General features: G+C 46.5%; 3 protein-coding genes across 6 annotated transcripts; 1 reads left to right on the forward strand and 2 right to left on the reverse strand.

Annotated features, from left to right (window-relative positions):
- Positions 1-5,524: 5,524 nt before the first annotated feature.
- On the reverse strand, positions 5,525-14,188 carry LOC308480230 (uncharacterized protein C20orf202). Its single transcript, XM_081011689.1, has 2 exons — positions 13,783-14,188; positions 5,525-6,354 (listed from the first exon to the last, which is right to left on the reverse strand). The coding sequence occupies exons 1-2, from the start codon at positions 13,846-13,848 to the stop codon at positions 6,133-6,135; spliced, it is 288 nt and encodes a 95-aa protein (XP_080867815.1). The 5' UTR covers positions 13,849-14,188; the 3' UTR covers positions 5,525-6,132.
- Positions 14,189-20,912: 6,724 nt separating this feature from the next.
- Positions 20,913-27,347, forward strand: TMEM74B (transmembrane protein 74B). Of its 4 annotated transcripts, none has more exons than XM_081011582.1 (2): positions 20,913-20,991; positions 25,184-27,347. In XM_081011582.1, exon 2 carries the CDS (start codon positions 25,227-25,229, stop codon positions 25,926-25,928), a length of 702 nt encoding a protein of 233 aa, XP_080867708.1. In that variant the 5' UTR covers positions 20,913-20,991; positions 25,184-25,226; the 3' UTR covers positions 25,929-27,347. The 4 variants fall into 4 exon arrangements, with proteins under 4 accessions (XP_080867708.1, XP_080867709.1, XP_080867707.1 ...); XM_081011583.1 differs by having other exon boundaries at positions 20,922-20,991; positions 25,187-27,347; XM_081011581.1 differs by lacking the exon at positions 20,913-20,991 and adding an exon at positions 21,094-21,922 and having other exon boundaries at positions 25,193-27,347.
- Positions 27,348-42,058: 14,711 nt separating this feature from the next.
- PSMF1 (proteasome inhibitor subunit 1) lies at positions 42,059-62,146 on the reverse strand. The gene is made up of 8 exons (XM_081011506.1): positions 61,997-62,146; positions 57,658-57,815; positions 54,385-54,537; positions 53,038-53,120; positions 49,551-49,745; positions 47,408-47,461; positions 47,135-47,293; positions 42,059-44,485 (listed from the first exon to the last, which is right to left on the reverse strand). The coding sequence occupies exons 1-8, from the start codon at positions 62,022-62,024 to the stop codon at positions 44,434-44,436; spliced, it is 882 nt and encodes a 293-aa protein (XP_080867632.1). The 5' UTR covers positions 62,025-62,146; the 3' UTR covers positions 42,059-44,433.
- Positions 62,147-143,321: the final 81,175 nt, after the last annotated feature.

Consider the following 143,321-nt stretch of genomic DNA (forward strand, 5'->3'; position numbering starts at 1 on the left):
TGTCTGCTTTATATACATTATTTACAAAATGGGCCCCACATAATTGGCTAATTCCAGGATTCTCCTGTAGGCCAATCAGGTTGCGGATTCACTTCCACCTGGAGTTGGATTGGGTGGCTCCTGCGGACCAATGAAACTGCTGCATTCTGGATCCTATCGTTCTAGGACCAATCAGACTGCTGCATTCTGGATCCTATTGTTCTAGGACCAATCAGACTGCTGCAATTTGGATCCTATTCAACTCAACAGGAATTGTAGTCTCAAAACATCTGGAGGGCTGAGGTTGAGGAAGCCTGTCCTAATCAGTCTCTACTGGGGGAAGTTAATTCTGTTGTATCTCTGAATTAGTTACAGCAAAGAAGTTAAGAAGAGGCTCGCAAACAGATTTAAAGGGCATGTGGAGGTTGGAGATGGGAGGAAACTTATGCTGTGCAAGGCAAAGTTGTTCTGCTTTCCCAAAGCACTCTTTTAAATACAACCCAGAGTTTGTTGGCTTGCCTTTGCTGCGCTGTAGTGTTGAAAGAGTGCACCGCAGGGGGTTGGACTAGCTCAGGGGTCAGCAACCTTTTTCAGCAGGGGCCAGTCCACCGTCCCTCAGACCATGTGGTGGGCCGGACTATTTTTTTTGGGGGGGGGGATGAACGAATTCTATGCCCCACAAATAATCCAGACATGCGTTTTAAATAATAGCACACATTCTACTCATGTAAAAACACGCTGCTTCCCGGACTGTCCGTGGGCTGGATTGAGAAGGCGATTGGGCCACACCTGGCCCATGGGCCTTAGGTTGCCTACCCCTGGACTAGATGAACAGCTCTGCAGTATGGTGCCAGTGTGGTGTAGTGGTTAAGAGCAGTAGACTCGTAATCTGGGGAACCGGGTTCGCGTCTCCGCTCCTCCACATGCAGCTGCTGGGTGACCCTGGGCTAGTCACACTTCTTTGAAGTCTCTCAGCCCCACTCACCTCACAGAGTGTTTGTTGTGGGGGAGGAAGGGAAAGGAGAATGTTAGCCGCTTTGAGACTCCTTCGGGTAGTGATAAAGGGGGATATCAAATCCAAACTCCTCTTCTTCTTCTTCTTCTTCTTCTTCTTCATCTTCATCTTCATCTTCATCTTCATCTTCTTCTTCAGTTCTGTGTTTCTACTCCAGATGGCAATAATGTGGTAACATTGGGGAAGCCTCATAGAACAAGCAACAGAGCAGAATAATGTGCCGACAGATCAACATAAATCCGTCACTAATGTGCTTATTACTGTGTCAGTGGCATATTGCAAAATATAAGTGCAGAAAGTGCCACCTGTCTTCAGGGACCGTACGTGGCATCTTAACGTCCCCAGCTAAATGATGACTTGCCACTGCCTCTGTAATTTCAGGTTTCAGAGCAGCTGGAAGAGACCGCTGCCTAGCAACAAGGGAAATCCTGGTGTGCTCAGGAGGGCTGAAAACAGCACCCTGGTTGCTTGTAAAATCCCTCAGAACCATGTGCTTTATGTGCTTTGCTGAGGAGAGTTTGCGTTCTCTCTCTCCCCCCCCTCCCCTGCGCCCCGATCTTGGCAAGTTTCCAAAATAACACCAGCCTGTTTATTTACTCCCAGAGCTTGCAGTATGAGCAGATTCCCAGAGGAGGGGTTGGAAAGCTTCTAGAGGTGGCGGCTGCCTGTTTGTGAAGAGAGGGCGGTCAGCAAGCAATAAAACTATTGTTGAGGGTTTTATAAAACAGGCCTCTGCCTGGGCTGCTCTCCAGCAAATTAGAATGGGGAGAAAGAGAGAGAGAAGTGTTGTGGTTAGAGGAGTGGTTCTCAAAGGGTGTGATGCGCCACACTGGTGTGGCAAGAGAGGATGGCAAGCATAGCAGGAAGATTCAAAGACCATCAAAGAAACATCTAAACATTTCAGTGTAGTATAGCATAGTATCAAAATATCCATTTTCTGCAAATAAATAAAAAAATACCTTTGCAAAATGATACTGAGGACCATCCTAGTTGTGATCCAAAATTGCTGTTCAAAGACAGTACTGGAGAGAAGAAGAAGAAGAAGAAGAAGAAGAAGAAGAAGAAGAAGAAGAAGAAGAAGAAATAGTGGCGGCTTGGGAAACCCAGCCAGGTGTGGGGGATATTACTATTACTGTTATTTTATTTACACCCTGCCCACCTGGCTGGGTTTCCCCAGCCACTCTGGACGGCTTTTGTTGTTGTTTAGTTGTTTCCGACTCTTCGTGACCCCCTGGACCAGAGCACGCCAGGCACTCCTGTCTTCCACTGCCTCCTGCAGTTTGGTCAAACTCATGTTTGTAGCTTCGAGAACACTGTCCCACCATCTCGTCCTCTGTCGTCCCCTTCTCCTTGTGCCCTCCATCTTTCCCAACATCAGGGTCTTTTCCAGGGAGTCTTCTCTTCTCATGAGGTGGCCAAAGTATTGGAGCCTCAGCTTCACGGTCTGTCCTTCCAGTGAGCACTCAGGGCTGATTTCCTTAAGAAGAATGGATAGGTTTGATCTTCTTGCAGTCCGTGGGACTCTCAAGAGTCTCCTCCAGCACCATAATTCAAAAGCATCAATTCTTCGGCGATCAGCACATATAAAACATAGTAAAACACGAAACATTAAAAACTTCCAGGTACAGGGCTGCCTTCAGAGCTCTTCTAAAAGTTGTGTAGTTCTTCTACAGTTCTCCACTGTTGGTAACAAGGATTTTCAACTGACAAATATGGACCTTTCTTTTTGTTACTGGTTAGATAAAGGAATAGCAGCGGGGCCATGACCCCTGGCACACATTTTAAAGGGGTACAATCAGGCACCCCCACGACAGGCACAGAGCCCTGGCAGTGGAGGCGCAGCAGCGGGTGGGTTAGTATAGTGAGCAGGTAGATGAATGGAAGCAGCTGGTGAGGAGCCTATTGGAGGTGGGCTCCATTCACCCACTGTGCAGGCTCCCTGCACGGCCCCCACCCCCAGATGCCCAGTCCACCGGGGGGTGCAACATTTGCCCTGCGCCAGGCACCAGCAACCCATGGTATGCCCCTGTTGGTGAGCAATGCTCAGTAGTAGTGGTGGACCTTTGTGACAGGCAGCCCCAAGAGATGTTTGGAAGCTGTTGGGGCGCAGCAGACGTGCAGGGCATTTGCCCTCCTACTCCCAATATTGCTGAACTACAACTCCCATCATCCCTGGTCATTGGCCATGCTTGCTGTGGCTGATGGAAGTTGGGGGGTTCAGCAACATCAGTACCTTTCCTTCTATAAACATTTCTGCTGTTATGGTTTTGGATTTAGAAGCCAAATGTAGGATCTACAACAAAATGTTTCAGGATGGAGTGATTCTGTCCCGTCCGTCTGATACCCAGTTTTATGTGTGTGTTCCCTACCACCACAACAGATAGGGTTCCTCCAGGTGTCCCTTTTATTGTGCATTTGTTCTGATGGGATCAGGGCAGTTATACACAACCCTGCTTTCAACACTGTTTAGACTCAGAAAGTTTCGGCGCAGAGAAACTGCTGTGTTTTCAGCTGATGCATGCCCCGTAGCATCCCACTGAAATCCTGTAACTTTCTGTTCTTCAAATGTTCCAGGTTGATTTATTTTTGTCTTGCTTTCATTGTGCTGTAGCGCAGGGGTGCCCCTCCAGAGAGCAAAAATGCAGCAACATTGGAGAAGCATAGCAGAACAACTAATAGAGCAGAATGATCTGTGAATGTTGTTGATGTTTAGTCGTGGCCGACTCTTCGTGACCCCCTGGACCAGAGCACGCCAGGCACTCCTGTCTTCCACTGCCTCCCGCAGTTTGGTCAAACTCATGCTGGTAGCTTCGAGAACACTGTCCCACCATCTCGTCCTCTGTCATCCCCTTCTCCTTGAGCCCTCCATCTTTCCCAACATCAGGGTCTTTTCCAGGGAGTCTTCTCTTCTCATGAGGTGGCCAAAGTACTGGAGCCTCAGCTTCAGGATCTGTCCTTCCAGGGAGCACTCAGGGCTGATTTCCTTAAGAAGAATGGAGAGGTTTGATCTTCTTGCAGTCCATGGGATTCTCAAGAGTCTCCTCCAACACTAGAATTCAAAAGCATCAATTCTTAGGTGATCAGCCTTCTTTATAGTCCAGCTCTCACTTCCATACATCACTAGATCTGTGGATAGCCTAGTCTAAATCTATCTACCGGTAATACACTATTAAGGGGCAGATGGGGCTCATCAACCTGGCATGGCAGCCCTTCTAGGAGAAGGAAAACTCTGATCCTAAATCTCTGCTGCCTTGCGGGACCTCTTTGGAAGAAGAAAACACTAAGGAGTAAACCCTACAGAAATCCAGAATGGAGTCAGAATCATAGAACTGTAGAGTTGGAAGGGACCCTGAGGATCATCTAGTCCAACCCCCTGCAAAATGCAGGAATATGCAGCTGGCCCATACAGGGATCGAACCTGCAACCTTGGTGTTATCAGCACCATGGTCTAACCAACTGAGCTATCCAGGCTCAGTCCCTAAGGTGGTTGGAGGGTGCCTTGTGTGCCCCCTTCCAGCAACTCCTGCAGCCAAGCTGTTGCCAAACCTATTGCGCTGCTTTCCTTTGGCCCACAACGGAGGGGGGGGGGGAGTGTCTTGTCATCTGGACAAGATTAAAGGAAGATAAAAAATACTTTGGGTTCTCTGTCTTGCAGCTAACTATAGTATTCACTCATTAAGATCCAACCTGAGAAACTATTCAGAATGTATAAAGGTTTTTCAAATGTTTGCTGGAAATGCCAAGAACACGAAGGGATATTTTATAATGCTTGGCAGACATGTGAAAAGGCTAAAAAATATTGGATACATGTACAGTCATTGATACAGCAGATTTTAAAAGTTAATATTCAATTGAAGCCAGAACTCTTTCTTTCAGGGTTAATGGATACACAACTGGAAAAGGATGATGGGAGATTACTCCAATTTATGATTGCAGCAGTGAGATTGCTCTACGCACAAAGATGGAAAGATACAGCCTAGAGGAATGGCTGGTAAAACTATTGGACATGGCTTCATTGGCAAAATTAACTTGTTTAATTAGAGAAAAACCATTACTGACATTTATTAATTTATTAATGAACTTGTAATTTATTATTAATTTATTAATGAACTTGTAATTTATTATTAATTTATTAATGAATTTGTAATTTATTAATGAACTTGTAATATCTGGATTTGAAGATTGAAAAAAAATACTTGTTTACAGAGGCAATGAATTATATTTTTTTTAAAAAATGTAACTGTATAGACCCAGTAATTTTTGGCACTATATAACTATCAATGTTGATGCCATTGCTGGTGGGGATGATGATGAAACAGTTTAGGATTTCCTCCATCTGCCTGCAATGGCATCATCTCCCACCTCCTGCCACCCTGCAAAAAAATGCAAAGATGAATCATTTGTAAAGCCAAGTCATGACTGCAGAATCATGACATAATGCAAGCACACATATCTTAATTATGCAAACACTTGATTTGAATAATAATATATTATGCTTCCTGGTCACAGAATTATATTTTGATTTTCCCCCTCTTTCATATTTGAGGGTTGAGCTGGCACACACAAGCTGCAGTTTATTCTGTTTCCCCGATGTTTCCTTAACTGCAGTTAATTTCTGCATTATATTTGAGCTTTCATACAACATAGAAGCCACATCTGGTAAAACGAACAGCATGTAGTACATGTTTAGTGTTCATTTTCATGTTATGTGATTGCAGAAAAAAAGTCAATTTGCAGCATCCTTAGCCCAGTAAATTTCAGGATTAAAGTGATGAAATTTGGGGCAGTATTCCAGCACATAGTTCTTTCCTGCTGTTTTCACAAAGGAACAGACGAATGCAAGGGCAGAAAGAGTGGGAGGGTAGCAAAGTTGCCCTGTAACGTTCCTTGTTGTTCCACTGGTGTGAATGAAATTTAGTGCGAGATGCTGGTCCTATATAGGTCAAGAAGCCACCTTTTCATAATGCCACCAGGTGTTGCAGGAACATCAGAAAACAGGACATAAGCTCTAGCATTATGATCAGGAAAACTAACACAATGTTCTCCACCTCTGAATGCCCCAACACAGTCACTGGAATGCCAAAGAAGCTGTTTGCACTGACCGATGACCCCCTGCCCTTGCATCCACCCTCAATTTGTCATGGGAGGGAGTTTCTTCTGTTCGCTCCGAGTTTGAAGGACCTTCTTGACAGGACTGGGGCTCCCATGTCCTCTGAACACGAACGGGCTCTGGCCCCAAACACATCCCTGTTGGGATCGGAGCTCTCCCAGTCTGCACACTCTGCTTTCAGCTCCCGTAAGGTACTGTGCAGCTGCAACAACTTCTCCAGCAGCTCTTGGTCCTGGAGTTGCATTTCTAACTAGAAGAGGAAACAAGCGAGAAAGGGAGAACTATTTGAGCGACTCTGTAGCATGGTAGCTTCGACAAGTGTTTGGCAGGAGGTCTCCCAGTCACATCTTACCTGCAGCTCTTTGCATGTGTACTTGGCAGTAAGCCCTGTGGAACATTGCAGGGTTTCCTTCTGAGTAAACAGGCAAAGGATTGGGCCACACATGGTCAAAGTGAAACTACATTTTCTCAGTCCCCCATCTAAAATTTGAAGATCGTGGGATTTTATGTTAAAAAATTTAGAGCATAAGGAGGTGGGGAAAGAATTCCTCAATGGAATAAAGGCAATATATACTGAACAGAAAGCTAAGTTAATTGTTAACAATGTGATTACGGAAGAAATAGGGATAACCAAGGGTACACGACAAGGGTGTCCACTTTCGCCACTGTTATTCATCATGGTCCTGGAAGTCTTTCTAAAATCTATAAGGGAAAATGAGGTAATAAAAGGGGTTGGGGTAGGCCGGAATGAATATAAGGTTAAAGCCTTTGCCGATGATCTGGTCTTAACGGTGGAAGAACCTTTGGAAAGTGTTAAAAACATACTTATAGAGGTGGAAAGATTTGGTCAAGTGGCAGGATTTATACTGAATAAGGAAAAGACTAAAATAATTGCTAAGAACATGGATCAAGATACGATAGGAATAAAGCAACAACAAATAGGTATAGAAGTGGTGAAGAAGGTGAAATATTTGGGTATCTGGATAACCCCAAAGAATATTGATTTGTATCAGAATAATTATGTACCAGTGTGGAATGAAAGAAAGATCTGGAGGTGTGGGGACGAATGACGCTATCGCTGTGGGGAAGGATTTCATCGATAAAGATGAGCGTGTTGCCAAAATTGTTATTTTTGTTTCAGACAATTCCAATAATCAAAGGAACGGTGACCTTTAAAGAATGGCAAAGAGTAATTTCAAGGTATATCTGGCAGGGTAAGAAGCCAAGAATTCAATTTAAGTTATTAACAGATGCTAAAGAAAGAGGAGGCTTCGCCCTGCCAGACTTGAAATTATATTATGAAGCTTCATGTCTCTGTTGGTTAAAGGAATGGGTAAAATTAGAAAATGCAGAGTTGCTAGACATAGAAGGATTTGATAACAGATTTGGGTGGCACGCCTATTTATGGCTTGAAAAAAAGAAAATCCATAAAGGTTTTGAGAACCACATTTTCCAAAGATCTTTGATAGAAATATGGGATAGGTATAAAAGCCTACTTGAACCAAAAACTCCGCACTGGTTATCTCCATTAGAGGTTATGAGTGTTAAGAAAATCAATATGAGAAGGAATTGGATTACATATGGAAATCTGATCGTTAAGGAAGGGGGGAAATGGAAAATGAAACCCTATGAAGAAGTAAAAGAGTATGTATATGATTGGTTGCATTATTTTCAAATAAATGAAATGTTTAAAAAGGATCTTAAGGAATATGGATATACAGAGAAAGATTCAAAATTTCAAACAGAAATAATAAATAATGAATATAAGATTTTATCTAAAATGTATAAGATATTGTTGGAATGGCATACAAAAGATGAAGAAGTTAAATCTGTTATGATACAATGGGCCAGAGATTTTGGATATAATATACAATTTAAAGATTGGATTAAACTATGGAATGAAAATATTAAATTTACCGCATGTACTGCGTTAAAGGAAAATGTTATGAAAATGAATTACAGATGGTATATTACACCGGTAAAACTTGCAAAAATGTATAAAACATGTAAGAAATGTTGGAAATGTAAAGAAAATGATGGCACTTTTTACCATATGTGGTGGGAATGTAAGAAAGTGAAGAGCTTCTGGGAATTGATATACAGAACAATGAATTGAAAAAAATGTTGAAATATACATTTGCTAAGAAACCAGAGGCCTTTCTTCTAGGAATCACAGGAAATGAAATAAACAGAAAGGATTGTAAACTTTTCCAATATGCAGTAACAGCGGCAAGAATATTATTGGCCCAGAGATGGAAACAGGAACAAGTACCTACTTTGGAGGAGTGGAGAATGAAGCTGATGGACTATGCAGAACTTGATAAAATGACAGGGAAGATCAGATATCTACGAGATCAAAAGTTTATCGAGGACTGGGGAAAATTAGTCGAGTATTGGGGAGGTATAAGTGACAATGAAATAACGTTAGTGGCATTTAAAGAAGCTCTGTAAAAACTTAAGAAATATTGTAAGAAAGAAAAACAGGTGTGGAAGGGCATGATAAAAGGCAATAGAAAATTTAGGAAATGTGTAACTAAAAAGTTTAATTCGGATGATTGTCAGAAAGGCTGATGGAAGTACAAAAACGAGAAAATTTGTTAAGTTGAAATGTTTATCTATTGTTCTTGATGAAAATTAATAAAAATATTATTTTAAAAAAAAATTGAAGATCGTAAGAGTGGTCCACACTACAGAGTTACTGGGAAGCCCTATGTGGGAATGCTTAATGTTCTCTTAGGTCTCAGGAACAATCTTGGTGCAATGTTAAATGCATCTTTGCATTTAACTGGACTAGTTTCAACAGGTGAGTCTTTAGCATATGTGCCTCTGGGGTGCAAAGACCCACCCCCCAAATTTAGTTTAGCCCCAGCGCCATTGAGAATGACAAGCGCCGTCGTTGAGTCTGACAAGCGCTGCCATTGTGAATGACAAGCGCCACCGCTGGCGCAGCACATCTTTGCTAAATAAGTGCACAAAGTCGAAAGTCCTTTAGTGAAACAATAGGTATACATTTCGGTAATACCTAGGTATATATGTATTTTGTTTTTCTAGCTTGATCAAAATTATTTATTATTTCATAACAGGTAGATAGTTAAGAGCTTAGGTGGCTTCAGCGGCGGGTGCCTGGCGCCCCCCAGAATTCGGCGCCCGCACCTCTTGCACCCATGGGTAAAGATGGCCCTAGGTTTCAAAAATGCAAATAGCATCAGAGGGTGAAGTAAGTTTTTATCAGCATCACAGCAGGCATGGAAGGGAGGATTCAACCCTTCCCTCCCGCTGCAGCTCTGAGGAAACTTTTCCCTGTGGTGCTCATTTTGCGTTGGGAGGAAGTTCCCTGTGATCTGTGCTCCTCATCCCAGAGCTAAGGCAATTTGCATTAAAATAATAACCGTCCTGCATCTTAAATGCAAAGATACCTGTTACATCACATTGGAACAAGTTTGACTCTCTGGTTAATGAGTTTCTTGACTTGCCAGTGTTAAAACCGTAGCTGATGACACTGGAGGATTTAGGCATGGGATTGATGGCCATTTTTACAGTAGAGCAGGTGACTTCCTTTCCGATATACCTTAGAGGAGTACTGCTGGAGTGTGCTGAGGTAAAGTGGAGAGGCAGTGTGGTGTAGTAGTTAGAGTCCCAGATGAGGACCTGGAAAACCAGGGTTCAAATCACCACTCAGCCAGGAAGTTCTCTGGGTGAGCTTGGACCAGCCATTGCCTCAGCCTAACCTACCTCAAAGGGTGGTTGTGAGAATAAAAAATGGGAGAGGAGAACCGTGTTTGCATGCCGCCTGAACTCCTTAGAGGAAAGGTGGAATATCAATTAAATCAAATCACTAATAAACTGGAGTTAGGAAAGCGCTTGAGGGCTAAGTATCTTTTCCAGTACCTTATGATCCTGCCTGCACTCTGCATCTTATCTCCTTTCAAGATTAGGAAGGTTCGAATGTTTGCCAGACATTCTTCACCATTGCAAACCCTCCAACGTTTTCCCGATGAAAATAGGGACATGCAATTCCATAATGATAATTTTACTATTTATACCCCACACATCTTACCGGGTTGCCCCAGCCACTCCGGGTAGCTTCCAACATATAGAAAAAACATAACAAAACATTAAACATTAAAAAAAAAAAACCTTCCCTATACAGGGTTGCCTTCAGACGGCTTGGGGGTCGGCTAACTTCATAGCCTCCAACATTTCTCCAATGAAAATAGGGACGTCCTAAGGAAAATAATAATAATAATAATAATAATAATAATAATAATAATAATAATAATTTTTAAATTTATATCCCACCCTCCCCAGCTGAAGCCGGGCTTAGAACGGCTAACAACAATAAAAATAACACAGCATTCTAAAATCAATTCATTTTAAAATCAATTCAAAATCAAATTAATGGCAACCACTGGGCTAGAGTTCTGTGAGGATTACCAAAGGGGGGATCAGACTGTGCTTTGGTCAAAGGCCTGGTGGAACCGTCTTGCAGGCCCTGCGGAAAGATGTCAAGTCCCGCAGGGCCCTGGTCTCTTGTGACAGAGCGTTCCACCAGATTGGGGCCACGGCCAAAAAGGCCCTGGCTCTGGTTGAAGCCAGCCTAACCTCTCTGTGGCCCGGGATCTCCAAGATGTTTTTATTTGCAGACCATAAGGTCCTCTGTGGGACATACCAGGAGAGGCGGTCCCGTAGGTACGAGGGTCCTAGGCCATGAAGGGCTTTAAAGGTCAAAACCAGCACCTTGAACCTGATCCTGTACTCCACCGGGAGCCAGTGCAGTTGGTATGAATGTGATCCGGTAGTGAGGACCCCGTAAGGAGTCTCGCCGCGGCATTCTGCACCCGCTGGAGTTTCTGGGTCAGTCTCAAGGGCAGCCCCACATGGAGTGGGGACATTCTGGGATCAAATCTGAAACAGGGACGGCTTCTCTATATCAGGGATGTCCCTGGAAAATAGGGACATTTGGAGGGTCTGCCATTGTGTCTGGGCTCTGGAATTCTCTCCCTCCCCTGAGAGGTCAGCTTCACCCCTCCTTCCTACTTTCTCAGTGAGTTTTTTTGTTTTGTTTTGGAGGTTCTTGGGAGATTAGTTTGCTACCGCCTGGGTATTATTTGTGAACTGTGATATTGTTATAAGCAACTATGAATGCTCATTGTGAGCAGAATAGCAAGGCGAAGATAAGTTTAAACGAACAAGATTTCAGAGAAGATCAGAAAAGGTTCCATTCCGAATGGCATCTTTTGTTGCCACGCTGCCTCCTGCCAAACCCCAAGACAATTTTGGCAGCAGCTGAAATGACAAATGTCTCCCTTCTTCAAAGAAAGTGTGGACAATATTGCTCTCTCTAAAGGGGCACATACTGGATATAATTTGAGGGCTGTGTTAAGATTGATAATGTGCTTTCAAGGCCCTGGAAATGTGACGTAACCTTACAGCAGGGTGTCATTGAGCATGCACAAAGTGACTTTCCCTCCCTGCTGAGTGATGTCAGCATTGGCCAAATCGTCGGAGACATGGCTGCCTGTCATGCCCAAGTCCTGACACTTCCCGTTTCAGAAACAAATCAGCCCTGTGCCAATGAGCTTACAGCAGAAACACACTGATATTCACCTCCTCCCACCATCCGGCTCATCATCCTGTCTCGACCTTTGAGTCACCTTGATCAGCGTTAGTCTCTGGGTGTTCGGTCTGCTGTGCAAAGCTATGAATACTAAGGAGGAAGGAGTGAAACTTTACCCTTTCCATCTCAGCTGAGCAAGAAAGAGACACTCAGTCTGTCTGCTGCCTGGGAAACAAGCACTCTGGGTGCATTTGCCCTCATGGGTGTAAATCACATTTTTTTGCCAGCTTCCAGAATTTGTGATTTTTCTGGCTATTTTCTCTTCCCCCTTCCCAGTTCCTCCTTTCTTTCTCTTTCCATTTGTAAGACGTTCATTTTTGTTTCATGCCTCTTTCTTCCAAATTAAGTGCCAAAACCCCTGGCGAAGAGAAAGTCTTCATCTGTTGCCTAAAAATAATGGTGGCTCCAGGCGTGCCTCCCTGGGGCGAGGGAGCCACAACTGAAAAGATACATTATTCTATTGCACCTGTCTAAGGGGCTACAGGTGGGACCACAGAGCCTAGGACTTGCCAGTCAGAAGGTCAGCAGTTCGAATCCCGGCGACGGGGTGAGCTCCCATTGCCCAGTCCCTGCTCCTGCCAACTTAGCAGTTCGAAAGCACGTCAAAGTGCAAGTAGATAAATAGGTACCGCTCTGGCAGGAAGGTGAACAGCGTTTCCGTGCACTGCTCTGGTTCACCAGAAGTGGCTTAGTCATGCTGGCCACATGACCTGGAAGCTGTACACCGGCTCCCTCGGCCAGTTAAAGCGAGATGAGCGCTGCAACCCCAGAGTCGTCCGCAATTGGACCTAATGGTCAGGGCTCCATTTACCTTTAAGGACCACAGAAAGAAGGTCACTCTCCCTTTCTGCAGTTTCCAGAAAATGGCATTTAGAGGCAGGCTTCTTCTGGCAGTAGGGGTCGGTACTAGCCATCACAGTAGCCATTCACAGCTTGATCCTCAATGGGTTTTCAAATGCTCTTTTAAAAGCCACCCAAGTTGGTGGCACACTATGCTGTTTTGTTTAAAAATCAAGGGAATTATGTGCTGTTTGCCTACCACCCACAGAGCAGCAGCGGCAGCATTTGACAATGTGGCACTTCTGGGAAGCAGGAAAGCTGGTTGCAGCAGTGGTAAGCAATGTGCCCACCTTTTAAAGATTGCCAGGCTTTCGGAGTGGGGAGCGCCAACTGCTCATCTTGGAAAATGGAAGAAAGGAAAATGGAAAGAACAAGTGCCTGCAGATCTCCCTGGGAAGAATAAGCTGGCATGTGAAGAACGCTGTCACTGCTCAGTTAAAATTCAGGACTAGCCAGCTGGCTTTCATCCAGCTGCCCTAGAGGACAGGGCCTTCTTCGTGGCTGCTCCCAGGATTGGGAACTCCCTTCCTAGAGAAGCAAGAGCAAGAGAGAGCCAGTGTGGTGTAGTGGTTAAGAGCAGTAGTCTCGTAATCTGGGGAACCGGGTTCGTGTCTCTGCTCCTCCACATGCAGCTGCTGGGTGACCTTGGGCTAGTCACACTTCTCTGAAGTCTCTCAGCCCCACTCGCCTCACAGGGTGTCTGTTGTGGGGGAGGAAGGGAAAGGAGAATGTTAGCCGCTTTGAGACTCCTGAAGGGGAGTGAAAGGCGGGATATCAAATCCAAACTCTTCTTCTTCTTCTGCCATCTCAAGGTCTAACCTGCTGCGCAGGGTTGCCGTGTGGATCAAATGAGATCTTTATGTTGCACAAAGCATCTCGCAGAAAAGGTTGGAATGCAAATGCAAGGAATCACTTAGGAGGGTACCTGTGGCTCTGCAAACAGCATAGAATAGGAGGGTCAAACTTCTATGCCAGCTGGAGAAGCTCAAGAGCTGAAATAGAAGGTTTGCTCTGTGGATACCTGGCAGCTCCCTCACCCCACTTTTCAACATTTGATGACTGGCACAAATATTGCGAATGAAGCCTTTTGCATTCCAGCAGCTCTGAAAAGCTTCACCTGCTGAACTCCTGCCTGCCTGACTGCTCTTGCGAGCGCCCAGGGAGCCTTACCCCTCTCTGCCTGGGAAGGACCTGCACAAAGGGAGGTGGGCTTTGCCTTACCAGTTCTCTCCTCAGCCACGCCAGCGCCTGTTCAATACGCAGCTTTCTCTCTTCTTCCAGCTGCATGCTGGAAACGTGGGGCGTTCAGGCAGCGCCAGGCTCTGCCCGCTGAGGGGGCAGCATGGGGCTTCCGAATGCACAGGCCAGGAGCTCCAATCTCTCTCCCTCTCCCACTGCTTGCTGCCTCCTCTTCCAGCCGAACTGAAGGTCCCCCCCCCCCGCAAGCCTCTACGCAGTTGCAGTGGCACCGTGCAGCCAGCAGAACAGAAGCAACTGGTGACTCGGCTTGGAACATGTGTGTCTGGGTGGGTGTGTGGGTGTTTCTCTCCCCCCCAATTCCATCTTTCTGCAGCACACTCTGAGCAGGGCTGGTCGGGAGCTCCTCTATGCCATGCCAAGCACCACCTGATCCAGGGATGTGTGTTTGTGTGTGTGTTAGAGAGAGAGACAGACAGACAGACAGACAGACAGACAGGCAGGCAGGCAGGCAGACAGACAGACAGGAGGGGGAGTCATCAAATAAAAAAAGGTTCCTTTCTTGGGTCAGAGGAGGTGGAATCAAGAGTAGCTGAGCCAGCCAGAGACTGGCATTTTTGTCTGCTCTGCCAGGGGAACCCAAGGCTCTGGCGGCTGCCAGGGGCAAATGGATCATGCCCAATTCTGTGGCAGCCTGTAAACCACATGTGTCCCGAGAGAACGTTAGCCGAGAATACAGTGGTACCTTGGGTTACATACGCTTCAGGTTACAGACTCCGCTAACCCAGAAATAGTACCTCGGGTTAAGAACTTTGCTTCAGGATGAGAACAGAAATCGTGCTCCGGCGGTGCAGCGGCAGCGGGAGGCCCCATTAGCTAAAGTGGTGCTTCAGGTTAAGAACAGTTTCAGGTTAAGAACAGACCTCCAGAATTAAGTTCTTAACCCGAGGTACCACTGTAGGTGGTTTAAGAATTGCTTGTCTGTTGATCAGGCCAGTGGCACACCTAACCATCTTGATACCTATAGACCTTGCTAGAACTGGAACTGATCAAAGTGTGGCTGCCCCCTGGTAAGGCAGCATACAGTCCCCATGGTATAACATCTAGGGTCTCCAGTTAAATAGTGGGTGAAAGGGGGTGTGCCAGAGAGGCTCTGCTAATCAGCGGTGACATAGGAATCTGCTATTGATTGGTTATACTAAATCAAACCACTGGTTTATCTAACTCAGTAATGTCTACACTGACTGGCAGCTGCTCTCCAGGGTTTCAGATCCTGGGCATTCCCAGTGCTATCTGGAGATGGGGATTGAACTTGGAACATTCTGCCCGCCAAGTGGGGACTTTCAGATGCTGTCCACTGAACTAATGCCCTTCCCCAACATGGGACAAGATGGAGAATTAAGCCTGCCCTTTCCCAAGGCAGCTGCTGCAACTGTATTTTCGCAGCACCGAGGAGAAAATGGTCCTGCACATCTCTGCGGGCTCTGGTGACCTGTCGCCAGCCTTGGAGATGCGTTTCCAAGGAAACCTCTGTCACGATGCGATGCCTTTTCATTTGTTTGTATGTGACACAGTTCCAGCTTTTTCAGGCTCCAGCTTGGCTTTGTCACGAGGAACAGCAAGGACAGAATGTTTCTGAATGAGTGAATCTGGGGAAAGGAGGAACTAGCAGTGGCAAGGGATCCCCTTCATTGGCACAGCACATCTTTGGCTGGGAGGGGAATCGCTCTCTTCTAGGGGAAGGTGTGAGCAATGGGACAAATCTCTCTGAGGCTTTCGCAGGATGCACAACTTCAAAACTTTTTGAGACACCAAATCCCATCTCTTCACTTTATTTTGAGGCGTTTGGGCAACTTTCCCCCCCCATTTCACTTTTAATTTGCATACCACCAGGAGGCTTACAAGATGAAGAAACCATGTAATAACAATCTGATCCAATACAAAAGTCACAATAATTTTAAAATAAACAACTTACATCAAATAAAGCAATATTCAATAATCTATTATATATATTATATATATTCAATACTCTATTATATAGAGTATAATAGTAAACAGTAAAATTAAACATCAACAAATAATAATTAAACAGTTTACACTTATCAATTACAATAAAGAATCACTAAACTATTATCTCTCTTCTCTAATACCAGTGTACTGGAAGAAGCAAAGATCACCAGTGTTGAAGCAATGATTCTTCAACATCAACTTCGTTGGACTGGTCATGTTGTGCGGATGCCTGATGGTCGTCTTCCAAAGCAACTACTCTATTCCGAACTTAAAAATGGAAAGCATAATGCTGGTGGTCAACAAAAGAGGTTGAAAGACTGTCTCAAGGCAAATCTAAAAAAATGTAGTATTAACACCGACAACTGGGAAACACTGGCCTGTGAGCGCTCCAGTTGGAGAACAGCCTTTATCAAAGGTGTAATGGCTTTGAAGACACTCGAACTCAGAACGCAAGGGAGAAACATGCTAAGAGGAAGGCACGCTTGGCAAATCCACACCGTGATCAACTCCCGCCCGGAAACCAATGTCCCCACTGTGGAAAGACGTGTGGATCCAGAATTGGCCTCCATAGTCATTTACAGACTCACTGTTAAAATTGTGTCTATGGAAGACAATCCAACCCGGCTTGGGGCCATCTGTCTGGCTGCTGTGAGAAACAGGATGGTGTGTTTCTTGGGCTCATGTTCTGATCGAACAGGTCCCTCCTTGTGTTCACATTATCAGCAATTAGGTAAAGGTAAAGGTCCAGTCATTAGGTCCAGTCATGACCGACTCTGGGGTTGCATCTTTCATCTCGCTTTACTGGCCGAGGGAGCCGGTGTACAGCTTCCGGGTCATGTGGCCAGCAGGACTAAGTCACATCTGGCGAACCAGAGCAGCGCACGGAAACGCCGTTTACCTTCCCACCGGAGTGTTACCTATTTATCTACTTGCACTTAAGAAGAAGAAGAAGAAGAAGAAGAAGAAGAAGAAGAAGAAGAAGAAGAGGAATTTGGATTTGATCTCCCACTTTATCACTACCCGAAGGAGTCTCAAAGCGGCTAACATTCTCCTTTCCCTTCCTCCCCCACAACAAACACTCTGTGAGGCGAGTGGGGCTGAGAGACTTCAGAGAAGTGTGACTAGCCCAGGGTCACCCAGCAGCTGCATGTGGAGGAGCGGAGACGCGAACCCAGTTCACCAGATTACGAGTCTACCGCTCTTAACCACTACACCACACTGGCTTTGATGTGCTTTCGAACTGCTATGTTGGCAGGAACTGGGACTGAGCAACGGGAGCTCACCCCGTCGTGGGGATCGAACCATCGACCTTCCGATTGGCAAGCCCTAGGTTCAGTGGTTTATTCTTTGCTTATTCAATACATATTTGCCTGTTCCCTAGAATGGTTCAGAGTCCTTGCTCAGGCAGAACGCATGAACCAAAGGTGTGTCTCTGCATTACACAGCTTCCTAAGTTTGGGCTGGGGATGAAATAGTTACCAACACGAACAAGTTGTAATGAAACAGGCAAAAAGCTATCTGGGGATAGCTGAGCTGGCGTTCTCGGGCTTCGTTTGTTAATTGCACCAGCAATTACAGGAGGGAGCCCATGAGGTTTGAGTCTTTCGATGCGGCAGAAGCTGTTCCACAAAGCTGCGTCCTGCCCCACTTCCATGTGGGGTAAAATACCCAACGCGTGGGGCACAATGATAGGAGCTTCTCTCACACAGGCCCCATGGAATTGAATGAAAGTGCCAAGCAGCACAGAGAGCATACCTGGCACAAGGGACTGCTGTTTTTAGCAAGGCAGCGAACCGGAGGGAGAGAGGGTAAGGGAGAGACTTCGATCCTCTAACTCAGGCTTCCTCAACCTCAGCCCTCCAGATGTTTTGGGACTACAATTCCCATCATCCCTGACCACTGGTCCTGCTAGCTAGAAGAAGAAGAAGAAGAGTTTGGATTTGATATCCCACTTTATCACTACCTTAAGGACTCTCTAACATTCTCCTTTCCCTTCCTCCCCCACAACAAACACTCTGTGAGGTGAGTGGGGCTGAGCGACTTCAAAGAAGTGTGACTAGCCCAAGGTCACCCGGCAGCTGCTTCTGGAGGAGCGGAGACGCGAACCCGGTTCACCAAATTACGAGTCTATCGCTCTTAACCACTACACCACACTGGCTCTCAATCCCTAGCTAGGGATCATGGGACTTGTAGGCCAAAAACATCTGGAGGGCCATGGTTGAAGAAGCCTGCTCTAACCTCTCTCGCCATCAGACATGCCTGCCCCAGCAGCTGAGAGCGGCGGGGGTCTCATGACCTTTGCACCTGCAACCAGTCTTGATCTCCCAGTTCAATGCCAGCTGCAAGGCAGAGACAATTGCTACAATTGCTTTAACTGTTTTTTAATTTGAAACCAGAAGCTTTTTTTGCTGGGGATGATAGGTGATGAATTAAGAAAAGCAGACCATAGACTATTTATGTACACTACGACTGCCTCCAGAATCTTAGTAGCTCAAAAATGGAAAACTCAGGAAATACCAACACTCATGGAGTGGCAGACAAAAATGGTTGAATATGTAGAATTAGCAAAACTGACCCACAGAATCCGTAACCAAGAAGAAACAAAGTTCAAAAAGGAATGGAGTAAATTTGTTGAGTATATAGGTAATAACTGTAGAAGTTTAAAGACTGTAGCAGGATTAAAATAAATCTTGTGATGTGTGTAGAATGCAAATAAGAACCTGTGAAAGAGAAAAATTAATACGAAAGCCGGATGAAGGGAGGGAGGGAAGTCCGTGCACGATAGAGCGTGTAGTAAATAAGTAGACATATGATTGCTGAACTTTAGAGTATTTATTTTGTTTGAATATGTTACAGAAAACTCAATAAAAAGCATATAAAAAACCTGTTTTTTAATATGTTGTTGTTGGAGGGGAGATGTGCCTGGGAAGAGAGGAGCTGGAGGAAAAGCAAGCTCCACCCCACCCCCCGCCGCCAATCACAGTAGTTCTGGGTAAGGGGAGTTATGTTGTGGGAGGTGGGACAGGCCAGGTAAGGGGCACATGGCACAGGCAGTTGGCGACTGTGCCACAGGCCAGCCCCTCCTCCAACCTGGGGAACTGCGGTTGTCCTATCGGGCAGCCCTTGGGTCGGTGGCTGCAGTTGCTGAACGCCAGGTCAGCTCAGAGGAAGACCTCTGCCATCCATGACTTGATTGTGGATGAGGAGACTGCTCTTGTCTGGATCCCTGGGGCCTGGGTGGGTGAGCATGGCAGAGATGGTCTCACCCACCTGTGCACACCTGGGTACTTGGCGCAGCAACAGGGCAGACTTGAGGGTCAGGGAGGCGGGAGTTGCTGTGGTCTATAGATCTAATAATAATAATAATACAGTGGTACCTCGGGTTAAGAACTTAATTTGTTCTGGAGGTCCATTCTTAACTTGAAACTGTTCTTAACCTGAGGTACCACTTTAGCTAATGGGGCCTCCCACTGCCGCTGCGTGATTTCTGTTCTCATCCTAAAACAAAATTCTTAACCCTAGGTACTATTTCTGGATTAGTGGAGCCTGTAACCTGAATTGCTGTAACCTGAAGCGTCTGTAACCCGAGGTATAATAATAATAATAATAATAATAATAATAATATGAATATGAATGCCTTAGGACCACAGTACCTCATGGGCTGCCTCTCTGCATCTGAACCGACCCAGACCAGGGGTGAAGGAAGGCGTTGTGACACCCCGGGCAGGCATCGCTATGTAGGGTACATGTGTGGTGTCACTACGTACGATGCATGCGGCGTATGTAGTGACGCCGCACATGCACTGTACTTAGGTGTTTGCCGGCACCACCGCTCCAGTGCCATATGGATGGTGCCGGGATCCATCGCCGCTACAGCCGCGAGCAGAGGATCCCGGCACTGTCTGTACAGCACTGGCGCGCCGCCGCCGCCGCCAAACCGCTATACAGCGCATGTGCGGCATCGCTACATACAGTGCATGCGTGCGACGCCGCACATGTGCTGTACATAGCGGTTTGCCGCCGGCGCTGGGATCCTCTGCTCATGGATGCAGCCGTGAACACAGGATCCTCCACATGCAGCTGCGGTGGTGCGATGGCTGCTTGCGCTGCCGCGAGCCCCCGCGGGGTGACTTCTTGTCACCCCCACAGACATGGAACCCGGGGAGCACCGCCCCCCTGTTGTGACACCACTGACCCAGACCCTGTAATCATCATCTGAGGAGCACAGGTTTGGAAAGTACATAGGGCATCATAGAATGGTAGAGACCCGCAAGGATCCTTTAGTCCAACCCACTGCGATGCAGGAATCTCAGCTAAAGCATCTGTGACAGATGGTCATCCAAACTGACCCCACCAAACTCATGACAATTCCTTCACCTGCATTCCTCTTAAAGACACAACATGCCACAGTATTTTTCCTATTATTTATTCACGTTGTTATTTATTTCATAATATTTATACACCATTGGATTGTTTTAAAACACCCACACCCTCAAAGCAGTTTACAAATAGAATAACGCAGTGCAATTATAAGTAAAGAAAAACCCAACTCTTTTAAATCATACAAAATCAGAATAAACTAAAAACAGATCCTGGGTAGGCCTGCCTGAATAAAAACGTTTTTAGCAAGTGCCGAAAAGAACGCGCCTGCCTGAGGTCAAGAGGCGGGGAGTTCCAGAGGGTAAATGCTGCGCACTAAAAGATCCTGCTCTTACAAATGCAAAACGAGCATTGTGTGGCATCTTGTAACAGCGCTAGCGGTGCAGATCGAAGACCGTTAAAGCTTATTTTGGAGGGGGCCTCATATAAACCCACAAATAAACAAATGCAAGCACACACACGGACAAGCCAGCAGCCAGCCGGCGGTTCCGCAGGGATCCCTGAAACCTCCTGGAGATCAAGGTGGGAGTTTGCATATCCTTCCTGGCAGCAGCCATTGCACCCCCTGCCCAATCCGGGATGCCCAATTCTGCCCGTTCCCTCGCCCGCCTTTTGCTCGCATGCCCCCCGCGGCTCCTCTCTCGCAAGCCCGGGACTGCGTCGAGGGGCCCCTACCCATCCTCTGGCCTTCCTGGAGCCAGCTGGCACGAAGCTGCGGTGTTGGTGGCATTTCCTTCCCACCCTTTCCTTTAGTTGCTGGGGGGGGGGGGGATGAGTAGGGGAGGGTCCCTGGCGGCGGAGAGGACCCCACCTTTGCCTGCAGCAACCGCCGCCGTGGGAGAGGTAAGAAGCGACTCTCCCCGCGCCCCTCCCTCCCTCTGGCCCCCAGGAGGCTACAGGCTGGAGACTCCGCAACAGGCAGCTCCTCCCCCCGGCTCTCCCCCACCCCCAGAGGCCTCTAGGGCAGGAGGAAGGGGGCGCGCAGCAGCTTATTGCGGAGCTGGAGGTGCCATCGGGCGATTGCGCCGCAGCCTCGGGCCACGGGTTGGCCCCGTTTCCCTTCTCCCTTGCGCTGGTGCTGGGTGGTGGTGGTGCGCGATTTGTAGAGCGATCCTAGCACAGCCAGAGCCCGGGGTGCGTGGGGGTGTCTGTGTGGGGGAAAGGAGCAGGCTGCAGGCTCCATTTTCCGGTTAGAGAGAAAGAGACCACGGAGGGTTGCATTGCACGGAGAGAAAGAGTGCTGGAAAGATCAGTTTGTGGGGAGGAAGCGGGGGGGGGGACGGTGAAGAGGAGAGCGAGAAAGCGGACCGTCGGTTCCCTTTCCTGCACGCCCCCCACCTACTCGCAAGGAGCAAGACCGGCGCGCCGACTGCGGCGCCGTGGTGCTGAACGGACAGCGACCGCCGGCCAGCCACGCCTTGCGCGAGTCGAGTTGCGGCGCCCGAGGCCGTCGCCAGGGGGCGCCGCTGCGTGATTTTGGCATTGTCTCTTTTTCTCCCGCCCCCCACCCTTTCACTCCGATTTAAAACCCCTTCTAAACCGAGCCAGCAGCCCATCTCTCTCTCCCCCGCCCCCTACGCCCAGCCTCCACTCCACTCCCTCGCTCCAGGCTGGCCGAGCAACGACCATCGCAGGAGGAGGAGCCCACGGCAGACAGCGGCAGCATCCATGGTCGCTTGCAGCGCTGACCCCCAGCTAGGAGGACCTGCTGGATGTCCCCAGACAGGCAGCATGCGCCCCGCGGCAGCCAGGCAGGCAGGCCGGGCAAGGACAGGTAGGACAGGGCAGCTGGAAGTGGGGTGGGTGGGTGGGTGGGAATAGGCAGCCGTGCGCGCCCACCCGCTTATTCCTTGGGGCTTGCATTGCTGGGGAGGCGGAGAGGATTGCTGCATGCGTGTCTGAGGCAGCGGCAGGGCGTGGGGAAAGATTATTCCTAAATGATAAGAGGTTGTAATCTGGGTGGAAGGGATTGGGGACGCGCGGGAGAGGAGGAGGCAGCAGCAGCAGCAGCAGCAGCTATGAAGTCATCCTTCAATGCTGGCACCAAAGACCAGGATGCGTGAGCCTAAATTACAGTATAGACAAATTCACGAAGGACAGCATCACTATTAGCCACGGTGGCTCCGTGGGAGAGTTGCTCTTGTGCAACCGCAGGGAGAGTTGCTCTTGTGTTCGAATCCCGTTTTTGGGTTTTGCACAGGCCACTGTGGGAACAGGATGTTGGACTAGATGGACCACTCTGGTGTTATTCCCTACGGTAACTGCGCAGGGTGGGGAAGAGGAAGGCGCGTTGTCCTAGAGCAGTCTTCCCCAACATTTGGAGAGCACCTCGACTGAAGAAGGCTGCTCTAGAGTGATTCGTTCAGTACGTTTCCCAGCACAATTCAAGGTGTTGGTGCTGATCTTTAAATCCCTAAACGGCCTCAGTCCTGTATACCTGATGGAGCGTCTCCACCCCCATCATCCAGCCAGGACACTGAGGTCCAGCTGTGAGGGCCTTCTGGCGGTTCCCTCGCTGCGAGAAGTGAGGTTACAGGGAACCAGGCAGAGGGCCTTCTCGGTAGTGGCACCCGCCCTGTGGAACGCCCTCCCACCAGATGTCAAAGAGAAGAACAACTACCAGACTTTTAGAAGAGATCTGAAGGCAGCTCTGTTTAGCGAAGCTTTTATGTTTGATGTATTACGGTATTTTAATATTTTGTTGGAAGCTGCCCAGAGTGGCTGGGGAAGCCCAGCCAGATGGGCAGGGTATAAATTATTATTATTATTATTATTATTATTATTATTATTATTATTGTGCCTGAGTGAAGGGTGTGTTCTGAGCAGCCATGGATCAATCCTACTATCCTCTCACAGCTTGTGTGGGTGTGAGAAGGAAGTTGCTTTGTGCAGGCAGCCCGGCACTGATTGTTATTTTACAACTCATCTCTCGCTTCTCGTTTTAGGAGTGCACCAATGTGGGGCCCACATCCTGGTGCTGATCAGGATCACACCTGCTGCTCTGCAACCTCACCAGGGGAATCCCAGACGATTCCCTGCAGGGTTGAAAAGACACAGAAAATGTGCACGTGTGAGAGGGAGAGAGTAGGGAAATAAATGGCATGGTGCATAGCAGTGGGGGGGGGTCATGCTGGGTAGCAGCCACGGCAACCCAGAAAGGTGGGCAAAGTGTCCAAGGATGCACATGATGCAGTAAAATGAAGTTATGGCTTTGTCTCCTTCATTGACGGTCAATGGGTCTGACAGCCCAGTTCCTATGGATGCTTATTCAGAAGTCCCACTGGGTTTAGGTCTGACACCCCAAGAGTGTCCCCTGCCAGCAGAAAAAAGCATTCTGTTATAGCCGATGAAACAGGTTGTGGTGTGTGATTGGCCATGGTGTGTGTTTGTGTGATGACCACAACAATGCTGCTTATTACATTTATATCTCATTCATATCCAGGGAGCTCAAGGTGGTATGCATGGTTCTTTCTCGCCTCTATTTTATCCTCTCAACAACCCTGTGAGGTAGGTTAGGCTAAGAGACTGGGACTGGCCTAAGGTCACCCAATGCGCTTCCTGGCTGGGTATGGATTTGAACCCTGGTCTCCCAGATCCTAGGGACGTGGGTGGCGCTGTGGGTTAAACCACAGAGCCTAGGACTTGCCGATCGTAATGTTGGTGGTTCGAATCCCCGCAATGGGGTGAGCTCCCATTGCTCGGTTCCAGCTCTTGCCAACCTAGCAGTTTGAAAGCACGTCAAAGTGCAAGTAGATAAATAGGTACTACTCCAGTGGGAAGGTAAACGGTGTTTCCGTGCGCTGCTCTGGTTCGCCAGAAGCGACTTAGTCATGCTGGTCACATGACCCGGAAGCTGTACACCGGCTCCCTCAGCCATTAAAGCGAGATGAGCGCCGCAACCCCAGAGTTGGCCACAACTGGACCTAACGGTCAGGGGTCCCTTTATCTTTACTTCCAGATCCTAGTCCGGCACTCTTACCACGAAGGCGTAGAGTTTGTGTAGAACTTCTGTGGATTAAAAGAAATTTTAAAATCCCAAGTGTGTGTGTGTGTGTGTGTGTGTGTGTGTGTAAGATTGGTGGACTCCTGCACACCTCCTTTTCTGCTGATCTTTACATTGTCTCTTCCGCTTGCAAGAGGTGTCTACTCAGCTGCACTTTCCCTGCAAGGAGGTGCCTCAGGCAGAGCTTTTGCCCTGCCAGCAGGCTGCAGCAAAGTCAGGATAACAGCTGCTTGATCACACAGGGTGCAGGCAAGATCAAGACCGACCTCACCAGGCTCAAGAGACACACTTAATTAACAAAAATTGCACACCACTTGATTGTAATCTGATTCCCTCCCTCTCTTCACCAAGTTAGCCTTGGTGAAGACTTGACGCTTTCATCCCCAAAAAAGGTTTTTGATTTGAGTTTCCATTGAAATGAGGCTGTATTTTAATGTTTTAATGTTGTATTTTAAACTTGTTTTTAAGTTGCATTTCAATCAATTTATTTTTATATCGGGTGTTAGCCACCCTGAGCCCGGTCTTGTCTTCTAAATGTCAGGTTGTTGTTTATCTCTTTGACATCTGGTGGGAGGGCGTTCCACAGGGCGGGTGCCACTACCGAGAAGGCCCTCTGCCTGCTTCCCTGTAGCTTTGCTTCTCGCAATGAGGGAACCACCAGAAGGCCCTCAGAGCTGGACCTCAGTGTCTGGGATGAAAGATGGGGGTGGAGACGTTCCTTCAGGTCTACTGGACCAAGGCCGTTCAGGGCTTTAAAGGTCAGCACCAACACTTTGAATTGTGCTCAGAAACGTACTGGGAGCCACTGTAGGTCTTTCAAGACTGGTGCTATATGGTCTCGGCAGCCGCTCCCGGTCACCAGTCTAGCTGCTGCGTTCTGGATTAGTTGTAGTTTCTGGGTCACCTTCAAAGGTAGCCCCACGTAGAGCACATTGCAGTAGTCCAAGCGGGAGATAACCAGAGCATTCAGTGAATGAAGGCCAGGGTGCAAATGGTTCTCATTGATTCCTCCTCTCCGTTCTTCTGCCCCAGCAGCTGAAGTGCTGAGAGGGATGAGCAAGGCGACTGCATCCCAATGGCGTCCTCACAGCCCCTGGAACTGACAGTCTTGGGGAATGTACCTGGGCCCAGCCGGGGAGTCCCAGAAGGGGGACCTTCAGCACCACGGACAGCTCCTGGCTTGGGCATTGAGAACGCCTCTTACCAGGGGGAGGAAGAAGAGGAAGAGGAAGAGGCAGAAACTTCCTTCCGGAACAGTCAAGGCACAGGAAGCAGCCTCAGGGAGCACACAGCACCCCCTAAGGGAGACCTCTCCCCACGGTCGGAGGATGGCCCTTTGCCGGACGCAGCAGGCAACTCAGTGGACTATGGCTTCATCTTGGCTTTAGTCTTCTTGGTCAGTGGGATTTTGCTGGTGATTGTCGCCTACAGCATCCCGCGGGAGGCGCGAGTCGACCCGGATTCTGTGTCCGCCCGGGAGATGGAGAGGCTGGAGATGTATTACGCCCACCTGGGCTCTCACCTGGACAAGTGCATCATTGCAGGATTGGGGCTCTTGACTTTGGGCGGGATGCTGCTCTCCATCCTCCTCATGGTCTCCATCTACAAAGGAGAGCTCTACCGGAGGAGGTCGTTCCCGGCTTCCAGGGCTCCCCGGAAGACTTACGGGTCTATAAACCTGAGGATGAGGCAGCTGAATGGAGAAGGGGGGCAGACGTTGGTCGAGAACGAGGTCATTCAGATGACCGAAGTCACAAACACCAGCCAGAGCTGCTGACGTTTCTTCGTAGGTGATGTAAGTTGAACTAGATGAAGGGTCCTCTTCCAACGCTACAAATCTGTGATACTATTCTACAAGTTTAAAGCACTGAGCTCAGAGGAGGATTTGTTGGGGGGTGGGGTGGGGGAGGGGAAAGGTTCAACATTCATATTTAAGTATAGCTTTGCACCTCAATGGGGAACAGTAGAGGAAATGTCGCCTCTTGTTTAAATGCCTCCTTCACTTACACACGAAAGCATGAGGACGGAACTTTAGGAAGCTAAATGTTGCTTTATATTTTGGCAACTTAAGAAAAGATTTCCAAGAAAACTCGTGGTCCCCCTCTGAAATTGTTCTGTGCTACGTACTGCACCACTGCTGTGGTTAAAAAAAACAACCCACAACTTTTTTTTTATTGAAAAAACTGTTGCACAACCAAATCGCCTATGCTGAAGACACAGAGCCAAAGCCACATTTCAGAGGCCTCTTTGGAATTCTTTGTATACTACCAAGCACAGTTTAAGGCCTGTACTTTTGAGCTGGGTTCCTTCGTTCCACCCCTCCCTGCAGCAAACACTCTTAGCAATAGTTCCATCTGGAAGACGTGTGCAACCGTCGCCGCTCCCAGCAAAAGTTCAGAACATGCCCAACTGCTCCATGGTTTGTATGAGTTTTCTGGAGCTCCCAAGACCTTGCTGCAACTTTCGCACTTGCAACATGCTCGGTCTGTCGAAGCAACACCTTCACACGCAGCCACACAGCCTGACTCACAAACACACCGCCTTGCTACACCAGCAAACCCTATTTCCCTGGCCTGGCTGGGAAAAGAACACCATGTCCAAACTGTTTCTGAGTTGTTCGTGGAAAGCGGGAAGGGAGCAGCGCTTTCAAAGAACCTTCCGCGGTTCTGCTTCCTCGTCAATGGGTTCGCTCGCCAAGTCGCCTGCCTCGGATGCAGGGAGGCACTCGCTGCAGTCGGGAGATACAATTACGTCTCGAATGCAAAGCATGAAACATTAATGAAGGCCGGCATGTGGGCAATGCAAACGAAAATGTGTCAGCAGGAAGTTTAAAAATGGATATTGCTCAGAAGCGGCCAAACGAAAGGTGACCTCTAAAAGGTACAGCTGCCGGTAAATCCCCCCTCCTAATATTTTTTTAAAGTGCCACTCTCAGCTAAATATAAAATGTGCAGCCACATCCCAGGAAATGTGTCTCACTCAGTATTGCGATCATGAGAAACGGAGGGGAAGCATTGTTCTGAACGCTGTGCCGTCACTTGCCCTTCAAATCTGGTCCATTTGTTGCCCCCAGAAATTCCTATAATTGCTTATAACTGGGAGCAGGAGGAAAAAAGTACCGTATTTTTCGCTCTATAAGATGCACCAGACCACAAGACGCACTTAGTTTTTGGAGGAGGAAAACAAGAAAAAATATATTCTGAATCTCAGAAGCCAGAACAGCAAGAGGGATCGCTGCGCAGTGAAAGCAGCAATCCCTCTTGCTGTTCTGGCTTCTGGGATAGCTGTGCAGCTTGCATTCGCTCCATAAGACGCACACACATTTCCGCTTACTTTTTAGGACGGAAAAAGTGAGTCTTATAGAGCAAAAAATACGGTATTTGTTTTAAAACTGGGAATATAAGAAAAGGCCTCTAAGCAGGAGTTAAACTAGCCAAGGGTTGAATCTACAAGCACAGCAGCAGAAGATGGGAGGGTGGACTGTACCACACATGTTGGGGGTTGTTCACATTTTTGGAATAGTCACTCGTTTTAGAAAGAGTCATTGCAGAGAGAAAATAAGCGCATGTGGGAGATAGGCTGCAGCCCAGCCACCTCTGTTTTGTCCTTGTCTTTGAAAATCACACACAACTCTTACACACACACACTCAGAAATGTGGTTCTCCAGCTGCATCCTGAACTGGTACAGTCTGCTTTGCCTTCTCAGGACTGTACCATCTCTCCCTACTGCATCAAGCCCTAGAGATGCAAATGATTGTTAATTTTTTTAACAAAAAGAAATCTCAGGAAAATCCTTTCCTCTTGTGCGTGCTTGCAAAAATTTGCAGCAGTCTAGTTTGATTCTCCTTGTCCAAGTGCTGTTATTTCTTCTCCTGATGGTTTCCTACTCTGAATTTCTTCATGACGCCTCTATCTAGTGGCTTAAAAGTATCTGGCTCAATTGAATTTTAATATTCAAAATTTGATTGTTATTTTTTAAAATTCAACCTTTTCATATATTTCCCCCCCCCCAAAGCGAGAATTTAAAACTAATGCAGAATGGTGTATCTAGATCCAGCACTGGCAGAGTCTGGATGCTTTGAGGAAGTTGCTTGTGTGCGGATCACAAGGCATCTAGCAGCCCCTTTCCTGCCCTCTCCATTCAGAAATCCAGGATGCAGATCAAAGCAAAGACCAGAGAAGAAGGAGGCTGTGGTCTTTCTCTCTCTCTCTCTCCCTCTTTCTCTATATAATTAATTTTTAGCATATCATTTTCAGCAGTCATTTAACACAATTTCATACCTTATACAATTTTTTGACTTCCATCAATCACATCTGAAAATTTTCCAATCTTTTTCACTTAATTTACATTTCTTAATTTCACCATTACTTTTAATTATCATAACTAATAACTCTCTTCATAATCTTCCTTGCAATATTTCTTATATTCCTCCTTACAAAACTTATTGTAATCCTACTAGCGTAATCTGTTGATTACAATTGCTTTTCAAATAGCTCACATATTTATTACAGTCCTCTGAAAATCTCTGGTCCAGTAGGTTTCGAATACTTCCTGTCATCTTATCTAATTCTGAGGCCGTGGTCTTTCTCTCTCAGTGTTTGACTCCTGCTCTTCGGGCTGCCATGACCTAAGATGATTCCCTCCAGCAGGGGCACTAATGGATTGGGAACCAGTGGCGTAGCGTGGGGTGTGCAGGGGGGCCCGGCCGCACCGGGCGCAACATCTGGGGGGGGGGCGCGCTCGCACTCGCAGCTCTCTGCCCCTACCTGGCTCACTCTCTCTCACTGCAGTGCTGGCTGTGCGAATCCGATCCGAGCCGCTGGGTCGCCACCCACTGTGGAGGGGGTGGGTGCCAGGCCTGCGGGGCGGAGAGAGAGCGAGGGACTATCTGGGGGGAGGAACAGTGCAGCGGCCGCCCAGCGCAGCGCTGAGCGCAGGAGAGAACCACACCAGACCAGCCCAGGCAGCAGCAAGAAGAAGCTGGCAGCGGCGGCAGGTTAGGGGTTAGGGGGCGCAAATTACTTGCCTTGCCCCAGGTTAGGGGGCGCAAATTACTTGCCTTGCCTCGGGTTAGGGGGTGCAAATTACTTGCCTTGCCCCGGGTGCTGACAACCCACGCTACGCCGCTGTTGGGAACTAATGGCACCATGAAATTACACCAGTACGTGGATTCCTTGGTGTCAGGAGTAGTCACCCACTTCCCTTCAGAAATAATATCTATTTAGTATCACATTTATATCCCACCTTTCCTCAAAGAGTAGCCCAAGGTGGCGTACATGCTTCTCCTCCTGCCTTGTTTCGTTTTTGTTTTTTGAGTTTAAATTTTTTTTATTAATTTTTCAACACAATTATACAATTTTATCCACATTTTCACAGATTATCTCTTTTTGGACTTCCTTCAGCTTCTCTGGTAATCATCCACATTTTCCTCTAAATTACACATTCCCTTTATTTGTATTGCCGTTTGACCTCCCTCCCCCTTCTATTTCTTTTTAACAACACATCTCAACTTTCACAGTGCTTCTTGAAACCCCACTAGCGTTGTTTGTACAAGTACTTTTCAGATATTCTACAAACTTTCCCCTGTCTTCGATGAACTTTTGGTCTCTCAGATATCTAATTTTCCCAGTTAGTTTGTCCAATTCAGCAAAGTCTGTCAGTTTCATTCTCCATTCTTCTATCGTCGGTATTTCCTCTCGCTTCCATTTCTGGGCCAATAAAATTCTTGCTGCTGTAACTGCATATTGGAAAAGTTTACAGTCCTTTCTTCTTATTTCCTTTCCTGTAATCCCTAAAAGAAAGGCTTCTGGTTTCTTTACAAATGTATATTTTAACATCTTTTTCAATTCGTTATATATCATCTCCCAGAAACTTTTCACTTTCTTACAATCCCACCACATAGGATAAAACATTCCTTCTTTTTCTTTACATTTCCAACACTTATTACATGTCTTAAACATGTTTTGTTTTTGTTTTTAATCCTCACAACCACCCTGTGAGGTAGGCTAGGCTGAGAAACAGTCACTGGCCAAAGAGATGCCGAGAACTGAACCCAGGACCTTCTGAGTAGAGCATGGGCTACAGCCCATCCCCAATGAAGGCTACTACAATTCCCATCATCCCTGACCACTGGTTCTGTTAGCTAGGGATGATGGGAATTGTAGTCCCAAACATCTGGAGGGCTGGAGTTTGCCTAGGCCTGCTCTAATAATAGGCAAGGCTGGTAGCAATTGTAGTCTAAACTGTCTGGAAGGCACCTTGTTGGCGAGGGCTGCTGCACTTCAGAGTCAGCACACACCTAGCATTGCACACTAAGAGCTTTAGGGATCATGCTTGCATGTGAATTTTTGCCACTGGCCAGTTTTGACGGCTGGGCACTAAACCAGCTAAACCTGCCTTCTCCAGCCGGCTGCCATTTGGATATTGTGCCTCCAATATCACCCGTATCCTACAATGTTCACCAAAAAGGTTTGCTCTTGCACACTGACCTGGTGAATATCTGCCTGTGTTTTGGCAGAAAGGGCTGCAGCTCAGAGGTAGAGCAGCTGCCTGGCATGCAGAAGGAAGGATTCCATCTCTGACATCTGCAGGTACGGCTGGGAGAAGCAACCTGACTGACACCCTGGAGAGTCGCTGCTGGTCAGTGTAGACAATACTGGGCTAGATAGACCAGTGCTCTGACTCAGTATAATGCAGTTTCCTATGCCTTTAAATTCATTTTGGAGAACAACATTGGATCATAGAATTGTCGAGTTGGAAGGGACCCTGAGGATCATCTAGTCCAACCCCCTGCAATGCAGGAATATGCAGCTGTCCCAAAAGGGAATCGAACTAAGCAATGAGGCCTTGTTTAAATGTACTGATACTGCCAGCAGAGTTGTATGAGCCGCCCTTTGACAGAAATCGCAGCACTTGCCTTGTTCCTTTTGGAATAATAATCCAAGCTGGATTAAAAGGCACCCCCTCCCCCCCGCTACGTCCCTGGCACGCCTGCCAGGCCGCCATCCATCAGGTCACCACCGAAGAGCAAACTCGCTGAGCGAACATCAATTGCTTTCGCTCTCAATAAGATTAAATGCCCTTTAAGAGCGATCAGCCCGTTAAAGAGATTAAATCTGCAGAAGGCCCCGGTTTATTGGCGAGGGAGACAGGCTCGGATTTGCATTATAAAGTAAAGGCTGTTTCTCATGAGGCTTTAATGGAATTACGTGGGCACTGTCTTGCTGCTGCGCTGTTTCTTAAGGAGACCCTGGGAAATTCTCCTAAGGGGTGGACACTGGAACAAAGGAAGCTGCTTTATGCTGAATCAGACCACTGATCTGTTGAGCTCAGGAAACACCAGCGGTTCCTCAACTGGGGAGGAATCACTGCTCCTTGACTCCATAAACTCTTCAGTGCCTCCTACCCTATAAAAGGCAATTATTCAGAATGGCAGATTGCACGACCCACTAAAAAGGATAGAAATGGTCAAGGCTGGAGTCAGATGCAGGTCAGCACAAAGGAACAGCCACGTTTCCCTCAAGTTACCGTATTTTTTGCTCCATAAAACACACTTTTTTCTTCCTAAAAAGTAAGGGGAAATGTCTGTGCGTCTTATGGAGCGAATGCGTGGTCCCTGGAGCCGAACTGCCCAGAGGCGAAAAGCAGATCATGATTTTTTTTTTTTTTGAAAGAGGGAAGAGGGTGTTGAAACAAAGCCGCTGATCGGCAAGCGATCGGGAGGGAGAAAAGGGACGCTAGAGATAAAGGAGGATGCCTCGGAGGGGGGAGGTAAAGAGCAAACTTGCAAGGAGAGGAGACAGGAAGACTAAAGCAATGAGGAGAGAAATTAGAAGAAAAGGAAGAGCAAAAAACTGCTCCAGCTAAGGAAAAGACACTAAGGCAAACAAGAGGGAAGGGAGTGTTGAAAGGAAGCAGCTGATCAGCAAGTGATCAGGGAGAGAGAAAAAGGGACGCCACAATGGCACAAAAACGTGGTTACAAAGCACGGATCCACATGAATCCTCAGGATTCTTGCATTGGGCTACCCCAAACTCACCGTCAAATCACATGTCTGTGGCCACAGCATGAACCACAAAAATCATACATCCACTGTTTCATTCAGAGTATTTTTTTCTTGTTTTCCTCCTCTACAAACTAGGTGCGTCTTATGGTCAGGTGCGTCTTATGGAGCGCAATGGCAGGCAACTCTGCAACATTTCACAGCAGGTCTTGCCCCTATGGAGCAGTGGCCAGGACTTAAGGTCCCTGCCTCCCAGCCCTTCTAAGGCTCCCCCTCTCGCGGATGTTTCCCCAGCAGTCTCAAACTGTGTCTGCCCAGCTCTGTTCTGCTCTCCTCAATACTCTGCCTGTTCTTGGAGGCCAGAGGGGAGGGGAGCTGGGTTCTTCAGCAGCCTCTTGACTGCCCTGCTTCAGCCTCAGAATCTGAACTGCTCTCTGTCACCGGCTCTCCCTGCTCACTAAACCCTGTTGCTCCTTCAGCATCTGGAACACCACCCCAATCTTCCCCCTCTGACCTCTCCTCAGCGTCCCACCACCAATCCCTGCGCTCTGAGCCTTCCTCCTCTGGGGGGTTTCCCTGCAGGGGTTGCTGCAGGGGGTTGAACTAGATCAGCCTTTCTTAACTTGCGGGTCCCCAGATGTTGTTGAACTACAGCTCCCATCACCCCTAGCTAGCAAGGCCAGAGCTCAGGGATGGTGGGAGTTGTAGTCCGACAACATCTGGGGACCCACAGGTTGAGAACCGCTAAGTCCTGGATGATTGTGAGGTTCGCGAAGCCAGGCTAATTTTCCAAAGGCGATGGAGGCAGGGGTGGTGGCGATTGTGCTGTGCCCCTGGAAATAAAGTGGGCTTAATGCTAGAGACAGCAAGCTTAAATGATTGTAGAGTTAGAGATAGATAGATGATAGATAGCTAGATATCAGAGCATGAGAGAATCCGGGGTGGGATGGGGAGGATATTGAGTACCAGACAGCACGGGAATGTGACTGTATAAAGCATCATATATGGGGACATGGGGACGCGGGTGGAGCTGTGGGTTAAACCACAGAGCCTAGGACTTGCCAATCAGAAGGTCGGCGGTTCGAATCCCCGCAACGGGGTGAGCTCCCGTTGCTCGGTCCCTGCTCCTGCCAACCTAGCAGTTCAAAAGCACGTCAAAGTGCAAGTAGATAAATAGGTACCGCTCCGGTGGGAAGGTGAATGGTATTTCCGTGCGCTGCTCTGGTTTGCCAGAAGCGGCTTAGTCATGCTGGCCACATGACCCGGAAGCTGTACGCCGGCTCCCTTGGCTAGTAAAGCGAGATGAGCGCCGCAACCCCAGAGTCGGCCACGACTGGACCTAATGGTCAGGGGTCCCTTTACCTTTTTATGGGGACATGACAAGAATTCATAGTGTGGGAGAAGTGGGCGTCAAGACCACCGGGGAAGGTGGTGGACCCTCTTTCATTGTAGGTTTTTAAAGCAGAGGTTGGGTGTTTACCTGCCAGGGATTCTTTAGCTTTAATTCCTGCATTGCAAGGGGTTGGACTAGATGACCCATGGGGTCCCTTGCAGCTGTACGAGTCTGTAATTCTGCGAGGATGAAGAGATGTCAAAAATAAGAGCCTTTGCCCTGTGTCTTCAGTAGCTGCGAAGAATGGGGAGGGTTTTTTTTTGCAGAGTGTGACATAACATTCCTTTCAAATGCAATTATTAAAGATAAAGGCACTTGCATGTGGGTGGGTGAGAGGCAGCAAAATAGGCATTTCTGTAAGTTCCATGAATGAATGTGCAGGGAAGAGATGATAGAGGCTTTCCAAATTATGAGACACCATCTCACATACTACTAGAAAGCCTTAGGGGGTTCATCTGGTGAATTGACCTGGATGAGATTTGACCTGGATGGACAGAAGGATCTGCTCCTTTCACTGATTCCAAGTAATGATTTTATGGCATCTGCAGGAGCTGACGTAGGTGGATTTTTAGAAAGAGTTGTCGGAGGACAGCTTGGCTCTTTGCCATAATTGCTCAATGGAGCATCCTTGTACAGAGGTAGTCTACCCCTGAAAAGTAGATCCTGGGGACCAATAGCAGGGGGTGGTTTTTACACTCTGGTGTTCTATGTTTGAGCTGGCCACTGTTGGAAACAGAATGCTGAACTTCTCTCTGCCCTGGCAAGGCTGCTTAATAATAATAATAATAATAATAATAATAATAATAATGGTAAATTTTATTTATACCCCACCCACCCTGTCCAGAGCCAGGCTCAGGGCGGCTAACACCAGTAAAATTACAATAAAAACATTATGGGAGGGAACCAATTTAAAATACAGGTTAGAATGCGCTTTAAAATGCAGCCTCATTTTAGAAGTAGCCCATAGATCAAAACCGTAAGGGGAGGGAAATATAAAGGGTCAGACTGAGTCCAGACCAAAGGCCAGGCGGAACAGCTCTGTCTTGCAGGCTCTGCGGAAAGATGTCAAGTGCCGCTAAGGTTGATGGGAGTTGTGGTCCAAAACATCTAGAGCAGTGGTGGCCAAACTTGGCCCTCCACTTGTTTTTGGACTACAACTCCCATCACCCCTAGCTAACAGGACCAGTGAACAGGGATGATGGGAATTGTAGTCCCAAAACAGCTGGAGGGCCAAGTTTGGCCACCACTGATCTAGAGAATACTTGGCTGTGGAAGGCTGTGGTCTGGTGAAACAGGGCTAACAGCAAAGTAGGGACGCGGGTGGTGGCCCTGTGGTCTAAACCACTGGGCCTCTTGGACTTGCCATTCAGAAGGTCAGCAGTTCACATCCCCATGACAGGGTGAGCTCCCGTTGCTCTCTCCCAGCTCCTGCCAACCTAGCAGTTCTAAAGCACACCAGTGCAAGTAGATGAATAGGTACCACTGTGGCGGGAAGGTAAACAGCGTTTCTGTGAGCTCTGGTTTCCATCACAGTGTCCCATTGTGCCAGAAGCGGTTTAGTCCTGCTGGCCACATGACCTGGAAAGCTGTCTGTGGACAAACGCTGGCTCCCTCAGCCTGAAAGCGAGATGAGCGCTGCAACCCCATAGTCGCCTTTGACTGGACTTAACCGTCCAGGGGTCCTTTACCTTTTACCTTTAACAGGAAAAATTTGCTAGTCAAACAGAATGTAGCCTTCCCACTTGACTCTGGCTCCTTGCCCTGAGATTTTAAGAACTTCAGAACGTAATAAAAGCCTGCTGGATCACGCCAATAACCCATCTAGTCCAGCGTTCTGTTCTCACAATGGCCAACCAGATGCCTGTGGAAAACCAACAAGCACAACCTGAGAACAAGGGCATTCTCCCACCCCATAACCCTCTCATCCCTGAATTTCTCTAATCCTCTTCGAAAGCCATCCAAATTTTGCTGGCTATCGCTGCCTCCCAAGGGAGCGAATTCTATAGTTTAACTACGTGCTGCATGAAGAAGGGGTTTCAAAAATGAACCTTCCAACCATTCTGAATCTTGCTCCTTCCGCATGAAGTTCTGAAAAGGAAGCTGAGCCCCTAAAACTTCAGGAGACCTGTCAACCAGCCCTATACCTGCACAGAAGAGTGTCTTCACTCAGAGACAAGTTTATCTCTAGGGACAAGTGGAAAAGATGCTACGAGGAGCACCCACCAGGAGATGGTCAGAGATAGATAGATAAATTTATTATGGTCGGAGACAAGCTTATAAAACACACTTGGGGACACAATCCCAGAAGGAAAGCAAACATTTAAAACAATGTACAACACTAACTTTAAAATTTATAAATGCGATAAGCGTATAGACACTTAAAACTTTAAGATAAGCTACCGCAGAGAGATGACTCAGTCACCCATGGAACCGAGTTTGGGGATTTTCTTAACGAACTAGTTTGGGTCAGGGGATGGTCTGCGCCTACACAGAATCTGGCGACCATCCGGGTCGTCTTATGATCTTTGCCTAACAGGAAAAGGTCAAAATTTTGCTTTTCCGGAAGGTCAGCGAGCCTCACCAGCAGGGGATCAATGGCCTCACTACGTGCCTCTTCATAAAAGGGACATCTAAAGAACAAGAGCTCTGGGCTTCCTATCTCCCCCAATGAACAGGCGCAAAGTCTCTGAGCATATGGGACTTTTTTAAAGGATGCTTCCAGGACTGGCGAGGGCAGAGCTGAGCTTCTGCTGATGGTCTTAGATGACAAAGAGCTGTTCTCTACTGGATAGCAGAGCCACATCCCTCTCCTCCTCTTTCTCCTCCCTTGGCCTCGCTGACTCCATGGCTGGTGGCAGCTCCTCACCAGCGTTGACCTAAAAATGTCTCTGGCCTTGGCATGAGCTTGGTCAGCTGGTCCGATGACTCTTTGCAGGATGCAACCCTGGCGAACCATCCAGCTAACCCAAGCTGGAAGCTGGAACCTGTGCGTTGTGGTTGGAGCAGGGCCAACACTACTATGAGGTTTCCTGAGGCAGAGATGGGAGAGATGGCAGATTTGGATCCGAGTGGCGCATCTGCTTCCCTTCCTGCTCCCTCCTCCTCCCTGGTGTAGTCTATTCACACGTGCACATCCCTTTTTATCCTCCATTCAGGTAAGGGTGGTGGTGGCTGTGAGATGAGCACCCTTCAGCCACTGGTTGGTTGGTTGGCATCCGTCTGTCTTGGGAGACACTGGAAGAGTGAAGTCAAACCATTGGGCGGTTATAGCGCCTGCTGTGGCTGCGGAGACCGATGAGGGAGAGACATGTTTCGCTGCAGCTTGGGCAAGTGAAGGCGTCCGCTTGTGCTGCTGCAGATGCGCCAGGGCTTTTCCTCTCTCTGCGCTCCTCCCAGCGGTCATTCCTTCTTCGGTCACTGCTGTGGATGCACGGCAAGACTGCCTGTCTCCAGGCACTGCGGTCGCCTGCAAGGGATTCCCACCCGGCGGGTTTGCAGACATCTTTTGGGCGCAGAATTGGCCGGGCACTCTCCAACCACCACAGTACCTTCTCTCCACCCAAAGGCATATTTCAGTCCATCAGAGAGACTCAAGTCAGCTGCAAAGCAGGAGGTGCATTTAGCTCTGACAGACAGGTGGCATCCCTATCCCTATATCTAACTACACTTCCCAGGGGGGACATCATTTTCTGGTTCGCCTCGGGCAGCAAAATGTATTGGGCCAGCCCTTGGTTGTTGCACACAAAGGGATCACAAGGAAGGGTGCAGGGTTTCGTGGGGGCCTCCACGGTCAAGGCCTTAGTGTAAAGAAGAGGCCCTGACATTGAGATGCTTCTTAGTGATGAGGCCAGTCTGTGTATCTGGAGCAGGGAGGTTGTGACGCTTATGACGCTGCCATCTCCTGAGTCGGACCCTTGGTCTGCCCAGCTCAGCATCGCCTACACCAGCAGCCCAACCTTTTTTAGACCCAACCCCACAGCTTCCTCTGGTCCCTGCTCAGATTGCAGTTGTCATCTGAGTAGCACTGACCACAACAAGCCTTTAACCTAACCTAAAATTACGAGTTGTGCCTTGCACCTTCAACTAACACTCAAAGAGGAAGGAGAGAGCTGAGCTGGGAAGATGACTAAGCAGGTCTCTGTAACAGGTCTTCTTTTTGTGAAATTAAGGCTCAGCACTCATAAAATGCAACTACTGGACTTCATCAGTAAAAACGGCGCCTTTGCTATATAACTCAGCCAGCCTTCCCCAAGTCAGTTTGTACTCCTCTCCCCATCAGATTATGCTTAGCCGGGCTTCAATTCAGTGGGCAAGACTGGATTTTCCCAAGGCACTGTGGTGGAACGACGAGAGAAGCTCTCAGACCGGGGCAACTGATGGGTACACAATATGACCGAAATATGGGTCAAGCGAAAGCCCTAAGAGAGGGAATAGGGATTGTGTGGCTCTCTGGATCTTTCTGTGCTCAAGCTCCCATCATCCCTGACCATCGGCCGTGCTGGCTGATGGGAGTTGAAGTTTGGAGAGCCACCCCAGCTAAGCTCTTGGTAGTGACCAAATCGCTTCCACTTTCCATACCACGCCTGACACTTGGGTGGAGCTGTTGCAAAAAGGGACAGTACTAATAGGACCAGCAGTCATTCTTCGTTCATTCAGCCAAGCGAAGAGCAGAAGAGGCCCTCTCTAGTAGGGACATCCACCAAGTGGCCTTATTTTCGACCAGACCATTGGTCCACCTAGCCAAGCATCGTCTATCGCCAAATTTCACATCTCCTTTGGGTCTTTGAGGACCACCTCTTCTAGGCTTCTTCCCCAGTATCCTTGAAAGTGGAGAAGCCAGGGACTGAGTCTTGGACCTCAAAGGAGATGCTCTGCCACTGAGTTATAGAGACTCTCCCTTACTAGCCAGGTAGCTGTGGTAGGGTAGCTGTGGGGCATTAGCCAAAGGGCAACCAGCCCCTCCTGCCTTACAGACCCCAAACCCTGACCTCCCCAAGGAGGGAGGCTGAAACAGCTTCTGTGGCTCTAGGTCAGCCTTCCAGAGGTTTCGGGCTTCAACTCCCACCATTGCTAGGGAACACAGCTGTACGATGATGGGGCTAACAGTAGTGAGGCCCTGCTGGATGGATCCGATGGAAGTTGTAGCCCAAAACCTGGCGGGGGCAGCAAACCAGGTTGGCAGAGGCTACGCTAGAGATTTCAAGGGACAGAGGGTCTTTTTTTGCCAACTCCGGGGAACAAAACTGCAGTTCTGTGTTTCCACCGTTCATAGTCACAGTAAGCAACACCCAATAGGTGACTGAGGGTGTTTTAAGAAATGTTTCCCCCAATGATGTATTTGTCAATATTTCTTCCCCCATCCCCCACTGTATTCCTCCATCAAATTAAAAGTTGATCCTGTAATACTTAACATCTCTCTGCCGTTCTTTCAGAGGGCCCCTGGGGTCACACGCTGCTCATGGCGTTTTTGGAACAGGTGAATGGAAAACACACAAGTACCCAAAGGTGGAGGTTGGGGGAGGGGAACATACCTGCCTGAAGTGAGCCAGGTAGCTACACCAAAAACCGATGTTCTCTGGGCCACCCATTCCCAGTTCTTTGGTCAAAATATCGCTACAAAGCTTGCTGCCAAAAGCAGTCATAGTAGCGCTTTGGTAAATTAATCCTGGTAAAGGGTTATCTTCACGATCATTTAATAAGAAGGGCTTGCAGCTACTTTGTTTCTGGTGTGTTGCTGCTACAGAAGAAGAAATCAGCAACGACCGACTCGAGCCTGAAACTAAGTGTTGCAGCGCAGTGTGCTTCTGCCCAGAGCTTCAGCCACTTCATTCCTCTCTCACTTGTACAGTATTCCATGGTCCGTGAGCGAAATCCTGTGTGCTTAATCGCAGTTGCATTAAATTCTTTAGTTCCCCCACTGACCCCTACCAGAAACACACTCTTCCAGATTCAGGCCAACAAGCTATTTCTCTGCATTTTCCTGGGACAAGAGTGACCCATCCAGACAGAAATATGGTTTTTTTCTACCCTTTATACATAGATCTGTGTTCCTATTCCAGCTTGCACCTCTTAACCATCCCATTGAGTTACTTTGAGACTACTTGCGGGACTCCCTGCTGCAGTTTTTTTCTTTTTTACGGTTGCTCACATCTTGAGAGTTAACTAGTCTGCCAGCTGCACTTCTCTCTTATGTGCTAGTGGGGTAGTTCTAGCCACAAACTCACAGGGAGACTTGAATGAGTATTGGCGTTGAGATGACACTCCCTTCCATGGCTGATACAGTTATACCTCAGGTTACAGCTGCTTCAGGTTGCGTTTCTTCAGGTTGCGGACTGCTGAAACCCGGAAGTACCGAAACATGTTACTTCCGGGTTTAGGCAGTCGCGCATGCGCAGAAGCGCTAAATTGCGCTTTGCACATGCGGAAAGCGCTGAATCGCAACTCACGAATGCGCAGACGCAGGTTGCAAATGCTGCGGGTTATGAACGTGCCTCCCGCACGGATCACGTTCACAATCCGAGCGTCTACTGTACTTGCTTTCCTCTACTAAATTGTCTTTCCATTCATTTCGTATCTCGAAAGGCACATCTACAGTGGTACCTCTGGTTGCGAACGGGATTTGTTCCGGAGGCCCATTCGCAACCTGAAAAGAACGCAACCCGCGTCTGTGTGTGCCACAATTCGCCACTTCTGTGCATGTGCGTGCCGTCATTTTGTGCATCTGCGCATGCGGCGAAACCCAGAAGTAACCCGTTCCATTACTTCCGGGTCGCCGCGGGACGCAACCTGAAGCAAACATAACATGAGGTATGACTGTACTGAAATTTCAGCAACAGGCTCGTTTATTTCAATTGATTAGCCAGCCAATCTTATCTGAAGGCAAACAATTAAGCGAGTGGCAATTATTTTAATCAAATAACAGTCCGCTAGGATAACAGAGGTAAGTATTTCTCAAATGGGGTGGAATTGATTCAATTCACACACTGCGCACATCAGCTGGCAAAATGGACCAGAGGCAGACAGCTACAGTTCTGGAGTTTATTTTGCGAGTCTGCTTTTACACTGGGAATGGGGAATGTGTGCCCCCGACAAAGGCTGACTACATATCCCATCATCCTTGGGTATTGGTCGTGCTGGCTGGGAGTTGTAGTCCAGTATGGTGGGGGCGAAGGGACGCGGGTGGCGCTGTGGGTTAAACCACAGAGCCTAGGACTTGCCGGTCAGAAGGTTGGTGGTTCGAATCCCCGCGACGGGGTGAGCTCCCGTTGCTCGGTCCCAGCTCCTGCCCACCTAGCAGTTCGAAAGCACGTCAAAGGGCAAGTAGATAAACAGGTACCGCTCCGGCGGGAAGGTAAACGGCGTTTCCGTGCGCTGCTCTGGTTCGCCACAAGCGGCTTAGTCATGCTGGCCACATGACCCGGAAGCTGTACGCCGGCTCCCTTGGCCAGTAAAGGGAGATGAGCACCGCAACCCCAGAGTCGGCCACAACTGAACCTAATGGTCAGGGGTCCCTTTACCTTTACTTTATGGTGGGGGCTGGCCTAATGGTTTATTATCCATTGCCCTTCACTTTTGATTCAGCTATTTGCATTTTTTTTCTTTCTTTAACCCAATACCGGACGCTGAGCTCCAGCGCCGAGGGCCTTCTGGCGGTTCCCTCATTGCGAGAAGCAAAGCTACAGGGAACCAGGCAGAGGGCCTTCTCGGTAGTGGCGCCCGCCCTGTGAAACACCCTTCCAGCAGATGTCAAAGCGATAAACAACTACCTGACATTCAGAAGACATCTTAAGGCAGCCCTGTTCAGGGAAGTTTTTAATGTGTGATATTTTACTGTATTTTTGGTTTCTATGGAAGCCGCCCAGAGTGGCTGGGGAGGTCCAGCCAGATGGGCGGTGTATAAATAAATTATTATTATTATTATTATTATTATTATTATTATTATTATTATACAGTGGTGCCCCGCAAGACGAATGCCTCGCAAGACGGAAAACCCGCTAGAGGAAAGGGTTTTCCGTTTTTCGATGCGCTTCGCAGGACGAATTTTCCTATGGGCTTGCTTCGCAAGACGAAAATGTCTTGCGAGTCTTGAGATTTTTTTTCGCCCCCCCCTTTTTCTAAGCCGCTAAGCCGCTAATAGCCTTTTAGCCGCTAATCCGCTAAGCCTTTAATAGCCGCTAAACCGCTAATAGCGCTAATCCGCTAATCGGGTTGCTTCGCAAGACGAAGAAACCGCTAGACGAAGAGACTCGCGGAACGGATTAATTTCGTCTTGCGAGGCACCACTGTATATACCTTCCTCATGGGGCTTTGGGTTTAGAAGCCTATTCTCTCCAACAAGGACATGCACTCTACTTTTGACATTGTGCTTCTCGCCAGCATTTAAGTCCTGGTGACACAGAGAGCGCACCTCCACGCAACCCAGTTGTGAGTCCTGCATTGCAAGGGGGCTGGACTATGGATCTATGGTAGTCGTCTTGAGTGCCGTAGCCCAAAGAATCAACAACCACCGCGTGAAAGAGCATGAACTTTTATTATTACTTTAAAGGGGTTAACTTGCAACACACCTACTCAGGTCACCCCTATGACAACACACACAGTCCTTATTATATCAAATCACAGCCTGTCTGTAGAGACAATGTCCCTGTGGAGCAGGGATCGCCCGCTTTTTGTTCTCAAGCAAGTAGAAAATGCAGCAGTTTGGAAGTCTCAAAGCCACTGAAACACCCCAAGGGGAAACGAACGCTCCAGGTTTACTCCTTGTGCTTCTTAAGAGCTTAGATGGCTTTCAGAAGTCATGTGCTGCCAGTCCACACCCAAACATCCCCCTGCCTGGTATGGTAACTGCTCCAAGCAGAAATGTTGCCATCTCTGGTGGCAGGCAGTTCCCAAGACCTCCTAGTGACGTGGTGAAGAGCAAAGCAGCTGCACCACTCAGAGAATCACGCAATTTCAAATTTTTTTTTTAAAGCCATCTTGTGGCGGCTGCAAGCCTTGCAGGAAAAAACAATCTGATAATATCAGCTGACCTGAAAAATCACAGCAGTGCCTCCTCTTTGAAGGGATGGACGGGGCGGAATAATAGAAACTCGCCAAGTAGAGGAAGAAAACTGTCCCCTCTCTCTTTCACAGACACACAAAGCTAACTCAAAGGCCACTGTGACCACCGTGCTGGAAAAGGATTGCGGGAACTTGCTCTAAGGCAGAGTATACTGCTAAGTCTTTCAGCCGCGCCAGAGACAGAGAGGCTGATGCTCTATGGATGCTGACGGACTCCCATCAGCCCTTGCAGGTAGCATGGCCGATGCTCAGGGCTGATGGGAATCAGATGACCAGAGGGTCACAGGTTCCCCTTCCACGAGAAACGCTGTTTGGCAGCGCCTGGAAGATAAGGCAGAGAACGCCATTTCTGGCCAAAGAGAGGGGGGCGGGGCAAGCCTTTTCCCCACAGCCCTGCAGTGTTGGCCGGCCAACTCTCTACCCTGAATGGAGAGGGTAGAATATGTCCGCCTCCACTTCAAGCCCTAGTCCCCAGAGAAGCCAAAACAGCAGCCAGCCAGCATAAAAAGCCCTTTTGTACTTAAGGGGAACAGAATCTAAGTCCGCAAGTGGCAGAGACAGATATAAACAATTGACCTTTATTCGCATGTAGGCTATCCAATATTATTGTGTGTTTTATTTTTAATGGATCTGTTCCCTTAACAGCAGCCGAGCGAGGAGAGGGACGCTGTTCCTTAGTATAAAAGGAGGAAACTTCACCTGTTGAATTTCTGCTGCCAGCCTGCAGTTCAAAAGGCACAGAGCCCGCAAAGGAAGTCCACGTCCTTGCATGCAACACAAAGAGGTTGATCTGGGCCTACTTTGCTGGGGACGGCTGTGTGTGTGTGTGTGTGTGTGTGTGTGGCAGCTGGAGAAGGGGAACCACAGTTGCTGTGCTTTCAGAGGCAGTTCTGGGGACCCAGCTGTCCACCCTCCCCCTGGCCTAGCTGAGGCTGATGGGGATTGTAGTCCTAGATTTCTGGAGGGAATTCCAGTTTGGGAAGCCTGTTCTCAAGCCAGCATGCAAGAGATACCCTCTAAAAAGCAAAACACATCACCTCAAGACAGGGATGCAAGCGGCAAAACGCTGTTTATAAACGGCTCTGCCCAGACCAAGGAGCCAACTCAATTTGCCTGCCACTAACACCCACACACCCTGCTGCTATTTCAGCTTCTTACCAGCCCGCTCTGTGCCAACTCAAGTGTGCCACCTGGGAAGAGAAAAAGGCTTTTTTGTGTGTGTGTGGGGGGGGGGGGGGTTTACTTGCCAGGTAGCCAGCTGGTTTCATCAGAAGCTAGGAAAATAGAGGGTGGGGGTGGGAATGGCCTTTCAAGGAAAAAAGGGGTTTTTAAGTTGGAAACTGTTTTGAGTGACAAGCTGGGGAGGGTGGAGGCATTTTGGAGGGCGGGCTTTCAATTGGTCCAACTCTTCCCTACCTGCCCCTGCTATGACTAGCGTCAGAAACCATCAGTGGCCAACTGGGTTGCTGGGCACACCCAGGTTTTGGAACGGGACAATTCCTCCCTGGCCCTTCGCATCCTTCGAAAAACAACCCCCCCAGCAGATGTTAAGAGCACGGCCGTCGTTTTTCATGGGCGCTTGCCGTTTCAGGGCGACGGGGAAGTCAACCTAAAGTGTTTGGGGCAGCAGGGGAAGAGAGAGGGGGAAAATATATATATATATACACACATTTCTATGCACACGCCATCCTCTTCCGGTTTATGTGGTGGGAAATCAAAGCAGGAGACAGGGTGGTGGCCTGCTTGCAGACGGAAGCCCGTGCCCCAAACATTTGGGGCGTCAGAGATGAGTGCCGATCAACCCGAGGGGAGCAGGTCCTCAGCAGTCCTCACATGAACATGTCGTCGTAGTTGGGTGGTGGCAGGTGGTCGGGGTTTGGCCTGGAAGGCAAACAAAGAGCATCAACTGTCGCTCCCCATATTCTAGAGTGAGCAACAATAAAATGCTACCCATTCCAGTGTGTAGCATTTGAGAGCCAGTGTGGTGTAGTGGTTAAGAGCGGTAGTCATGTGATCTGGGGAACCGGGTTCGTGTCTCCGCTCCTCCACATGCAGCTGCTGGGTGACCTTGGGCCAGTCACACTTCTCTGAAGTCTCTCAGCCTCACTCACCTCACAGAGTGTTTGTTGTGGGGGAGGAAGGGAAAGGAGATTGTTAGCCGCTTTGAGACTCCTGAAGGGGAGTGAAAGGCGGGATATCAAATCCAAACTCTTCTTCTTCTTCTTCCGTCTACAGCATGGGTAGGCAAACTACGGCCCGGGGGACGGATCCGGCCCAATCGCCTTCATGGTCTAGGACCCTCCTACCTACAGGACCGTCTCTCCCAATATGCCCCATGGAGGACCTTAAGGTCCATAAACAGCAACACCCTAGAGATCCTAGGCTCTAAGGAAGTCAGATTAGCCTCAACCAGAGCCAGGGCCTTTTCAACACTGGCCCCGGCCTGGTGGAACACTCTGCCTCATGAGACCAGGGCCCTGCAGGATCTGATTTCTTTCCGCAGGGCCTGTAAGACAGAGTTGTTCCGCCTGGCCTTTGGCTTGAAATCAACTTGATCCCCTCTTTCCTTTCTCCTTCTGTGATGGAACTCCTACTTGGGGACGTACCTGGCTTTTTTCTGGCCCATGTAGGACCAGTCTGGATAGTTGGCCTTGGTGAAGACTTGACGTTTTCATTCCCCAAAAAGTTTTTTATTTGAGTTTCCACTGAAATGAGGCTGCATTTTAATGTTGTATTTCAATCTTGTTTTTTAAGTTGTATTTCAATCAATTGTTTTTATACCTGGTGTTAGCCGCCCTGAGCCCGGTCTTGGCTGGGGAGGGCGGGGTATAAATAAAATAATTTTTTATTATTATTATTATTATTATTATTATTATTATTATTATCAATTCTAAATCTGGCCTGCGGACGGTCCAGGAATCAGCGTGTTTTTACATGAGTAGAATGTGTGCTTTTATTTAAAATGCATCTCTGGGTTATTTGTGGGGCACAGGAATTCGTTCATTCCCCCTCAAAATGTAGCCCGGCCCCCACAAGGTCTGAGGGACAGTGGACTGGCCCCCTGTTGAAAAAGTTTGCTGACCCCTGGTTTAGAGTCTAAGTTGCTAGAAAATGGGTTGGGGGCCTTTAGCCTGTTTGTCTGCAGTTGTTTTATTATGCAATTCTGGGGGTTATGCAAAGGAAGCTGCGTTATACTCAGACTTGGAGACGCACCCGTCAGTAAAGCTATGAGACTCCTTAATCTCACGGTTGTGGGTTTGAGTCCCATGTTGGGGGAGGCGATTCCTGCATTGCAGGGGGTTAAGACTGGATCCCCCACATAGTCACTCCTATCTCTATGATTCCAGACCATCAGGTCAGCTTTAGCAGCGTTCTCTACCCTGGCTGGGTTTCCAGCAAGAGTACATCCCAGCCCAGGTTTATAATGTATTTGAAAAATGATTGCAAACAATGACATTCATCAGTAGGCTTGATGGAAAACATGTAGCAAAAATTTGAATGGTGGATTTGGCGAAGGATTTATAGGAGTTATTGAGGAGATGCAGAAGAAAAGCGTTATATAAGGATCCACAAAAGCGGGGTAGGGAAGTCAAAGGGGAATTATGTTTCTATTATATCTGAAGGAGCGTCTCCACCCCCATCGTTCTGCCCGGACACTGAGGTCCAGCGCCGAGGGCCTTTTGGCGGTTCCCTCATTGCGAGAAGCCAAGTTACAGGGAACCAGGCAGAGGGCCTTCTCGGTGGTGGCACCCGCCCTGTGGAACGCCCTCCCAGCAGATGTCAAGGAGAACAACTACCTGACATTTAGAAGACATCCCTGACTTCTAAATGTCTACCTGACATTTAGAAGGCAGCCCTGTTCAGGGAAGTTTTTAATGTGTGACATTTTAATGTATTTTTCATCTTTGTTGGAAGCCGCCCAGAGTGGCTGGGGAGACCCAGCCAGATGGGCAGGGTACAAATAATAAATTATTATTATTAAGTTTGGTTTTATTTTATTTTATTGGTATTGCATGTAAAATTGAAAATGCTAAAATAAACTCTCTCTCTCTGTGTGTGTGTGTGTGTGTGTGTGTCTGTGTATGTATATATTGAGAGAGAGAAGAGAGAGGGAGATTATTTTTGCATTTTCAGTTTCACATGCAAGAACAAATTTTTTATATATATATAGAGAGAGAGAGTGAGAGAGTGTGTGCCCTTCCCTTCCCTGCCTGGAGACGCCAGGAATCCAACCAGCAGCATTCTGCATTCCAAGCAGATGCACTGACTCTGAACTATGGCAACCCTGAAAAGCAGGCCCCATTCTTAAAACCTAGCTAAATCTCTGCAGCTCCTGCGATGGCAGGATGCTATTGTTTCCGCTGGGTACGGGTTGACTTAATTATTGGTTCAATTAGTGAAAAGGGAGCAGCTGTTTCGATTTCCCGCCCCTGGCATGAAAATGTCTCGAACGCAGCAATGTTTTCAACGCTGAAATCCTAGGCCAGTGTCTGACCCTGTCCCTCCCTGCAAACTTGCCCCCCTACTTACCCACTCCGGTTTGCCCCAGGGGGTCCAAAGGGGTCGAATCTGGCGCCAGGAGGCACGGATCCTGGAGGCAGCCTGTTGGGGAGTCCTGAAGACGGGTCGAGAATGGGATTTGGAAACCCTGAACGCAGCGGATCCATGATCATCCCACCGCTCCGGCTCCTGAGCAAGAAGAATTTGGGGAGATTGGGGAAGATCCATGGGGGAACATGAGCTGTAAACTTTTTATTTTTATTTTTTAAAGAACAGCCTTTCAGGTAAAGGGGACTGACTTACCCAAAGGGGTTCAGGTCTTCTCCTCCAACAGCAAAGGGCCCCATGGGGTCTGGCCTGAAACGGAAACGGTGTTTTCACTCTCGGCTAATAATAATAATAATAATAATAATAATAATAATAATAATTTATTATTTATACCCCGCCCATCTGGCTGAGTTTCCCCAGCCACTCTGGGCGGCTCCCAATCGAATGTTAAAAACAATAAAGCATTAAATATTAAAAACTTCCCTAAACAGGGCTGCCTTCAGATGTCTTATAAAGATAGGATAGCTGCTTATTTCCTTCACATCTGAAGGGAGGGTGTTCCACAGGGTGGGCGCCACTACCGAGAAGGCTCTCTGTCTGGTTCCCCATAACCTCACTTCTCACAATGAGAGGACCGCCAGAAGGCCCTCGGAGCTGGACCTCAGTGTCCGGGCAGAACGATAGAGGTGGAGACGCTCCTTCAGGTATACACGACCAAGGCTGTTTAGGGCTTTAAAGGTCAGCACCAACACTTTGAATTGTTCTCAGAAACGTACTGGGAGCCAGTGCAGATCTCTCAGGACTGGTGTTATGTGGTCCCGGTGGTCACTCCCATTCACCAGTCTAGCTGCTGCATTCTGGATTAATTGCAGTTTCCAGGTCACCTGCAAAGGTAGCCCCAAGTAGAGCGCATTGCAGTAGTCCAAGCGGGAGATAACCAGAGCATGCACCACTCTGGCAAGACAGTCTGTGGGCAGGTAGGGTCTCAGCCTGCGTACCAGATGGAGCTGATAAACAGCTGCCCTGGACACAGAATTGACCTGCACCTCCATGGACAGCTATGAGTCCAAAATGACTCCCAGGCTGCGCACCTGGTTCTTCAGGGACACAGTTATCCCATTCAGGACCAGGGAGTCCTCCACACCCGCCCGCCCCCTGTCCCCCCAAAACAGTACTACTGTCTTGTCAGGATTAGATCAGAGAAGACAAGGAAATGTTTGGAATAACTTTTTTTAAAAGACCAGAGGCATTTCTGTTAAGCACTGTTGGCAGGGACATCCCGAAGGCCTTTAGGGAGGTGTTCTTATATGCAACGGCCGCAGCTCAGACTTTGGTGGCAAAGGGATGGAAGGAACAAGAAGCCCTGACATTAACAGACTGGCATTACAAGCTACAAGAATTTGCTGAAATGGTGCAGTTAACCAATACCCTGAGAGGCAATTCAAAACAAAAATTTATGGAAAAGTGGGATAGATATAAAACATACGTTCAAAAATACAGTACAGTGGTACCTTGGGTTAAGTACTTAATTCGTTCCGGAGGTCCGTTCTTAACCTGAAACTGTTCTTAACCTGAAGCACCACTTTAGCTAATGGGGCCTCCCGCTGCCACCACGCCGCCGGAGCACGATTTCTGTTCTAATCCTGAAGCAAAGTTCTTAACCTGAAGCACTATTTCTGGGTTAGCAGAGTCTGTAACCTGAAGCGCCTGTAACCTGAAGCGTATCTAACCCGAGGTACCACTGTAAAGGTTCGCTATCTATGCTAGCATTTGATTGACGTTGGAGTGAGACTGAGTTGAGAAATAAGACCAGGAGCACATTTTTATATAGGAATGTATGAGATAATATGTAAAGAAATATAACATAATAAGAGTACATTCATTTGTAAAAAAAAAGGAATATACAACGGGAAAAACAGGAAGTCTGGTGTCCTGGTATATACATGAATTTTTTTTGGGGGGGGGGAATTCCCCCCCCTCTTTGTTCTTTCTTTTTTTGTTGTTTCATTTTCTTTCTAGATATATAAAATTTGTATATAATTTATGTATACACGTTGGAAATTATATTATAGTAAGTTCTGTAATATAATATGACAACGTTTACCGATGTAATATAAGAATGTTAACAAATAAATAAAATGCAAATTAAAAATAAAGAGAGAAGACAAGGAAATCTAAGCAACGCTCAGCTCAGTGCTAGGATCCAGCCTTGCACATGTGAACATAGGAGCCACAGCTGCCAACTTTTCCCTTTTCTTGCGAGGAATCCTATTCGGAATAAGGGAATTCCCCTTTAAAAAGGGGAAACGTTGACAGCTATGCTAGGAGCATCCCTGGGGCAACCTCTGGACCAAAGCCAGTCCCTCCTCACTCTCTGCCGCATTACAAGGGGCTTTACCAGTTGGGCTGCCGGCTGCCGTGGGGATGGCGAGGCGGGATCCACAGCGGGTCATGGTCAGGAGGGTTGGGAGGAGACGGGTTCCGCTCACGCCGGGGCTCCTCCTTGGCCACGCTCCTCTCTTTGGCTGCCTCGAAGGGAGAGACGATGTGAGCCGTGACCTGTGCTTGCAGCTCCTCTGTGTTCTGGTACACTCTGACGCGGGAGAGAAGGCAGAATTAGAGATCTCCGTTTCGACCACACAGTGGGAAACTGTTTTAACTGCTATAACAAGGGTGTCTCTGGACCTTACATTGAGGCTCATACAGTGGTACCTCGGGTTAAGTACTTAATTCGTTCCGGCGGTCCGAATTAAGGTTAAGTTCTTAACCTGAAACTGTTCTTAACCTGAAGTACCACTTTAGCTAATGGGGCCTTCTGCTGCTGCTGCGCCGCCGGAGCACGATTTCTATTCTCATCCTGAAGCAAAGTTCTTAACCTGAGGTAATATTTGTGGGTCAGCAGAGTCTGTAACCTGAAGTGTATGTAATCCGATGTACCACTGTACTAGTACATTTGCAAGCACAATTCTAAGTGTTGGCGCTGACCTTTAAAGCCCTAAACGGCCTCGGTCCTGTATACCTGAAGGAGCGTCTCCACCCCCATCATTCGGTCCGAACACTGAGGTCCAGCTCTGAAGGCCTTCTGGTGGTTCCCTCCCTGCAAGAAGTGAGATTACAGGGAACCAGGCAGAGGGCCTTCTCGGTAGTGGCGGCCGCCCTGTGGAACGCCCTCCCATCAGATGTCAAGGAAATAAACAACTATCTGACTTTTAGAAGACATCTGCACTGTTTAGGGAAGTTTTCAATGTCTGATGGTTTAATGCAGTGGTACCTCGGGTTAAGAACTTAATTCGTTCTGGAGGTCCGTTCTTAACCTGAAACTGTTCTTATCCTGAAGCACCACTTTAGTTAATGGGGCCTCCTGCTGCCGCTGTGCCGCCGGAGCACGATTTCTGTTCTTATCCTGAAGCAAAGTTCTTAACCTGAAGCACTATTTCTGGGTTAGCGGAGTCTGTAACCTGAAGCGTATGTAACCTGAAGCGTATGTAACCTGAGGTACTACTGTATTTTTAATCTTTTGTTGGAAGCCGCCCAGAGTGGCTGGCGAAACCCAGCCAGATGGGCGGGGTAGAAATATTTATTCATCTATTTAGTTCTAGAGCAGGCTTCCTCAACCTCAGCCCTCCAGATGTTTTGAGACTACAATTCCCATCATCCCTGACCACTGGTCCTGCTAGCTAGGGATCATGTGAGTTGTAGGCCAAAAACATCTGGAGGGCCGAGGTTGAGGAAGCCTGTTCTAGGACCTTTCCTGGTATTATTATTATTATTATTATTCTACAACAAAAAATAATATTTAGAATATACTGGACCCCATTGTGTTTGTTTAAAAAAGGGCTATCTAAGATATCTAACTGTTGGCAGAGAACAAGCCCACAAGAGGTTTCAGGCTCAGTCACTCAATGTCTCCTGAAACAGCTTGGCCAGTTGCTCTTCTCAGTCTGGCCTACCTCGCAGGGTTGTTAGGGAGATGGAATGAGGAGCAGGGAGAACAGTACATTCCGCCTTGAGCTCCTTGGAGGAAAGGTCGGATATAATTCAGAAATCCATCAGTGGGAAAATGACTAATTTGGCCGTGTACTTTTTGATGTTGAGATTCCTGCTTAAACGGAGATTCCTGCACGGCAGGGGGTTGGGCTAGATGACCCTCAGGTTCCTTCCAACTCTTATGAGTCTATGACTCCGTGTTATCAGAACTCTTGCCCAATGGTTACCATTAATTTGATTTTGAATTGATTTTAGAATGAATTGATTTTAGAATGCATTTCAATTAATTGATTGTGATTTTATGTAAACTGTGTTACTTTTATTGTTGTTAGCCGCTCTGAGCCAGGCTTCGGCTGGGGAGGGCGGAATATAAATAAAATTATTATTATTATTATTATTTCTTGTTTATGACTCCTTTTGTTTTGTTTGCAATGGTGTACTTTTCCCTGTTGCAAGCTGCCTTCGAGCATGGTTTGAACTATGGAAAGACAATATGCAAATAAAATGATGTACGCACTATATGTGTTTGGCTTGCCCACTATTGGACATAAGGTGATTAGTTTTCCCCATGCATGTCTGATCTGGCTGGGGTTCTCGGCTTATGTTCCCACAGCTGTGGAAAGGCCATGCATGTCTCCCCCAACCCAAGGGCCCCTTTGCAAACAGACATCGCTCTTCTTCCGAATGCGCCCACGACCTTTACAAAGAGCTGCAATTACTAGAGGGAGGTCAACACAAGGTAGAGACTGTCGCCTGGGCGAGATTTCTTCTATGCTGGTTAAACATCTGCCTTACATCAGATAAGCGAAGTTTTGTTAGACCCCTCTCTTTCCCCAGGGCTACAACAGTTTAACAAGAAGGTACAGCAACTCGGGCTGTCAGTGGAACTTTTGCGATCGATGTCCCTACCATCTGCCAAGGCTATAATAAAAACTAGGTTGTGGGATATTGAACGCCAAGAACGAACAGCAGCGGCAGAGAAAACATGTTCCCCTCTTTATTTTAAACTTTCTTAGGCACATGAAACTAACCACAATTACCTTGAGTTTCTGCTTAACCCTCAAGAAAGAAGGGCATTTTCGCTAGCCAGGTTTAATTCAAATCCATCCAACCTCCTTTGGGGAAGGTTCTCAGGAAGGAGAAAGAACTTGCCCATGTGAAGACCACCTGGTGGAAACCCTCACACATATGGTTCTTAATCGTAAACTATATGCTGATCTCCATCAGCAATTTCTAGATCAACTCTGCATCCCCAACTGGAAACCAGAGTTGGAGGTCATACATTTTCTATTACTGGGGAATGATCAGGAGCTCACCAAGTTAGTGGCTAAATATCTCTATTTGGTTTTTTGTCATCAAAATACACTGCAGACGTCTGATCTCCCTGGAGACCAAGAGATGTGACGATAGACTGCTCTGCCTCCTTTGTTTTAGCAAATGTTCTGTGCCACTGGGGAAGTGGTAATTCTGTATTGATTTGTTTTGGATGTTTGTAAGGTAAAGGTAAAGGGACCCCTGACCATTAGATCCAGTTGTGGCAGACTCTGGGGTTGCGGCATTCATCTCGCTTTATTGGCCGAGGGAGCCAGCGTACAGCTTCCGGGTCATGTGGCCAGCATGACTAAGGCACTTCTGGCGAACCAGAGTAGCGCATGGAAACGCTGTTTACCTTCCTGCCGGAGCGGTACCTATTTATCTACTTGCACTTGACGTGCTTTCAAACTGCTAGGTTGGCAGGAGCAGGGACCAAGCAACGGGAGCTCACCCCGTCGCAGGGAATTGAACCGCCGACCTTCTGATCAGCAAGTCCTAGGCTCTGTGGTTTAACCCACAGCGCCACCCGCATCCCTTCAGATATTTATATGTGATGCCAATAAAAGGTTTGATGATGAAATTACTTGTCAAAATCAGCCAGGTGTTCCGGGTTGACGAAGTCGGACACTTTCAAGGTCAAAGCTGTCACTTTCTGTAATTTGGGATCCTGGAGGGAAAACAGAAAAGAGACAGAGCTGAGTTTGGGAAGGACAGAGGTGGAAAAGCGGGAAGAATATGAGCCCAGGCCCTACTGACTGTGTGTGTGTGTGTGGGGGGGGAGCAAGGAAGATCTCCCTCCTGAAAGTTGTACCGCCTTGTGTGGGATTAAAGGAGCTGGGAAGGAATCTCGCTCTGCGCATGGTCAAAGGCACTCTTCTCCAATTATCCTCATACGGCAGGTTTGATCCCAGGCAGTGAAAAAACGGATTCCAGTGCTCAAATTAAGTAAGTACAATTGAACCAAACAGGAAAGTCTAACTCCCTGCAGTGCAGGAATATTTTCAGCCCAAAGTGGGGCTCGAACCCTTGACCTTGAGATGAAGAGTTTCCTGCTCTAGCAAAGACCTTTCTACTGCCGGAAAAGGACCGCAGGTCATGAGCAGAGCATCTTCCTTGCGTGCAGAAGGACCAAAGGGCACCAACTCTAGGTAGGGCTTAAAATCCTAGACAGCTGCTGCCAGCCAGTGGAAACAATACTGGGCCAGATGGGCCCAGCAGACTACATAAGGCAGCTTTCCATGTCCAGGGCAGCTGTTTATCAGCTCCATCTGGTACGCAGGCTGAAACCCTACCTGCCTGCGGACCATCTCGCCAGCGTGGTGCATGCTCTGGTTATCTCCCGCTTGGACTACTGCAATGCGCTCTACGTGGGGCTACCTTTGAAGGTGACCCGGAAACTGCAATTAATCCAGAATGCGGCAGCTAGACTAGTGACAGCGAGCGGCCGCCAGGACCACATAACACTGGTCCTGACAGACCTACATTGGCTCCAGTACGTTTCTGAGCACAATTCAAAGTGTTGGTGCTGATCTTTAAAGCCCTAAATGGCCTCGGTCCAGTATACCTGAAGGAGCATCTCCACCCCCATCGTTCTGCCCGGACACTGAGGTTCAGCTCCGAGGGCCTTCTGGCGGTTCCCTCCCTGCGAGAAGCCAAGTTACAGGGAACCAGGCAGAGGGCCTTCTCGGTAGTGGCACCCGCCCTGTGGAACGCCCTCCCACCAGATATCAAAGAGAACAACAACTACCAAACTTTTAGAAGACATCCGAAGGCAGCCTTGTTTAGGGAAGCTTTTAATGTTTAATTGGTTATTGTATTTTAGTGTTCTGTTGGAAGCCGCTCAGGGTGGCTGGGGAAACCCAGCCAGTTGGGTGGGGTATAAATAACAAATTATTATTATTATCTATCAGCCGCCTGCAGAGCCGCCTCACCATGGCATTGAGGATGATGCTGCCGTCCATCATGATCCCCTTCAGCAGGAGGTCGCGGGAGTCGTCCTTCATCCTGTAGCGGAGGGTGAACAGGTCGCTGTCTGCGTTCCACCCGGCAGGCAGCATCTCAGACTTCCTCTCGTTGGCGCCTGGCTGTGCAATGACACCCCGGAAGAGACAGGTGAAACTTTTGAAAATTCACTGGACTGCATCTCTTTGACCTCTGGTGGAAGGTGGACTTGGGTGGACTTTGGGCACTATTCTAGCTATTTAAAGCATTTTTACCTTCCTCTTCAGCTGAAAAGGCACCCAGGGGAGCTTAGAATTTTTAAAAACCTCCATTCCTTACCAGCGGATTCACAGGTTAAAGAAACGGCATGAAAGGAAAATGGGTTGGGGAGGGAGGAGGAAGAGTACAAGCACTTTCTTGAGTCTGATACTAGTCCTTAAACGTGGCCTGGAAGTATTCGAAAAGCAATTGTAATAAACAGATTACGCTAGTACGATTGCAAGAGGTTCTGTAAGGAGGACTATTTGAAACATTGCAAGAAAGACTATGAAGAGAATTATTAGTTAAGGACAATTAAAAGTAATAGAGAAATTAAGAAATGCAGAACGAGCGATAAAGAATGGAAAATCTTCAGAAGTTGTTGGCGGAAGTCTAAATTATTGTATAAGATAAGAAGTTATGGTAAATGATTGTTGGAAATGATATGTTAAAAAAAACCAATAAAAATGTACATTTAAAAAATGTGGCCTAGAAAGGACCTTCTCAGTGGTTGCAGCTTCCAGACTCGAACTCCCTTCCCAGGGAAGCTGGATTGGCTCCTTATCATTGTAGTAACAACAACAACAACAACAACAACAACTTGCCCTTCCCCCTAAGGTCCCAGGGCAGGTCACAATATTAAAGCACAGTATAAAAACAGCATGCAATCATAAAAATAAGGTAGGTCATACAAAAAAATATACACAAGCAATTCTGACATTTTAATGCTGCAATGTGCCATAGGACCTAATAATAATAATAATAATAATAATAATAATAATAATTTTTATTTATACCTTGGGGGGAAGGGCAGGTAAATAACAACAACAACATGTGCAGGAAGAATGACATTTGCAAACTATATATCCAGCCAAGTTCTCTAGGTAGTTTTTACGATACAGAGGTCAATAAAAATTAAAACCAAAGCAAGCACCTGCCTACAGTTCTGGTTGCCACACCCTTAAAAGAGAGAGAGATATATAATAGAACGGGAAAAAGGAAGCCAAAATTAAAACAGAATCATAGAGTTGAAGGGATCCAGGGGGTCATCCAGTCCAACCCTCTGCAATGCAGAATCTCAGGTACAGTGGTGCCTCGCAAGACGAAATTAATCCGTCTCTTCTTCTTGCGGTTTTTTCGTCTTGCGAAGCACGGCTATTAGCGGCTTAGCGGCTATTAGCGGCTTTAAGAAAAAGGAAACAAAGTCGCAAGAACTCGCAAGACGTTTCGTCTTGCGAAGCAAGCCCATAGGGAAATTCATCTTGCGGAACGACTCAAAAAACGGAAAACTCTTTCGTCTAGCGAGTTTTTCATTTTGCGAGGCATTCGTCTTGCAGGACACCACTGTAAATCATGCATGATAGATGGCCACCCAACCTCTGCTTAAAAAGCTCCAAGTAAGGAGAGCCCACCACCTCCCACCTGGGGCTTTTGGAGGGTGGGGGAGGAAGGTAAGTTATGGGGAAAGGCACAACATGTAAGATTCTGTGTCCAGGGCAGCTGTCTACCAGCTCCATCTGGTACGCAGGATGAGACCCTCCCTGCCCGCAGAGTGTCTCTCCAGAGTGGTGCATGCTCTGGTTATCTCCCGCTTGGATTACTGCAATGCGCTCTATGTGGGGCTACCTTTGAAGGTGACCCGGAAACTACAACTAATCCAGAATGTGGCAGCTAGACTGGTGACTGGGAGAGGCCACTGAGACCATATAACACCGGTCCTGAAAGACCTACATTGGCTCCCAGTACGTTTCCGAGCACAATTCAAAGTGTTGGTGCTGACCTTGAAAGCCCTAAACGGCCTCGGTCCAGTATATCTGAAGGAGCGTCTCCACCCCCATCATTCTACCCGGACACTGAGGTCCAGTGCTGAGGACCTTCTGGTGGTTCCCTCCCTGTGATAAGTGAGGTTACAGGGAACCAGGCAGAGGGCCTTCTCGGTAGTGGCGCCTGCCCTGTGGAACTCCCTCCCACCAGATGTCAAAGAGAACAACAACTACCAGACTTTTAGAAGACATCCGAAGGCAGCCCTCTTAAGGGAAGCTTTTAATGTTTGATGGACTACTGTATTTTAATAATTTGTTGGAAGTCGCCCAGAGTGGCTGGGGAAGCCCAGCCAGATGGGCGGGGTATAAATAATAAATATTATTATTATTATTATTATACAAATACCACATCCTGCTAGGCTGGTGGCCACTGCTTCTCACTGGCCTGGGAGGCCCGGTGATGCAAATGGCCAGAGGCATCCAAAGATGAGGAAAGAGTTGGCAACCCCTCTCCTTTTTTGCCCCAGGAAGTAAAGAGGAGACAGCCTACTCCATGGGTAGGCAACCTAAGGCCCGGGGGCTGGATCCAGCCTAATTGCCTTCTAAATCTGGCCTGCGGATGGTCCGGGAATCGGCGTGTTTTTACATGAGTCGAATGTGTGCTTTTATTTAAAATAATAATATAACAATAATTATTATTTGCACCCTGCCCATCTGGCTGGGTTTCCCCAGCCACTCTGGGCGGCTTCCAACGAAGATTAAAAATACATTAAAATGTCACACATTAAAACCTTCCCTGAACAGGGCTGCATCTCTGGGTTATTTGTGGGGCATAGGAATTTGTTCATTCCCCCCTCCCCTAAATATAGTCCGGCCCCCCACAAGGTCTGAGGGACAGTGGCCCGGCCCACAGCTGAAAAACTTTGCCTACTCCTTCGCCCTTTTCACAGCCTGCCAAAGGGGAGGCCAACACTACGCAGCTACCCAGTGGAGACCACGCCCCCTGGCATGATTACGCAGCTGGACAGAGGTGCCGAGAGAGGGGGCAAGAGTTGGCAACCCCCCCCCCCGCTTTTCCGGCCTGGTAAAGCAACGCCAGCCTTAACCCCTGCCCTTCCCGCAGCCTGCCGCCACTATGCAGCTGCCCAGACGATCTCACGCCCCCTTCGCCGCGACGCACCTGGGCGGAGGCGCCGAGAGGGGGGAGAAGCGTTGGCAACCCTCCGTCCCTCCTCCTCTCACCTGGTCGCCGGCGCCGAGGCAGCGGAAGCCTTGCGTGATGAGCTTCCAGTGCAGGTAGCAGATCAAGGCGTCCTGCGGGCTGGAGATGTCCGGAGAGACCGAGTGGTAGAGGAGCTCCAGCCCGGCCATGGCGCCGTCCCGGCCGCCGCCGCCGCCGCCTGCACGTGGGGAAGGAAGGAGAGAAGGAAGGAGGAAGGATTAGGAGGAGGAGGAGAAGGAGACAGAGAAAAAGAAAGGGCCTCGCACACGAAACCAGCCGCCGGCGCAGGAGGGTCCCTCTCCGGTTAGGCGCGCTGCGAAAGCGAAAGTGGCGACCGGGGAAGCAGCCTCCCCCGCGCGCGCGCAAAGGGAAAAGAGGGAGGAGGAAGCCTTTCCCCGGTTAGAGTCCCCGGCTCTCTCCACTCACAAGCCCGGCAGCCAACGCGGAGCCGGGCGTTGGGGTTCCGACGGCGACGGGGAAGCGCGCACAAGGCGAGCATCGCGTCCATGGCGAAGCGAGGCAACCGCGCGCCAAGTTGGCGTGCGCGCTGGTGCTTTTATGCGCCAGAGCGCACGGGAAGGACGGAAACGGGCTCCGGGTTCGGGGTGGTTTTGCGCCGGAAAAAGCAAGGCGCAAGTTAGATTATCCTCCACCAGGGCCAGGGCCTTCTCAATGATGGCTCCGACCTGGTGGAATGCTCTGTCCCATGAGACCAGGGCCCTGCAGGATTTAACCTCCTTCCGCAGGGCCTGTAAGAAAGAGCTATTCCGCCTGGCTTTCCATTTGAACTTAGCCTGATCTTTTATTCCCCTTCCTTCCCTCCCCCTCCCCTTTTTATGAAGATTCCCAGCTCTGGGATCCCACAGCTAACTCTCCCCAGGTCTCCTCACTGGCCCAAATAGGACAAATTTAGCCAGCTAGCCCTGGTGATCACCTAATGTTTATTGGATGGATTTCCCCCCTAAATTGATTTTTGATTCTTGATTTTATTGTTATTTACGCTTTATACCGTATTTTATGCTGTTTTTTTGTAGCATCAAGTAAGTGTTTTAAATTTGTTGTTAGCTGCCCTGAGCCCGGTTTCCTGAACCGGGAAAGGCGGAGTATAAATAAAAAAATATTATTATTATAATTATTAAAGTCAAATGTGCATTTAAGAAATATAATTTGGAAACATAAAAGGGAAGAGCGGAGGTCACGCTGGCATTAATTGCAAATAAGATAAAAGGCAAATAATGGAGGAACAAATGGTTGTAGGTTATTTGTCACCATTTTTTCATGTTTTCTGTTTACATTTACTGAGTATTTCTGTTATGCACTTCTCAATTAATAAAGCATTTTTAAAAACGGGGGAGAGAAAAAGCAAGTGGGGAGGAGGAGGAGGAATGCAAACATTCCGCCCTGAAAGTAATTATAATATTATAATAATTTATTATTTATACCCTGCCCATCTGGCTGGGCTTCCCCAGCCACTCTGGGCATCTTCCAACAAAATATTAAAATACTGTAATACATCAAACATTAAAAACTTCCCTAAACAGGGCTGCCTTCAGATGTCTTCTAAACGTCTGGTAGTTATTTTTCTCTTTGACATCTAGTGGGAGGGCGTTCCACAGGGCGGGTGCCACTACCGAGAAGGCCCTCTGCCTGGTTCCCTGTAGCTTGGCTTCTTGCAGTGAGGGAACCACCAGAAGGCCCTCGGCACTGGACCTCAGTGTCCTGGTAGAACGATGGGGGTGGAGATGCTCCTTCAGATATACTGGACCAAGGCTGTTTAGGACTTTAAAGGTCAGCACCAACACTTTGAATTGTTCTCAGAAACGTACTGGGAGCCAATGTAGGTCTTTCAAGACCGATGTTATGTGGTCCTGGCGGCCGCTCGCTGTCACTAGTCTAGCTGCCGCATTCTGGATTAATTGCAGTTTCCGGGTCACCTTCAAAGGTAGCCCCACGTAGAGCGCATTGCAGTAGTCCAAGGGGGAGATAACTAGAGCATGCACCACGCTGGCGAGACAGTCTGCGGCCAGGGAGGGTCTCATTCTGCGTACCAGATGGAGCTGGTAAACAGCTGCCCTGGACACAGAATTGACCTGCGCCTCCATGGAGAGCTGTGAGTCCAGAATGACTCCCAGGCTGCGCACCTGGTCCTTCAGGGGCACAGTTACCCCATTCAGGACTAGGGAGTCCCCCACACCCGCCCGCCTCCTGTCCCCCAAGAACAGTACTTCTCTCTTGTCAGGATTCAACCTCAATCTGTTAGTCGCCATCCATCCTCCAACCACCTACAGACACTCACAAATATCGTGAGTTTGGGGTGGTCAGTCTGTGGGATGCCCGAGTCCTAATCCCCGGGGTTCTCGATGCAGCAGCAAGGCGTGAAATCGAATGCAGGATCCCATTGTTGAGTTAGCATTCAAGTTCATATCCTCCAACACTTCTCCGGCGCATGGGCACAGCCAGGATTTTTGTTGGGGGGGGTGGTACAAAAAGTTGTTGATCTTTTTGTTGGGAGATCAAAGGTAAAAATCCCCCCCAAAAGAGGACATTGTGGGGGGCAGGCTTTTGTTAGGGGGACAGGCTTCTGCTGGGGGGGGGGGCAGACCCTCAGTTAATAAGAGTATTGTTAATGCTTTCAATACTTTTTGAGGGTTTAAGGGGGGCAGCTGCCTCCCTGCCCCTCCCTTGGCTACGCCCATGCTGCAATGAAAATAGTGATGTCCTATTCAACAATAATATTAATAACAATATCTGATGTTGTTTTTTCTCCAGAAAACCAGAGCACGCCAGGCACTCCTGTTTTCTGTGATGGAACTCCTATTTGGGGACTTTCCTGGCTTTTTTCTGGCCCACGCAGGACCAATCTGGATAGTTGGCCTTGGTGAAGACTTGACGTTTTCATACCCCCAAAAGTTTTTGATTTGAGTTTCTGCTGAAAGGAGGCTGCATTTTAACGTTGTGTTTTAATCTTGTTTTTTAAGCTATATTTCAATCAATTGTTTTTATACCTGGTGTTAGCTGCCCTGAGCCCGGTCTAGGCTGGGGAGGGCAGGGTATAAATAAAATTTATTACAGTGGTACCTCTGGTTAAGTACTTAATTCGTTCTGGAGGTCCGTTCTTAACCTGAAACTAGTCTTAACCTGAAGCACCACTTTAGCTAATGGGGTCTTCTGCTGCTGCTGTGCCGGCACTGCACAATTTCTGTTCTCATCCTGAAGCAAAGTTCTTAACCCAAGGTACTATTTCTGGGTTAGCAGAGTCTGTAACCTGAAGTGCATGTAACCTGAAGCGTATGTAACCCGAGGTACCACTGTATTATTATTATTATTACCCCACCCACCTGACTACCACTCTGGTAGACTCTGCAGAAGCAGGTTCCACTGGGCTACTGCAATAACTCAGACACACCTGATCTCTCTCCCCCTGAGTTTGTCTAGCCCTTTTACGAGCCCCCCCCCCCTCAGATGATGGTCACAGGGTCTGGGTCGGTGCATACAGACTGAAAATGGATTAAAACTCACTTCAGCTTTCTAAGCATCTGGGAGGCTGAGAGACTCTGACGGCCAAGGCCCCCCAGGTGAGTTTCATGGCTGAAGTTGGGATTTGAACTTTGGTCGCCCAGATTCTATCCCAGCACTCTAACCACTGCCCCAAACTGGACCCCAAACACTGGCGATTGCCAAACAGGCCTGAACCATAAAGAAGGCTGATTGCCAGAGAATTGATGCTTTTGAATTCTGGTGCTGGAGGAGACCCTTGAGAGTCCCATGGACTGCAAGAAGATCAAACCTCTCCATTCTGAAGGAAATCAGCTCACTGGAAGGACAGATCGTGAAGCTGAGGCTCCAATACTTTGGCCATCTCATGAGAAGAGAAGACTCCCTGGAAAAGACCCTGATGTTGGGAAAGATGGAGGGCACAAAGAGAAGGGGACGACAGAGGACAAGATGGTGGGACGGTGTTCTCAAAGCTACCAGCATGAGTTTGACCAAACTGCGGGAGGCAGTGGAAGACAGGAGTGCCTGGCGTGCTCTGGTCCAGGGGGTCACGAAGAGTCGGACACGACTAAACGACTAAACAACAACAACAATCTAAGGAATGTTGGGGCTTCCTAACTTTCCAGAAATCTGAAATTCAAAGGACTCAGGAGAATCTCTGAATTGCATCCTCTATGCATTGGGAAGATCTTAAAGTACCCGGATTTGAAACCAGTGTCAGACACGACTAAACAACAACAACAAAGCCTGTGCCTAGCTACATCTCTTCATCCCAGGCTGATGTCTTCCCACTGGGGAAGCCCCCTATAGCCAGGCTACCCCTCCCCGCACCCCCTCCAACCCTTCCCATGCTTTACTACTGACCATGTGTTTTCCGGGCCCTCTCCGCCATGGCTACTGCCACCTGCCCCACATGGTCCAAAGGGCACAGAAGAAGGGGGGCAGAGGCCGGGGTGATAACATGGCCTCCAGCTTTGCTTTGCCGACTTATCTGGTTGCCGTGCAACAGAGACCCCCAGGGTTCCATGTTCCATGCGCCCAGCTCTTGCAAGAGACTCCCAAGCCGGTTAGGATCAGGGCGGAGAGGAAGAGCGCAGGTCACCAGGATTGGGCCTGAATCATTGCTGCTAAGTGAGCTTGCGATACCGGCCTTTCTTGCCTCCTGGCTCGCCCCTCTGACTCGGGAGTAAGGGAGCGATGCTTTATTACAGCAGATCAATAATAATAATATTGTACAAACAACTCCATATTTTCTTTACAAATATTTATCATTTACAGTACTGTCTTAATTATTTTATAGCACTGTACATTGATTATTGCTTTCATGTTATGGATCAGTGGTAAAATTCATGTTAAATTGCTGTTTTAGGGGTTGTTTTTAAAAGTCTGGAACAGATTAATCCGTTTTGCATTACTTTCTATGGGAAACAAAATAAAAATTCCTTCTGTGTTGGTCTGACTACAGCAGACCAACACGGCTACCTACCTGTAACTTTCTATGGGAAAGTGCACCTTGGTTTTGGAATGCTTTGGTTTGGGAACGGACTTCCAGAACAGATTAAGTTTGAGAACCAAGGTACTACTGTATATACAATAAACAAGCATGTTTCCTTCAAAGGTCTTGAGCATGGGTAGGCAAACTTAAAGGCCCGGGGGCCGGATCCGGCCCGATCGCCTTCTAAATCCGGCCTGCAGACGGTCTGGGAATCAGAGTGTTTTTTTTCATGAGTAGAATGTGTGCTTTTATTTAAAATGCATCTCTGGGTTATTTGTAGAGCATAGGAATTTGTTCATCCCCCCCCCCCAAAATGTAGTCTGCCCCCCCATAAGGTCTGAGGGACAGTGGACCGGCCCCCTGCTGAAAACGTTTGCTGACCCCTGGTCTTGAGTTAACCTCCAGTGGTATCAAATAGAAGTTGCCTGGCAATCTCAGAAGGGCCACTGGAGGGCGCCCCACCCTTTCTAAAAAACCCTTTCTGAGATTTCAATTTTGTGCTTTCGCTCCCTTCTCTGTTGTGTGTTTGGGTCGGGAAAGGGAGAGGCTTCCATCGCTGGAGGAACGGGGAGCCAGCAACGCCAAAGTGGGTTTTTCAAACCCACACCTGTAATCGTTGGAAGTTGCAAAGGTACCTGAACTGCATTTGGGTACGCAACCACCTCTATTCATGGCTTGTGGCTTTACTCTGCATTTCTTATCATTCTGTGCTTTTGTTTCCATGAACAGTTAATGGCACCTATTTCCCTGAGTGCAGATATAAGACGCGTGTTTCTCTCTTTTTTTTTTAAAAAAAAATAATATTTATTAAAATTTCAAAAGAAGAAAAATCACATTAATAAGAAAATTAACAATAAAAAAGAAAAATACAAAATACAAAAAAGAAAAAACAGTTAAAAACAATTCCATCTGTTCTTCACTTCTTTTACATTTACTTGTTTCCCGGACCTCCTCATACCTCCCTCTTTTGTATTCCAATTCAGTATGTTAATCCACAATTCCTTTCCCTCCTTTTTAATACTAATCTTTAATCATGATAAATTATAATACTAAATTTTTACATATTAAAAACCAATTTTTCCATATTTTTTTATACCATTACCGCTAGAAACCGCTTAACTTTCATCCGTCATCATTCTAACATTCATTAATTTTACAATATTTCTGTAAGTAGTCTTTAAATTTCTTCCAATCTTCTTCCACCAACTCTTCTCCCTGGTCTCGGATTCTGCCAGTCATTTCCGCCAATTCCATATAGTCCATCATTTTCATCTGCCATTCCTCCAGTGTGGGTAGAGTGCAATAAGTATTCTTGCTGCTGAAGACGCGTGTTTCTCAAACCTGTTATGGGAAAATCCTTGGGCTCACTTGGATTGCCAAGCAAAGACGTCAGCCAGGAATATAGGAGCGAAACAGCAGCCAGCAGGCCTGGTCTTTTATTTTTTAAGGACTCTTGCAACAGGACTTCCACCCACCACATGGGAGAAGCAGGAAGAAGCCCAGAACAAAGGATGGCTCCCACTTTTATTAGTTTTACAAAGATACCCACAACACCCCTAGAATTACATCATGCATACATCACAAATATATCACAAATTGGGAGGGTCTGAATAAATAAATAGAATTAATAAATTGTCCAGTAGCATCTTAGAGACCAACTAAGTTTGTTCTGGGGACACGGGTGGCGCTGTGGGTTAAACCACAGAGCCTAGGACTTGCCGATCAGAAGGTTGGCAGTTCGAATCCCCGCAACGGGGTGAGCTCCCATTGCTCGGTCCCTGCTCCTGCCATCCTAGCAGTTTGAAAGCACATCAAAGTGCAAGTAGATAAATAGGTACCACTCCGGCGGGAAGGTAAACGGCGTTTCCGTGCGCTGCTCTGGTTCGCCAGAAGCGGCTTAGTCCTGCTGGCCGGATGACCCAGAAGCTGTACACCGGCTCCCTCGGCCAATAAAGCGAGATGAGTGCGACAACCCCAGAGTCGGCCACGACTGGACCTAATGGTCAGGGGTCCCTTTACCTTTACCTAATAAAGAAATTACTTTTAACCTACTGAGGTTTCCACAATACACTTTTGTCTCTCTATCTTTTTCTTAACATATCAAAGAGAGAAATACCAAGAAAGGAAACACAAAAAGAAAGAAAGAAAAATAAGAAGAAAAAGGGGTGTGTGTGAAGGGAAGGGTAAAAAAGAAAAGAGGAGGAAGAAAACAAAGCAAAACAAACATATTTGACTTCCGATTAGACTCATTGTATTATTATTTCTACAGTTTTTTCACACACAGTTCCAAATTATTGTATTTCTTTATTTTCATCAGATATCAAGAAACATATTTGTTGTTTTACAGGGATCATTCTATTTCTGCCAGGAGATGTTTGTTGTTATAATACTTTTCCAAATACTCTTTAAAGATTTTCCATTCTTTCTGTTTTGGATACCCTTTAATTCTCCCTGTCATCATGGCCGTCTGTAGATATTCAATCATTTGGACCTGCCACTCATTTATCGTAGGTGTTTTGCCACTTTCCCAGTTTTTTTGCGATTAAGATCCTGGCTGCTACTGTTGTATACATAAAAAGTGGTCTATTTTCTTTTTTGATTTCTGGTGACGTTATTCCCAGGAGAAAGGTTTCAGGTTTTTTCTTAAACGAAAACTTAGTTTTTTTAATTCATTGTAGATGTTATTCCAAAATGCTTTCAGGGCTGTGCGTTCCCACCGCTTATGTTGCTTACTTGTAGCAGCATCTTCAACGTGGGGAGGGAGGAAGAAGCTGTGTTCTCCTCCCTGCACACGAGGAGCACCATCGTCCCCCCTCCCCTTGGAGAAATTTGGTACCTCATTTATCAACCCCATAAATAGGGTGGAGAATATTGGAATATTTGCAGCGTGGTCCAGTTTTCTCTCCTCTTGCCCTCTTCTTGCCCTTAGAGACTGGGTGGACTATACATTCAAAGAAGATCGCTGAGTTGTTCGATTCCGTAATATTCCCTAGCACTTTTTTTAATTTTAAAGTTGGCGTTGGCTCCCCCACCCCCTCCTCTATACGAGGCTGCCTTCATTTAAACGTCTAGTTCAACCTCATCCCGAGGGCTTGGGTGGGAATCGGTTCTCTTCATGTCAAGGAATGGAGCTGCGAGCTCCCCTGCGGACCCTTCTCAATCTTGGCTTCTTCTGCCAGCACATGAAGGAGAAAAACCAGAGTGGAATTGACTTTGAAGCAGAAATAAAAGATGATCCTGTGTGCCAGCAGGACCTTATTTGCAGAAGCGAGCCAGAATATTTTTTCTCTTCCATTTTTATATGGCACCCATACCAGAAAACACATACACACAATACAATCCAGATTATGAACCACATTCATTTTGCCTCCATACACGACATTCCCAATTCCAACTTTGCTTTTGTATTGCTGGAGGATATGGGGTGTTAATGGGACACGGGTGGCCCTGTGGTCTAAACCACTGGGCCTCTTGGGCTTGCCATCCAGAAGGTTGGCAGTTCGAATCCCCGCGACGGGGTGAGCTCCTGTTGCTCTGTCCCAGCTCCTGCCAACCTAGTAGTTTGAAAGCACACCAGTGCAAGTAGATAAGTAGGTACTGCTGCGGCGGGAAGGTAAACGGCGTTTCCGTGCGCTTTGGTTTCTGTCATGGTCTTCCGTTGCACCAGAAGCAGTTCAGTCCTGCTGGCCACATAACCTGGAAAGCTGTCTGTGGACAAACGCTGGCTCCCTCAGCCTGAAAGCGAGATGAGCGCCGCAACCCCATAGTCGCCTTTGATTGGACTTAACTGTCCAGGGGTCCTTATAGGGTGTTAAGAGGAGGAGTAGAACCTCTGGCGGGGGGCACGTGCTCTTTCTGGGATCGTTCGTCCACCTTTTGTCCCCACCCTGCAGTCTGCGCTCACCTGTGGCTCCTAGAAGCTGTCAGCATGTGACAATGGTCACACCATGGGAAACTGCTTCGACTGGCTGGCTCAACCGGGTGAGGGAAGCCGACGGTTCTCTTTAAAAAAAATGTTTTTATTAACAAATTCCACATAACAAATTGTCAAAACATGTCATATTCATTATTTCCCCCCCTTTAAACACTCCCTCCCCCCCAGACTTCCCTCAGCTCCTCTCTCTGATTCTTTGTACATTTTACTCTCTGCATGTTATAAAATTATACCTGTCCTTACCTTATCTATCTACCATGTTATGTTATCAACAAATAAATTTGTGTACAGTGGTACCTCGGGATGCGAACTGGATCTGTTCCGGAACCCCATTCACATCCTGAATGGAACGTAAGACACGACAGCGCGTCTGCGAGTGCGCGAGTCGCGTTTTGCCGCTTCCGTGCATGCACGTGATGTCATTTTGAGCACATGCGCGAGTGGCGAAACCCGGCGCTCTGTTACTTCCGGGTTGCCGCGGAGCGCAACCCGAAAGCACTCAATCTGAAGCACATTCAACTCCAGGTATGACTCTATGTTTATTCAAAACCTGCCAAGGAGTCCAATTCATTTTGTTGTCTTTTTAGATAAGTTGTAAAAAGCTCCCATTCTTCCTTAAAGTCACAGTTGTCCTTGTCCTGCAGTTTGTATGTCAATTCAGCCAACTCTGCATAGCTCATCAATTATTCTTGCCACTGTTCTTTCGTTGGGATTTCCTCATTGGAAGCCGATGGTTCTCAATCCCTCGGTCAGTTAGGGGCTTCCCCCGCATGGGCATTCAGGCTGCGGCAGATTGAACGGACAAGACCAAGAATGAGTCCAGTGGTCAAGAAGGTGGTTTCTGCCCATGCTTCAGAGGGAAGTGATGGGCAGATGGGACTTGTCAACCTGGGAAGGGAGGCCATCTAGGAGAAGGAAAACACTGATCCTAAACTTCTGTTGCCTTGTAGAACATCTTCAGCAGAAGAAAGTCCTTTTCAGTAGTGGTGCCCAACCTGTGTAACGCCCTCCCATCAGATGTCAAAGAAATAAACAACTATATGACGTTTAGAAGACATCTGAAGGCAGCCCTGTTCAGGGAAGCTTTTAACAACTGATGTTTTAATGTATTTTTAATCTTCTGTTAAAATCAGGGAAGTTTTTAATGACTGATGATTTAATGTACCATATTTTTCGCTCCATAAGATGCACCAGACCACAAGATGCACCTAGTTTTTGGAGGAGGAAAACAAGAAAATAATATTCTGAATCTCAGAAGCCAGAACAGCAAGAGGGATCGCTGCGCAGTGAAAGCAGCAATCCCTCTTGCTGTTCTGGCTTCTGGGATAGCTGCGCAGCCTGCATTCGCTCCATAAGACGCACACACATTTCCCCTTACTTTTTAGGAGGGGAAAAGTGAGTCTTATAGAGCAAAAAATACGGTATTTTTAATCTTCTGTTGGAAGCAGCCCAGAGTGGCTGGGGAAACCTAGCCAGATGGGCGGGGTATAAATAAAATAATAGTAGTAGTAGTAATAATAATAATAATAATAAAGGGCTAAGGAGTAAACCCTACAAAAATGCAGAGTGGAGTCCCTAAGACAGTTGGCTTGTATGCCGCCTCCTGGCAACTGCAGCAGCCAAGCTGTCTCCAAACGTCTTGCTCTACTTTCCTTTGGATCCCATCCGTGAGGTCAAGAGGGGGGGTCTTCTCTGGGCAGCCCAGGACCTCCATTCATGCTGTCCAGGCTTGCATCCTGGAAAGGTCACTTCGGTGCTGCCAGCACAGCAGTTTGACTTCACCCCTGGAGGCCCACTCCGCTGTCTGTCAAGAGAAACAGATGCCAACAAGAAAACGTGTGTATTTCTCCCTCTTTCCCGAAGCCGTTGGGAGTGTTCCAGAGAAGCCATTGCACAGCAGGGACGTTGTTAGTGGGCAGCCTAGTGGACCTCGGCCATTAATGCCAGGCTCCAGATCTCCTGCCTTTCCCCCCCTCCTGCCAGTTGTTACTGTGCAAATGTTATTGACTTGTGATTAGGAGCTTGCAAGGACTTGCCATAGTTGGATGAGATGCAGAAGGGATTATGTCTGTATAAAGGAGAAGTCATGTTGGCTTTTGGACAGACTTGTTTCAGGTTTAATATGTACATAAGCAGCCGTTCTTGCCAGTACATTGTGGGTGGGTGGGTTCAGTCCCCGTGCGTTGTATCGGGTCCAGGAAATCCTCTTGCAACCGTGGACCCCTGAAGAGGAAGAGCCAGATTATGCCCTCACGCCAACCCTGAAAGTTAGCTTAAATCCAGTGCGTATCAATCAACATATACAAAATGTATTCCTATGCCTTGAGTCCTTGAAGTAAGAACATAGGAAGGGTCTTGCAGGATCAGGCCCACCCACCCAGTCCTGCATCCTGTTCTTAGAAGACTCAGTTACAGATGGGTAGCCGTGTTGGTCTGCCATAGTCGAAATAAAATTTTTTTCCTTCCTGTAGCACCTTAAAGACCAACTAAGTTAGTTCTTGGTATAAGCTTTCGTGTGCATGCACACTTCTTCAGATACACTGAAACAGAAGTTACCAGATCCTTCTATATATTGAGAAGGTGGGGAGGGGTATTACTTAGAAGGGTGGTGGGAATCGGAGATTGGCAGATAGCTGAGATGAGCCTGTTGACGACTCTTAACGACTGTAATAGGTCTTACAGGAAAAGGCAAGGGGTGAGAAGGTGAGAAATGGCTTAGTCATGTATAATGAGATAAGAATCCAATGTCTCTGTTCAGACCAGGTTTCTCCATTGTTTTAAGTTTGGTAATGAGTTGTAATTCAGCAGCTTCTCTTTCCAGTCTATTTCTGAAATTCCTTTGTAGTAAAACAGCTACTTTGAGATCTTGTATAGAATGTCCTGGGAGATTGAAGTGTTCTCCTACTGGTTTCTCTGTTTTGTGATTCTTGATGTCAGATTTATGTCCGTTTATTCTTTGGCGTAAGGTTTGGCCTGTTTGTCCAATATAGAGAGCTGAAGGAGACTCAGCATGGAGACTTAGAAGACTCAGCATGGCTCTTTAGGCATAAAATGTTTTGCTAGCAAAAATGGGATGTTTCTGGGTTCTGGAAATTCCCAGCATGGATGCCAGGTGGAGTCTTTAGCTAATGGGCTTTGATGGCATTTCTGGTCTTTATCCCAGCTCTTCAGCAAAGCAGACTCTATCTCAGCCTTTGTTTTTATTCTATTAGTCCTCCTAGCAGAATGCATCTACTCCAAACCACCAGAAGCACCCAGTTCTACGGTTGATCGCCCAGCCTCCCACTCTCAAAACTATTACACCTTTCCATTTTGTTCTGCTTAATTTCCTCGGGACATTCCAAAAGAATATTCTTGAGCGTGGTAAACACCCAGAAGAGAGCTTGGTTGCGACAAACACTTTGCAAGCCAGCTCCTTCCTCTGCAATACCTGCAAATTGTTCTCTCTCTGCTCACAGCGGATTCTTTGCAAATTGATTCGGATTTGCTTTGTTAAATCTCGGATGGTTAGCCAGCATCATGCGTCAGCATACTTGAAAGCCTGTTTTAATTTAAAACAGAGCAGGTATATCTGCTGTTCAGCTAAGCAAAGGGAACCTCATCCTGATAAAACTAAATGATACGTACCTTGACCATCGCGGTCTTTCATGTGTTGAGCAGACAGGGAAAGGAATCCATAGGCATTTTTGCCCTACAGGTTTGCATCAGTTCTACTGTCCTGGCTTCCCATTTTCTGAAAATGGGAAAAATGCTCTCTTGCAGCCCAACCTCTTCCATAAAACTACACTTCCCTTGGGAGAGCAGCTGAAATCCAGTCCGGCTTCAGGCCTGCTCATGGAATTGAGACTGCCTTGGTCTTTGGGGGTGGCCCATCCTATTTCACTGCCTGAGGATCTTAGGATGAAAAGTGGGTAAATAAGGCAAATACTAATAATAAATTTCGGGTGTTCCTATGGCAGGGATAGCCAATGCATTCCACAGGTCAAGTGCCACCACCGAGAAGGCCCTCTGCCTGGTTCACTGTAACCTCACTTCTCACAATGAGGGAACCGCTAGAAGGCCCTCAGCGTTGGATCTCAGTGTCCGGGCTGAATGATGGGGGTGGAGACGCTCCTTCAGGTATACTGGACCAAGGCCATTTAGGGCTTTAAAGGTCAGCACCAACACTTTGAATTGTGCTCGGAAGCATACAGGGAGCCAATGCAGATCTCTCAGGACCGGTGTTATATGGTCTCGGGGCCGCTCCCAGTCACCAGTCTGGCTGCTGCGTTCTGGATTAGTTGTCATTTCCGGGTCACCTTCAAAGGTAGCCCCACGTAGAGCGCATTGCAGTTGTCCAAGCGGGAGATAACTAGAGCATGCACCACTCTGGCGAGACAGTCTGCGGAAAGGGAGGGTCTCATCCTGTGTACCAGATGGGGCTAGTAGACAGCTGCCCTGGACACAGAATTGACCTGCACCTCCATGGACAGCAACATTAAAGCACCAGTCATTAAAAACTGCCTTCAGATGTCTTCTAAATGTCAGATAGTTGTTTATTCAACTATCTGATAATTCCACGGTCTGTGAGCACTTAGAAAAGGATGTTGTGATTACTAAGACCCAGCATGGGTTTCTCAAAAACAAGTCAAACCAAATTAATCTCTTTTTTTCCTTTTTCTCTCTGCAGAGTTACAAGCTTGGTGAATCAAGGGTAGGACTCGAACCGATGGCTTCGTGTTACAAGAATGGAGATTCAAAACTAAAGATCTGGAAGATCTGGAAGAACTTTCTGACAGCAAGAGCTGCTCAACAAGTCTCCCTCGGGAGGTTGTGGACTCTCCTTCCTTGCAGGTTTTTGAGCAGAGTTTGGATGGACATCTGTCATGGATGCTTTTGTTGAGATTCCTGCACTGGAGGGGATTGGACAAATTGGCCCCTGGGGTCCCTTCCAACTTTTAAATTCCACGATTCCCCGAAACGGCTTGTTGCAAGGTTTTGAAACAATTTGTACGAGACAGCTGGGCGAAGTCAGCCAGAGGTGTTGGGGCTGACGTGTTGTCTCAGTTTCCAGAAGGCATTTGGTTCTCGAATCGCTTTGCCATGGAGTAATCCCAAGGAGGCTTACGAGAACTCTCCAACAGAGCCCTGGGAATGGTTCTGGGGCAGATGAGAGGGATCTGTCAATTTTGCTTTCTCTCACTTTTTCATTATCCCATGCTTGAGTTTCCTTTGCCAGATTTCCACATCAAGTTTGTGTGTGTTTGTGTGTCTTAAACCATCATAAAAAAAAATCAGTGTTTTAGCGTGGCTTTCTCTCTATATATTGCAGTGTTGGGAAAACTTATTGAATATTGTGGAGTTGGAAAAGGTTCAGAAAATGATCGAGGGGATGAAGCAAATCCTTTATGAAGAAAGTTTGCAGTGTTTGGGACTTCTTAGTTTGAAGGAAAGGCAAGCAAAAGGTGACATGATAGACATTTATAAAATTCTGCACTTCCACTTACATGTTTTGCCAAACACTGCCTTGGGACGGTTTTGACCCTTAAAGGCAGTCTATGCATATTTTAATTACCGTATTTTTCTGTCTGTAAGATGCCCACATGTATAAGACGCCTCCTATTTTTGGGGACTCTGATTTAAGAAAAGGGGGAATATGTATAAGACGCCCCCAAATTTTGGACATTATTTTTTAGGGGAAAAACCTAGTCTTTTACATGGAAAAATACAGTAATCAATCAAATATTGTTGTATATAAGCAGCCGTGTTTTTATACTGGTGATCGGTTATATATAATCCATGTTATTACTGGGTTGCAAAATCGCTTCTGGATGCTTCGTAGCAAGAGATTCATAGCTCAGTTGGTAGAGCACGAAAGGTTGTGGGTTCGAGTCCCAAGTTGGGCAAAATATTCCTGCATTGCAGGGGGCTGCATTAGATCCCAGTGGTCCCTCCCAGCCGTACAATTCTATGATTCTCTGGTGTGAATAATGAGAAAAGAAGGGAAAACTTGTCCACTTTCTCCACGCTAGACATAATTGATTTTTGTGAAGCTTACTCCTGTTTCCCTCTTACCATATTTTTCGCTCTATAAGACGCAATTCCCCCCTCCTAAAAAGTAAGGGGAAATGTGTGTGCGTCTTATGGAGCTCCCGCTGCGCTCCTGAGGCTTTGTGTTGCTTTCACTGAAGCCAGGAGAGCGCTAGAGGGGTTGGTGCGCACTGATCCCTCTTGCTCTCCTGGCTTCACTTCGCTGGAGAGGCACTGCGCAACTTTCCCTCTCTGCGCAGCGCCCCTTCAGCGAAGCGGGAGGAGAAATGGAAGGGGCTCCGTTTCTCCTGCCGCTTCGCTGAAGAAGCGCTGTGCAGAGAGGGAGAGAATATTTTTTTCCCTTGTTCTCCCCCTCTAAAACTAGGTGCGTCTTATGGTCGGGTGCATCTTATACAGCAAAAATACAGTAGTTCTCCCCCCACCACCGCCCAAAATAAAAAACTCCGCAATGCTTTTGTTCTGCCTTTGGCAACCGGGTGCCCTCCAGATGTTTGGACTATAACTCCCGCCAGCCCCAGCTGGAAGGCGCCCAGTTGATGAAGCGCACCCTTCTTGGGAAAGTGCTCCATGTTCCCGCTAAACACATGTTTTCCTAGCTCGAAAATACCCTTTTTGAGATGAAGTAACCAACACCATGCGCGATCTTCCAAATCTAGCCGTCACCATAGATTTATGTAGGATCATTACGATGCAAGTTGTTTTCAATTTCCTTCCCTTTCCTCATAATTCCTAATAATTCCTAGGACAGAATTGATCTGCTCTCCCGCTGCAAATAGATGAAAGTTTTCCATTTGAGTCATTTTTGTCTCGCCAACCCAATCAAGGCGCATGCATGTTGCTGTGCTTTAATCTCTTTTACCGTAAATCTCAGTTGTTTTCATATATTTTTACCTGCTTTTTCTTGATGGTCTTAATACTTCTGGCAAGCTGCTTAGAGATTGTTCTGTGCAAATTTTACAAAATAAATAAAAACAAACTTCATTCACCATGACCCCAAGATCTCTTTGCTGGAGAGTCGCTGCCAGTTGAGACCCCATTAAAAATAATAATTATAAGTTGTGTGTCTTTGTTTTTCAATTTAAACCTTTTACATCAGTTTGTACGCATTGTGGTATTTTATGTATTGTTAAGAGTGAATTTCTGTTTAATTATTATTTGCTGATGTTTTGAGAGTTAATTTAATTGTGTACTGTTATATTCTAATAGAATATTGAATATTATTTTATTTGATATTAGTTGTTCCATTTTAAAGTTATGCTTTATTACGACTTTCTGTATAGGATCAGATTATTATAAGGTGTGTGTTCTTTGTTGTATATTTTGTTGCTGCAAACTGCCTTGTGTATAGTAAAATAGAAAGGCGGTATACAAATCAAAAGTGGAATGAAACTGAGTGAAATATCAAGTTACCTGATACTGCCCACTCCGTTACAAATTTGTTTGGCCTCTCCTGAAGCTGAGAGTTACCCTCTTAAGCCATGTTTGCGCAATAAATTTTAAGCTCTTTATACCCGACTCTAACCATCATTGTTGTTGTTGTTGTTTAGTCATTTAGTTGTGTCCGACTCTTCGTGACCCCCTGGACCAGAGCACGCCAGGTACTCCTGTCTTCCACTGCCTCCCACAGTTTGGTCAAACTCATGCTGGTAGCTTCGAGAACACTGTCCCACCATCTCGTCCTCTGTCGTCCCCTTCTCCTTGTGCCCTCCATCTTTCCCAACATCAGGGTCTTTTCCAGGGAGTCTTCTCTTCTCATGAGGTGGCCAAAGTCTTGGAGCCTCAGCTTCGGGATCTGTCCTTTCAGTAAGCACTCAGGGCTGATTTCCCTCAGAATGGATTGGTTTGATCTTCTTGCAGTCCATGGGACTCTCAAGAGTCTCTTCCAGCACCATAATTCAAAAGCATCAATTCTTCGGCGATCAGCCTTCTTTATGGTCCAGCTCTCACTTCCATACATCACTACTGGGAAAACCATAGCGTTAACTATACGGACCTTTGTCGGCAAGGTGATGTCTCTGCTTTTTAAGATGCTCTCTAGGTTTGTCATTGCTTTTCTCCCAAGAAGCAGGCGTCTTTTAATTTTGTGACTGCTGTCACCATCTGCAGTGGTAATGGAGCCCAAGAAGGTAAACTCTCTCACTGCCTCCATTTCTTCCTCTTCTAACCATCATGGCCTCCCACAAAGAATTCTGGGAGCTGTAGTTTGTTAAGGGTGCTGTTTTCCTGAAAACAACCCCCCCCCCCACAACCTCCCTGACCCCCGACTAGAAATCCTGTAATAAACCGAAGTGTGGATGTTGCCTAAATCGGGATGGATGTGGTTTATGGCTCAAGCCCAGGGTTGGATAACGCCCAGCAGTCTAGAGAGAGTCAGGAAGCAGGGACTGGAAGCCAGGATCAAAGGGCAACCAGGTTTGGAGGTCAGAGTCAGACCAAAAGGCAGGGACAGAAAACATGCTAGGGGGCAGAAGTGAGGTGCAAGGTCCTTGCATTAATTTACGAAGTGCTGGACAGCTTAGGCCCAGGCTACTTCAGGGACCACCTGAAGAGTTATACCTCAATTCGATCACTGAGATCATCTACAGGAGCATCTCTGGTTGTTCCCCAGGTTGGCAAGGCTCATTCGATAACTTCTTCTTTCTTTTTTATATATAAATTTTTATTAGTTTCTCAACATATCATTTTCAACAATAATTAAATGTATTTTTACATCTTACACAGTTTTTTTGACTTCCGTCAATCACCTATGAAAATTTTCCAATCTATTCACTTAATTTACATTTCTTATTTTCACTATTACTTTTAAATCTCATTACTAATATCTCTTTTCTTTCTCTTCTTTGCAATATTTCATATATTTCTCCTTACAAAACTTCTTGTAGTCCTACTAGCGTAATTTGTTGATTACAGTTGCTCTTCAAATAATTTGTATATTTCTTCCAATCTTCTGTAAGTCTCTGGTCCCGCAGGTTTTGAATCCTTCCTGTCCATTTTGTTCAATTCTGTGTAGTCCAGTAATTTTGTCTGCCATTCTTCTTTCGTTGGAATTTCTTCTTGCTTCCATTTCTGAGCCAACAATACTCTTGCCGCTGTTGTTGCACATAAAAACAATTTTACATCCTGTCTATTAATATCCTCATCTATAATGCCCAGTAAAAATGCTTCTGGTTTTTTTTTTAGAAATGTGTATTTCAACATCTTTTTCATCTCATTAGATATCATTTCCCAGAAGTTTTTTACTTTCTTACATTCCCACCACATATGATAAAACGTTCCTTCTTTTTCTTTACACTTCCAACATTTATTATTTGTCTTACACATTTTGGCTAATTTCACAGGTGTAATATACCATCTATTCATCATTTTCATCATAGTCTCTTTCAAGGCATTACAAGCTGTGAATTTGTTTCTTCTTCTTTCTTCTTTGGCGATCCCTCGTAGCCAAGTAAGATTGTCTTCCATAAACACTGTTTTAACAGTGAGTCCGTAAGTGACTGTGGAGGCCAATTCTGGATCCACACGTCCTTCCACAGTGGGGACATTGGTTCCTGGGCAGGAGTTGATCATGGTGTGGATTTGCCAAGCGTGCCTTCCTCTTAGCACGTTTCTCCCTTTTGTCCTCAGTTCAAGTGTCTTCAAAGCCCATGACACCTTTGGTAAAGGCTGTTCTCCAACTGGAGCATATGTCCCCTACGCTCAACAGATGGTAAAGGTAAAGGTAAAGGTAAAGGGACCCCTGACCATTAGGTCCAGTCGTGGCCAACTCTGGGGTTGCGGCGCTCATCCCGCTTTATTGGCCAAGGCAGCTGACGTACAGCTTCCGGGTCATGTGGCCAGCATGACTAAGCCACTTCTGGCGAACCAGAGCAGTGCACAGAAACGCCGTTTACCTTCCTGCCAGAGCAATACCTATTTATCTACTTGCACTTTGACGTGCTTTCGAACTGCTAGGTTGGCAGGAGCAGGGACTGAGCAACGGGAGCTCACCCCGTTGCGGGGATTCGAACCGCCAACCTTCCAATCGGCAAATCCTAGGCTCTGTGGTTTAACCCACAGCGCCACCCGCGCCCCCAACAGACGGTACCACACTTCTAAAAGATAAAGAAGCTATTGCGCTGTGCTGGAAAGAACATTACCAACATCTCCTTAACCGCAGCTCCCCTGTGGCTGCTGAGGTCCTCTCACAAAGTTAGAGATGAGCTTGCAGTATCTCCAAATCTGGGAGAGTTGTGTACAGCTATTAACCAAATGAAAAACAACAAAGCCAGTGGACCTGATGGGATACCTGCCGAAATCTTCAAAGTGGGCGGAATTTCACTTACACAACAATTTCACAAGCTCATCGAAAAAATCTGGGAAAGAGAAGAGATCCCAACATTCGATCGAGGGATCATTCGATAACAGCAAGAAACCGACACCTTTTGTGTCATTGGCCCATTGGAACTCTCTGCAGCTAGACATTCAGCCGTCACCTTCTGGGCCAACGTCTTGCCTGGAAACCTTTCTATTCTGCCATGCCTAGTGGCTGATGCAAATAAAGATTCTAATCTACGCCTATGTCTGTTCTGCTAGGTCGATGCAGGCAATAGCAGCAAGTTGGCTCAGGAGAGAGGTGCCTCTAATTTGGTCGCTTAAAATAAGAATACCGGAGGCACACTCCATAGTCTCTCCAGACAGACGGATGCCGACAATGTGGGCAATTCAGAATGCATCTTTCTGCAGCAGTTAATTGATAACTCATTTTAGCCTTTTATGTGGTTTGTACAGCTTGTACTGTATGGTTCGATGTACTATTAATTTACTATTGATGTAGTACTGTTGTCAACCACTTTGAATTTTTTTTTATAAATGAAATGGCAGTCTATAAATATTTTTGCAAATATTTATTACATTTGTTGAACTGATGTTTTGTTGTGCCACTGTATGAATAAATCTTTGTTTCTTTTTAAAAATATTATACCTGTTTAATTGCTAAAAATCAGTGAACTCTTTTTAAAAATGGTGACACTTTCATGGCAATCCTGGACAGAGCTTAGAGCGCGGGTAGGCAAACTAAGGCTCGGGAGCCAGATCCGGCCCAATCGCCTTCTCAATCCGGCCCGTGGATGGTCCGGGAATCGGCGTGTTTTTACATGAGTAGAATGTGTCCTTTTATTTAAAATGCATCTCTGGGTTGTTTGTGGAGCATAGGAATTCATTCATTTGCCCCCCCCCCCCAAATATAGTCCGGCCCCCCCCACAAGGTCTGAGGGACAGTGAACCGGCCCCCAGCTAAAATAGTTTGTTGACCCCTGGCTTACAGCTTCCTTTGTAGTGCAGATAGGAGTTCTGGATGTTGCTCCGTTGATATGCAGATAATGACTTGGGACTCTGTCATTTCAGAAAAGATGGCAAATTTACTCTGGGTTTCCTGAATGACGTGTGTCAAGGTCTCTGAGGCTGCCTCTTTGTGCATCAACTTCTTTGCATAACCACTCATAGAATCATTGAATTGTCATGTTCGAAGGGTTCCCAAGTCTCATCTGGTCCAACCTCCTACAATGTAGGAATCACATCTAAAGAATCTCTGAGAGATGACCATCCAACCTCTGCTTAAAAACCTACCATGAAGGTGATGGGTATGTAAAAAAGTGAAAAACTTCTGGGAAATGATATATAATGAGATGAAAAAGATGTTGAAATATACATTTATTAAGAAACCAGAAGCATTTTTACTTGGCATTGTAGGAGATGAGATTAATAGACAGGACTGTAAGTTGTTTTTATATGCAATGATGGCAGCAAGAATATTACTGGCACAAAAATGGAAGCAAGAAGAATTACCAACGAAAGAAGAATGGCGGATGAAATTGATGGACTATGCAGAATTGGATAAATTAACAGGAAGGATTCGAAACCTGCAGGACCAGAGATTCTTAGAAAACTGGAGAAAATATACGAACTAATTGAAAAGTAATAGTGATGAACAGATTACGCTAGTAGGACTGCAAGAAGTTTTGTAAAGAGGACTATATGAAATATTACAAGAAAGACTATGAGGAGAATTATTAGTTAATGATAATTAAGAGTAATAGAGAAATTAAGAAATGCAGAATAAGAGAGAAAGAACGGAAAATCATCAGAGGTGTTGACGGAAGTCTAAAACATTGTATAAGATAAGAAGTTATGTTATATGATTGTTGGAAATGATATGTTAAAAAAACTAATTATTTTTTTTAACCTCCCATGAAGGAGAGTCAACCATCTTCTGAGGGAGACTGTTCCACCACCAAACAGCTCTTACTGTCAAAAAGTTTCATTGGAATCTCTTTCCTTGACATTTGAAGCCATTAATTTGTGTTTACTTCCCTCTGCAGCAGCAAAAAACAACCTTGCTCCCTCTTCTATGTGACAGCCCTTCAGATATTTGAAGATCTGAAACTTGTTGGAGAGGTAAAAAGGGGAGAGGTTCATATATGCATATGTGGTGTGAATGCGGAAAAAAAATCAAAGAGTTTTGGGACACTGTATACAACGAATACCTAGACAGCATCTTAAAAAGCAGAGACATCACCTTGCAAACAAAGGTCTGTATAGTTAAAGCTATGGTTTTCCCAGTAGTGATGTATGGAAGTGAGAGATGGACCATAAAGAAGGCTGATCGCCAAAGAATTGATGCTTTTGAATTCTGGTGCTGGAGGAGACTCTTGAGAGTCCCATGGACTGCAAGAAGATCAAACCTCTCCATTCTGAAGGAAATCAGCCCTGAGTGCTCACTGGAAGGACAGATCCTGAAGCTGAGACTCCAAGACTTTGGCCACCTCAGGAGAAGAGAAGACTCCCTGGAAAAGACCCTGATGTTGGGAAAGATGGAGGACACAAGGAGAAGGGGACGACAGAGGATGAGGTGATGGGACAGTGTTCTCGAAGCTACCAACATGAGTTTGACCAAACTGCGGAAGGCAGTGGAAGACAGAAGTGCCTGGCGTGCTCTGGTCCAGGGGGTCACGAAGCGTCGGACACGACTAAATGACTAAACAACAACATACAACGAATAAAAAAAGATATTCAAATTCACATTCACAAAAAGACCAGAGGCCTTCTTTTTATTAGGGATAATGTCAACTGAATTCAAGAAAAAAGTAAGACCACTTTTTATGTATGCAACATCTGATGCCAGGATTCTGGCACAGGATGCTGCAATGAATTGGAAGAGTGAAATTACACCTACAAAGTCAGAATGGCAGGTAAAATTGACAGAATACATCCCAATTGGCAATAATGACAGGGAGAGTTAGAGGGTACTTAATGCAGAAGGTGAATAAAGAATGGATAATATGTAAAGAATATTTGAAAACCTATTACTGATAGCAAAAACCTCCTGGCAGACCTTAAATTATTCTTGTAATGTATAGACAACAAACTAAAGAATATTTCTCTGAAGGAAATTAAGGAAACAAAGTATGATACTGTGCAAAAAATAACAAAAAATACTTAGTTTTCTGAGAACAATCGGAAGTTTATTTTATCCTTCTTACTTTCATTTTATTTCCTTTTCCTTTTTATTTATTTATTGTTGTATTTTTCTTTTTCTTGTGTAGTGTTCGTGCATAAACTGTAATGTGGCAAATTGTGTAAATATGTGTTGAATGTTTAATAAAGAATTATATAAAAAAAAGATGGCGAGGAAATCACCTCTCAGTCTTCACCAGGCTATTGCAAACCCAACGCCCTCATCTGAAAGATGCTCTGGCAAATGCATGGCAAGCTCTCGGAGGCAGTGACCCATGTGAGGAACGTAAGCCGAGTCAATTGGGGGGGTGTTGGAAAAAAATATGTTTGCAATCTTGCTTTGTTTGCTGGCAACCCGCGTTCGAGGCAGCTGCGCCAGTGTAGTACGTAAGGCAGAGGGGGAAACAGAACAACTATATTATCTTTTAATAAAATAGTCCTGTTGGATTTATGGCTGTGCTTGCGTTGGGCTGCCGTGCGTCATCAGCAGTGGAAGAAAGGCAATGTTCCATTCTGTCCATTTAATTGCTTCCACTTGACCTTGATGGCTGGGGCCAATGCACTGGCAACCTCAAGGCTTGACTACTGTAGAGCTCTTTATGTGGGGCTGCCCTTGTATCCGATGCAGAAACTACGGCTAGTGCAGATAGCAGCAGCCAGGTTGAGATCAGGAACATAATAATAATAATAATAATAATAATAATAATAATAATAATTTTTTATTTATACCCCACCCTCCCCAGCCAAGACCGGGCTCAGGGCAGTTTTATTACTGGCAACACTGCTGTTTAGGCCCTAAACCCAAACTTAGGCCCAAGGTTTAATCATCATTATCAACATGGATAGCAGCTAACAGACTGAGGTTGAATCCTGACAAGACAGAAGTACTGTTCTTGAGGGACAGGAGATGAGCAGGTGTGGAGGACTCCCTAGTCCTGAATGGGGTAACTGTGCCCCTGAAGGACCAGGTGCGCAGCCTGGGAGTCATTTTGGACTCATAGCTGTCCATGGAGGCGCAGGTCAATTCTGTGTCCAGGGCAGCTGTTTATCAGCTCCATCTGGTACGCAGGATGAGATCCTACCTGCCCATGGACTGTCTTGCCAGAGTGGTGCATGCTCTGGTTATCTCCCTCTTGGACTATTGCAATGCGCTCTATGTGGGGCTACTTTTGAAGGTGACCCGGAAACTACAACTAATCCAGAATGCGGCAGCTAGACTGGTGACTGGGAGAGGCCACCGAAACCATATAACACCGGTCTTGAAAGACCTACACTGGCTACCAGTATGTTTCTGAGCACAATTCAAAGTGTTGGTGCTGACCTAAACGGCCTTGGTCCAGTATACCTGAAGGAGCGTCTCCTTAGAATTAAGAATAATTCCTGAATAATTATTATCACACATGGCTGAGTGAGGATTTGAACCCTGGTCTCCCACATCCTAGTTCAGCGCTCTAACCACTACTCCACACTGGCTCTCAGACCTTTTAAGTGTGCGTTCACAGTTTCCAAAGGCCAATGATGAGACCAGCCCTCTGCGTGGGCTGCCTGAACCCTCTGGAGCCAGACCTAGTGTAAAAGTAAGGTAAAAAGACGCAGGTGGAGCTGTGGGCTAAACCACTGAGCCTCTTGAGCTTGCCGATCGGAAGGTCGGCGGTTCGAATCCCCACAACAGGGTAAGCTCCCATTGCTCTGTCCCAGCTCCTGCTGACCTAGCAGTTCAAAATCACACCAGCGCAAGTAGATAAATAGGTACCGCTGCGGCGGGAAGGTAAATGGAGTTTCCGTGCGCTCTAGCATTCGTCACGGTGTCCCGTTGTGCCAGAAGCGGTTTAGTCATGATGGCCACATGACCTGGAAAAAGCTGTCTGCGGACAAACGCAGGCTCTCTCGGTCTGAAAATGAGATAAGCGCTGTACCCCCCCCCCCCCGCAGTCGAATTCGACTGGACTTAGCTGTCACCACTGTGAGCCAGTGTAGTGTAGTGGTTAAGAGTGGTAGTCTTGTAATCTGGTGAACCGGGTTTGTGTCTCTGCTCCTCCACATGCAGCTGCTGGGTGGTCTTGGGCTAGTCACACTTCTTGAAGTCTCTCAGCCCCCCTCACCTCACAGAGTGTTTGTTTTGGGGGAGGAAGGGAAAGGAGAATGTTAGCCGCTTTGAGACTCCTTTGGGTAGTGATAAAGCGGGATATCAAATCCAAACTCTTCTTCTTCTGTCCTTTATCTTTTCCTTTTACCTTACTCAGTGTGCAAGCAGCTGAGCAGCCAATGTGTTTGCTGGAGCCAGGAGTTTTGAATGCTGCTGAACTCACAGTTTTCCTCCAGGCCAAGGAGCAAGCAGAGGGAGCCAGGCAAACCTCTCCAATAAGCCTGTGAGTCGAGGGCTGTGGCTTCTTTACGATGGAAGCCAAAGGCCACATGAAACTGCCCAGCTCCTCTCACATCGCTGTGGTCTGGGGAACGTTGTAGGAGGTACTGAACGATGAAAACCGCAGTGGGCGACTTGAACGGAGCCATTAATTAGCTGGTGAGAGCTGCAAAGGGTGTTTATGGCAGCGTGAGACAGCTCCTTGCATGGACTCCCCGTTGAACGGATAGCGGGACAGACCAACCATCTAAAAGGGGGAAGCTGATTGACAGGTCGGTCAGAGGGAGAGCAAGGAGGAGGAAAAGGAATTCTGCGAGGGCATTGCTGGATGCTTAAAAGGTGCAGGGTGTTGTAAACAAAAATCTGCTCTTTTTTCTGTTATGGGGTATCCAAGAGCCCATAGAGAGTCCTTACGTAGGTTCCCTATTGGTAGGAGAAAATAACAGAGGCCAACCAGAGAATATTGAGAAGCAAAGCAGCTAGTAATCCTGATCTTTATTGAGGGTCCTCACTCACCACACGCAGGAGGGAGGAGGAACCCAGAACAAAGGTGTGCAAGCCCTTATATAGACTTCTGAAATTGCCACCCTGTAGATCAAGACCTGGGACGCGGGTGGCGCTGTGGGTTAAACCACAGAACCTAGGACTTGCCGATCAGAAGGTCTGAATCCCCCGCAACGGGGTGAGCTCCTGTGCTCGGTCCCTGCTCCTGCCAACCTAGCAGTTCCTTCCTTCTTCTGTTGTGGTACTTCTGGAAGCACGTCTGCTGCACCAGCTAAGGAAGAGGAAGTGGAGGTCACGGAGGAGATGACAGCAAACCAGGAAGTGTCTAGGTAGCCACGGTGGGAATAGGAAGCTGGACCAGATTAATAATAATAATAATAATAATAATAATAATAATAATAATTTATTATTTGTACCCCGCCCGTCTGGCTGGGTTTCCCCAGCCACTCTGGGCAGCTTCCAACAAAGATTTAAAATACATTAAAATGTCCCACATTAAAAACTTCCCTGAACAGGGCTGCCTTCAGATGTCTTCTGAATGTCAAGTAGTTGTTTCTCTCTTTGACATCTGGTGGGAGGGCGTTCCACAGGGCGGGTGCCACTACCGAGAAGGCCCTCTGCCTGGTTCCCTGTAGCTTTGCTTCTCACAGTGAGGGATCTGCCAGAAGGCCTCAGCATCCAGGCTGAACGATGGGGGTGGAGAGGCTCCTTCAGGTATACTGGACCGAGGCTGTTTAGAGCTTTAAAGGTCAATAGTAACACCAACAGATGGAGCTTTGATCCTGTCTGACACTACTTATGACATTGCTTGGGTTCTCTGCACTTGCCCATCACCCTGGAAACATGTTAAATTGTTTGAACCAGACGCAGAAACAAAAAATAAAACTCGTTCAAGAACAGCCAATGCTTCCCTCTGAAAATGTAATTGGATTTCTGTCTTATCAGCCGCAGCCCGTGTGACCAATGGTCAAGGATGATGGGAGTGCTGGTCAATGTCAGGAGGATACCATGTTGGTTGTCCAAAATTTTAATCACTGGCAATATATGAAATGCCATCACCTCAGAAGGTGGGGGACTCTGCTCCATTTTGTGGGATGTAATCCACTGGAGCAGTCAAATACAACACTCCTTGTTTTCTTAGAGTGGACATGTGGGGGAATGTTTGGTCCAGCCAGTCGAAAACTTCCTGTTTCCTCCTGGCTGGGACATACTTCCTTTGCATGTGACTAGAGGTGGGCATGACTTTACCTGCCCAGGTAACAAAAGGGCAGGGCACACAGCACACTCTCTCTTCCATCTTTGTTTCATCATGTGAGCTGGAGTGACTGCTGCCTTGCAGTCACTGGGATCATTCCCCCATATGGGGTAGATCCACATGTATATTTCTGCCTTCAGGGATCCATCTGTGAACTGATGTGAGTAAACTTATTTTGTATGCTTGAAATCAGATTGTTGTGTGTTGATTCTTTTTAAGAGGGATAAAAAAAGGGAACTTACCAGGAACATACAATTCAATACAGTGGACACTAGGGTTGCGAACGTGATCCGTGTGGGATGCACATTCACAACCCGCAGCATCCGCAACCCACAGCAGTGCGTCTGCACACGCGCGGGTTGTGATTCAGTGCGCATGCGCAAAGCACGATTTAGCGCTTCTGCGCATGCACGACTGCTGAAACTCGAAAGTAGCCCGTTCTGGTACTTCCGGGTTTCGGCGGTCCGCAACCTGAAGCATCTGTAACCCGAGGTATGACTGTACTGTATTGTATGAAAGTGAGAGGCTTACACAAGCCTGCAACCAGCTATCCGCTGTGCATGTTTAAAAGGGCAATGTAAAACTCTGCTAAGTAAAAGAACTTGCTAGCGCATGTTAGGAAGGGTATTAATAAACAATATATCCTCTCCTGCCTCCCTGAACATTCCCACACATTTGAGGTTTCTAAGCAGAGGTTAGATGGCCATCTGTCAGGGATGCTTTAGCTGAGATTCCTGCATTGCAGGGGGCTGGACTAGATTGACCTTGGGGCTCCCTTCCAACTCTACAATTCTATGATGCCTATTTTTTGTGCCCCTGACCAGGTGGTGGCCCATCCTAGTTATGCTCGGATGATTAGGATTGGGCAAATGAGACCCGTCCTTGCGCTCAGTTGATGATGGGAGGATGTTGAGCGCAGCTGCACGCAGCCAGCAGAACGATGTGTCAGTGGCCACAGAAGCTAGCACGCTGCCCCACCACCGTCACGCAAACCACATTCATCCTTGGCCTCCGTAGTTTCCCCTTGGCTCGCAGCTCCTCGCGGAAGGGCACTGGAGCAATATCTGACTTTAACAAGGAGGACAGAAAACAGATTTCTCAATCCACCGGTCAGCCCGAAATGATTGTGCATTGGAAATGGAAAAACAACAGCTGCTGCTGCTGCCTGATTATTCAGAAGTGGCTTCCTATAAAGCTGGGCATTTTTGGGAAGGGTGGAAAAGGGCGAAGCAGGAAGGGATTTCTTACCTTCCTGTGACGCCGTTGTGATCCTTTAACGGCACAGCCAACATTCCATACCACCAAGTAATTCTGACCAAGAACCACAGTGAGGAACGTTTGGGAACGGTGCTCGGATGAGGCTCTGATTCTGCAAAAGTCACAGCAACTGGAATTTCTTATGAGGTCCTCCTGGGGAGGAGATGCTGAGCCTGGAAAGCAAAACGTCTTCAGCCAGTAATCAGCTCTGGCACTTGGTCTGAATTGCATCCCGTTTCCTGAAGAGTCATGGTCTTTCCGTGATGAATATGTGAAGGCATCACCATTTACCACGCAACCCAGCTTTTTCAGCCTGGCAACAACAGCTCTCTGGGTTCGTTGTGAGGTGGCCGAAGGCAACACGATTGTGTTTTCCTTTCTGCTAAACGTTTCTCATGCCTCCCCACCTACCCTAGAAGATAAGCAAGCCCGGGCAGTTTGTATGGAGGTCCTAGGCTTACCAGATGATGAAGAAGAGTTTGGATTTGATATCCCACTTTATCACTACCCGAAGGAGTCTCAAAGCGGCTCACATTCTCCTTTCCCTTCCTCCCCCACAATAAACACTCTGTGAGGTGAGTGCGGCTGAGAGACTTCAGAGAAGTGTGACTAGCCCAAGATCACCCAGCAGCTGCATGTGGAGGAGCGGGGAATCGAACCTGGTTCACCAGATTACGAGTCCACTGCTCTTAACCACTACACCACACTGGCTCTCAAGATCCCCCTCTCAGCCTCTCTGATGTGGTCCAAAGGAAAGCAGAGCAATACATTTTGCAACAGCTTGGCTGTGGGAGTTGCCGGAAGGAGGCGGACAAGGCGCCATCCAACTCTCTTAGGGACTCCTAAGGGGTTACTCCTTAGCCTTTATTTCTCCTGAAAATGTCCTGCAAGGCAGAGGGGAATGGGTTGTTCCTCATGCTTTAGTCCTGAAGCCTCTCTCGCAAATGAGTGTATCTGCAAGGCAAGAGAGGTTTACGACCAGAGTTTTCCTTCTCCTAGATGGGCTCCCTTCATAGGTTGAGAAGCCCCATCTGCCCCTCACTTCCCTCTACAACATGTGCAGAAACAGCCTTCTTGGCCATGTTGTTGTTGTTTAGTCGTTTAGTCATGTCTGACTCTTCGTGACCCCACGGACCAGAGCACGCCAGGCACTCCTGTCTTCCACTGCCTCCCACAGTTTGGTCAAACTCATGCTGGTAGCTTTGAGAACACTGTCCAACCATCTTGTCCTCTGTTGTCCCCTTCTCCTTGTGCCCTCCATCTTTCCCAACATCAGGGTCTTTTCCAGGGAGTCTTCCCTTCTCATGAGGTGGCCAAAGTATTGGAGCCTCAGCTTCAGGATCTGTCCTTCCAGTGAGCACTCAGGGCTGATTTCCTTCAGAATGGATAGGTTTGATCTTCTTGCAGTCCATGGGACTCTCAAGAGTCTCTTCCAGCACCATAATTCAAAAGCATCAATTCTTTGGCGATCAGCCTTCTTTATGGTCCAGCTCTCACTTCCATACATCACTGGGAAAACCATAGCTTTAACTATACGGACCTTTGTTGGCAAAGTGAACCCTCTATTGATCTTGTCCACTCAATCCAGTGGAGCCTGTCTTTGGATGCAGGGAAAATACCTAACTCACCAAGGGTTTGTGACCCATTGGCTACCGTCACCTGCCAAATTCCCTTTTATAATTGTCTTAAATTGGGCATGGCAAAATTTTGTGGTAGTAGATTCCCTAGTTTAATTATTATTGGATTTGATTGTCAGGCTACATTTACTAGAGCCCAGAGGTGTTGCGTTCTGTATCACGGAGTAACACCATCCTGAAATCTGAGTATGTAGATTCACACGACAGCACTTTACTGTAAAAGATGGAGATGGAGTAGCCTTTTTTTTAATAGATTTTTTAAAATAATCCCGTCTGCTGGAAATGTCAATTTTAGTAAGAAAATGAAAAACCATGAAAATTTGGCTCAGCTGGCCCCCTCCTCTGAGTTCTGAGGAGGGACACGACGGGAGGCCTCTCTGAGAAACGCTGCAAGTCTTAAGGAACCTCTTCTGGGCATGCCTGAAAATCCTGCAAGTTCCTTGCATGGAGAGATTCTCCGACATTTGCTTCAATTTCACCTGAGGCGAAGGAGTCATCACTTAGGACGTCAGAGGCAGAAGCGAGCCAGCCGTCCCAGTGGGAGATCACAGACCCCTTCAAACCTGCTTTGAAATTCAACCTCCCGAGAGTACCATAAAGTTCATTTTAAAGAGTTACGCTTTCAAGAACGCTTCCTGAACAACAGGCCTTTTCACTATTGGTGGAGCAAATGAATGGCGCTTCCTTGTGGCCTTTAAATGTCCACTGAGAATGCTTTTCTTCTGACAGGATTACAGTTCAACAGGCTCTCAGGGTCTTGCTCCCAAAGTACACGTGATGTTGCTCCCAGGCTTTGCTTTTGAGTATGCAATTCTGCTTTCAGGAATAGCTAGCAGGGGCAGGCTTGAGAAAGCAGATAGTGAGAAGTCTTCCTCCCTCTCTTGTAGAACTTGCGGACTTCCATGCTGGATGTTCATTTCAACTGCAGGGATTTTTTTTATTTTTTACATCTGTTTATATGCAATGCTTTTGAATTCTGGTGCTGGAGGAGACTCTTGAGAGTCCCATGGACTGCAAGAAGATCAAACCTATCCATTCTGAAGGAAATCAGCCCTGAGTGCTCACTGGAAGGACGGATCCTGAAGCTGAGGCTCCAATACTTTGGCCACCTCATGAGAAGAGAAGACTCCCTGGAAAAGACCCTGATGCTGGGAAAGATGGAGGGCACAAGGAGAAGGGGACGACAGAGGATGAGATGGTTGGACAGTGTTCTTGAAGCTACCAGCATGAGTTTGACCAAACTGCGGAGGCAGTGGAAGACAGGAGGGCCAGGGGGTCACGAAGAGGCGGACACGACTAAACGACTAAACAACAACAACAACATGCAATGTACTTGATTCAGCTGCTAAACCACTCTTCAAAGCACGGCGGCAGACCCCGGGCCCTCCAAATGTGGCTGGACTCCAATACCCATCAGCCTCTGCAGCCAACGCAACCAGTGGGATAGGGATGATGGGATTTGTGGTCCAGCAACATTTGGAGGGCCAAAGGTCCCCCAGCCCTGAATCATACAATCATAGAAATGGAGAGTGGAACGGGACCACAAGGGACATCTAGTCCAACCCCTGCAATGCAGGAATCTTTTGCCCAGTGTGGGGCTCGAACCCACAACCCTGAATTTAAGAGTCTCATTCTCTACCGACTGAGGTATCCCAGAAGCACCTGAATTGGAATCGAAGGAAAGATTTTAAAAATTGCAGATGAAAATGAACTGAGCCTGAAATGGTAATCATTTTGACCCAGTTTTTGGTCTGATCTGATAGGGATCTTATATCTTTCTTATGTTTCGAATTCCTCCTTTGTTACAAAGTCTTCACCAACTTTTTAAACAAAAAATAAGAACATAAGACGAGCCTGCTGGATCGGGCCCATGGCTCACCTAGTCCAGCATTCTGGCCAATCAGATGCCTCAATGGGAAACTTGCAACAGGATTTGAACACAAGACCTTTCTCCCCTCCTGTGGTTTCCAGCATCTGGTCTTCAGAAGCATGGCTTCCTCTGGCTGTGGAGGCAGAGCAGAGCCATTGTGGCCAGGAGCCATCGATAGCCCTCCACAATTTTCTCTAATAAATCTGTCCAGTGAAGCTCCAACATGTGCTTTTGATTGAAAAGGTGCGGTGTTGGGTCAAGAAGACAGTGGTGAGCACATCTGGATGGAAACCAACCCCTCTCTCTCCCCCGGTTTTGTCCCCCATTCAATATCACTTGTGCCGTAAATCCCCCTGGTTATTAACCTCAGTTGGAATCCAGGATATGTGGAACAAGCTAATGATGCCTCCAGTGTTTTACCCTTCTCAAAAATCAAATCATTCTTGGATGTAGCCATCTGATGAGTCATGGTGGGCTCAGGGCAAGCAAGACCAGACCACAGCTTTAAGACATGGTTCTGGGAAGAAAGAAAGAGAGAGAGAGAGGAACAGAATGGAGATTTCGCTGCCTTCATTGTTTTCCAAAGCCTATTGGCAACCCAACCCAACCAGCGTTTATGTCTGCTTCAAATCTTTAATTCAAGCATGCTGGGAGTTTGGAAGTGCTAATTGCCTTCGCTTTTAACATTTCTGATGAAAGCTATGCGGCTTGCTCCGAATATTCCTCTTGCCTTCCATTTCCTTCCCCCCTGCTACTGTGTCTCCAAATATGGTTTGAATTTTGGGTCTGTAGGAAAATCCCCACCTCCCCTTTTCGGCACATGTGCGTCTCGTTGACACACAACCCCCACCCCAATTTCTGAGGACTCCAGGAAGAGAGAGGATTTGATGTATTGGGGACAACGTTTGCTGGGGAAGGCTGGGAGCCAGAGGCCAAGAGGATAATTCATTCTCGCTTGGTTTTTCCTCCCTCTGGGAAATCTGAAGTTCAGCTACCAGCCGAAACAGCCATGCGCTGCCTCCACAGCTGGGGGCAATATTGAAGGAAAGGCGCAGCAGCCATGACACCTAAGCATGCCCAGAGGCAGCCTGCCTCAGAATACCTGATTTTTGGGGGGTCATTTGCGCGGGGAGTGCCGCAATGCTTGTGTCCTGTTTATGGATCTTCTATCAGGGCATCTGGCTGGTCACATTGAAAGCTGGATGCTGGGCAAAATGGACCTCTCTCCGTCCCTCTCTCACAGAGTTGCAGAGTTGGAAGGGACAAAAAACACATTTAGAACCAGCATTAAAATTTCCAGTTGCCTGAAAAATGGCTCAGTGGTCAACATTGCCTGCTCGTCATTTCCAAAGGCCTATCTAGGTCTTTGCTTGGCTGTGGAAAGATAACAAGGAGGGAGCCAGGCTAACTCCTCTCTGGGGAAGGAGTTCTGCAATATGGGAGCAGCCACAGAAAAGTCTCTCTCTCTCCCTCTTCCCACCACTAACTATGCCTCTGATCTTGATGGTATCAAGAGAAGATGCTCACCTGAGGATCTTAGCACCTGGGCAGGTTTGTCAAGGGAGATATGAATTTATATATATATATATATATATAGAGAGAGAGAGAGAGAGAGAGAGAGAGAGAGAGAGAGAGAGAGTGTTTTCCATTAAACAACATTTCCAACCATATAATAACCAACACAAAAAAACTTTTTTGCTCTGCCGAGCTTACAGCTTCCCTCCCTCCCTTCAACAGGTAAAGGTAAAGGTAAAGGGACCCCTGACCATTAGGTCCAGTCGTGGCCGACTCTGGGGTTGCGGTGCTCATCTTGCTTTATTGGCCGAGGGAGCCGGCGTACAGCTTCCAGGTCATGTGGCCAGCATGACTAAGCCGCTTCTGGCGAACCAGAGCAGTGCACGGAAACGCCGTTTACCTTCCTGCCTGCCGGAGCGGTACCTATTTATCTACTTGCACTTGGATGTGCTTTTGAACTTCTAGGTTGGCAGGAGCAGGGACCGAGCAATGGGAGCTCACCCCGTCATGGGGATTCGAACCGCCGACCGTCTGATCGGCAAGTCCTAGGCTCTGTGGTTTAACCCACAGCGCCACCTTCATCCCTGCCCCTTCAACAGGTATCCCATATCAAATCCCATTGCACAATTTCTCTCTTTACTCTGTGTCTACATTGTAGGATTTATTTCAATCCTGCTAGTGTCTTCAAATTCTTACAACTGTCATTCAAATATGCAATAAATTTACTCCAGTCTCTTTGGAATTTCTGACCGTCCTGGTCCCGGATCCTGCAAGTCAGTTTGGCCAACTCTGCAAAGCCCATCATCTTCGCCTGCCACTCCGCAATGGTAGGTACTTCTTGCAATTTCCATTTATGGGCCAACAACGTCCTTGCTGCAACTGTGGCATACATAAATAGTCTTTGATCCACCTTCGAGATCTCATTTCCCATCAAACCTAGCAAAAATGCTTCTGGTGTTTTTTGGCAATGGTATATCTGAACAACATCTTTAATTCATTACAGTATACATCAATTCCCAAAGGGAGATATGAATTTCAGGTAGCCTGGGCCCAAGCCATATAGGGCTTTGTAGTTCATAACCAGCATGTTGAATTGTTCCCAGAAATGGACTGGTAGATGGTGGAGTCGAATTAACAGGGGAGTGGCATGGTTTTTGCAACTGGCCACAGTAAGCAATCTGGCTGCAGCAATCTTCACCAGCTGCAGCTTCCAAGCATTTTTTAAGGGCAGCTACTTCTCTTCTTTGGCCTCATCCAGTAGCCAGGCTCTTCGCCTGTGCTCATGTTTTTTGGAACTTCTGACGCAACCATGCATGGTTTGCCTCCCGCAGCCAGAATGTGTCTTTCTGAGTAAATTCCTGCCTTTAACCAGCTTCCACTCCACTCTTTGGAAGGCTCCTTGGTGCATCGTGTTCCAAGTCAGGCATGTCCAAAGTCTGTTTTCGGGGCCTACACTGGCCGGCCGGTCGGTTTAATCTGGCCCTTGTGGCAGTTTATTTCCTGGGGTAAAATCCTTAAGAAGCTCAACAACTTTGGTTGGCCCCCACGCCCCTTCACTTCATCAAATCTGGCCCTCTTTGAAAAAAGTTTTGACATCACTGTATCTAAGTGCATCCAGGATTCACCTGGAGTTCTGCCAATCAATTTTGGAGAAATTGAACAAAACAAATGAAATATCGTGAATTGTTTCAATGAATTATTTCACTGAATTATTCAGTTTCCTCAGAAGGAAATAGAAAAATCATAAACTTTAAATGACCAAAATTCAAAAAAAAGGGTAGAACTCCCCAAAATTCTGAAGTATTATAATCCTAGCTCGACCAAGGTAAAGCAAAGGAAACTGAATAATTCAGTGAAACGAGGTTTGTAGCCAGCATCCCGTTAAGGCTTTGTTCAATTTTAGGTTTTTCTAATTTTTTCCCTTAAACTTTTTGATTTTTATTATTTTGTTTATTTCCACAAGATAATATTTCTAGTCGATTACTTCTCGTCTCAGGGATTTTCACGGTATTTCATTTGTTTTGTTTTGGGATAGTGCGGAGACTGTGGAGCACTTTGTAGAGGAGAACTTTGTGAATAGTTGCAGGACTTTGCAGGCAACTAAACTCAGGACTTATGGACTTTGACAAAGTCCACAGCAAGGACTTTCTAAGCAAGGAACCCTCTCTGGGCTCAGAGAGTGAAGACTACTTGTAACATCTGTGAATAGTGTGTTTACGTATAAAAAGTGTGTGTTGGTGTTGGCTTAGTAAAGTGAACTCTGTTAAGCAGCTGTTTCCTGTGGTGATCTTAGCCACTTGGCTGAGCGTCCGCAGTTCACAACCCCCACCTGTCCCCAGCCGTTAGATCCTGAGAGGCAAAACCTGAAGGAGGGATTCCATTTCTAAAATATATTACTCTGTATAATCTCAGTAACCCAACAACAATAAGCATTATATACAAATAATTAGAGGTTACAATCATTCTCTGAAATACAAAAGCTTTAATTAATAGTTCCAGATGGAAGCACACGGTGTTGGTGGCCACGCAAACTGCAGAACGTGTCGACATGCTACATTCTTATTTATATAGGAAGAAATTTTTAACCAACATTCTGTGCAGTGCAACTGTGTTAGGCATACAATGAGGGGGCGAGGTGGAATTCTTCTAGGTACGGTGTCTATTGCACTTTGCTGGGGAAGAGCCACATGAGTCAAATTCTGCCCTTAATTAATTTCTTAAACTTTAAGGTTTAGAGGGACAAGAGCTGACAACAATGCTTACATCCCAGCTTTTCCATTTTGGTTTCCAAAACATCCTAGGAAAGCCCAGAACTCTCTTGAGAAACTTTTCTAGTCTTTCTGAAACACTCATCTTCTTTTGAAATTTCTCAGACGCTTCATCTGGGGAATAATTTTCTTCAAATTCCTTTTTAAGTGGAATTTCAACGGCAACTTTAGTTTCACATAGAGCTCTGCTGAATGTTCACACATGTTGCAATGGCTTTTGGGCGGGGAGTTGATCCCTGTTCATTTTTGCTGATTGCCGTTATTTCTTTTCTCTGTTGCTGTTTGGGAGCCATTTTGCAAGGAGGTCTTCTCCATGAGGACAGTCACATGGGTGCTCCCATCTGCATAGCTTATCAGATCTGATGGTGTCGCTGATGACATCACTGAGGGCAAATGAAGCCAACTGAGAGGGAGGTCAATGCTTTTCGGGTCAGCATTGCCCTCACTCTGAGTGAATGAACAATCCTTCCCCCTTTCAGAGGAATTCCTGGAAAATTGATCATGTGGCTGGATTTTAATATTTCTGCTTTTATGAGGCGTAAAGCACCTACCATGCCTTAATTTAAACATGGGGGGTAGAGGGGCAATTTTGTCTTCAGCTTTATACATCTAAGAAGTTGACAGGCACACATTTGAGACAAAAGGCTGTTTCCTGTCAAGCCAGGCGCCATTAATGTTGCAATTGCGGGAAAATCTGACAAGCAATTTCCCTTCAGAACATAAGGGTGGGTTCCCCTAAGCTATGAAATGGTTTGGGGAGTTGCTTCAGTTTAAAGCTTTGCTCTCTCACATCAGCCAGAAAACTGCTACATAGCAAAAGGCTCTCCAAATTCGCAGGCTTTGAGAAATACCACTCTGTGGTCAGATTGGAAAAACAATTTCACATCCGCGGAGCCTGCAGACCACTTGAAGGAAGAACATCAAGGAGATGCAATCACAGCAAAGCGGTGATTTTCTTTTTTAAAAAATAATTTCACTTAAAACAGGACTGAGGGGTCTGTGTGAAAATATTACTGGCCTTTATTAAAGGGGCATTTACCTACTGAACAATCATATACCACAAAGGGTATTTGAAGGTCCTGTTCATTGCCATTTGGGGTAGGGAGCAATCAATATATTTTCCACTTTGCTAGTTAAGAAATGCTCAGAGGAGCCTTGCAAATGCAGAGCTAGGTGTTTGAAAGAGGACTGAAGGGAACCAGGTCTGAGAAGGGATTTTGGAGAAAGCAAGGGTTATGGGAGAGAACATCGCCAGGCACCTGCTTTGTGGGCTGGGTCCTGAGTCTGAATTTTGCTCTCTCCCAGAAAGGGACCAGCAGTGGTCTCCCTCTAGCCAAAGATGGTGAGATGGGGTGAGGGATGCTCCATGAGATCATCCCAGGAGAGCAAGGTGTTGCCAGATGCCTTTAAAAAAATCACTTTCTGATTTTGTGGCGCAGTTGAAAGGCAGGCAGGTGGGTCCCCGCAGCAATACTGCTGCCCAGTCGCACTGTTGTCATCACATCTTTGTTCCCAGTTTCTTGGGTGGCACCAGAACTCAGCACCATTAGCTAAATCACCCGATTCACAATTATTTTTGCATTTTGGTCTGACTAAACAGCCTGCGTTCCCCTGTTGAAATTTACTCCAAATCCCATCTCCTCCATCACCCTCTTCATGAAGCTCCAAGAAACATTATCAAATGCTTTTTCAGCATCTATAAACATTAATGCTGCTTTTTTCTCATTTCTCACTTCCAGGTATTCTATAATATTCAGTACATTTCTGATATTATCTTTAATTTGTCTGCTTGGAAGGAATCCAGCATGGTCATGATGAATAAATTCTTTTAGAATTTTTTTCATTCTATTTTCCAAAAAAAATGCAAACAATTTATAATCCCCAGGGTCCTCCAATTGACCCAGGTGTTTGTGGAGAAGTCCTGGCTGATTTTCTTCCTTTTGGCCCAGGTGCCAGCAGCTTCCTATGGCCTGCTTGTGGGCTTCAGGGGTGCCAACCTAAATAAAAGATTGGAAGGGCCCAGGTAAGCCCCAGTCCACATAATTGATGACATGACATGGCACACACACACCTTTTGAATGGCAATGCCCATCAACTTTGTCCCCCTTCAAATATTTTATGGGGGTCAAAAGGACCTCAGCCACTAGGAATTGGCTCCTATGGTGGGCTTACCAGGTGGGTCTGCTGGAAACAGAATGTTGAAATAGGGAAGTAAATTATGACCTGATTGACGTTTATAAAATGATATGTGGCATGGAGAAAGTGGAGTGAGAACAGTTTTTCTCCCTCTCTCATAACACTAGACTATGAGGACATTAAGAACTGAGCTATACACCTGCAAATATAGCGTTTTAAGTGCATTATGCAAATGTGACACTAGATGGCAATGGTGAGCTTATGGCAAATTCAATAAATTTTTCAAAACGTTTTCTTAAAAGCATTTTCACGGCATTTGTTATATGCAGATTCCACCCCAATGAAGCCGAATCCTAGAAGATTCAGGATGGAAGAGAGAAAGCTCTTTTCCACACAGCCAACTTCTTCCATAGTTAAACTATGGAACTCACTCCCACAGTGATGGCTGCCAACCTAGGTACCTTTAAAAGAGACAAATTCATGGCAGAGAGGTGTATCTAACTTTCCTAGCTCTGCCTCAGTGGTCAGAGGCAGCAGGGCTCCTGAATACCGGTTGATAGCTCTTCCTTCTATCTGGCTGGTGCCCAGCAGAGTGACCCATTCAGTGCATCGCCCCCCAGAAAGAGAACAATTTTTATTTTAGGCTCTGCATTAAATTTGCACATGACAATTGATATGCGTAGGTGCACATCTGGAAATGATGAGTATAATTTATACAGATGTGTCCTATCTCACCCTGGCAGGGAGGCTGTGATCAGGTGGGTCTGCTCAGTGCGCCATCTAGGTCCTGCGAATTGGGGGTGGGCAGCTTTGAGGATCTCCTTGCCCACCGTTTAATAGTTTCGCATCTTTAAATTGGACTTGGACCAGGCATCCTTTGTGAAGTAGGACATCCAAGCAAGGGATATGGAGGAGGAGGAGGAGGAGGAGAAGGATGAATTTGGCACATTCAAAAACCATCAAAGCACCTTGGCTATGTGTCTCTTGTGAGCGAAATGAACTTCACCCACTTCATGTGCAAAACAAAACAGAATCGCTCTTTCTCCCTTAATAAAACTGTGGGCTTCCTTGTGGGCAGCAAGGAGGTAGGTGAAGACTCAGGAACAACAGTTCCAGCTCTCTGTGTTTGAATTTGGACTCGCTCATGTCCTTCATAGGGACGCTGGTGGCGCTGTGGGTTAAACCACAGAAACTAGGGCTTGCCAATCAGAAGGTCGGCGGTTCGAATCCCTCCAACGGGGTGAGCTCCCATTGCTCAGTCTCTGCTCCTGCCCACCAAGCAGTTCGAAAGCACGTCAAAGTAGATAAATAGGTACCACTCTGGCGGGAAGGTAAACGGCGTTTCCGTGCGCTGCTCTGGTTCGCCAGAAGCGGCTTAGTCATGCTGGCCACATGACCCGGAAGCTGTACGCTAGCTCCCTCGGCCAGTAAAGCGAGATGAGCGCCGCAACCCCAGAGTCGGCCACGACTGGACCCTTTACCTTTATGTCCTTCATATTCCTTAAAGAAAGAAAATATTATCCCTCCCTCCATCGTTTTTGTCCTGCTTGGCTATTGCCCTGCCCCATCTCTCTCTCTCTCTCTCTCTCTCTCTCTCTCTCTCTCGTTTTCTTTGTGGTCATCTTTTAAAAGTTGTAAAACTTTAATACAAAGGAAATTAAAAAACCCCAAGGAGCTATTTTCAAAATAATTTCCCAATCAAAACATATTCCCTCAGTAAATCTAATTTGTAGGAAATAAAGAACAAAGCATCACAATAAAGGCCTTTTCAGCGGATCTTAATGGCTTACATGTGGCGAGGGGTTGGCGGGATTCTAACTACCCAGTTTAGCATGCCAGCTACTACTGGAGGCAGAGAACTGACAGGCTTCCCCTTCCCTGACCTGCTTTCCCCCCTTCATCAGGCCCCAATCCATGGAACTGGGAGCATGGAAGTAGGCTGTGTGCCAGCTTTCCATGGAGGAAGGTCTCAGGTCTGAGCACTGCTGTCTCCAGATAGGTCTGGGAAAGGACTCCTGTCGCCTGAAATCCCAGAGAGTTGTTGCCAGTCAGTGTAGACAACACCAAACTTGATGGACCAATCCTGAGAACATAAGACTTCGGATCAAGCGAGTGGCCTATATTGTCCACATTGCAGTGGCCAGCCAGATGCATCTTGGGAAAGCCACAAGCAGGATTTGAACACAAGAGCCCTCTCTCCAGCTTTAGTTTATATTGCTTGTTGTTTAGTTGTTTAGTCAGGTCCGCCTCTTCGTGTCCCCTGGACCACAGCACGCCAGGCACTCCTGTCTTCCACTGCCTCCCGCAGTTTGGTCAAACTCATGCTGGTAGCTTCGAGAACACTGTCCCACCATCTCGTCCTCTGTCGTCCCCTTCTCCTTGGGCCCTCCATCTTCCCCAACATCAGGGTCTTTTCCAGGGAGTCTTCTCTTCTCATGAGGTGGCCAAAGTCTTGGCGCCTCAGCTTCACGATCTGTCCTTCCAGTGAGCACTCAGGGCTGATTTCCTTCAGAATGGAGAGGTTTGGTCTTCTTGCAGTCCATGGGACTCTCCAGAGTCTCCTCCAGCACCATAATTCAAAAGCATCAATTATTCAGAGATCAGCCTTCTTTATGGTCCAGCTCTCACTTCCATACATCACTACTGGGAAAACCATAGCTTTAACTATGCGGACCTTTGTTTGCAAGGTGATGTTCCTGCTTTTTAAGATGCTGTCTAGGTTTGTCATTGCTTTTCTCCCAAGAAGCAGGCGTCTTCTAATTTCGTGACTGCTGTCACCATCTGCAGTGGTAATGGAGCCCAAGAAGGTAAACTCTCTCACTGCCTCCATTTCTTCCCCTTCTATTTGCCAGGAGGTGATGGGGCCAGTGGCCATGATCTTAGTTTTTTTGATGTTGAGCTTCAGACTATATTTTGCGCTCTCCTCTTTCACCCTCACTAAAAGGTTCTTTAATTCCTCCTCACTTTCTGCCATCAAGGTTGTGTCATCTGCATTAGTTTATATTAGTTTATATAGTACTGGCATTCAGAATTGTTGCTGACTCCAGCTGTGGAGTAAAAGCAGAGCCAAAAAGTCTAGTAGCCATGGATTCCCCTCTCCTCCACGAATTACCGTATTTCCCCATGTATATAACACAACCCCAAAATTAAGAAACAAAGAAATCAGTATTTTAAAATTATTCAACTTTTTGGGCACAGCCTCGCATTGCCTCTCCAGCCTGTGTCTGACTTCAACTAAAAAGCTGGGTGGGAGGGAATCGTATTGTACAAAGAAAAAATACGGTAGTTTAATCATCTTTAAAAGCCATCTATGTTGGTGGCTGTTATGTACTAAGCTTGGATCCTAGAACAATAGGCAGGTAGGATTCTAGAATGCAGCAACCTGATTGGCCTGCAGGAGCAGCCCAATCAGACCCCAGGAGGAAGTTAATCAGCCTATTAGGCTGGTAGGATCTTTGAATGCAACAACCGATCGGCCCGCAGGAGCAGCCCAATCAGGTTCCAGGAGGGAAGCAGAATCAGCCAATCAGATGGGACTCATTGTGTAAATAATGTATATAAAGCCTGAGGTTTTTTTTGGGGGGGGGGATTCATTCACTGTTTTACGAGCTGCAATAAAGGGCATGAAATCACTACGCAACTCCAAGTATACTTCAGTGGCCACCACTGCCTCTTGTGGCAGGGAGTTCCACAGTCTGACAAAGTGTTGCATGAAGAAGTCTTTTCATTTATCCTCCAATGTTCAACTTCATGGGATCCCCACAAATTCTAGCATTACCAAAGGGGGAGCAAAACCTTCCTCTGTACACTTTCTCCATGCCTTGCATGATTTCGTAAATGCCTATCATATGAGCAACATTTCCCAGAGTGGTTACACAGTCAATCCTTCACAGGGAACTCTGGGAATTTCAGCTCTTGAAGGGGAATGGCGGGGAGTCTCCTAAGAACTAACAAACAGCAGTTCCCAGAATCCTTTGGGGGAAGCCAGGACTGTTTAATGTGGTACAATGCTGGTTTAAGTTCCTTACAGATTTGTTGACTTCTGTCTACCTCTTTGCAGCTTTGACTCAACTATTGCAATTCAATACTCTGTATTTGTTTGTTTGTTTGTCCAAACAGGAAGAAAAATTTTCCCTTTTCGGTGAAACTAACCAGTATGAAGGACTTTGTGTATTGGTTTGAATTTCCTAATTCATGTTTGCTTTTGATAAGTATTTTTATTTTTTGTATTCTTTAGTTTCGGTTTTTTCTTTTCAAGGTTATTCTGTTTATCACAGATCTTTAAATATTCCTACTATGCATTTTGTAATATCTATTTTTATCTTAGAATATGCAGTTTAAAATTAATTTATCCTTTTTCTGTGTAATTTTGAAAATGCAATAAAGTGTGCATGTGTAATAAAAAAATAAAGTGGTACGATGCTGATTTAAATGCGTGGTGTGAAAGTCAACTTTCCTGCCTGCCAAGCCCCAGAAACTCGCATGACCTCAGAGTCCTCCGCTGCTTCCCAAGGCCTTATTTTCCCATAAAGAACCAAGTTCTTACTGCTGGCTTTGTTTAACAATGATTCCGAAGAACTGGGCTTGCTCCGTCAGGCCAACTTGGTCTAGCCAGATGGCTGAAGTTTAGACTGGGGAGCCACAGGGCCCCCATCCCTCTTGGTCTCAATTTTAGACTATAACATAAGAAGGTAAGACGAGGCTGCTGGATTAGGCCATGGCCCATCTGGTCAGCAATCCTGTTCTCACAGTGGCCAGCCAAATCCCACTATGGGAAACCCACAAGCACAAGAATAAAAGAATCATAAAATTATGAAGTTGGAAGGGACCACATGGGTTATCTAGGGACACGGGTGGCGCTGTGGGCTAAACCACTGAGCCTCTTGGGCTTGCCAATCAGAAGGTCGGCGGTTCAAATCCCTGCGACGGGGTGAGCTCCCGTTGCTCGGTCCCTGCTCCTGCCAACCTAGCAGTTCGAAAGCACGCCAGTGCAAGTAAATAAATAGGTACCACTGCGGCGGGAAGGTAAACGGCGTTTCTGTGCACTCTGGTTTCCATGATGGTGTCCCGTTGCACCAGAAGCGGTTTAGTCCTGCTGGCCACATGACCCGAAAAGCTGTCTGTGGATGAACACTGGCTCCCTTGGCCAGAAAGCGAGATGAGCGCCACAACCCCATAGTTGCCTTTGACTGGACTTAACTGTCCAGAGGTCTTTTACCTTTTACCTTACATCCCTCCCTGTGGAACGCCCTCCCATCAGATGTCAAAGAGAACAACAACTACCAGACTTTTAGAAGACATCTGAAGGCAGCCCTGTTTAGGGAAGCGTTTAATGTTTGGTGTATTACAATACAGTGTTACCTCGGGTTACATATGCTTCAGGTTACATACGCTTCAGGTTACAGACTCCGCTAACCCAGAAATAGTATTTTAATATTTTGTTGGAAGCCGCCCAGAGTGGCTTGGGTAGCCCAGCCAGATGGGCGTGGTATAAATAAATTTATTATTATTATTATTATTATTATTATTATTATTATTATTAATTACCTGGGTCATCTAGTCCAAGCCCATGCAGCCAATCGGAAGCCGCAATTTGGTTTTTGAACGGTTCCGGGAGTCGAACGGACTCCCGGAACAGATTAAGTTCGACAACCAAGGTACCACTGTATACCGCTTGATGTAAACAACAGCAACAACATAGAATAATAGAATCAGAGAGTTTGAAGTGACCACAAGGACCATCTAGTCCAACCCTCTGCAATGCAGGAATTTTTGCCCAACATGGGGCTTGAACCCATGAACCTGAGATTAAGAGCCTCATGATCTACCAACTGAGCTATCCCAGGGGCGAGTACTTTCCCCTCCTGCAACTTCGAGAAGCGCCAGATTTCGGGCGGTGCTGGTGTTTCCCCGGCACAGGGTGCCGAGCTGAGGGCGCACAAAATTGAAAAGACCCACAGTTGTGAAAAAAACAACAGTATAAACAGTACAATGATAATGATTGGAAGACTCGTTTTGTCAGAAGTCTTTTTTATTTAAGTGTTTATTTAAGTACCAATTAGGAAGATTAAGGTTTTTTTTTATGCACGTAAATCTGCTTTTTCTTCTTTCTTCTTTCTGTATTTTCTTCTTTTCTTTTTTCTTAATTGCTTTCTCTTTAATTTTCTTTTTGTAGTAGTATGAGATTGTAAATTCTTTGTCTATGTGTGTAATTTAAATTAATAAAGATTATTTTAAAAGAAAAAGAAAAAAGAGAAGATCCATCTGGGGGCGCCCAATTTCGGCTTCGCATAGGGCGCCATATTACGAAACATTACCAAAATCCGCCGCTGCTTCCAGCAACTGGGAATCAGAAGGATCGCTGCCTCCGACTTCCGGGGTGGCGCCATCGGTAATGGCAGATTCCCTCTGATCCGGAGGGACTGGCTGCATGGAAAACGGGTCTGTTCTGCTACGGCGAAGCGGGGACCCTTTAAAAAATCACAGGCGGATGAAGCCTGTGACCATGGGACTTGGCGGGCACCTTTTGCGCCCCCCCATTCATAAAGGAACCCAGTTACGGGCTCCGGAGCGAAGAGGGGCAAGTGGCGCGGTGCTGAGAGTCAACTGCTTCTTCCGTGGAGTGAAGCCGCACAGCCGTTGCTGGAGAGCGCTACCTTTTTCCTGGGACAATTTGGCTACAAAACAACTACCCGTGAATTTGAACAATTGGACTTTAAACAACGACCTGTGAGTAGAACGGAAAATTGGATTAAGAAATTCCTCTTAATTTGGCACTGAAGCGGGAAGGTCTAAACAGGAAGTCAGCCTTCCGTTTCTTGTAGATAGATTAAAGCAAAGACATGGCAAACTAGAGTTTAGAAAATCGTCTTTAAAGGATCAACTTTCATCATCTAAAATTACTGAACCTCCTTCGGAAGCAGGAGAAGAGGGGGGATTTTTCCGGATTGTTTAAACCTGCAGAAGAGAGTGTAAAGAAAAGTAATTTTCCACCGTCTTGAACCTGGGAGCGGGGTGTCAGGACAGACGTTTTTGGGAAGTTCATCGACTATAGACAAACAGCTAAAAGAAGAGAAACATAGTGACTCCATTGTTCTCTTTCGCATTTTAAAGGAACAAATATTGACAAAATATCTGAAAAAGGAAACTTTGTTGTTAGATCTGCTGTTAAAAAAGAAAAAAGAAAAGAGATAGATACAAATAGAAGTTCTTCCCCTAGAGGGAGCTTGTGAAACTGTTATTAAATTTGAATTGGGGAGCTTCGCAGCTGCAACAGATTAAGATCGTGGGAACAGACTTCTGACTTTGCATAACAATGTACTCAGAGGCTCTGGTGCGTGCTTTCTGCAAGTCAAGTGCTTTATTGGAACAGTTACATGAGAAGACGGATTTGATGACTGTTGCGATTAGAAACTTTGGACAGGTAGTGGGTATCTATATAGAACCCACTCAGGAATCAACTCAGGAGTGTGCTCTGACAGATCAGATGAGGGAGGAGGTTGTTGCTGGACCTCGGGTGGCAGAGATGGAGGGAGCTGTGGCCCAGCAGGAACATGAGTTGTTGGATCTGACAAATGAACTTGGAAAAAGCCAGATTTGGAGAGATAGAGTTTTGTTTGGCTTGGAGATGGGGGGCTGGATAGACCCCCCTATGCAGGGATGTTTTGACTTTTCAAGTCTGGCAATGGGCCGTGAGGAGTTTGGGGTTGTGGGGGTCCTCAACTCTGGAGGGACCTTGAAACATGCTTTTAAATACCACATGGAGTTCAGTGTGGACTATGGAAAAGGGGCTGATCTGCCGAGAAGGGACAAAAATACTGTCAAGTTGGAGTTTCCACGAGGGAAAGGAGCAGGAGACAAAGTAAAGTACAGGTATAAATATGAAGAAGATTTGCGGAAGGGACATGGAAGAGACTTAAGGGCCTCGGACATAAGATTACCAGGTTAATGAACTAGATGGATGGGATAGAAAGGACTGACAAAACCCGGGACCAGGAGGAAGAGACGCTGGATGAAGATTGGAAGAAAGTTTTTTAAAAATTTTTTATTTAGGATTGTTTTGTAAAATTAAATGAGTATTAGAAAAATGTTGGAACGAAATTATTTGGCTTTAGCAGAAATGTTACAAAGAACTATGTAAGAATATGCTATGGTTATGAGAAATTGGTATAAATAAGATTTAGGTTTTCGACTTCCGGGTCAGCGCCATTGGGCGACTTCCGGGTCAGCGCCATTGGTGAATGGCGGAGTTCCTCCGACCGGAGGAACGGGCTCCGTGGAAACTGGGTCTTCCCACCGCGGCGAAGGTGGGGACCCGCTAGAAATCCCAGGCGGAGGAAGCCTGGGAACGTGGGGTTCGGCAGGGCACCAGAAGCGCCCCCTACTCGCGGGGAATCCCATCTAGGGGCTCCGGAGCGAAGTGGGGTGAGAAGCGCGGTGCTACAAACTGACTGCTACTTTCACGGAGTGAAGCTGCACAGCCATTGCCAGAGAGCGCTGACTTTTTCCTGTGGACAATTGGACTTAAAACAAGTACCCGTGAGTAGAAACAGAAAATTGGATCAAGAAATTGTTTTAATTTGGTATCGAAGCGGGAAGGTGCAAACAGGAAGTCCGCCTTCCGCTTTTTTGTATATAGACTAAAGCAAAAATTTTGCAAGCTAAAGCCGGGAAGCTGTTAAAAAAGACTAAATTTCCTACATTTAGAATCACTGAAACCCCCCTTGGAAGCAGGAGAAAAGGGGGGGGGGGACTCTGTTTAACCCCAGCAGGAGAGGGAGTGAAGAAGGATAAGTTTCCACCGTTTCTAACCTGGGAACGGGGTGTCAGAGACAGAAACTGTTGGAGAGGTTCATTGACTGTGAACGTAACACTTTGACAGATAGCTAATGAAGAGAAACAAGTTGATTCTAATGTTGCCTTTTGCATTTTAAAGAAACAAAATACCTGAAAAACATCTGAAATATCTGAAAAATGAAAGTAACTTTCCTTTGTCTTCAAAAATTTTTTTTAAAAAATGGATACAAGTAGATTGTCTCCTCTAGAGGGAGCTTGCTAAATTGTTGTTGCAGCATATTTGAGACCCAACATCTGTGAGATTAAGACTGTGGGAACAGTCTTTTCTGACCTTGAACAAAGATGAGCTGGGAGAAAGACTGGGTGCTTGCTTTATGCAAGACAAATGATTTGCTGGAACAGATGCATGAGAAGATGGACTTGATGAATGAGAAAATGGATTTGACTGTTGTGGTTAATAACATTGATACAGAAATCATCCAAGAACCAACCTATCAATCTGCACTGACTGGGCAAGTGCAGATGACAATGGAGGAGGATGCGGCTGCACCTCAAATAGTACAAATGGAGAGACCTGAGGCCCTACAGGAGCATAAACCGCTGTTATTGAAGATTGAAGTTGGAGTGGGCCAAGGGGAGTCTGGAGTTGAGGAGGTTCCTAGCTTTGGAGAGACCTTGAAATTTGATTTTAAATACATTTTGGATTATATCGAGGACTGTGGGGAGTGGGACTGTGGGGAATGGGCAAGCTGGATGAAGGGTGATGGAGACAATTTTGGGTTGGAATCCCCCAGAGACCTACTCCTCAATGAGAAAGGAAAGAAACTAAGACAGAGACTAACAAAAGACAAGGAAAAGGGCAAGCACAAACAAGATGAAGAAGAATTGCAGAAGGGACATGGAAGAGATTTAAGGGCCTCGGACATAAGGCTTCCAGGTTGATGGACTAGATGGAATGGACAATAAGGACTGACATGACCCGAGACCAGGAAGAAGAGACGCTGGATGATGATTGGAAGAGAATTTATAATGGAAATTTTTTATTTTAGAATCAGCTAATGAATATTAGGGAAAATGTGGGAATGAAACTATACGACTCTAGCAGAAATGATATCAGGAGCTATGTATATTTGAAAACTAAGATTTAAGTCTTAAGGTACTTAGGGGTAAGATAAGGTTAAATAAATTAAGGTAATCTGAATAACAGAATATGGGGAAAGATGGTAAGGATTTGTTGAGTTAATTATTAGGTTAAATTGTTAAGATAAACTTTATAACAAAAATTGAGAAAGATGGAAAGAATTTGCTGAAATAATTACTAAACTAGAATACAAAAACGGAGGTGTGAGGAGGTCAATGAAACAAGCAAATGGAAATTATGGATATGCAATTTGGGATTTGTGTTTTTTTTCTTTTTTCTTCTTTTTTACTTTCTTTTGCTGTATTGTCGTATTGGTTTTTATATTTTGTGCTTTTCTCTTTTTTATTGTTTTCTTTTTTTTGTATTGTAGTGTTGTTTCTTATTTTTTTTCTTTTTCTTGTAATTCTGAAATTATCAATAAATATTATTAAAAAAAAGATTTAAGTTTTAAGTTTTAGGGTTTTTTATAGTAAGATAAGGTTAAAATAGATTAAGGTAATTTAATGACAGAATATTATGAAAAATGGAAAGGAATTGCTGTGATAATTATTAACTAGAATACAAAAAAGGGAGGTGTGAGGAGGTCAATGAAATAAGGTAATGACAGTTAAGGATTTGGGAATATTGGATCTGTTTTTAAATTTTTGTGGTTTATCTTGGTTTTTTGATTTTGATGTGTTATGTGATTTGCTTTTGTTTTTTGATTTTGATTTTGATTGATTTGTATTGATTGATTGTTGTTTGTTTTTTTCTTGTTTCTTCCTTCTTTTTTTCTTTGGTTTTCCTGTAATTCTAAAATTCTTAATAAATATCATTAAAAAAAACAACAACAGAAGGATCGCTGCCTCCAGCTGTGGAGGGCAGAAAACAGCAAGTAATTTAAGTTTCCCACCATCATCTGGTTGGCCACTGTGAAAACAGGATTCTGGACTAGATGGGCCATTGGCCTCATTTAGCAGGCTCGTCTTATGTTCCTGTGTTCTCTGTTCCTTCTTCCTGCCTTACTTCTTCTTCTTCTTTTAAACTTTATTAGTTTAAACTGCAAACATACAATGAAAATAGGTGTAACAAAGTTAAATACAGAAATAAATAAAAAATAAAAAAGAAAGAAAACATCACGACATAACCCCCCCCCCCAAAAAAAACAAAAAAGTTTGAAAAAGCAAGAAAAGAAAGGGGGGGGGGGGAGAAAAGAAAACCAAAGATTTATACAACATCATATCTATCAAATAAAAATTCTTTGCAAGAAACTTCCAACTGTTCTCGTTATACTTTTTCTGTTGTCATGGTGTTATCGCACAGTTTTGTTTCATATCCTTTTTCTTACATTCCACTATAATATTTATTTCATTTATCTATTGTTCACAAGTATCATTCCAGTTCTGCTAAGATGGTATCATTTTTACAATATAATCTTATATATTCCTTAAATATTTTCCATTCTCCATGTGTTTTCTGGTTTAAGGCTCCCCTGCTTTACTTCACATGGTTTTACAACCGCTCAGTTAACCACAGCCAATAGCTTCATCAACACCATATTCAGTGTATGAATATGGGTCAGGAACAGTATTTTCCTGTGTATAAGACGCCCCCGTGTATAAGACGCCCTCTCTTTTTTGGGACTCAAAATTGAGAAAATGCAGGGGAGATGATTGTCCAGAGTCGTGGAGCTTTTTTGGGGGGGGGGGGGTTGCCGAAAAGTGCTCACCTGCAGGACCACAACAGCCAATCACACACATCGATGAACCCACCAAGAGCCAAGCGCCCACCCAATTGCCAAAGCAGCCAATAGCCAGTGGACCTTCACCCACCAATCACCTGCAAAAACGCCACTGGCAATCTCCTGCTCCTGGGAGCCGCAAATCGCCCATCCAGCCTCTCCACTATCCTTGTATAAGACGACCCCAAATTTTTGGCTTAATTATTTAATTAAAAAAACTCTAGTCTTATACACAGTAAAATAAGGTATATTGTTTGCAAAACAGCCTTTGCCTACCAGTCCATGTTATTTTCCCTGGAGACCTACATGACCGAATTATACACCCACCCTTGAGCTCAGTGGACACACCAGTTGGCATGTTCTGAAAAGGAGAGCTGTTATGTACTGAGTTGAATAGGATCCAAAATGCAGCAGTCTGATTGGTCCTAAAACAATAGGATCCAAAATGCAGCAGTCTGATTGGTCCTAGAACAATAGGATTCAGAATGCAGCAGTCTGATTGGTCCTAGAACAACACAGCAGTCTGATTGGTCTGCAGGAGCCACCCAATCCAGCTCCAGGTGGAAGTGAATCCGCAACCTGATTGGCCTACAGGAGAATCCCGGAATTAGCCAATCATGTGCAGCCCATTGTGTAAATAATGTATATAAAGCAGATATTGTGGGGGAACTTTCATTCCTCGCTACTATGAGCTGAATAAAGAGCATGAAATCCACACTCGACTCCGAGTATAGGTTCCGTGGAACTCCTTGCAGAGGAGGCCCTCGTCTTTGCACCCCCAAAGAGCCCCATTCATGAACTTCCCGCTCGACATCTCCTCAAAGCCACACACATTAACACATAGCAATTTTCCCTTTGCTGACATGAAAAACCCGTTTGGTAAACAAAAGCCGTTGGCCTGCATATCTGCAACCGCCCACCCTGTAAACAATTTCCTGGTGGTAATCTTTCAAATTGCTCTCCTGGACAGAGCAAAACCACCGTGCCAATTTCAACTCTGCCCCTGGACAAAATGCACACATATTGGACCCATTAAAGACTCTTCTGTTGGGGCGCACGAGACCGGGACCCCAGTTTCCCCTCCTGCCTTGTTGATAGAGCTTTTCCCCAAGCTATTCAAATCCCAGAACTTTTCCTTTGCTATCTGCTGTCGCTGTTCCATGCATCTGATATTGCTGATGTCTGAAATCCGTGGACAGGCTGCGTCAAGGCTGCTTTCAGTGAAGGAACCTGATGGATGGTGCCATCTAGAAGGGACTTCAAGTTGTAGCACACCGTTCCCCAAGACCAAAGGGGTTACAGTCTCCTCTAGAACCATCTCCAATGCCTCTTTCATGTATCCCAAGGAGGAAGTAGTCACTGACTGGGAAAGCTAATACAGTACAGTGGTACCTCTGGTTGTGAACAGGATCCGTTCCGGAGCCCCGTTCACAACATGAGCAGAACACAACCCGCATCTGCGTGTGCGCGGGTTGTGTTTTGCCGCTTCTGCGCATGCGCGTGACGTCATTTTGAGCGTCTGCGCATGCGCGAGCGGCAAAACCCGGAAGTAACCCTTTCTGGTACTTCCGGGTCGCCGCAGGACACAACCTGAAAAGATTTAACCTGAAGCAAACGTAACAAGAGGTATGACTGTATAGTCTTTACGCCAGGGGTCAGCAACCTTTTTCAGCTGTGGGCTGGTCCATCGTCCCTCAGACCATGTGGTGGGCCGGACTATATTTTATGGGGGGAAATGAACGAATTCCTATGCCCCACAAATAACCCAGAGATGCATTTTAAATAAAAGGACACATTCTACTCATGTAAAAACATGCTGATTCCTGGACTGTCTATGGGCCAGATTGAGAAGGTGATTGGCCCCCGGGTCTTAGGTTGCCTACCCCTGCTTTACGCAGTGCAAGCAAGTTTCAGGCTTGCAAGATCTACTTTGTTGTTGTTGTTTTTTCTATACACCACCAACCAGAGGCAGGTGCAAAAGGGTGGCTGGTCCTTAAACTGGGGACCAGAGTGCCTGTGAGCATTTATTCCCACCCAGGAACTCGTTTTCAGCATCAAAACTAAGCTCATAGTCCTGCTTTCCACCATCATCTCAGAAGTCCAATTTTGAAGCGGGTAGAAAGCCGTTTCGTTCTGATCCACTGCAGTTCACTTGGAGACCTGCCAACAGATCCTCATCTTACTTTCTGCCATAAAACTACAGAATTAGCTCCTGCAAGATGGCGACCGAGTTCAATGGCTTTAAAAGGCTAGCAATGGGTCCTAGCCAGAATGGCTATGTTCTGCTGCCACAGTTGGAGTCAGCGATGCTTCTGAATATCAGCTGCTGAAAACTACAGGAGGAGAGAGGGCTCTTGTGCTTGAATCCTGCTTGCAGGTTTCCCATGGGTATCTAGTAAGAACAGGATGCTGGTCTAGTGTGATGCCAGTGTGGTGTAGTGGTTAAGAGCGGTAGTCTCGTAATCTGGTGAACCGGGTTCGCTTCCCCACTCCTCCACATGCAGCTGCTGGGTGACCTTGGGCCAGTCACACTTCCGTGAAGTCTCTCAGTCCCACTCACCTCACAGAGTGTTTGTTGTGGGGGAGGAAGGGGAAGGAGAATGTTAGCCGCTTTGAGACTCCTTAAAGGGAGTGAAAGGTGGGATATCAAATCCAAACTCTTCTTCTTCTTCTAGGTGGTCCATTGGCCTGATCCAGCATGCTCTACTTATGTTCTTAACCACTATTCCACACCGGCTCTCTTCATCAGATGGGACACAGGCAAAGGACCACTTGAACCCCTCCTCCCCTGAGGGTGCCCAACAGAGGCTAACATGAAAAGCTGTAATAATAATAATAATAATAATAATAATAATAATAATAATAATTTATTTATACCCCGCCCATCTGGCTGGGTTTCCCCAGCCACTCTGGGCAGCTTCCAACAGAACACTAAAATGCAATAACCTATTAAACATTAAAAACCTCTCCAAACAGGGCTGCCTTCAGATGTCTTCTAAAAGTCTGGTAGTTGTTGTTCTCTTTGACATCTGGTGGGAGGGCGTTCCATAGGGCAGGTGCCACTATCGAGAAGGCCCTCTGCCTGGTTCCCTGTAACTTGGCTTCTTGCTGGGAGGGAACCGCCAGAAGACCCTCGAGTCACCTTCAAAGGTAGCCCCACGTAGAGCGCATTGCAGTAGTCCAAGCGGGAGATAACTAGAGCATGCACCACTCTGGCGAGACAGTCCGCGGGCAGGTAGGGTCTCAGCCTGCGTACCAGGTGGAGCTGGTAGACAGCTGCCCTGGGTACAGAATTGACCTGCGCCTCCATGGACAGCTTTGAGTCCAAAATGACTCCTAGGCTGTGCACCTGGTCCTTCAGGGGCACAGTTACCCCATTCAGGACCAGGGAGTCCTCCACACCAGCCCGCCCCCTGTCCCCCAAAAACAGTATTTCAGTCTTGTCAGGATTCAACCTCAATCCATTAGCCGCCATCCATCCTCCAACCGCCTCCAGGCACTCAGACAGGACCTTCACCGCCTACACTGGTTCTGATTTGAAAGAGAGGTAGAGCTGGGTATCATCTGCATATTGATGGACACCCAGCCCAAACCCCCTGATGATCTCTCCCAGCGGCTTCATATAGATGTTAAAAAGCATGGGGGAGAGAACGGAACCCTGAGGCACCCCACAAGTGAGGGCCCAGGGGTCTGAGCACTGATCCCCCTTTTTGAACACAGCCCAGGAGGAAGGAGCGGAACCACTGTATGACAGTGCCCCCAGCACTGTTGGCCCGAATAGGTATCTAAAGCCATTTGCACATGTGGCCGTGCAACCAGTCCATGCAGAATGTAGGCACCCTATATATAGAAATAAGCAAACTAGGGATATTTTAGGGAGCCATCTAGCAGGCGGAGACCATTATTTACTTCATAGGAGCCTACACAACACAAAACACTGTTGCTGTATGTAGGTTTTATTTTATTTGTTTTTTAAAAATATTTTTATTAGGAATTTAAACAAAACATATTATCTTAAAACATATCATCCTTAATTCCCCCATCCTCCCCCATAAAACAACCCCCCTCCCCTCCCCCACTGACTTCCCTCAGTTCCAATCTCTGGTTCCTCTATAGATGCTATTCTCTGCACGTTACAAAATTGTATAAATCCTTAATTTATCTGACTGGTTATTATCAATAAAAAGTTTGTGAGTGTTTATTCAAAGCCTGCAAAGGAGTCCAGTTCACTTTGTTGCTTCTTTAAATACTGTTATCATATGTGGTGGGATTGTAATGAAATTAAATTTTGGGGGGGAAATGATATACAATGAATTGAAGAAAATGTTCCATCTAACATTTGTTAAGAAACCTGAAGCATTTCTGTTAGGGATTGTAGGAAAAGACCTGCCAAGGAAGTTGAAAAATATCTTCATGTATGTGACAACGGCGGCAAGAGTCTTAATGGCACAAGGATGGAAGAATGAGGAAACCCCGACTAAGGAACTATGGCAAGAGAAACTGATGGACTGTGCAGAACTGGCAAAACTGACACATAAACTAAGGGACCAGGATAACTGTGACTTTAAAGATGTTTTTATTTTGGAAATGTACATCCAGGTTTTCCCCCCCTTTAAATTTTTTTTGGGGCCCCCAAGAGAGTGGGGCCCTAAGCTATAGCTTGTTTAGCCAGTGTGGTGTAGTGGTTAAGAGCGACAGACTCGAAATCTGGGGAACCGGGTTCGTGTCTCCGCTCCTCCACATGCAGCTGCTGGGTGACCTTGGGCGAGTCACACTTCTCTGAAGTCTCTCAGTCCCACTCACCTCACAGTGTTTGTTTTGGGGGAGGAAGGGAAAGGAGAATGTTAGCTGCTTTGAGACTCCTTCGGGTCGTGATAAAGCGGGATATCAAATCCAAACTCTTCTTCTCTTCTTATACGTAAATCCGGCACTGAATGAGCCTCTGGCCTGCCACTGTGAGACCAGGATAACGGACTGGATGGGCCATTGGCAAAACCTCACAATGGTGTGAGCAAGACACAAGCAAGGATGAATACTGCACGGGGCTTCCTGCAGAGGCTCCCGGGTTTCCTTCTGCAGAACGTTTCCTTTCCCACTCTGGGCTTGTAATAACTCCCGTGCAAGGGGCAGCCCCATTTGCAACGCATTAGAAGAGCCAATTGTGAAGCAATTCCAGAAGTCGTAACTTCTTACCGTCTGCAGTTAATGAAACCTGGGGAGGCAATCTAGCAGGCAGCCTCTTGCCACCAGTGGACGTTTGTGATCTAAATCCCCGCACCGTCTTCCACGTCACTTTCAATCAGGCTCTGCTTTCTGGGGAAATTGCCTAGGAAATGGCCTGATTTGGCACATGAAAGAGGGCTTTGCAGCAGAGTAATTTCTGTGTCAGCCCCTCTCACGCCGGCACTGCGTAAAAGAAAACAGAGGGAGAAGGGCCAAGGACGCCAAACAGGTACAGCATTGTTTTCAACATTTCAGGCATTCCTGCTTCTCCCCTGTTTGCAGCCTGAATCCTTGGATTAAGTTCAAGCTTTCTTGCCCCGGCTTTTAACAACCTGAGACTGAGGGGGGTGTCAGGATACCACCAGTGGAAACACAACCTTCCTACCTCCTTGGGATTTTCCCAGTCAAATATGTTCCAAATAAACAGAGGGGCTCTTTCATCTGGCAATTTCAGAGGCTTTTTCTAATGAATCTAATTTGGCCATTGCAAAACCAGATGGAAAAGATATTATCCCTCCATGGTATGGGGACGGAATTTCATCATTCTATAGTCTCAAAAGAGCTTGTGAAAAATGCTGCTGCTGAACCATCAGCCCAGATAGTCAACCCAGCGCCCTCCAGATGCTGAAGACTACAAACACCATCAGCCCCAGTGGTTGGGGATGATGGGGTTTGTAGTTCGGCAAAATCTGGAGGGAACTATGTGCAGTGGTACTTCGGGTTAAGAACTTAATTCGTTCTGGAGCTCCATTCTTGACCTGAAGCTGTTCTTAACCTGAAGCACCACTTTAGCTAATGGGGCCTCCTGCTGCCGCCGCTGCACAATTTTTGTTCTCATCCTGAAGCAAAGTTCTTAGCCCGAGGTACTATTTCTGGGTTAGCGGAGTCTGCAACCTGAAGCGTCTGTAACCTGAAGCATCTGTAACCCAAGGTACCACTGTATACACTGCCTTCATCAAACTTTTTTTTTCTCTCTCCCCTCCTTTCCCCTCCATTCTCTCTCTCATGGACATCAGATGAAGTCTATCAGAGGACTGACAAAAGATGTGCTTTTTCATGGAACTTCCATCAGCCTCAGTCAGCAAGGCATGGCTGGCTGGGGCAGATTGATGTTGTAGTCCAAAACTTGTAGAGGGCACTGGGCTGGCTGTGTTAGAGTAAGCCTTATTTGGCCTGCAAAACTCTGATTCAAGCTCTGATTCAAGCCAGGAAACATCTTTCCACAAAGTAGGCTCCATTGCCAACTGATGTCAGCATTGCTGAGCATTGAGTCCAGAACTGATGGGTGTTGTGGTCAGCACCATGATAATTATTATTATTATTATTATTATTTGGTTATAGCCTTTCCAACTTGTGTTAACAAGTTCACAATTTAGCAGAGTAACATTCCCCTTTTAGACTCACAGCGGATGCATTAGCTCAGGCTAGCTAAAGCCTCTATAATAACTGTTCTGGTATTTCCTCCTTATTCCCTCATACAAGATAAGACACAACACAGTCTTTGAAAGTATAAAAAGAGTTTACTCACATTCTGTTCACAATCGGATCCCAGAAGGCAGACTTAGCTTAGAAAAGTAACATAAACCTGGAAACTATCTCATAAGGAGACAGTCCCTTTGTCCTCTCTTGCCTGGAGGCCAAGAGAGCATCTTTGGCTAAGCAGATGTTGCTTCTTTGATGCATGTAGTCAAAGGGAGAGAGATGGCTGCCCTGTCTTGTGCTTTTGTCATTACCTGCATAGGTGAGGCCACGCCCACCTCTAGTCACATGCAGAGGAAGTCTGTCCCAGCCCAGAAGGAAACAGGAAGTTTACCTGCTGGCTGGACAAACATTCCTCCCCTTGTGTAAACATGTTCATTCACTCTAGAATGTTGCACTTGACTGCTCTTGTGTTTCACATCCCACACTGAAGCTTTCAAGCTGCACACATAGATTTTCAAAATAATAATAATAAAATCATTAAAAGCACTATCATCCACTTGGAAATTCAAGCCCTCTCTCTGACGAAGAACAGCTTGTCGTGGAGGCAAGCTTCCATCAGGATGCTCTGCACGTCTAATTCTGATGTAACCTCTAGGAAAAGACTATTGGCAGCACGATGGGCCAAGTCCAATTGGCTCAGCCCAGAGGCAGCGCAGCTTTCGCCAGTTTTCTCTGCAACCTTTCAGGGGGGAAACACATTTGTGCCTTTAACAGCTTTTCATGTTAGCCCCTATTGGGCACCCTCAGGGGAGGAGAGCTTGGACTACTGCAATGTGCTCTATGTGGGGCTACCTTTGAAGGTGACCCGGAAACTACAACTAATCCAGAATGCGGCAGCTAGACTGGTGACTGGGAGCGGCTGCCGAGACCACATAACACCAGTCCTGAAAGACCTACATTGGCTCCCAGTATGTTTCCGAGCACAATTCAAAGTGTTGGTGTTGACCTTTAAAGCCCTAAACGGCCTCGGTCCAGTATACCTGAAGGAGCGTCTCCACCCCCATCGTTCTGCCTGGACACTGAGGTCCAGCTCTGAGGGCCTTCTGGCGGTTCCCTCATTGTGAGAAGCAAAGCAACAGGGAACCAGGCAGAGGGCCTTCTCGGTGGTGGCGCCCGCCCTGTGGAACGCCCTCCCATCAGATGTCAAAGAGATAAACAACCACCTGACATTCAGAAGACATCTTAAAGCAGCCCTATTCAGGGAAGTTTTTAATGTATGACATCTTAGTGTATTTTTGGTCCTTGTGGAAGCCGCCCAGAGTGGCTGGGGAAACCCAGCCAGATGGGCGGGGTACAAATAATAAGTTGTTGTTATTATTATTATTATTATTATTATTATTATTATTATTATTATATAGCATATATTCAACACAAAAAACAGTGACAAAGGACAGCTGGACAAATAAAGGACTGAAGAATTCATTGCTATGTTTTAAATAATCTATAAAAACTATAAATTTATTGGAACCAGGCAGAGGGCCTTCTCGGTGGTGGCGCCTGCCCTGTGCAATGCCCTCCCATCAGAGGTCAAGGAGATTAAGAGCTACACAACTTTTACAAGACATTTGAAGGCAGCCCTGCACAGGGAAGTTTTTAACGTTTGATGTTTTATTGTGTGTCCATATTTTGCTGGAAGTTGCACAGAATGGCTGGGGCAACCCCGCCAGATGGGCTGCATATAAATAATAAAAATTATTATTATTATTATTATTATTATTATTATTATTATTATTCCAACCATCAACTGCTATTTTTATTTCTTCTCTGGACAACTGCTAAGCTTTGTATTCCTTGCATGGGTTTGTTTCGTTACTTGAAATTAAAAATCAGTTGAAAAGGGGGGGAAAAGAAACTATAAATATTTGGAGCAGGGAAGAGCCTTTTCCTCATTCCCAGCTGAAGACAATTTTATACTGAAATGTTTTGGGTGAGTTTTGTCCCACCTTTTCAATTTCCGAAAGACAAATCACAGCAAACTTGCTGCTCCTCAGCGGAATTCCTTTGAGGCAGGCCCTATTGATAGAGCACTGTCTGTGCCGAAAACCAAACCTCATGAAACCCGCCACACTCAACGTGATGGACAAGTTCTCCCTGCCACTCGGTATACGCGGGTTTGGCGAAGGCCAGCTCAGCACTCCTTGTTTGGTTTCAATTTCTGCGATTCATTTTGTAGCACCTGGAGACTCGTATCTCCCCAGCAGGAACAGATGCTGGCGCTGTTGCCGCCTTGTAAATCAGGCGCAGAAGAAACGGCAGCAGGTGGTGGGGTCGTCAGCGACTGAGTAATTGCAGTTCCTTGCTTAATTGCAGGAAGATGTTGTCCTGACGTCAACTAAGAGATGCCACATCAGTTTGCACCCAGGAGCCTTTTGTGAAAAAAAGGCCTCCTGTCTTGAATCAGAGCTCCAGCTTGCAGGCTAAATGATGTTCACAGCCAGGCTGGTACTCTGGAATACAAATCCCATCAGGCTCAGCTAGCACAACCTTTGCTGACTGAGGCTGATGGGATTTGTAGTCCCCAAGGTCTGGAAAGCCTCAGGCTCAGAAAAGCTGCTATTTCATGTGGTGGGAGTGCCCCAAAATCCAACTGTTCTGGACAACAACCATATGAGAAATAAGTAAAATAACCAAGCAAGTATTAGAAACCACACCAGAATTGGCGTTACTAAACATCTTCCAAGACAATAATGCCCATTTACACCACAAAGAACTCATAAGCCACCTACTTTCAGCAGCCAGAAACATCATAGCCAGACACTGGAGAGACCTGTCAGGAGTAAGCATGGACCAATGGTACCAAATAGTATGGGAAACAGCCTTACTAGAAAAATTAACCAATAAACTGAAACTGACATGGGGACAAATAGAAGAAGACGCCTTCACCCCGGTATGGCTCCCCTTTATCACATACACAGCCCAAAAGACAATGACAAAAATCCACCAACAGCATACAAATCAATATGGCTAACCTGATCGAAAACACCCACCCACCCCACTCACACATGAAAACAAAGACCATCACAGCCAACCACAAATGAATAACCACACCTTGGCCAACCCCAACCTCTCTCGCCACCAAAGGAACACAAGCGAACAGCAAAGAACCTGCACAAGCAACGCTGACACCAAACCCTACATGTACTAAGTAAAATAGAAACATCTCCACCCGACCCCAACCCCCCCATCTTCTCCCCCCCCATCACCTCCTTCCCCCTTTTCTTCCTAATGTCTCAACAAATGAAACTGATTTGTAAAAATGTTACATGGGGGGGGGGGGAAATACGAGAGAGAGACATTGCAGACACTTCTGTAAATCAACAAAATCTTTAATAAATAATAAATAAATGGGGGGGGGAATAAAGGCTGCTGTTTTATTTATTTATTTATTGGTTTGTTTCAATTTATTTCGTATCATTTATACAGCGGTACCTCGGTTGTCGAACAGCTTGGCTCCCAAACAAACTGGCCACAAACGCAGAAGTGAGTGTAACGGTTTGCAAATGTTTTTTTTCGGAAGCTGAACGTCCGACGCGGCTTCCGCAGCTTCCGACTGAGTGCAGGAAGCTACAGCCCCCTGCAATACAGGAACCTTTCACCCAACATGGCACTCGAACCCACAACCCTGGGATTAAAAGTCTCATGGTTTACCAACTGAGCTACTTCTAAGTGGTTTTATTTGTTATGTACTGAAGTTCTCACCCTGGGCCAGCAGGGGGATACTGTAGATAGTTATGCAAATAAGGGATTGAAAGTGATGTTCAGTGATTGGATAGTTTTAGAAAGTTGATACAATTATGTATACTGGAGCTCTATATAAGCAGGCTGACTGAACCCTTCAGTTCAGTTCTGTTCTGGCCTCTGAATAAACAAGAGCTGTTTGAAGAATCGCTGTGTCGTCTGATATGTTCACCCACAACTTAACATTATTCATTCACATTATATGCCACCCTGCTTCCCAAAGGAGATCTAATATTAGTCCATTAAAGTTATTTAGAAACGCCATGGTGCATCAGCACAACTAGACGCCTTCATCTGCCCCCGCTGCAACCAAACACGTCTCTCTCATGTTGGCCTCTAATGTCACAACCTTCCAACAGTTTGACTTCACCCTCCAAAAGTGCATTCCTTCATTGTCTCCTGAGACAGACAGGTGCCAGCAACAACAATTTATTTGGGAATAAGTCCCATGGAATCTATGGTCAGGTGACCACAACACTCAAAAGTAGGCTTTGCATCAAATTTTCAATTTCCCTCAAGGAAATATTCTTTATATTTGAACCAGACTCAGACTGGTCAGTCCTTCAGAGAGAGGACTCTGTATTCTCCAACTGACCCTCCATTAGAGGACTGTTGTCTGTGGAGCAGGACACATGGAGACCCCAGAAAGGACTCTAGCCCAGGGGTCAGCAAACTTTTTCAGCAGGGGGCCGGTCCACTGTCCCTCAGACCTTGTGGGGGCCGGACTATATTTTGCGAAAAAATATATGAATGAATTCCTATGCCCCACCCAGAGATGAATTTTAAATAAAAGCACACATTCTACTCATGTAAAAACACCAGGCAGGCCCCACAAATAAGCTAGAGATACATTTTTAGGAGGTAATTTAATTATTGTTTGATTTTATACCAGTGTTATATATTTGATGTTAGCTGCCCTGAGCCCGACTTCGGCCAGGGAGGGCGGGATAAAAATAAAAGTTGTTTATTATTATATTTTTATGTTTTTTTTTATTATTATTATTAAAGGACACATTCTACTCATGTAAAAACATCAGGCAGGCCCCACAAATAACCCAGAGATGCATTTTAAATAAAAGGACACATTCTATTCATGTAAAAACACGCTGCTTCCCGGGCGGTCTGTGGGCCGGATTTAGAAGGCAATTGGGCCGGATCCGGCCCCTGGGCCTTAGTTTGCCTACCCCTGCTCTAGTCCATAATGGCAATTGCAAATGCAGAGCTGGTGGGAGGTAATAACCCTCCCATCAGCTGTGGAAGAGGATAAAGATGGCATCTTGCACACATGGAATTGCAATGCGTTCTCAGGGAACTACACTTCCCAGAGTTCCTTGGGGGAAAGCAAAGATGTTAAAGCCGCTTAAATGTTAACACACTCAAGGAGCCCAGCTGCAACTCTTGGAAAACGTCCAGGTATCCTGTTCTAAATGAGTACTTAGTGTCCTAATTAAGGCTGTGTTGAAATTGCTTCTATTGTTCTGTTTTCCCTTATGCCTTCCTTCAAAATAAAAAATAAAAAATCTGGCATGAAATAAGGTTGTGATCCAGTACCCTAAACATTTTGAAGGAAAACTAGATGACCTTGAGATGGCCACTCTCATCCTTGGTGTGTGTGGGGGGGGACTTGATTTGGCCACACTCTGCCTCCCCCCAGAAAATAATAATAATAATAATAATAATAATAATAATAATAATAATAATAATATAATAATTTATACCCCAGCCATCTGGCTGGGTTTCCGCAGCCACTCTGGGCGGCTTCCAACAGAATATTAAAATACAATAACCTATTAAACATTAAAAGCTCCCCTAAACAGGGCTGCCTTCAGATGTCTTCTAAAAGTATGGTAGTTGTTCTTCTCTTTGACATCTGGTGGGAGGGCATTCCACAGGGCGGGTGCCACTACTGAGAAGGCCCTCTGCCTGATTCCCTGTAACTTGGCTTCTTGCAGTGAGGGAACTGCCAGAGGGCCCTCAGAGCTGGACCTCAGTGTCCGGGCAGAATGATGGGGGTGGAGATGCTCCTTCAGGTATACTGGGCTGAGGCCGTTGAGGGCTTTAAAGGTCAGCACCAACACTTTGAATTGTGCTCGGAAACATATTGGGAGCCAATGTAGGTCTTTCAAGACTGGTGTTATGTGGTCTCGGCAACCACCCCCAGTCACCAGTCTAGCTGCCGCATTCTGGATTAGTTCTAGTTTCTGGGTCACCTTCAAAGGTAGCCCCATGTAGAGCGCATTGCAGTAGTCCAAGCGAGAGATAACTAGAGCATGCACCACTCTGGCGAGAAAGTCTGCGGGCAGGGAGGGTCTCACCCTGCGTACCAGATGGAGCTGGTAGACAGCTGCCCTGGACAAACAATTGACCTGCGCCTCCATGGACAGCTTTGAGTCCAAAATGACTCCCAGGCTGCACACCTGGTCCTTCAGGGGCACAGTTACTCCATTCAGGACCAGGGAGTCCTCCACACCTGCCTGTCCCCTGTCCCCCAAGAACAGTACTTCTGTCTTGTCAGGATTCAATTTCAATCTGTTAGCCGCCATCCATCCTCCAACTGCCTTCAGACACTCACACAGGACCTTCACTGGTTCTGATTTGAAAGAGAGGTAGAGACTTGTGGTCTTACCCAGGGGCGGAGCTGGGGGTGGGCACAGCATGGTCAGCTGGCCAATCAGGAAGAGGAGATGTCCAGACCTTATAAATTGGCGCTGCCCCAAACCTGCCACTCTATTTTGTTATGCCCCACTCCATCCCTGCCTGCTATTTTAATTTGGGGGGGGGGGCTTGCTAATTGCCTGTTGGGGGGCTAAGTAGAATTTTTTGGGGGGCAGCCCCCAACTGGCCTTGAGGGGCTCCTCTTTTTCTCCCACTTCACATGTTTGGGAGTTCTTTTGGAATTTGATTTAATGGGCTTTTGGTCCGGGCAAGAAAAGGAGAAGCTAAGAAAGGGTTAATTAATTAATTTCATAAAGTTTATGCGCCACTTGATTTGGGGGGGGGGGAACCAAACACGTCCACCAGTGCTTTTTTCCTGGGGGTACGCATACCCCTAAACATTTTGTGAATCTTTGTACTTTTGTCCATTTACTGTACCCCCCCCCCATTTGAACTATAACATTGGTGATTTTCTTGAGTCAAAATGAGAGTACCCCTAAACATTTAATTTTTTTTAGAAAAAAAGCACTGATGTCAACACTGTTTACAATAAAAAAGGTGAACCATACAAGATTCGATAAGAGGAATTAGCAGCAAAAATTTAAGTCTTTTGCTAAGTTAAAATAGCAACAGGCTGAAAACAGATTACCGTAAAACACACATCAACTTTATAAACATCTGGGTAGGCTTGTCTAAACAAAATTCTTTTATCAGGCGCTGAAATGAGTAGGGTGAAAGGGCCTGATCTCAATCGTCGGGGAGTTTCCAGGGTTAAAGACACTCCTTGGTCATATCCCAAGGAATTTCCTCGCAATACTTTGCAGGGGGTGCCTGTAAACATTCCTAGGAGACAGGAAGAAGTAGATCCCGCCGTCATTAAAGAAATTCCTGACTATTTTTTTATTTTGCTAATTCTGATTAATTTGGGGTTTGTTTGCACATCCCATAAAGGTAAAGGGACCCCTGACCATTAGGTCCAGTCGTGACCGACTCTGGGGTTGCGGCGCTCATCTCGCTTTACTGGCCGAGGGAGCCGGCGTACAGCTTCTGGGTCATGTGGCCAGCATGACTAAGCCACTTCTGGCGAACCAGAGCAGCGCACGGAAATGCCGTTTACCTTCCCACCGGAGCGGTACCTATTTATCTACTTGCACTTTGACGTGCTTTCGAACTGCTAGATTGGCAGGAGCAGAGACCGAGCAACGGGAGCTCACCCCGAAATAGATCACACCGTCTTTAAAGAAATTCCTGACTATTCTTTTATTTTGCTAATTCTGATTAATTTGGGGTTTGTTTGCACATCCCATAAGTTATAGTTTAAGAAACAGAAAATTTTCTGCCATAATTATGTGTCAAGAGCCTTCTTTATGGATGTGAATGGCAATTTGCGGCCACAGGCTCTGCAGGTTTTGCAGAGGATGGTATCAAAGGGCGGACACAACACAACAGCTTCCTGGACAATCGCACAAGAAACAGCAAAGCAGTTTGAGCACTATGGTGTCTCGGAAGTGAAATGTGAAGCAGTGAAACTCAATAATGTGAGCGACTTTTTCATTCAGAAATTTCCAGTTCACTGTGCTTATAATGTCAAAGAGCCATGCTTCTTTACTTAGCAGATGGGTCTTGCCGTTAACTGTTCCTCCCCCGCCTAGTCTTTCAAAATATTGCAACAGGATTGTGGGTTGAGCTGGATGACCTCAAGGGTCCCTTCCTGCCCGGGTGCTGATCGCAACAGTGAGGTCGAACCAGAAGTGCTGGCAGAGATGATCTCAGTAGCTCTGGCTGAATGGTCGAGTCCCTTCCCTGGTTCTGGGGATGGTTTTCTATCTGGAATCATCAGAAGACGGCTAACCTTTCCTCCTCACCAGCTGTGCACTGTGCTAGTTTTAATAACTTTAATGTGCTAATAATGTACAATGGTCTCTCTAAGCTGTGAACAAAGAAAGAAGCGGCTTGAAGAGTTGCAGCTGGGGGTCAGACTGATACGAGACTGCAGGCGGCAGAGCAGAGAGCTGAATGGAGCTCTGGGGGATTTTAAGGTGCCTGTGCTGTGAAACTCCACCTAGGTGCAACCTGTACATACGTATGTGTAAATAAACTATAAATCACAGCATGCTGGTAAGTCTCCAGTGACCTCATTCCATAGGAAACAACACCTGGGCTTATGCTGTGCCCCTGGGGCTTTTGCACCACTCTGAAAATTAGGGTGTGTGTAACATTGGACAGCATCTTAAAAAACAGAGACATCACCTTGCCAACAAAGGTCCATATAGTTAAAGCTATGGTTTTCCCAGTAGTGATGTATGGAAGTGAGAGCTGGACCATAAAGAAGGCTGATCGCTGAAGAATTGATGCTTTTGAATTATGGTGCTGGAGGAGACTCTTGAGAGTCCCATGGACTGCAAGAAGATCAAACCTATCCATTCTTAAGGAAATCAGCCCTGAGTGCTCACTGGAAGGACAGATCCTGAAGCTGAGACTCCAATACTTTGGCCACCTTATGAGTGGAGAAGACTCCCTGGAAAAGACCTGATGCTGGGAAAGATGGAGGGCACAAGGAGAAGGGGACGACAGAGGACGAGATGGTTGGATAGTGTTCTTGAAGCTACCAGCATGAGTTTGACTAAACTGCGGGCAGGTGGAAGACAGTGGAAGACAGAAGTGCCTGGCGTGCTCTGGTCCATGGGGTCACGAAGAGTTGAACACGACTAAACGACTAAACAACAACATTGGTGTCAGAAGTGGGATTGTGTTTCATCAGATGCATTTCCTTGTAAGCTGGTGACTGATCCAGAAAAGATGGAGGTTAGCCTGAAAGGCTTTCTTCTTTGATTCACACTGATCAAATTATCCAAGCAAGTTACTGTGAGGCTTCTAAGTGTCAACCTCCATAGTGCTTTACCCATTCTACCACAATTGCTTTGCTCTGAATGAAAGCCTGATGGGCAGATATATGGTCATCAAGCAGGACATCTAGCCCACAATATTAGCCTGCCTGAATATCAAGCCAGCTGATCTGTAAGAGTTATTCCCTGTCACCTAGAAAGCCTGAGGAACATAAGAAGCTGTCTACCCAGCTCCACCTCTCTTTTAAATCGGAACCAGTGGGCGCAGTGAAGGCCCTGTGTGAGTGTCTGGAGGCGGTTGGAGGATGGATGGCAGCTAACGGATTGAGGTTGAATCCTGACAAGACAGAAGTACTGTTCTTGGGGGACAGGGGGCAGGCTGGTGTGGAGGATTCCCTGGTTCTGAAGGGGGTAACTGTGCCCCTGAAGGACCAGGTGCGCTACCTGGGAGTCATTTTGGACTCACAGCTGTCCATGGAGGCACAGGTCAGTTCTGTGTCCAGGGCAGTTGTTTACCAGCTCCATCTGGTATGCAGGCTGAGACCCTACCTGCCCGCAGACTGTCTCGCCAGAGTGGTGCATGCTCTGGTTATCTCCTGCTTGGACTACTGCAGTGTGTTCTACGTGGGGCTACCTTTGAAGGTGACTACAATTAATCCAGAATGTGGCAGCTAGACTGGTGACTGGGAGCGGCCACCGAGACCACATAACACCAGTCCTGAGAGACCTGCATTGGCTCCCTGTATGCTTCCGAGCACAATTCAAAATGTTGGTGATGAGCTTTAGGGCCCTAAACGGCCTCGGTTTTGTATACCTGAAGGAGCATCTCCACCCCCATCATTCTACCCGGACACTGAGGTCCAGCTCCGAGGGCCTTCTGTCACTTCCCTCACTGCGAGAAGCAAAGCTACAGGGAAATGAGAAGAGGGCCTTCTTGGTAGTGGCACCTGCCATGTGGAACGCCCTCCACCCAGATGTCAAAGAGAAGAACCACTACCAGACTTTTAGAAGACATCTGAAGGCAGCCCTGTTTAGGGAAGCTTTTAATGTTTGATGTATTACGGTATTTTAATATTATGTTGGAAGCCGCCCAGAGTGGCTGGGGAAGCCCAGCCAGATGGGTGGGGTATAAATAATAAATTGTTGTTGTTGTTGTTGTTGTTGTTGTTGTTGTTGTTGTTGTTGTTATTGTTGTCATCAGTTGTCTTCCACCCTTCCTTGTGAACAAACACTGGTTGCCATCCTCTCGGGCCCCGCTTATAAACACAGTTTATTATTTGCCCAAAGGTGCTTGTCATTTTTCAGACCTCATGCCCCAGAGTCCTTCCCAAACTACCCCTTCGCTCCTCTTTCGCTCCCTCCGATGTGCTGTCTGTCTGTCTGTCTGTCTCTCCTTCTGCCAGTTTGATTCTGGACAGTCTTTTTCCCCTCCCCTACTGGAACCTATTAACTGCGAGCGGAATGTGATGTTCGCAAAGATGAAACTACCCAGGGTCCCCTTTAATGAGAAACAGTGACATTGCGATGGGATGGAAGGAGCATGGGGTGGGGGGAGGAGGAGGGAAGAAAAATGTAAAATTGGCAAAGTGGGCTGTGCTCTGCAAGCGAGGCAGGCGAAGAGGGATGCTACAGGCGAAATGTGCCATCTTTATTCCATTAATAGGAATTGGAACGGAAGAGCTATGGGAGCCTTAATTGGACAAAAAAGGGTGAATGCTGAAGCTGAGATGGCACATGTTGTTGTTGTTGTTGTTTTTAAAAAAATTTAAATTAATTATTGCATTTATATTCTGCCTTTTCCTCCAAGGAGCTCAAGGTCGCGAGTGAAATTCTCTGGCTCAAGGGGCATAGAACGCCATTTGCTGGTTTGCAACAGCAGGGAGAGGACTTGAGCCCCATGTACAGCTTGGGCTCCCCAAGGAAGGTCATTGTGGGAAGCAAGATGGCAGAATGAATGGCTCTTTGGTCTGGCCCAGTAGGACTCTGAGGTCCTATGCATATGATGGGTGGCTGGAACAATTAAGAATCTATCTTTTGGGCGATCCGAGACACTGCAAGTAAGAGATCAAGAAGGGGACCATCTGCAAAGTCCACAATGCTTATAACATGATGCTATTCCTGTACAGAGGGACGCGGGTGGCGCTGTGGGTTAAACCACAGAGCCTAGGACTTGCCGATCAGAAGGTCGGCAGTTCAAATCCCCGCGACGAGGTGAGCTCCCGTTGCTCGGTCCCTGCTCCTGCCAACCTAGCAGTTTGAAATAACGTCAAAGTGCAAGTAGATAAATAGGTACCGCTCCGGCAGGAAGGTAAATGGCGTTTCCGTGTGCTGCTCTGGTTCGCCAGAAGCGGCTTAGTCATGCTGGCCACATGACCCAGAAGCTGTACGCCAGCTCCCTCGGCCAATAAAGCGAGATGAGTGCCCCAACCCCAGAGTCAGCCACGACTGGACCTAATGGTCAGGGGTCCCTTTACCTTTTTATTTCTGTACAACTACTCAACCTGATACCGGCTGCTCATTTCCCCTGCTGCTCCAGATGGTGTTCGATTCCGAGGTTGGCAACTCTGCAAATTAGTTCTAGGTTTGATGGATTATTGACCCGACCCAACCTGGCAGCAAATATGTTCTTATGACTTTGGGTTTTTCAGAAAGGAAGGGGAGGGAGAGAGAGAAAGAGAGTTGCAGTCTAGTTCTGGACAGCAGGTTTGGATTTTCAAACAACTGGGAGTACTTTGGGGTTTCTATTCCACCCCCCCTCCTTTCTCCTGGTGGAGAATGGAGTCAAATCCTATCCAGATGGGATTGCAGACCAACTGCTAATGTGGAAAATAATTACACCACTGGATTTCCTATTAATACTGAGAGAGGTCGGCTGTAAAACAAGGACTGAAGTCAAAGGTGGTGAAGCAGGACAAAGGTGGAACGTCAAGCAGGCAAAGGGGGCTTGGAAAAGCAGCCTTCAGCCAGGATCTCAGAAATTTTAGGGATTCCATGGGAGAAAGGAAGGTCAGTGCTGACTGAGAAACACCGAAACATGCCCAACTTGGTCTTTCTTTAAAGGGAGGGAGCTAAGGGACAGGGGAGAGGTCAGATTTAGTTTGCATTTGAAGGAGTGCTTACTTAATTCACATTTTCTGAAACAAGACGCAGACAAAAGCTCTTCAAAGTTTGCAGCTCTTTGAATTTTGCAAGGCAGCTCTCCAGCCAAGGAAGTTACCTGTATCAAAAAATAAATGTGCAAACCATAACGTGGATATACATTCAGACACCGGGGGGGGGGGGGGAATCACACCCCTAAATGCATTACGTTGCTGAAAATTGCTTTGCAAATGGTGCATGTGCAAATTACATACATAATGCATCAATTAGGAGGAATTTGCACTGAAAGATTAATGAATTTTGGTGAGGGTTTAAAAATAAAAATAAAAATTCAGTGACGTGGAAATGTGGAGTTCACGACTGGAAAAATGAGAATCTGAGTGGAACTAGAATTGACATATTGATCCATTCATTGAGGATGTACAGCTCAGTGGAAGAGCTCATCTCTTGCCTGTCTCTATTTCTAGTTAAAAGAACTGGGCAGGAGGCGATGGGAAGGACTTTTCCACATCTGGGACCCTGGAAAGACCCTGACAATTGGGAAAGAAAACAGTAATGCCAGGCTAGATGGGTGAAACACTTTGGCCTGGGATAAGGCATGCTCTAAAATCATCCTTAAACATGGCTCCTCATACCCATTAGCCAATCACCCATTTCTCATTATATATAAGGGTTTGACTGTATCTGAGGAAGTGTGCATGCACACGAAAGCTTATACCCAAAACTACTCAGTTGGTCTCTAAGGTGCTACTTTATAATTTTTAAATTCTTTTGGAAGGATTCTTTTAAAGACTTTCTTAGATCATAATAACTTTTTGGAAGACTTGATTCTTTTAAGGGAGTTGATTCTTTTAAGGTTTTTTAAGAAGAGTCTTTTTAAAGAACTGTTTTAATTTGTTTTGACATGGGTCCCCAATGTTGTTGGACTACAACTCCCATCATCCCTGACCTCTGGTCATGCTAGCTAGGGATGATGGGAGTTGTGGTCCAGCAGTATCAGGAGGGACCCAGACTGGCAAAAGCCTGGAAGCCCTCACTTCCAACCTCAACTAGCAGTTCGCGTGGTTGAATGATCCTCCATTGAATGATCAAATGAATTAAAAATTCCGCGCAGGGGGGGAAATTAAGCGAGAAGGGGTCTAGCCTATCCTTGCTATAAGGTCTTTGGAGATGTGAACCTGATAAGTGCACTGCTGTGTCACTGGTCAGCATTCACCCTGGTGCACAGGCCAAGTTTAAAGGGCACCTGGTGGGGTTCCATCGCGGCTGCCCCCCTGCCCGCACTGGGCACCTCGCCCCCGAGACGCATGCCAGCCCGGCCCCCGCCTGCTCACCGCCCCCCGTGCCGGAGGATGAAGCTGCGCCACTGGCTCAACGGAGTGTCGCGAATTCTTCGCGGGGCTTTAGCAGAAATGCTCAGAGTTCCAGGTTCTTCAGTGATGTATATTTATTGTGAGCTATATATACAAATATCTACAGGCTATAATGGGACGCGGGTGGCGCTGTGGTCTAAACCACAGAGCCTAGGACTTGCTGATCAGAAGGTCGGCGGTTCGAATCCCCGTGATGGGGTGAGCTCCCGTTGCTCGGTCCCTGCTCCTGCCAACCTAGCAGTTCAAAAGCACGTCAAAGTGCAAGTAGATAAATAGGTACCTCTCCGGTGGGAAGGGAAACGGCGTTTCTGTGCGCTGCTCTGGTTCGCCACAAGCGGCTTAGTCATGCTGGCCACATGACCCGGAAGCTGTACGCTGGCTCCCTCAGCCAGTAAAGCGAGATGAGCACCGCAACCCCAGAGTCGGCCACGACTGGACCTAATGGTCAGGGGTCCCTTTACCTTTATATATACAAATATTTACAGGCTATAATAATACACGAGCAGTTCATACAGTCAAACAGAGTACCTGGCTGCACCTTAAGGCAAACAGGAAGACCTTTCTATCTCTCTCTCTCTGACCACACTCTTCTGCACCACCACACTTACTGCTGGACAGGTTTCCCTTTTAAACCGATGACAGCCAATCAACTGACAGCACATTACTGCTGAGTCTTTCTGACTCAGCACTTCCATAGAAAGTATTGCAGGCTGATTGCACCAGCCAGTTGCATCAGCTAGCAAACTCGAGCCTGCCAACGTACTATCTCACACAGCATTCTGTGAATCCTGGCAGGGAGGCTCCACCCTCCCATATCCAAGAATCTGCTGTAGAGAGCAGAAACCGCCCCCTCCTCTCTGGAGAATCAGCAGAGAACATCAGCAGATTCTTGGATATGGGAGGGCTGAAGTGGATGAGCCCAGTTCGTGGCACTGGCTCAAGGGCGATGCTGACACACCCCACCCCGGGAAGCTGCCCCGGGGGGGGGGGCAACAGTGCGCTGCCTGCCTGTGATTCCCAAGCCTCCCCCGAGCTGTCAAAATGAAGGAGGAAGGGGGGAAGGCTGGTGGCAAGGTAGCACAGCTCTGTCCCTTCCCCTGACGGCTCAGGGTAGTCTTGGGAGTTGTGGGTGTGCGGCGTGCCAAACATCACCCCCCCTCAGTGATGACACCCGGGGCGGACCACCCCCACTGCACCCCCCTTCCTCTGCACCTGCCCTTAAGTCAAGAATGCCTCACAGGGACCCTTGGTGGGGATGCAGAAGAAGCGCTTCTTGGTAGCTGCTCCCAGACTCTAGAACTCCTTCCCTAGAGAAGACAGATCGCCTCCCTCCTTGCTGTCTTTCCCTGGCAGGTGAAGACTGTTGTATTCTGGCAGGCTTTTTGGGACTGGCTGTTATATATTTTTATGGGAAGGGCTTTTAAATACAGTGATACCTCAGGTTACATACGCTTCAGGTTAAATACGCTTCAGGTTACAGACTCTGCTAACCCAGAAATAGTACCTCGGGTTAAGAACTTTGCTTCACGATGAGAACAGAAATCGCATGGCGGCAGCAAGAGGCCCCATTAGCTAAAGTGGTGCTTCAGGTTAAGAACAGTTTCAGGTTAAGAACGCACCTCCAGAACGAATTAAGTACTTAACCTGAGGTACCACTGTATTGCTGTGCTGCTTTAACGATCTGTTATTTTAGCAGATCTTGTTTAAATTACATTTCAGCGATTATCCCTGACATGCTTTAAAGCCTTCCTGTATTTTATCTGTGTCATTTTAATTTGTGTTAGCCATCTTGGATCCCTTGGATCATATATATATGATGTAATTTTATAAGACACGCTAACCATTTGAACTCCACAAATACATCTGAACTGCAGATTTTTTCTTCTTCACACTTTGGAACTCCACAAGCATATCTTCCAATATTTCTCAGATGAAAATAGGGATGGCCTTAATAATAAATACTACTACTACTACTAATAATACATCACCCATCTGACTGGGTTGCTCAAGCCACTCTGGGTAGCTTCCAATATATATATAGAAACATAACAACACATTAAGCATTAAAAAACCCCAAAACCTTCCCTATACAGGGCTGCCTTCAGATTTCTTCTAAAGGTTGTATAGTCGCTTATCTCCTTGGCTCAGGGTTCACATAACTCCATATCCCTAACATTACAAATATACAAATATACAAATATCTACAGGCTATAATGGGACGCGGGTGGCGCTGTGGTCTAAACCACAGAGCCTAGGACTTGCTGATCAGAAGGTCGGCAGTTCGAATCCCCGTGATGGGGTGAGCTCCCGTTGCTCGGTCCCTGCTCCTGCCAACCTAGCAGTTCAAAAGTATGTCAAAGTGCAAGTAGATAAATAGGTACCACTCCGGCGGGAAGGGAAACGGCGTTTCCGTGCGCTGCTCTGGTTCGCCAGAAGCGGCTTAGTCATGCTGGTCACATGACCCAGAAGCTGTACACCGTTTTCCTCGGCCAGTAAAGCGAGATGAGTGCCGCAACCCCAGAGTCGTCTGCAACTGGACCTAATGGTCAGGGGTCACTTTACCTTTACCTTTTAAGAAAAAGCAGGGCATTCCAGGATCAAATGAGAAACCAGGACACCTTCTGTAAATCTGGGACTGTACCTGGAAAGTAGGGACACTTGGAGGGTCTGCACAAAGACATGTTAACATGCTAGGTGGGGTCACCTTGAGCCAGAAGGAAGGAAAGATGGTAAGGAAACCGATCGGATTGATTTCATAGAGTGACACAGTCTGCCAGCCACAGACAGGAGTGTCTGCAATGAACATGTCCTCCTTCTGGGGCTTCCAGAGTGGGTGTCCTGAATGCAAAAACAGAGTTCCTTTCTGCTGTGTGGTCTTCTTTGGGTGCCTTGACTTAGAAAAGTACATTATTAAAAGGGACGGAGCACTACTAACCTCTAATCATCTCTGCTGCCCACTTAGAAGAGACCTCTGCCTAGAACCATTTCGCTCTAGTCTTTCATTACGCTATTAAGACATTTTGGCCTCAAAGGCCAGCAAGTGGTAATGGAAACATTGCCTGTAGCCACAGGACCAATCTGCCTGGCTTCTCGTACTGCCTGGACCCGCAGCGGGTCCTGGGTGGGAGCTGTTCCTTTGTTTATTTTAAACGCCGTCGGTAATTTTCGGTAGCCCTGCTCACATCCTGATTGCCAAATTGGGGGCCCTTGAGACGTCATGGAGACTGCTCTTCAGGAAAGACGTTCTGGCCCAAAAACATCTCAGCGAAGCTGAGAGTCTGCGTCCTGCAGGGTGTTGCCAGATGTTCCCCAAAAGAAGAAACAAACCCACGTACCATTTTGAAAAGCTTGGGGGTAGTTGTTTTGGGGGAAGGGGAAAGGAAGGAATCCATTTGGAAATTTGCACGTTGACGATTTGGAGTGTTGACGCATTTGAAGAGCTAATGAGGCAGATGAGCAGTCTGGCTACCATGCATATGGGGAGATCTCCACAATAGTATTTGAACAAGTCACCATTTTTCACCCACTCACCTCCCCCCCAACCCTCTTCATTTCCTCATAGAAAATGAATGTGTGAGCAAGCAAAGGAATTCACATATGGGCACCATCAGGGTAGCCAGCAACCCTGCTTCCCAGCCCTGGAAAAGCCGTTTACCAACATTCCATCGTCACACACTGGCGTGACCAAGGAATAGGTCCCAGGGTGGGGCAATTTGTCACACCAGAATGCGGCAGTTTAATGTTGGGGGTTGGCTTCTCATCCACCACCCATCCATCAAAGAAGCCTTAGCTGATTAATTCACTTTGATCAAGCAATCAATTAAATCTGTACAGATTTGCACATGATAAGATTCTTATTTAGAGAGGTTTGGGGTATCTGCTCCCGCTCTCTGGACTACTGTTGCTATGAGTTTGGTTCATCTCCCTATAGTTCCATCATAAAATGGTAGAATTTGTTTGAAGGGATCTCGAGGGTCATCTAGTACAACGCCCCAACCATGCAGGAATCTCAGCTAAAGCATCCCTGACAGATGGCAACCCAACTTCTGCTTAGAAACCTCCAAGGAAGGAGAGTCCAGAACCTCCCAAGGGAGCCCATTCCACTGTTCAGCAGTTCTTACTGTCAGAAAGTACTTCCTGGTGTTTAGCTGGAATCTCTTGTAACTTGGAATCCATGGTTTGAGTCCTACCCTTCAGGGCAGAATTAAACAAGCTTGTTCCCTCTTCCCTGTGACAGCCCTTGAGATATTTGAAGATGACTATCTCCTCTCAGTCTCCTCTTTACCAGGCTAAACATACCCAGCTCCTTCAACTGCTCCTCATAAGGCTTGGTTTCCATACCCTTGATCATCTTGGTTGCCTTCCTCTGCACACGTTTCAACTTATCAACATCCTTCTTAAATTGTGGTTCCCAGAATTGGACACAGTATTCCAGGTGTGGTCTAACCAAGGCAGAACAGAGTGGTACTATTACTTCCCTTGACCTGGACACTATACTTCTGTTGATGTAGCCTAGAATAACTTCCACTCTTTTTTGCTTCTGCATCACCCTGTTGACTCACATCAAGCTTGTAGTCTTCTAAGACTTCTAGATCCTTTTCGCATGTACTACTGGTGAGACAGATATCCCCCATCTTATATCTGTGCATCTGGTTCTTCCTGCCTAAGTGCAGAACCTGACATTTGTCCCTATTGAAATTCATTCTGTTGGTTTGGGCCCAGTTCTCCAATTTGTTAAGGCCATTTGGAACCCCTGGGAAACTTGTGGCTCTCCAGGTGTTCATGGACTACAAATCCCGTCATCCTTGATCATTGGACATGCTGGTTTGGGCTAATGGAAGTTGCAGTCCATGAACATTCGTCGGAAACAGTGTCTGGGCAGAAATCTCTTAAATGTAGATTTTGGCAAATTTCATTAAAAATGGCTTGACAACTTTGAGATTTTGAAAACCTAAGGAAAAAGGCTCAACAACTGTGGGCAAGAAAGCTCAACGACTTTTGTGTCCAGATTTTCAACTTTTTGAAATATGGCACACACTACCTTATCTGAAGGGACATAGGTGGCGCTGTGGCTTAAACCCCAGAGCCTAGGATTTGCCGATCAGAAGGTTGGCGGTTCAAATTCCCGCGACGGGGTGGGCTCCCGTTGCTCGGTCCCTGCTCCTGCCAACCTAGCAGTTCGAAAGCACGTCAAAGTGCAAGTAGATAAATAGGTACCACTCTGGCGGGAAGGTAAACGGCATTTCCGTGCGCTGCTCTGGTTCGCCAGAAGTGGCTTAGTCCTGCTGTCCACATGACCCGGAAGCTGTATGCCAGCTCCCTCGGCCAATAAAGCGAGATGAGCGCCGCAACCCCAGAGTCGGCCACGACTGGACCTAATGGTCAGGGGTCCCTTTACCTTTTACCTTATCTGAAGATAAAGGGTGGTTTAGAATATAAAAACACAAAAGTATGTTGGAAAATGGCATTGCAAAGTTCCTGGTCATCATTACATGTTGCAGGAATGGGCTCTGTAGTTTAACTGCTGGGTGAACTCCCCTTCTCAAATCTCCGACTATTCTGCTTCTTAGAATTGTGAGAGAGGAATAAAAATGTCTCTTTATCTCTACTCTCCTGCACCACACATGATTTTACACACCTCTGTTATCTTTCCCTCCTTATTTACCCTTTTCTCCAAGCTAAAAAGCTCTAAATGTAGCCTTTGCTCATAGGATCCCCTTGATCATTTAGGTTCAGGACCGCCCAATCTCCTCTTTGATCCAACTGGGCCCAGTCTGACCTGCAGATTGGAGACACGTTGTTGGAGCTCAAACTAAGGTTCGCTTCCTTGAATGAGACTTTTGATTTTCTCCCCCCAAAAAACCCCCTGTGTGTAGGGGAAATGGGTGGGTGGGAGCATAGATCTGTTTGTGATTAGTTGCTGGGTTTTTAATATCGTATAGGAATGCGTTGGGCTGCGATTCGCCCAGGTTGCTGCCTCCTCGCCTTTCAGGGAGAGCAATATCATCCTCTCTGAGCTCTTTTTTCTTTTTTGGGGAAAAAAAAAATGCATTGCATATCCTGTTTATACCACAACAAATTGAATTTTCAGGAGTTGGAATAAGAAACACAGTTTGCTTTAACATGTCGGGGGTGGGGGGAGGCCTGTTAAATTTTATTTTAACGTTATTTCTTTTGTGGTCAATGGGAGCTTAGAGCTGGAAGTTCACGGAATTTCGGGGAAAGGGAGACTGTATAGTGAGTTGGGGGGAGGAAGGAAAAGCGAAGGATCAGAGGGCTATTGCCAGAGGTGAGGCAGGATCCGGGAGCCAGGAGCTGAGCCAATGACTCAAATGGCTTTCATAATCCTTCCCTTTCCAGGAGAACTCAGTGGCCGGAACTGGGTGGGCAGTTCCAAGATGTGTTGCAAGCTGCATCACTGATGGGTCGCCAAAAATGAGTTGGGCAGAAGCAGAGGCAAAAGGTGGGAGATTTTTTAAAACTGGTCTTGGTGCAAAAACTAGAGCTCATCCTTCAACTACAATCCTGCCTTCGTGAACAACTTCAGGAGAAGAACAGGCCAAGGAGTGAAGCCGACCTGCTGAGACCATATAACACCAGTCCTGAAAGACCTACACTGGCTCCCAGCACGTTTCTGAGCACAATTCAAAGTGTTGGTGCTGACCTTGAAAGCCCTAAATGGCCTCGGCCCAGTATACCTGAAGGAGCGTCTCCACCCCCATCGCTCAACTGAGGTCCAGCTCCGAGGGCCTTCTGGCAGTTCCCTCCTTGCGAGAAGTGAGGTTACAGGGAACCAAGCAGAGGGCCTTCTCGGTAGTGGTGCCCACCCTGTGGAACGCCTTCCCATCAGATGTCAAGAAAATAAACAACTACCGTATTTTTCGCTCTATAAGACGCACCAGACCACAAGATGCACCTAGTTTTTGGAGGAGGAAAACAAGAAAAAAAATATTCTGAATCTCAGAAGCCAGAACAGCAAGAGGGATCACTGCGCAGTGAAAGCAGCAGTCCCTCTTGCTGTTCTGGCTTCTGGGATAGCTGCGCAGCCTGCATTCACTCCATAAGACGCACACACATTTCCCCTTACTTTTTAGGAGGGAAACAGTGAGTCTTATAGTGCAAAAAATACGGTATGTTTGATATTTTATCGTTTTTCTAATATTCTGTTGGGAGCCACCCAGAGTGGCTGGGGAAACCCAGCCAGATGGGCAGTGTATAAATAATAAATCATATTATTATTATTATTATTATTATTATTATTATTATTATTATTATCATCACCCAAATCTGGAGTGGAGTCTCTAAGTCTCAAGGGGGCTTCACAGCCAAAGGAATGCACATGGTAGATAGTTAACTATTTATTGTTGCTTCTACAGCTCTGGATATCTACGCAGACCAATCCAGCCAGTAGGCAGCTATTCCCAGGTCTGTGCTCTATGGAGCAGTTGCAGCAACAGGGGACCACACCCCTCCATGACTTTATGTGCCTTTCCCCAATGGACTGCATACACACAGCCAGAGACTATGCCTGCATGGAAATGTCCTCTGCTCATCCCTCTTCAGTCCCCTCCTGGTTCTGGGAGACAGTGGTGCAGGAGAGGGTAGGGAAACACCCAGCTCTGGCCTGGCCTTCCTGTTCCTCCTTTTCTTCCCTGCCTTTGATTCTTGCCTCCTATCTGGTCCTGGTCCCTGCAAACCACTGCCCCCCTCCGTTTTGGGCACAACTCCCACCAGCCCCAGATCTGTAGTCCAAGACATCTGGGGAGAACATCAGCTTGGGAATGCCTGGCCTGGAGTATCAAAAATGCTAGAGCAGGCACCCCCAAACTCGGCCCTCCAGATGTTTTGGGACTACAATTCCCATCATCCCTGACCACTGGTCCTGTTAGCTAGGGATGATGGGAGTTGTAGTCCCAAAACATCTGGAGGGCCGAGTTTGGGGATGCCTGTGCTAGAGGGATAATTGTTGATGTAGCCACTTGCAACCATCACCTAAAGGTGAGGTCAGCCCCGAGAGGATAGGAGAACAAAGGCCAGAGACTCTGTGGCACATAGTGACTGCATCATGTGTGAGTCAACATGACTCAACATTGTTTGCTCAAAAGCGGCAGGAGCCCAGGGCTTTGCTGTGCGGCGTCCAAGGAGGCAGATGGAAAGGGATTTGGTGGGCCATCATGGATGTGGCCAAGACTGCAGGTTTTTCGATCCGAGACACAAACTTCAGAGAGCGTCGGTGCATTCCTTCTGGAGTGATGCTGAAAGAGAAACTGACAACTGTCCGTTTGTACCCTCCCTTTCGCCAGCGCCACTGTCAGAACGACAATGTAAGCGCAAGGGATCTGCAGCCATCCCTATCGTTAAAAGAAGAATCTTTGGCACCGCAATTTCATTAAAGGCCAAATTGCTAGAGCAGCCGAGGAAAGGGGCATCACCATTGCTCCCCTTTATTAAACTTGGTGGTTACAGAAGCTGACAGTTTTAAAACGGAAAGTTCTGTGCCAAATAAACAGGAAAAGCAATGGCAAAAAATAAAAATAAATCTCGCAGCTTTTCAAAAGGATTATTATTAAAACAAACAAGTTCCCCCGTTGTAACTAAATGTATTTGGTCATGGAAATGTATTCCTTTCCCTTGAAGAAAATCAAGACCAATCTATCCTCCAAAATTCACGCAGGTTTTTTATGGTGCCCCTTGACGTCAGCAAAAGGACGAGACAGTTTCCTATTTGTTGGGGTTTTGGGGTTGGATGGGATCTCCACAAATAATAATTATCACTTTGTTTTTTTGCTGGTGATATTGAACGTCTCTCTCGTTTCATTAATTCCGAGGCAAATTTTTTGGCAAGAGGCTTTATTAAAGTTGTCTGCATGCAATATCTCCGCTCGAGCCCGAGACTGTTACCAAACAAGAAACTTGCGGTGGCAATTTCTTTTTCTGGGTCTTGCAAAGAAGGCGTTGTCCGGGGATGGCTGTGCAAGGGGGCCCAAGCCAATCATTTCTGCCTTGTTTCCTATTTATTGAGGAATAGCTGTCTGATGGTAAGGGCTCTTGGACAATAGAAGGGACTGCACTGAAAGGTGGTGGAGGTTTTTAAACAAAGGTTGGAAAGCCATCGGCCAGGAATTCTTGAGCTGTGATTCCTCCATTGCAGGGAGTTGGACTAGAGGATCCATTGGGTGCTGTTTGACGCTACAATCCTATGATTCTATTATTCTAGATCCCTGAGGTCCACCAACCAGAGCCAGGGGCAAAAGAATTGCTGGTCCTTAGAATAAGTACCAGGGTACCAGTGAATGTGTGTTCCCTACACAGGAATTAGTTTTCAGCACCAAAACTTAGCTCACAGCCTTGCACTCCCCCACCATCTCAGAAGTCTAATTTAGAAAGGTAGAGAGCCTTTTCATTCTGCAAATCACTCTGGGATCTGCCAACAGATCCTCATCTCCTTTCTGCCTGCCTCATGTAGTAAAACTACAGAATTCCCGTATTTTTCACTCCATAAGACACACTTTTTTCTTCCCAAAAAGTAATGGGAAATGTGCGTCTTATGGAGTGAATGTGTGGTCCCTGGAGCCGAATTTCCCAGGGGCAAAAAGCAGATCATGCCTTTTTTTTTTGAAAGAGGGAAGTGGGTGTTGAAACAAAGCTCCTGATTGTTTGCTGATCGGGGAGAGAGATAAGGGACGCTAGAGATAAAGGAGGCTGCCTGGGAGGGGGGAGGTAAAGACAGCAAACTTGCAAGGAGAGGAGACAGGAAGACTAAATCAATGAGGAGAGAAATTAGAAGAAAAGGAGGAGCAAAAAACTGCTCCAGCTAAGGAAAAGACACTAAGGCAAACAAGAGGGAAGGGAGTGTTGAAAGGAAGCAGCTGATCAGTGGGATCAGAAGAGAGATAAGGGACGCTAGCGGAGGCTGCCTAGGAGGGGGGAGGTAAAAGCCCATGGATCCTCAGGATTTTTATATTGAGTCATCCCAAATTCACCTTCAGATCACATAGCATGTCCATGGCTACAGCCTGCAGCAAAAAATCATGCACCCACTGTTTCCTGGGGCTGCAATGGTGCAAAAATGGTGCACAAAGCACGGATCCACATGGATCCTCAGGATTTTTGCATTGGGCTACCCCAAAATCACCGTCAAATCACATGTCTGTGGCCACAGCATGAACCACAAAAATCATACACCCACTGTTTTGTTCAGAATATTTTTTTTCTTGTTTTCCTCCTCTAAAAACTAGGTGCGTCTTATGGTCAGGTGCATCTTATGAAACCTAAAATATTGCTCCTGCAAGATGGAGCAATGGTGGCCAGCTTTAAAACGCCTTTAAAAGAGGATTAGACAAATACGTGGAGGATAGGGCTATCACAGAACCAGAGAATTGTAGAGTTGGAAAGGACAGCCAAAAGCCATTTAGTCCAACCCCCTGCAATGCAGGAATCTCAGCTAAAGCACCCATGACAGATGGCCATCCAACCTCTGCTTAAAAACCTTCAACGAAGGAGAGTCCACCACCTCCCGAGGGAGACTGTTGCACTGTCAAACATCTCTTACTGTCAGAAAGTTCTTCCTGATGTTCAGTCAAAATCTCCTTTCTTGTAACTTGAAGCCCTTGCTTCAAGGCCTGGAATTGGACACAGGTGCTGTGGGATGTGAAACGCAAGAGCAGTCAAGTACAATATTCCTAGAGTGAAAATGTTTACACATGGGGAGGAATGGTTGTCCAGCCAGCAGGTAAAGTTCCTTTTTCATTCTGGGCTGGGACAGACTTCCTCTGCATGTGACTAGAGGTGGGTGTGGCCTCACCTGTGCAGGTAACGACAAAAGCACAGGGCAGGGCAGCCGTCTCTCTTTCTCTTTGACTACATGCATCAAAGAAGCAACATCTGCTTAGCCAAAGATGCTCTCTTGGCTTCCAGCCAAGAGAGGACAGAGGGACTGTTTCCTTATAAGATAGTTTCCAGGTGTATGTTACTTTTCTAAGCTAAGTCTGCCTTCTGGGATCCGATTGTGAACAGAATGTGAGTACACTCTTTTTATACTTTTAGAGAAGACTGTGTCATGTCTTACCTTTTATGAGGGAATAAGGGGGAAATACCAGAACAGTTATTACAGAGGCTTTAGTGAGCCTGAGCAAACGCATCCGCTGCAAGTTTAAAAGGGGGGATGTTACTCTGCTAAATTGTGAACTTGTTAACACAAGTTGGAAAGGCTAATCAAACCATATATCCTCTCCTGCATCCCTGAACATTCCCACAGGTGCCAGGCCCAGACCCGGGTCTTGATGGCTGGAGTTAGGATGAGTTTTCCCCGGGCCTTATTTTCTATTGCTGGGGAAGAACACCAGGCAGAAGATCCTGTTGACCGACCAGGCAAAGACAGAAGACCTTAGCATTTATTGCAGGGCTGGATATCCCAGAGTCTTTGTACTGCCTGGCGTTGGAGACCCATATTCCTTGATGTGCCTGGAGACGGTTTTGCAGCGTGAGCTCTCAGCATTCTGAGAAGCTCAGCAAGCCGACTCCCGAGGCTAAAATTGTGACGTTCCTGGCTCTGGACCCAGAGTCCCTGGCACTATGGGATGCCAACCATCACACCATGCATGAACCCAATTACTAGCCTGGCATGTTCAGAGCTGTGTTCAGAATACGGCCGTGCTTGTCAAAGCATTATGTTTCCATTATGCAGAAACAATTTATGGACTCGTACCGGGTGCATGAAATGGGTTACGGTCTGGCCTAGATGCTTCCCATATCTTCTTGCAGCCGGGACATATGTTTCAGATCTCCAAATTCATGAAACACATTGGATCAAAGATCTGATCACGTTGGTGCCCCATAAATACCAAAAAATAACATAAAAATAAACCCCCCTCCCCAGGATAGCTGGACAACAGAAGTGCAATTGATGTAGCTTTGGGCCAAACTGGGGTGGGGGCTTCAGAGGAGGAAATCAACCTATTCCCCACCCAAGTGAGCCAGCAGGGAGAGGGAAAATGCTCTTTTTACCGCAAGGAATGGGAAAAAGACTATGTTTATCGTTAGTGGAACCATTTCATCATCTTATTTCCCTGATAAGTATATGTTGGGGAAATCAGACAAGCAAGCGGGGGGGAAAGATAGATTCTTTTTCGTTGCTGTTTCTGAAAGCGCCCGCAGCAAGGAAGGGGGAGAGAAATGGAGAAGTGTTTTCTAGCTTGCAAAAAAGAATGGCGATAATCACTATTATTGACATCTGCCAGGCGCCTATATCCGCTATATCGGTTCAGATGCCTGCTGAACAATTTTTGTTTCTGTTTCGCAAACCCTACGCAGGCATATAATTTAGTTGCCTATATTGGTTTTTGAAAGTTTCATTGATTTGTTTTAAACGATGATTCCATCTCAGTTTGCTTTTAATTGCACTGCGGTGGATTTTAGCTGTGTTTTACGTACGGTTTTAATAGTCGGTGCTCTGAGAGCTCTTTGACTGAGCGGGTTACACATCTTCTAAATAATTGTTGTAAAAAAAAAAGAATTACCTGCCATTTCGTTATTACTTCACATATTATATACTGCTCAGTGGAGTGCAAGGGAGGGAGATTGGATTAGGTCCCTTTCATACACACATGGAGACATACACAGAGCACCGTGGGAAATATTTCCACGTGCTGCAAATTTATGTGAATCGATGGTTCGTATCGGGATGCGGGTGGTGCTGTGGGTTAAACCACAGCACCTAGGACTTGCCAATCAGAAGGTTGGCGGTTTGAATCCCCGCGATGGGGTGAGCTCCCGTTGCTCGGTCCCTGCTCCTGCCAACCTGGCAGTTCGAAAGCGCGCCAAAGTGCAATTAGATAAATAGGTACCACTCTGGCGGGAAGGTAAACGGCGTTTCCGTGCGCTGCTCTGGTTCGCCAGAAGTGGCTTAGTCATGCTGGCCACATGACCCGGAAGCTGTACGCCGGCTCCCTCGGCCAAGAAAGCGAGATGAGCGCCGCAACCCCAGAGTCGGCCACGACTGGACCTAATGGTCAGGGGACCCTTTACCTTTACTATGGTTCATATGTATTAAGAACATAAGACTGGTCTGGAAAGAAGAAAGTGACACAGCTAAAGAAGGTTGGCAAGTTAAATTAATGGAATATGCTGAAATGGCAAAACTGACAATGAAATTAAGAGGAAGAGATGACAATGAATTTAAGGAAGAATGGAAGCGGGGGTGTACAAAGTGGGGGGTGGAGAGGGTGGTGCAACTTGGGGGGGGGGTTGACAAGATGGCCCCTGCCTCCCCCTAGCTGTAGAGCAGCTGAGGGCTACCGTTCTCGCGCACCGTCCATACGGGCTGCTGGGCGTGCGCACTCCATACGGGATGCCGCACATGTGCACTCTGTATTGATGTTGTGCATGCCAGGCTTTGGCTGGGAAGGGCGGGATATTTTTATTTTATTTTATTTATTATTATTATTATTATTATTATTATTATTATTATTATTATTCCTCCGCCACTGAATGGAAGTACTTTACTGCGTATACAGTGGTACCTCGGGATAAGAACTTAATTCGTTCTGGAGGTCCGTTCTTAACCTGAAACTGTTCTTAACCTGAGGTATCACTTTAGCTAATGGGGCCTCCTGCTGCCGCCGCGCCGCGACCGCCTGATTTCTGTTCTCATCCTGAAGCAAAGGTACTATTTCTGGGTTAGCAGAGTCTGTAACCTGAGGCATCTGTAACCCGAGGTACCACTGTATACAGAAACAATCTGCACAGGTTAACACACTGGCAGGGTTTTAAGATTACTTGTAGTTTTATTATGAATGGGCAATAAGTAATTCAAATGGCTAAAACTTTATAATGGACATGTGATACATTGATATACAATGGAACCAGGAAGGGGAGGAATTTGAAATTTCCCCCTGCAGGCATTCATACTGAATGTGTGGACATCAGAGCCAGGATAAATGTCATGATTTTTTCTCCTTCTCCTCTCCAGCATTTCAGGTCCATCTTTGGATAAACACCTGTTTAAGTTCTCTGGCAAATAGAAGGGGAAGAAATGGAGGCAGTGAGAGATTTCAGTTTCTTGGGCTCCATGATCACTGCAGCCACAAAATTAAAAGACACCTGCTTCTTGGGAGAAAAGCAATGACGAACCTAGATAGCATCTTAAAAAGCAGAGACAACACCTCGCCAACAAAGGTCCGTATAGTTAAAGCTCTGGTTTTCCCAGTAGTGATGTATGGAAGTGAGAGCTGGACCATAAAGAAGGCTGATGGCCAAAGAATGGATGCTTTTGAATTCTGGTGCTGGAGGAAACTCTTGAGAGTCCCATGGACTGCAAGAAGATCAAACCTCTCCATTCTGAAGGAAATCAGCCCTGAGTGCTCACTGGAAGGACAGATCGTGAGGCTGAGGCTCCAAGACTTTGGCCACCTCATGAGAAGAGAAGACTCCCTGGAAAAGACCCTGATGTTGGGAAAGATGGAGGGCATGAGGAGAAGGGGACAACAGAGGACAAGATGGTTGGACAGTGTTCTCGAAGCTACTAGTATGAGTTTGACCAAACTGTGGGAGGCAGTGGAAGACAGGAGTGCCTGGAGTGCTCTGGTCCATGGGGTCACAAAGAGTCGGACACGACTAAATGACTAAACAACAACGACAACAACAATCTATTCCCTTCTGATTCCATGTATCCACCACATCCTACTACTGCCTTTGGAACACAAAATTTGCAGGTTTTTGTATCATTTTCTGGAAGCATTATTTTTTTCTTCCCCAGTTCAGTATGAAACATGTCTTCCTATTGCAAAAATCTGTGAATGTTCTGCACATGTCAAACGAGTCATCACCGCTGCAGTAAACTCAAGCATATGAATGTAGTGTTTTCTATTTTTTTTAAAAAAAAGCATCTTCATTCAGCCCCTGCAGTAAAGAAACTGTGGGCTAATTTTAGGACTGTAAAAAAATAATAAAATAATGGTAAGAATACAGCTTTTATTAAATAAATAAAGAAAGGGCCTCACTGGAAATATTTCCATAAGATGTTTTCTTTTTAAAGCTTCCTTTGGAAACCATTTTTAATTAAACTTTCCTTTGCTAAATTGGCAGCCCAAACAATACTACGAAGGAGGTGGGGGAGGAACCTTGGCTATTCAGACCATAAAAAAGAGAAATAAATGAAATAGACTTTTTTTTGTTTGGTTTTGTTTTGTTTTCCGCTGTTTGAAGAAATGCGCAGCTAATTAAGGAGCAGGAATAACAACCGGACTTTGGAAGATATGGAACACCCTTGGTTGAGCACAGCTTCCCGTTGAAAAATATATCCCCTTTATGACGAGGCTCCAATCTGGCAGAAGACTGAAGAAGGCACTCTTGCAACCCATGTGCAAAGCATCAGAGACAGTCTTCGCTCTTTGCCAAGGCGGGATTAGCCACTATCCTAAACAGGCTATAGCGCAGGGCCTGAGCCAAATCAAGGCCTCCGTTGTGATGTAATTTATTGAAGCAACTTTTCATGTGCTCTGCAAGATACCTTTGTCAGCTGAAAGGTAACTGCAGGCCCTTGTTCCTTGCAGCTGAAACTTGAAATGGAAATTCGATCCAGACGCTTCCCAAACAAACTGGGTTGTGAAAGGCGTATTATGTCGGGCACAGGAAAGACATACCCTCCAACATTTCTCCATCATCATTGTTATTTATACCCCGCCCATGGCACAGGGTTTCCCCAACCACTCTGGGTGGCTTCCAACATACAGTATGTGAAACCATAGTAAAACATTAATCATTCAAAAACTTCCTTATACAGTGGTACCTCGGGTTACATACGCTTCAGGTTACATACGCTTCAGGTTACAGACTCCGCTAACCCAGAAATATTACTACG

This window comes from Podarcis pityusensis, assembly GCF_964106645.2.
Source record: "Podarcis pityusensis genome assembly, chromosome: 6".
In the NCBI taxonomy this organism is placed as follows: Eukaryota; Metazoa; Chordata; class Lepidosauria; order Squamata; family Lacertidae; genus Podarcis; species Podarcis pityusensis.

Coding starts and splice junctions, on each gene's coding strand:
- TMEM74B (XM_081011581.1), top strand. CDS start 21,861: ATGTCCCCAGACAGGCAGCATGCGCCCCGCGGCAGCCAGGCAGGCAGG. Junction 21,923..25,192: donor GGCAGGCCGGGCAAGGACAG/GTAGGACAGGGC, acceptor CAGCAGCTGAAG/TGCTGAGAGGGATGAGCAAG.
- LOC308480230 (XM_081011689.1), bottom strand. CDS start 13,848: ATGCAGCTGGAAGAAGAGAGAAAGCTGCGTATTGAACAGGCGCTGGCG. Junction 6,355..13,782: donor CGTGGCTGAGGAGAGAACTG/GTAAGGCAAAGC, acceptor TTCCTCTTCTAG/TTAGAAATGCAACTCCAGGA.
- PSMF1 (XM_081011506.1), bottom strand. CDS start 62,024: ATGGCGGAGAGGGCCCGGAAAACACATG. Junction 57,816..61,996: donor GAGGGCCCGGAAAACACATG/GTCAGTAGTAAA, acceptor CCCCACGTGCAG/GCGGCGGCGGCGGCGGCCGG. Junction 49,746..53,037: donor CACCTGGCTGATTTTGACAA/GTAATTTCATCA, acceptor CTCCCGCGTCAG/AGTGTACCAGAACACAGAGG.